The following is a 144,179-nucleotide window of genomic DNA, read 5'->3' as shown; positions in this document are numbered from 1 at the left end:
ACATCAGCTGGGATCGTAACACCAAGGTGACAGGAATTTGCCTCTGTCCCTGGCCCACTACCACTATCATGATATCTGCATTGTCAGGAATCTCACCTTTGTCCCCAACAATCTAGACCTGCATCCCTTCACTTGGTGTAGGCAACAGGAAGGTTCCCGTAACCCCTTTTTATACCTAAAAAGATGTGCCACCCCACCCTAGGCCATGTTGTTAGAAATGGCTAATTGGTCAATAATGTTGTACAGGTTAATTTCAGTGGTTCTGCCTAATGAGCACATTGCATTAAACTTAAGGTTGCTTCAGGATGTACTCTTTATCTTAATGCCTTTACAAGCATCCCATTCATTAGACCAAGACTGAGTCATCCAAGGCCAGTGTGTTCTTGATAGACCAATGCTGGATAGTGTAGATTTCTTTCTCACACTTTGTGTTATAGCACGTTTAAGTTTCAAAATTAAAGTCCTAACATAGGAATATTATTAGAAAATACAGAAGTAATATAATCCGTCTCTTATTATCTATTTGGTTAATTACTGATCCTTCAATTACAAGTGCTTCCTTCTTATACAAGTATCTGTTGCCTGTTGGTTACCTTTATTAGGTTAGCTTGTAGTAAAAGGCTAGCAATATCAACATGGCTTCCTTTCTGCCCATGTTTTTGTATAATATCTATTATGAGAGAATGGTCAAGTTAAGCAAGAACACTAAATCCTACTAAAATGAAATCTAAAATCTAGGCCAGCTTACAAGACAGATGTCAGGAGGGTAATACTATTGATAACCAAGCTGAATAGAGAAGATTCAATGGACAAGTGATAAAACAAATATGGGGAATAAAGAAAGTGTTTGAGAACAGACTGGCAGCTAACATAACAGAGAATCCAAAAGTTTTCTATAGGCATATAAAGAGTAAAAGGGTGGTAAAAGGGGTCAGTTATGGATCTAAAAGGGGATTTGAGCTTGGAGGCAAGGGCCATGGCTGGGGTAGTGTTAGGAACCTAGCTTATCTTGATAGATATTAATGACCTTGAGTTGGATTTACAGGGCACAATTTCAAAATTTGGGGATAACACAAAACCTGGAAGTTTTGTGAATTATGAGGAGGATAGTGAGAAAGTCCTAGAAGACATAGACAGAATGTTGGAATGGGCAGACAAGTGGCAGAGGAAGTTTAATTCATAGAGGTGTGGTGACTCGTATTGGTTGGAAGAATGAGAAGAGAATATAAAATAAAAGGTACAATTTTAAAGAGGAAGCAGAAGGAGCTGGGGTATATGTGCATAAATCTTTGAAGGTGGCAGGGCAGGTTGAGAAAGCAGCTAAAGCATAAGGGATCCCGGGCTTCAAAAATAAGGACATTGAATACAAAAGCAAAAATCTTGTGATAAACTTGCATAAAACACTAGTTCGACCTCAGCTAGAGTATTGTGTCCAGTTCTGGACACCACATTTCAGGATGGAAGTGAAGGCATTAGAGAGGGTGCAGAAAAAAAAAATCACTAGCATAGCTTTAGGGATGATGAACTTCAATTAGGCAGAGAGATTTGAGAAGCTGGGGATGTTCTTTTTGGAGCAGAGAAGACTAACAGGAGATTTGATTGAGGTGTTCAAAATTATGAGGAGTCTGAATAGATGTGTAGGAACTGATCCCATTAACAGAATGATTGTGAACCAGAAGACATTGATTTAAGGTGATTGACTAAGGAAGCAACATCAACATGAGGAAAAACATTTTTTACGCCACAAGTGGTTAAGATCTGAAATGCACTGCCTGAGAGTGTAATGGAGGCAGATTCAATCATGGCTTTCAAACAGGGATTGAATATTTATTTGAAGAGAAAAAAATTGTTGGCCTACAGGGCAAAATCATGGGATTGGAGCAAGGTGAGTTGCTCTTGCAGACAGCCTCCACAGACATGATGGGCCAAATGGCCTCCTGTGCTGTAACCGTTCTATGATTCTATGAAGTTAAGTTGATGGCCTCTGATTACTGACCCACCTGCCACCTGAAAAAAGTTTCCCGTTATTTATTCTGTCAAAACATTTCATGATTTTGAACACTTTTATCAAATCTCCCCTTAGACTTTCCTGCTGTATGGAGATAACCCTAGCTTCTCCAGTATCTCCACATAACTGAAGTCCTTCACCAGAGTTAAGAGATGCTGTGATACAGCAAAGATTAAGGGCCCTGACAACATCACAACTGTTGTTCTGAAGATTTGTGCACCAGAAATAGTCACATCCCTAGCCAAGTTGTACCAGTATAGCTACAATAGTGACATTTACCCGACAATGTGTAAAATGACCAAAGCATGTCCTCTCCACAAATAGCAGAAAAAGTATAATCCTGCCAATTACCACACCATCAGTCTACTTTCAATCATCAGCAACATGAAGAAAGGTGTCATCGATGATGTTTTCAAGCAGCATTCCCTCAGCAATAACCTGCTCATCATTGCTCTGTTTATGTACCTCCAGGGCCACTTATTTCCAGACCCCATTATAGCCTTGGCTCAAACATGGATGAAAGTGCTGAATTCCAGGGGTGAGGTGAGAGTGACTGCCCTTGACATCAAGAAAGCTTTTGACCGAGTGACATAAGGAGCCATCGTAAAATTGAAGTCAATGGGCCCTTCCATCATTTGGAGTCATACCTAGCACAAAGGAAGATGGTTGTGGTTTTTGGAGGTCAATCATTTCAGCCTCCGGACAACACTGCAGGAGTTCCTCAGGGTAGTGTCCTGGGCCCAGCCATTTGTAACTGCTTCATCAATTACCATCCCTCCAACATAAGTTCAGAGGTATAGATGTTCATTGATGATTGCACAGTGTTCAGTATCATTTGCAACTCAGACACTAAAGCAGTTGATATCCACATGCAGCAAGACCTGGACAATATTTAGGCTTGGATCGATAACTGGAAAGTAACATTCAATCTACATAAGTGCTAGGCAATTACCATCTCCAACAAGAGACAATCTAACTATGCCACTTTGACATTCAATGGCATTATAGCTCTGAGTCCCCCGCCATGCTGGGGCTTATCATTGACCAGAAATTTAATTGGATTTTCCATATAAATACTGTGGCTATTGTGGCTGAGAATTCTGCAGTGAATAATTCATCTCCCAACTCCCCAAAACCTGTTCACCATCTACATGGCACAGGTCAGGAGTGTGATGGAATATTCTCCACTTACCCGGATGAGAGCAGGTCCAATAACTCAAGAAGTTCAACACCATCCAGAAAAAAGCAGACAACTTGATCAGCACCCCAACCTACGCCTTAAACATTCACTCTCTCCACCACTGGTGCACAACAGCAGCAGTATGTACCATACAAGGTGTATGGCAGCAACTCACCAATGTTGTTTCGACAGCACCTTCTAAACCCACCATCTCTACCACCTGGAAGAACAATGGCAGCATATGTATGAGAACACCATCACCTGAAAGTTTCCTTCCAAGTTACATACCATCTTGACTTGGAACTATATCACTCCTCCTTCACTGGCACAGGGCCAAACCCGTTCCTAACAGCATTGTGGGTATACCTGCACCAAATGGACTGCGGTGTTCAAGAAGGTGGCTCACCACCAACTTTTCAAGGGTAATTAGGGATGGGCAATAGAAGCTGAACTTGCTACCAATGTTCCCATCCCATTAATAACAAAAAAAAACTTTCAAAGTTTGACATCCTTCCTAAAGTGTGGTGCCAAAAATTGAGTGCAATACCCCAACTAAGGTTAGAAAGGTTTAGCAAAACTTGATTGCTTTTGTACATTATTCCTCAATTAATAAAGCCAAGGATCCCATAAGCTTTCTTAAAAACCTTCTTGGGTTGTCTTGTCACTTTCAAAGATTTGTGTATCTATAGCCTCAGATCTCTGTTTCTGCACCCCTTTAAAATTGTGTGATTTAGTTCATACAGCCTCTCCTTAATTTTCCCAGCAAAATGTATTACTTTACACTTCTCTGCATAAAAAGTCCTCTATTATGTGTCTGCCATTTTCATTTCACCATTTTCTGAGCTTCTGAAGTCTGTTACTATCCTCCTCGTTGTTCACTACATTTCTAAGTTTCATATCATTTGAAAGCTTTAAAATTAGTCCGAATGCCATGAAAGTATAATAATGTTCATAATATTTTTCTGGGATTATTGTGAAGTAGATTTATGGGGTAATTATAGTTGGGTCTGTGTGTGATTTAATTACATTTTGTAGTCAAGTATACTGCAAGCTTTAACTCATCAAAAGAAACTAAGTGCATGACATGCTGATGAGCAAACATGGATGCTGCCCTAGCATGTAATATGTGAAGGGAATATGCATTTTTAGATAAATGAAGGGATATTTGGATTTCAAAGAGATTTTAGTTAACAACTAGCCAGAAAAGCAAGGCTAAGGAATGTGTTTATTTTTCTCAAAGAGCAATTTTGGCACCGTAAAAAATTTATGTTGTGAGGAAGATACAGTTTCGAAGACATATGGAACAATAGAACTAACATATTAAAAAGAGGGAAATATACATAAAGGAGGATGAAAGCTTATGTGTCAGAAGGCCATGTAAGATCTACAGGAGTGTGTGAAATAGCCTTAATGAAGCCTCCAGCATTTGGGCATAATTCTGCTGTCTAATGAAACAGAAACTGGGGAAAAGTCATTTGGAATTCCACTGTCCAGGGTATTGTATTAATTTGCTGAATTTGTTTTAGATCTAAAATCTATTTTTGGACCATTGCCTTAAATGAGGTGTAACTGGGAATTAGGTTTATTAAGAATTTTAGGAATTATCATAGTAGTAATTGTAGTGAAATGTATGTGCTTGAAATCTTTTATATTGTGTTAATCAATACTTTAATTTATTTTTTTAAATCTCCAAAGGTCTTGGTGGACTTATTCTGAATTCAGTGCACAAATCTTGTAATAAATGCTAATTGCAAAACCATTGTGATAGCGAGACCAAATTTCCCTTGTGGACTTGGTCCGCCTATTACACATCATCTGCCATGACATAACAAATTGGGGGCTTATTCAGGATATTTGAAATTTCTTGATTGGTTTGGAGTTGGTGAATCTGAAGGTTTTGAGTATGAGAAGCACATTGTATTCAAAAGTTGGTGTGAGGAATTTTAAAGTGGCGAGAATGCAAAAATGGCTGTATCCATGGGTAAGACTTTTTTGGAAGTAGAAGATATAACTCTGATTGGCTTACAAAAAGTATCTAAGGGCAGTTAACATATTTGGTGGATAAGTTGCAGTTGAGGTTACCTGTATGGGCAAAGACAGCAGATATAGTTGAAGTGATAGCACAGCATTTGAAGTTCAAAGTGATACCTGACACTAGTGAGTCACAGCTGGAGGTAGTGACTCTTCAGTTACAAATGGAGAAGCTTGAATCGAACAAATAATGGAAATAAAACAACTTGAACTCAAGGCAGCAGAAAAAGAAAAGGCAGAGAAAGAGAGAGAAAAAGAAAGAGTATTTCAAAGAGAAACAGAAATGGAAAAACTCGACCTCCAGAGGGAAAAGTTAGCAATAAAGGAGAGAGAGAAGGAAAGAGAAAGGGAATACCAGCTTTAAAAGTTGGACTTTAAAAAAGAGACCTCAAATGCTGAGGAAGGCTCTGATGATGAAAACAAGCTTCATCCTAAAACTCAGTGGGGAGATGTTTAAATTTGTGCAAGCTCTTCTGAAGTTTGAAGAAATATTTATAGGCATTCTCTATTACATTTGAGAAGATAGCTAAACAGATTAAATAACCACAAGAAATCTGGACATTGGGCATGCATTTGCAATTTACCTAAAGGAGTTCTGAGGAGTGGGCTGCAGAAATGTTTAAAGTTTTTGTATATGATGGGGAAGTCTTTCCATGTGTACAGGGTGGATCAGGTAAAGATTTTAAGGTTTTAAGATACACATGGGCTAGTCAATCCTTAATGTTATGGGATAGTGATATTTGTTGTTCAGAGGGAGCTTTTCAGGAACAGGTGATAATAAGTGGAGTTCATGGAGATGCTAAACTTATTCCATTGTGGAAGGTAAATTTAAAGAGTAAGTGGAAAACAGGTGAGGTAATTGTTAGAGTAGTGGAAAAATTACCCATTGTAGGGGTTCAATTTATTTTAGGTAATGATATAGTTTGGTCACAGATGTGGGTGATGCCTATGATATTTGATCACCCTGTAGTGGTGCATTCAACAGCAGTGTTATAGAAAGAGCATCCCAGATTGTTTCCAGATTGTGTTGTAAAGAGATCACAAGCTCAAAGATTGAAACAGGAAGAAGAGCAAATGAAAAGGCAGAGAAAAGGTATTGAAGTTCATATAGCTGATACTATCTTTGATAAGATTGCTCAGGAAGAGAGAATGGAAGAGAATGAAGCTGAAATGTTTAGCTCAAGGCAGTTGGTAGAGCTACAACAAAAGGATCCATGAATAAAGCAGTTATATCAGACAGTTTACACAGAAACAGAGACAGAATGTGTTCCAGAATGTTATTATCTTAAGGGTAATGTGTTAAAGGGGAAGTGGTGACCATATCACGTTTCAGTAGATGAAAAATGGATGGAAGTGCATCAGATTGTTATAACATCTGGATGTAGAAATGAGATACTAAGCATAGCTCATGAAATTCCAATGGGGGGACATTTAGGAATTAGAAAGTCACAGTCAAAAATACAAAAACATTTTGACTGGCCTGGTTTGCATCGAGATATAGTCAAATTATGTAGAACATGTCACTCATGTCAGATGATAGGGAAACCACAAGCAGTGATTAAGCTGGCACCTTTAATTCCAATTCAAACATTTTATGAACCTTTTACAAGGGCCATGATTGATTGTTTAGGACCCCTCCCTAAGACTAAAAGTGGAAATCAATACTTGCTGTATACAATGTTTCCTTAAGCGATACCTTTGATACCAAAGAGAACTGTGGAAGAGTTGACTAAATTTTTTACAAGGTCTAGCTTGTCAAAAGAAATACAATCAGGCCAGGATTCAAATTTCATGTCATAGCTGTTTAAGGAAGTAATGAACAGTTTTGGGATAAAATAGTTTAAGTCAACAGCTTACCATCCTGAATCACAAGAGGCTTTGGAAAGATAGCATCAAACTTTAAAAATCATGATGAGGGCTTATAGTCAAGACTATCCACAAGATTGGGATGGGGGAATTCCATTCTTGTTATTTGCTACTAGGGATGCTCCTAAAGCATCAACTGGATTCAGTCTTTTTGAATTAGTCTATGGTCATGAGGTAAGGAGACCAATAACATTGATTCATGAGAAACTGGTGGGTCAAAATTCGGAAACTACTCCCCTGGTTATGCATCAAACTTCAGAGAAAGATTGAACAGACCATGTGAGTTAACTAGGGAACACTTAAAGATATCACAGCAAGTGATGGAAGTGAAGGCAGATAGGAGAGCCACAGGTCATAGTTTTGTTGTTGGGGAAAAAGTTACCAGTTCTGGGTGAATCATTAAAGGTAAGGTTTAGTGGGCCTTACAGGATTGAAAAGAAACTGAGTGAAGTGAATTATTTAATAAATACTCCAGACAGAGGAACGAAGCAGAGGGTGTGTCATGTATCTATACTAAAAAATACTTTGAAAGGGAAGAGGACCAAAATGAGATATTAGTGGTGGTAGATAAGGAGAAAAAGGTAGAAATGAAGGATTCTAAAATTGATTTTCCTCTAATCAATTTAAATAACGAGAGGGTTCTTAAAAATGTAAATGTAATATTGAGTTACCTTCCAGACAAGTGTCAAAGTGAGTTTGAGAAGCTATTGCAGTGCCACAAACCTATTTATGGGAATACGCTGGGGAGGACAAATTTAGCTGCACATTATGTAAGTGTAGGGGATTCATCTTCAATAAGGCAACATCCTTATAGATTAAATCAAGCAGTTATCACAAGTACTGAAAAAAAATTGAATTCAAGCTTCAAAATGACATCATTGGACAGAATCTTCTGGTTGGTGGAGCCCGCACGCCAGCACTTAAAATGTCGTGTGAGTTTCCCGACATCATGGCATCGTGATATTTCAGTCAGTGGGCATGCTATGCAGTGGGATGTGCGCCTGCCATTAATTAAAAGCCTTGTTAAGGCCCTTTACTTGCCAATCGTTGACGATTTTGAGGGGCCCGTGCGAACTTTGGCTCGGTGCATGGGCCCAATGGGCAGGTGGGTAGGTGATTTTTTTTTTACAAACCTCATCCAGTGGCAGGATGAGGTTTGATAGCGGTTTTAAAAACACTTAATAATGTTTATTTCATTAACATGCTCCATCTTGTGTGACATTTTCACAACAGGGGGACATGTTAATGAATTTTGTATTGCTTTTTTTTTATATTTGCCAGCCTTTCAGTGATCTCCCTGAGGCAGCACTTTGCCTCAGGGAGATGTGTGCTCTTTTGTGCGCATGCGTGAAAGAGTGCACTCTGACAGTTGGGGAATCCCTCCCCACCCACACAGGAGGTGCATAGTGCTTCCTGTCGGGAGGCCCGCTGGGCAGGCCTTAATTAGCCCACCAACTTAAAATGGCAGAGGGGCCTGTTTCAGCGGCAGCGATCGGCTGCCCACCGCCACCGAGCCAATAGGGCCCGCTCACCCATCAAGGGAAAAATTCTGCCCATTGAGTCTAGTTTTAGTAACTGGGGTTCGCCTATTGTGGTGGTACCGAAATGGAACACAAAGACTGTGTTTGGATTATCAAAAGGTGAATGCAGTGACAAAAGTAGATTCATATCCTTTACCACAGTTCGAAGATTGAGAAAGCGGGACAATCAAAGTTTATCACAAAGATTGACTTTCTGAGAGGATATTGGCAAGTACTGTTATCGGAGAGAGCAAAGAAGACATCGGCTTTTGTAATGCCAAGTGGACTATATCAATTTAAAGTCATGCCATTTGGTATGAAAAATGCGACATTTCAAAGACTGTCAAAGTAATTGCAGGACTGAGCAGTGGTGCTGCTTATATTGACGACTTGATAGTTTTTAGTCAAATACGGGAGGAGCATTTACAACATCTGTAAAAATTATTTAATTGACTACAAATAGCTAATTTAGGGATGAACTTGGCTGTAAGTGAATTTGCAAAAGCGCAAGTTACATATCTATGCTATACCGTTGGGCATGGTAAGGTGGCTCTGAGAGATGCGAATGTCAAAGCCAATGTGGATTTCTCCATGCCTACAAAAATGAGAAGTTTTGAGACTTCTGGGCATGAATGGGTTTTACAGGAAATTTGTACCAAATGTGTGGTTGCTCCATTGACTGAACTATTGAAAAAGAACAAGAAGTTTCAATTGACACAGGAGAGTCAGGAGGCATGTGATAGTTTAAAAACTGTATTGGCTACAACATCACTTTTGGCATGAAGCAATTATATCAAACAATTTAAGTTGGCCATTGACACAAGTGATATTGGCATCGGTGCTGTACTGTTGCAAGAAGATGAAACTAGAATTGAGAAACCGATAGGGATTTTTCACAAAAGTTGAAGGTATAGCAGAGAAAATATTCAGCAATTGAAAATGAGTCTCTGGGTCTGGTGTTAACATTGCAGCATTTCAAGGTTTATATTGCAAACCATTCATCAGAAACAATTGTTTATATAGACCACAATCCGTTAAAATTCCTGGGCAAATTTTCAGACCAAAGAGCAAGGCTGTTCAGATGGAGTTTATTACTGAAATCGTTTAATTTACAGATTATACATGTGGCTGGATGAGAAAATCTAATTGCAGACGCACTGTCGAGAGTTTAAAGCTCAAAGAAAAATTGGACATTTAATACCTGGACACTGGCCTGAAATTATCTTTGTTGATACCAAGGATTTGTTTATATATTGTTTTGTCACTGCATCATCTGGTAATATAGTAGTATGGAGCTACAGATAAGTATAGTAGGTAGTGTAAGATGGGTTAAAAAAATGAAGCCATCTTTTAAAATTATGATGGTTCATTTTTCCATAAGGATGCAAGTGTCATGAAAGTAGAATAATCTTAATAATATTTTTTCTGGTTTATTGTGAAGTAGGTTTATGGGGGTAAGTATAGTTGGGTCTGTGTGTGATTTAATTACATTTTGTAGTCAAGTAGATTGCAAGCTTTAAATCATCAAAAGAAACTAAGTGCTTGACATGCTAATGAGTGAACATGGATGCTGCCTTAGCATGCAATGTGTAAAGGGAATTGCATTTTTAGATAAATGAAGGGATATTTGGATTTCAAAGAGATTTTAGTCTGTTTACAACTAGCCAGAAAAGCAAGGGTAAGGAATGTGTTTACTTTTCGCAAAGGTTACTGGCAATATTGGCGCTATGAAAGATTTTATGTTATGAGGAAGATACAGTTTCAAAGACATATGGAACAGTAGAATTTATTTATTAAAAAGGGAAAAATATATATAAAGGAGAATGAAAGCTTATGTGTCAGAAGGCCATGTAAGATCTAACAGGAGTGTGTGAAATAGCCTTAATGAAGCGTCCAGCATTTGTGCATGAGTCTGCTGTCTTAATAAACCAGGAGGTGGGAAAAAGCCATTTGAAATTCCACTGTCCAGGGTATTGTGTTAACTTGCTGTGTTTATTTTAAATCTAAAATCTATTTTTGGATTGTTGCCTTAAAGGTGGTGTAACTAGGAATCAGGTTAATTAGGAATTTTAGGGGTTATTATAATAGTAATTGTAGTCATATGTGCTTGAAATCTTTTATATTTTGTTTATAAATATGTTAATTTTTTTATTAATCTCTAAAGGTCTTGGTGGACTTGTTACTTCTGAATTCCATGCTCATATCTCAAAATAAATACAAATTGCAAAGCTGTTATGATAGTGAGACCAAGTTTCCCTCATGGATTTGATCTGCCTGGTACACATCATCTGCCACATCATAACATAGGCCATTTTTTATTCTTTCAAAGGGTGTGGGGTTTGCTGGCTAGGCCAGCATTTATTGCCCATCTCTAATTGTCCTTGAGAAGGTGGTGGTGAGCTGCCTCCTTGAACCACTGCAGTCCATGTGGTGAAGGTACACCCATAGTGCTGTTAGGAAGGGAGTTCTAGGATTTTGACCCAGGGACAGAGAAGCAATGGCAGTATAATTCCAAGTCAGAATGCTGTGTGGCTTAGAAAGAGACTTGCAGGTGGTGTTCCCATGAATCTGCTGCCTTTGTCATTCTAGGGGTCACAGATTTGGAAGGTAATGTTGAAGGAGCCTTGGTGAGTTGCTGCACTGTATCATGTTGATGGTAAGCACTGCAGACACTGTGTACTGGTGGTGGAGGGTGTAACTGTTTAAGGTGGTGGGTGGGGTGCCAATCAAAAAGGCTGCTTTGTTCTGGATAGTGTTGAGTTCTTGTTGTTGCAGCTGCATTCATCTGGGCAAGTGGTGAGTGCTCAAGCACACTCCTGACTTGAGCCTAGTAGATGGTAGGCAGAATTTGGGGAGCCAGGAAGTGAGTTACTTGCCACAGAATTTCAAGCCTCTGACCTGCGCTTGTAACCACAGTATTTATATGTCTGATTCAGTTTGGTTTCTGGTCAATGATAACCCCCAGGATGTTGATAGTGGGGTATTCAGTGATGGTAATGCCATTGAATGTCAAATGGAGATAGTTAGATCCTCTCTTGTTGGAGATAGTCATTCCCTGGCACTTCTGTGGTGCGAATGTTACTTGCTGTTTCAAATATATAGACAGCAGTCTTCTTTACTATGTGCAGTGAGAGGTCTTTATTCAACTAATCTTAAGATGTATGCTCCAGAGGCAGAGTGCCTCATGGCAGAGTCACATTACTTTGGTAAACCAGTTAGTCAGTACAGCATTGCATTTCTAAAACCCAAACACCCCTCTTCATATTAAAAAAAGAAACAAACATCCCCTTTTTTCCCAGTGAACAGAACAAACATTTGCATGCATGATCCTGTATGACTGTGAGTTGCCCAAGTTACCCATTATATATCCACTGTTCTCATGCATTGACAACTGTTTGGTCTACTATTCAGTTTCTGCACATGCATTGCACACATAGGGCACAATTTCACCCTTGTTGGCAGGGGCAGATGAGGGTGGTCGGGAAACTGACTGTCACCTACGATCAGGGTCAGAAAGCGATTTCACGTTGGTGGGCCAATTAAGGCCTGCCCAGCGTGAGATGCGAGCAGCAGCGCTCAGCGCTGTCTGTGCAGGCCGGGGGAGTCGGATGGGGGAATGGTGGGGAGTGCAAGCGGGGCAAGCATGAACTTCGCACATGCATGTGAGTGAGTGTTTGAAAATCTCCCTGAGAGGTTTCCTAAAGCAAGTAAAAATAAACTTAAAAATTTTAAATTTAATTAATAAAGTCCCTGCTCATGTGACAGAGTCACAAAGGGGACATGTTTTAGAACATTGTTAATTTTTAAGTTATTTTTTCTTTAAGCTCTTCATCTCCCTGAGGCAGAGATTTCCTAAAAAGTGCAAAGGCTGCTTGGCCTTTTCATCTGCCTACCAACCATAATGGACAGGCAGCGAAAAATTCTATTTAATTGATCTTTTAATGACCTTAACAGTGGGTGCGCTGCTGACTTGGGCGGTGTGCGCCAAATGAAATATTAGGCAACTGCGCATTGACATTGGGATGCTCGCCCAATGCCAACATGCGTCATTTTACGCTCAAGCGGGTCGGGCACGCGCCAGCCCACCGAACTAAAAATTTTGCCCATAGTCTTTAAACAACGCAGGCCTCTTAATGGAAAGTGTGTGCATTGACATTGCCTATTTGTTTGGGTTATGTTCCTTGTCCGCAGAGTATTGCTCCCTTGCCTTGGTGACTGTTGTTGTTCCATTGCTGTTGTTAGGGACTTGTAGATCTCTGGGATTGAGTTCTGTACTCAGTACAGCTGGTGAGATGCCTTCTTCCTGATCGCCCTATTGCTGCGAAGGAACAGCTTCGCTATTCAAGTGTACATGCCTACAGTTGCACCTGTATATCTGGTTGAGTTTTTTCAATTCCCACTTTGAGTTGCCAAATGTGGAATTGTGGGTCATTCTTTCCTCCTGGTACCTTTGTGTTGCCCATGAAATTTGTTTGATCAGACCTCACATAGCTTGGTTCAGTGAAGACTTTAGTTTATTGTGCATTTTCAATGGTAAAGACACAGCTGGAATCTTGCCCTTCAACTCTTCCAGTTCAGCTCTGATGTGAACATTTTCCTGTATAACATTTACCTTTGGCTTGTGAATTTCATTGCACCAACATGAATATTGCCTCCCTCTCTCTGGTGACTTCTGTCTCCCTCTCTCTGGAGTCTTCTGTTCCCTTCTCTCTGAAGTCTTTTTCTGCCCTTTCTCTGGGATCTTTTTATGGCCCTTTTTTTGTTGGCATGTTTAGGGTTACCAGCCCAAGCTTTAGACTTGCTCAAGCCGAGGTGAGTGGCCATTGCATCCCATCTATGATCTGGAACTCAAGGTCTTCCTTCTTGCCATTGCACTGGGCTGTTAGACTAATTCGTCCTCTTGGTATGAGCCTTGTGCCATCATATAGCCTCAATCTTATGCTTGAGGGCTTTATTTTTGAATCACTGCATTGTGACACTTCACACAGATCTATGAAGGTCATTATGTTGCATGACACACCTGTGTCTATCTGATACTGCTTGTTCACTTGTTACTCACCTTTTATAGTTATCATTGTATCAGTCAGAAACCATTTGTCTCCTACAGACTTGACTGAACCAACCTGTTGTATGATGTATAGTTCTTCATCAAACTCATCCTCTGAAATCTTGCCAGTTGCCATCTGTATCAGCTTGTTTTTCTTTTTTCTGGCCAAGCACATGTGTGCAAAATGACTTTGCTTCTTGCAATTGAAACATTGCTTTCTCCACGCTGGGCAATTCTTCTCCTGTGCATGCTATCTTCTGCAGCATTTGCAGCCTGCCCTTTGTCTGCGAGTGCTTCTGGTCTGTCTCTTAGCATAATGTATCTCCTGATCTGCTCTGCCATAAATATGCTCTAGCTGATGTTTCACAACTTCCTCATTTTGATACACATCTATCGCTTTATTTAGCATCAGTTTCTCATCCTTCAGTAGACTTGCTCTCACTGAGGGGTACTTCATGCTGAGGACCAATCTATCTTTAACCAGATCATCTTTTAGCTGTCCAAATTCATATGATTCTGCTAGCTGCGTAACTACCATCACACATTGTTCAATGGTCTCATTTTCACTCTGAACTCTAGTGTTGAATACATATCGTTCATATGGAACATTCATTCTGGGTTCAAAATGTGCATTCAAAATGTACTTTCAATCATCTTTTTTCTTTGCTCATCTGTTAGATTTAGAGTGGTATACACTTTGTAGCAGTCCTTCCCCAGCAGTGTTAACAGTGTGGCTATTCTTATTGGTTCAGGCTTGTTCATTAAGCCTATTGCTATCTCATAGCTTTGCCATTGTGAGTGGAAAACTGCCAGTTTTGCCATGCATCATTTTGCAATGCTACTGGAGATGGGATTGGAAAATTTACTGCAGCCATTGTTTACTCACCCTGTTTTTTACTTGCAGCCTCTCTGTCTGAGTTTCCTTTGTCCTTTTTCTCTGCAGCCAGTAATTTCACTTCCAGCCTGTGTGTGCTTTTCTTTTGTCCATTTTTCAGCAACTTTTTTTGCAGATTTGTACTTTTCTGTGTGCCTTTCTGAACTGTCTCATTTGCAGCCTTTATCTGTTTTCCTTTGTTTTTTCAGCAGCGTTTTGCAGATTTGAACCTTTTTGTATTCCTGGGTTCTCAGGGTCTTCTCTGCTCATGTTACAAGGTTTAAAAATCTATTTTTCTTCACTTCTGTACCCCATGGATTTTACCCCCATCAGCGGGGAAGTTGAAGTGCGGGTGCACGGAGGTGCGCCTTTGATCGGCGCCCTCCATCGGGGGGCATGCCGCCATTTTACGTGGGTGGGCCAATTAAGGCCTGCCCAGCGTGACATCCGCATGGAAGCGCTATATGCTCCCTGTGTGGATGGGGGCAATCCCTAAACCGAGAGTGTGCTCTTTTGCACATGTGCACAAAAGAGTGCTTTCATCTCCCTGAGGCTAAATGCTGCCTCAGGGAGATCGCCTCTAATGTACAAATTATTAAAAATTGAAAAACAAAATGCCCTGACATGTCCCCATTCATGTGACACTGTCACATGAGTTGGAACATGTCCATAACTTTTTAAAAAAACTTTAATTACATTTTTTAAAACCTACATGAAACCTCATCCTGTCCATGGATGAAGTTTCATGCTTTTTCTAATGCCCGCCAGGGCTCCTGGCCTGCTCGCCAACCTTAAGGTTGGACGGGCAGGTCCATTAATTACTTTAATGACTCTGTCAATGGCTTAAATTGGCCATTGACAGGTCAGCAGGTGCACAACTGATTTTGCTGCGCCCCCGCCTGCCTGAAAATTTAAATGGGGTGCGGTGACATTGGGAGTTCTGCCCAAAATCATTGCATGTCATTTTATGCGTCGGCGAGCGGGCCCCACCCCCTGCTTGCCGACGAGAAAATCCTGCCCCATGTTTCAAGTATAAGGACAGCAGTTTTCTTTAGTGTGTGTCTGTGAGAGGTCTTTACTGAACTGATCTCAAGCTGTCTGCCCCCAGAGACAGAGTGCCTCGTGACAGAGTCACATGACTATGGTAAGCCAATTAGTCAGTATAGCATTACATTTCCAAAACCCAAATATTTGCCACTTATCAGCCCAAGCGTGAATGTTGTCTAGGTCCTCCTGCATATAGACATGGACTGCTTCAGTATCTAAGGAGTTGTGAATGGTGCTGAGCATTGTACAATCATCAGCGAGCATCCCCACTTCTGACCTTATGATGGAGGGAATGTCATTGATGAAACTGCTGAAGATGGTTGGGCCGAGGACACTACCTTGAGAAACTCCTACAGTGATATCCCAGGACTGAGATGATTGACCTCCAACAACTAAAACCCATCTTCAGTTTTGATCAATTGACATTTTTAAAACCAAATTAAAAAGAAAGAGCTAATACAAAAATATGTACAAATGTTTTTCAACATATTTTCAACCGCATATTATGAATTGCATTGGGACCAACTTTTTGATAATGGCAAATAGAAGAAATGTATTAAGTACACAAAATGGTTTCTGTGTACTTTAATTAAGTAACTGCAGTTTTATAGAATATTTATTGACAGAATAAACCACTAGATGGCAGAATTTGACTTAAAATTTGTTCAAATCCCTCTGAAAGCAGGGAACTGAAATTCTGGCAAACGTAGATTTGAGTTACCAAACAGATGCACTATAACAAAGGTCAGTGTGCCAAATTTGGCATTCTTAACTATTTTTAAATTAATTATAACTGGAAAATCAAGAGCAGTGCAGATAAGTTGCCCTGGTTTTAGTATCTAATTCTCCATTTTACACTTCCATCCAGTGAGATTCTGCGCTGGAAGTGAAGACTCACAGCATTTATTGTGTAAAGTGTACTGCGGTACAAAAGTATCACATTTTGATAAGTTTAGGCTATTGTTAAACTGCAGCTACTGGGTCTTGGGCAGCAGTGCAAATGTCACAGACTACATTTATGGTCCTGACACATTGCTCCGGTTTCTTACGAGCTGCTAACCAGAGGAGTAGGCTCCACAAAGATCCTCAATGATGACAATGCTAAAGCATTTACAACTACCTTCAGTCAGAAGTGCGAGTGGATGATCCATCTCAGCCTCCTGTTGAGATCCCCAGCATCACAGATGCCAGTCTTCAGCCAAAACAATTCACTCTACATGATATAAAGAAATGGCTGAAGGCACTGCCAGCAATAGTACTGGAAATGTGTGCTTCAGAACTGGCTGCATTCATATCCAAGCTGTTCCAGGACAACTACAACACTAGTACCTGCCTGACAATGTGGAAAATTGCCCAGGTATGTCCTGTTCACAAAAAGCAGTGGATATTTTTCTCTGGCTGGAGTCGTAGCTAACACAAAGGAAGATGTGGTTGTGGTTGTTGAGGCCAATCAACTGAGCCCCAGGACATCCCTGCAGGAGCTCCTATGGGCAATGTCCTAGCCCCAGCCATCTACAGCTGCTTCACCAATGAAGTTCACTCCAACGTAATGTCACAAGTGAAGATGTTCACTGGTGATTGTAGTGTTTAGTACCATTGTGAACTTCTTAGATACTAAAGCAGTCTATGCCCGTTTGCAGTTAGACCTGGACAACATTCAAGAGACATAAAATCAAAAGAAATAGGGGCAGGAGTAGGCCATTTGCCCTCATCAAGCCTGCTCTGCCGTTCAATAAGGTAATGGTTGATCTGATTGTGGCCTTAACACCACTTTACTGCCTGCCCTGCAGAATCCTTGACTTCCTCGTTGATCCAAAATCTGTCTAACTCAGCCTTGAATATATTCAATGACCCAGCCTCCACTGCTCTCTGGAGAAGAGAATTCCAAAGACTAACAATTCTCTGACAGAAGAAATTCCTCCTCATCTCCATCTTAAATGGGAGACCCCTTATTTTTAAATTGGTCCCCTAGATCTAGATTCCTCCATGAGGGGAAACACCTTCTCAGTATCTACCCTGTCAAGACCCCTCAGAATCTTATTTATTTCAATAAGATTACCACTCATTCTTCTAAACTCCAATGAATATAGGCTCAACTTGCTCGACCTTACCTCATAAGACAACCGCTGCATCCCAAATCAGCCTAGTGAACTTTCTCTAAACTGCTTCCAATGTAATTATATCCCTCCTTAAATGAGATCAAAATCAGTATTCTAGGTGCAGTCTCACCAATGCCCAGGGCCAGGGAGAGAAACCATCAGCTTTGGGTGCTTCTTGTCTTTCCAGGCACCTTATTCCACCCCCACCACCCCACCCCCCACAATCACCCCCACTTAACCCTCCCTCTCAATCATGCATGATACATTTTCCCCTTTCGAGATTCACCAATCAATTAACCAAACAATCACAGAGAGCTCCAAATTTGGCATCTAGTTACAAATATTGTTCAATATATACGCAGCATGGGTCATTAATGTTAAGAGCAGCAACAATATAATTCTGGGGTAGTTTGTGTGCATCCAATAGGTGATCCCACCACAACTATTAAACAAACCAGAGAGTACGAATTTTACTTTATCAACATCATGCAATATTGTTACTTGACAGGAAAATATCCCATTAGTTATTTATAATTGTGCAGACAATAGCATTAATTTCAGTGACTGCCTCAGCCCTCATTAACATATTCTGAACATTGCACCATATGAACACGGTGATAGTAAATTCATATTTGGGGGAAAGATTCAATACTTGCAACCCAGATAAATGCACAAGATCTTTTCCATACTGTATAAGAATTAGAAGACTTTCACTTGCCTGGCTGCATGATATTATTCAATATAATTATTTCATAGAAGGGGTGTAATTGGATTCTATTTTATCAGTAATCTCACAGGGTAGAATGACTCCTGAGCAACAAAGTGGAATGATGAAACAACATAGGTCTTCACTATTGATGAGAAGTGTTGGAGCCCTCAGGTATCTCTGTGCAATACAACTTTTAAGAGGCCAGAGGTCAAAGACTGAATGGTTCACAATTGTATCTATGTTTTCTTGATCAGCAAGTTTGAAGACTCTGCTCATTGCTGCTTCCCACTATAATATATTTCCATATCTACTATGTAACACAACTTTGTCATGATATCTCATTCCTCAACAAACTCATAAAAGCACCAAGACAGAGTGGGATAATAGGTAAGTAGACAAAAGGATAAGATTGAAGTCAATGGAAAAGACTCTTGAGAATCATGTGCAGAGTAAAACAAATTACTGATTCACTATGACCCCATTACTAACTCCTGATGTGGCAATTTCACTGCACAAAGCCTGTTCATAGTAAATTTCCATCAGCGACAATATAAACAGAACTCCAGCCATGATTCCACTCTCTATTCGCAAGATAATTATGGATGACAAAGGCCATCTAGTCTAGCTCATTTCATCCATCCAGAATAACATATGAACATACATATTAGGAGAAGGAGTTAGCCATTCGCCCCCTTGAGCTGGCTCTGCCACTTGGTAACAGGCTGACAGTTCCAATTTTTTAAAAGCCAGTTTTTCAGGTCTAAAGGTCATGTGAAAGACAAAGTGAAGTCCATTTAAAATGCCAAGCCCCGCCCCCCCCCACTCCCCCAAGACCCAGAGCACCAGTGTTTGGCACTGTCTGCATCCCCCTCTCCCAGGCCTGTCAATGCCCTGTACAGATGTAACAAAACTTCCCTGGTTTTATACTTCATCACCCTTGCAATGAAGGCCAATGTTTACCTTCCTAATTACTTGTTGTACCTGCATACTAACTTTTTTGTGATTCATATATAAGGACATCCAGATCCCTCTCTATACTGCAGTATTCGTCAGTCTCTCCCCTTTAAGTAATATTATACTTTTCTATTCTTCCCAGAAAAGTGGACAACCTCACATTTTTCCATATTATACTCCACCTGTCAAATTTATGTCCAAGCATTTAGCCTATCTATGACCCTCTGTAGACTCTTTGTATCCTCCACACAACTTGCTTTCCTGCATATCTTTGTATCAGCAGCAGATATGGCTGCAACGCAGTTGATCCATTCATCCAAGTCATTAATATAGATTGTAAATAATTGAGGCCCCACCATGGATCCCTGTGGCAGTCTATTAGTTACAGTTTGCCAAACTGAAAATGATCCATTTAACCAGCTTGCTGTTTCCTGTTCATTAGCCAATGCTCTAGCCATGCTAATATATCACCCCTAAAACCATGAGCTCTTGTGCAGTAATCTTCTAATGTGGCACCTTATCAAGTGTCTTTTGGAAATCCAAATACACTACACCTTCTGGTACCCCTTTATCCACACTGCTTGTTACATCGTCAAAGAACTCTGTTAAATTTGTCAAACATGATTTTCCTTTCACAAAACCATGCTGACTCAGCCTGATTGTATTATGATTTTCTAAATGTCCTGCTACTACTTCCTTATAAAGGGATTCTTGCATTTTCCCAATGACAAATGTTACACTAACTAACCTAACATGTTACATTTGCGATTTCCCAATCCAATGGGACTTTTCCAAAATCTAGGGAGTTTTGGAAGATTATAACCAATACATCCACTTTCTCTGCAGCCACTTTTTTAAGACCCTAGGATGGAGGCCATCAGATCCAAGGACTTGTCAGCCTTTATCCTATTAGTTTTCCTAATACTTTTTCTCTTATGATCTTGATTGTTTTAAGTTCCCCCCTTCCTTTTGCCCCACTATTCTTGGAATACTATCTGCACCTTCTACTGTGAAGGCAGATACAAAATTCTTGTTCAAAGTCTCTGGCTTTTCCTTTTTGCTCATTATTAATTCTGCAGTTTCACCCTCTAAGGCATCAATGCTCACTAGGTACACAAGTGCCAGGCAATCGATATCTCCAAGACAGAATCTATCCATCTCCTCTTGATATTTAATGGCATTACCACCAGTGAATCTCCCACCATCAACATCTTTGGGTCACTATTGACCAGAAACTTAACTGGACCAACTACATCAATGCTGTGGCTTCAAGAGCAGGTCAGAGGCTGAGAATCTACGGTAAATAACTCACCGCCTGAATCCCCTAAGCCTGTCAACCATCTACAAGGCACAAGTCAAGATACCAGGATGAGTGCAGCTCCAACAACACTCAAGAAGTTTGACCCCATCCAGGACAAAGCAGCCCACTTGATCAACACCCCATTCACTCTCTGCACCACTGACTCCCATATTATACTACCACTTTCATAACAATACACACACATAACCGGTTTGCATCAATGTAAATGCAATGATATGGAATCATAAGGCACAGAGGAGGTCATTAAGCCCATCATATATCTGCCAGCTTTTTGAGAGTTATCCAATTAGTTCCATTGCTCTGCTCTTTCCTCATATCTGTATAATTTTTCCTTTTTGATAAAGTATTGCACATGGAATAAACCAGACAGTAGCAACATTTATATGAAATTGACTAGTGACAGGAAACAGAGAGTAATTGTGAACAGTTGATTTTCTGACTGGAGGAAGATTTACAGGGAGTTCCCCAGGGGTTGGTGTTAACCCCTTGGTCTTCTTGATATATTAATGACCTAGACTCTGGTGTACAGGGCACAATTTCAAAATTTGCTGAAGTATTGTGAACGGTGAAGAGGACAGTGTTAAAGTTCAAAGGTACATGAACAGGTTGGTGGAATGAGTGGACAAGTGGCAAATGAAATTCAATGCAAGGAAGTGTGAAGTGATTCATTTTGATATGAAGAATGAGGAGCGGTAATACAAAATAGAGGGACAATTCTAAAAGTGGGTGCAGGAGCAGACGGACCTGGGGGGTTTATGTGCACAAATCATTAAAGGTGGCTGGACAGGTTGAGAAATAAAGCATATGGGATCTTGGCTTCTTAAATAGGTGCGTAAGTACTAAAACATGGAAGTTATGTTAAACCTGTACAAAACACTGGATTGACCTCAACTGGAGTATTGCATCCAGCTCTGTGCAACACACTTTAGGAAAGATGTGAAGGCATTAGAGAGGGTACAGAAAATATTCACAAGAATGGTTCTAGGGATGAGAAACTCCAATTACGTGGATAGATTGTAGAAGTTGGGGCCGCTGTCCTTGGAGAAGAGAAGATTAAGAGGAGATTTGTTAGAAGTGTTCAAAATCATGAGGGCTGTAGATACAGTAGATAGAATAAACTGTCCCCATTGGTGGAAGGATTGAGAACCAGAGAGCACCGATTTAAGGTAATTGGCAAAAGAAGCAACGGTGCCGTGAGGAAAAGCATTTTTACGCAGCGAGTAGTTAAGATCTGGAATGCTCTGCCTGTGAGTCTGGAGGCAGATTTAATTGTGTCTTTCAAAAGAGAATTGGATCATGATGTGGAGAGGAAAGATTTTCAGGGCTACAAGGAAAAGGCAGGGAAGTGTGACTAGGTGAATTGCTCGCAGAGAGCGGGCACAGACATGCCCAGATGAATGCCCTCCTTCTGCGTTCTGTGTTTTTGACAGTTACGATTGAATCTGCTTCTACCACCCTCTCAAGCAATACATTCCAGATCCTAACAATTCGCTGCATTAAAAAAAACTCATCTCCCCCCAGTTCTATTGCTACTTATCTTAAAAATTATCTATTTAATTCCAGCCTTAGACCAGAATGTGTGGTTAGAATGCGCTAATTGTGCATATTGTAAAACCACCAGCTGGGAACACAGATTTGGGATTTGCATTCCTGCCATATCCCAGGACCAGCTTTTTGGAATGTTTACCCCTTTTAGCACGTCAATAATCATTCAATGAGAATCAAGTTACAGGTTTTGACTATATTAAACAGTTTAATAATTTATCTACAAGTTTAAAACGTTAGAAATCTTAGAATAGAAAAGACCATTCACCTTTCAAGCCCATTCCTTCAATAACCCATAGGTAAAAGGAAACAATTGTGAAGGAAGTTTATAGAAGTATTAAGATATTAATGATAGAAAAGGTAGATCTATTTCAAGGTAAATTTTGACAATGGGATAAAATCGTTGAATAAAGCTAATATCAAGAAAAATGAAGACAGTGGAAGCAAAAACTTTTGAGTTGTTTATGGTAGAAATACTGTAGGTTTCTTTAGATGGAAGGGTTTAGAAAGATCAAATATCCTACTTCACCTACATTTTTCTTGCTTTTTTATCTGCTCTAAAAGCTTCCCTGAAATCTTCATGAACAAAGCTCCATAGCTAGGAATTCCCTCCATGCTGCTCTCATACCACTGGAGAGTTAAAACTGTGCTGTTAATGTATGTATTTAATGATGGGGCTATCCAAGATATCAGGAAATGTGCACTGCAACAGGGCTGCAAAATTTTGCCTCATAACATTGCAGCACTTAGATTTTCAAGTCAGCATGATCTCCACATTATAAAGAAGGCAATTAGAATACAATTAATTTAAATAATATTTGGTTCTATATTCTGATCTTATTCTACTTTCTGTAATCTACACTGGGACATTTTTCTGTCAATAAACTCGCTAGAACTTTGGTTATAAGAATTAAATATGAAACTGAATGTTCAAGGGGTTAAAAGGATAGTTTGCAATTTAGTAGTTTTGAAATAGCTTATACAGAACATCAAAGGAGGACACCGTCCTTTTTATTTGGTGCAAAACTGGAACAACAGTAATGGATTATTGTGGGTTGTTATGATCTTAGACCAGACCTCCAAGTTTTTGGTAAGATCCGATTAGGGACCAATAATGTTTGTTTAAAGTAAAAAAAATTGCAATTCAAGACGCTTTCGCAGAGAATAAAGCCACAAGATTCTATGGGTTTTGAACAAACAAAAATAAACTTTACTATACAAGGTCAGAAAGATAAAACCATTTACAATATCTATCTTATACTCTAACATTCAAGGTTAATATCAGGTACATGTGTATTACAGACAACCTGTGGTTGAACAGGTTGAACTGCACAGTAACTGACAGAGTCCATGGATTTCTCAACAACCCACCCAGACCTCAGTAAACACTATGGGTGGAATTTTCCATGCCCATTGGTGGCGGGGCATCGCGGCAAACATGAATGGACAATATAGCAGGAAGGCCAAAAATCGGTTTCACACCATCATGAAACACATTTGCCATCATGCGCTCTGCCCATCGATGATGGGCCGTGTTTTCTGCTGCCAGACGTCTGGAATTTTATTTTAATACATTTGCATATCATTGTAAGCCCTGCTTGCTGGAATCATCCCCCAGGTAAATTTATTGCCCATGTCAGCAGGAAAACATGTCGATGCATCTTGACAAATGTGACGTGCAGAAGTCGGGACTTACTGTCAGGGCCTTGCTCACATCGTGCACATCCGAGGAGCAGAAGATGCTGGTGGGCCTACAGCAGCCGGACCCTGGAGGTACACATGCTTCACATGCTGGGTGGATCCTGATGGACATGGCTCCACTGTGAAACAGCTCACGGAAGGTGGAAGGTCACCGTTGAGGTCTGCTTTGGGACATCAGTGTTTTGGTCATGGTCTGCTATGGGTGATCATCAAAGGGCTGGAGGCGTTTGTCTGGCTGTGAGTGGGAGAGGAAGGTCTAGGTTTGACTGGGAGAGGAAGGTATACCGGGGGTGGGGTGGGGGAAGGACTACAAGGGGAGGAGGGTGTAATGGGCCACAATGCAGCAACTGGGGGGAGTAGGTATAAGGGGAAGAAGGTGTAAGGGAAGGAATTGTGAGGGGAGAAGGAGTTTGGAAGAGGCAAGGACTTTGGATGGAGAAAGGAGTTCAGATGGAGGAAGGAATTGGAAGGGGGGAAGGAAACCAGGAGGAGGAAGGAGTTTGCAGGGGGGGAAGGAGTCCAGGGGGAGGAAGGAACCTGGAGGTCTCCACAGTGTTCAAAAGGAGTTCCAGTATGCGTCAGTGAATCAGGGGCTGCAGTCTTCTTGATAAAATTAAATAAGGTGAAGCCTAGAAAATTTGCGAAAGTCAGAGCCAGATCAGTTTAATGAACAGAAAATCTCAGCTGTATCATTTTTGTCTGATATTTTGCAGCATGGCAAATGAAATGGGCAGGGAAGTGAAAGCTACACAATTATCTAAGTATGCCTCAATTCAATCGCAAATCGGATCTCATGCCAAATTTCCTGTTCTTCAGTTAAACTCCACTCCCAACGCTAGCTTTGCCAATATTAAATGAGTAGACATTGTTACAAAGACTTGCTTGTATCAGATATTGTTTTTAATTCATTGGCTAGAAACAGGAATTGGAGTTTTAAAAAGACAATTGTTTTTGAAACAGGCTAAAGTGATTTCAACCTACATCAAGGTTGGTGACACTAATTTATATTACTAAATATTTTTCATTCCAACCCTATGGAGAGGAGATGGAAAGTCTACAAAACTCAACAAAGATAATAACCCCACCTCACCACCACCATCACTCCCCCACCCCAGGGACCACGAAAAACATTCTTTTTTCCCTATTGACAACATGTTTATGGAAATCATCTATAGTATTCAATAGCTGAAGATGAACCATTCAAAGGTTAATTGTTTGGACAGAAGACCTTGATTTTTAAGAAAGCTCTCCAGACGAGCCTTTAAATTTCTAACTGGAATCTACAATTATGTTTGAATTACTGGCAGTTGGAGAAAGATCACATAACCAGCCAAGTCTTGTGGTTTTAACATGTGGATTTCTCTGCAGAATGGAACTAGCAGTTGAGCTAAGTGGAGCCCCTGCCTCTCTCTAACAGGCTTAGACCCTGCCTACTAATTTGACTTTGTCTCCTTCTGCAGTAAGCAGAGATTTCTTTAGAGAAAAAATTCAATTCCACAGGGACAAAAAGCCCAGCTACAGCTTCAAACTGCCTCAGCACTGAAAGCAAGACCATCAATTTGGCCGGCAGTCAGCAGATACTCCAAGCTACAAACTGTGAACTTCTTTTATTTCTTACGGACTATAATTTGGCCATATCTATGCTCCCCTACTCAGCAACCTGTATTTGTGTGTGAACTTTGAGTTTGTGACCACTTTTTGTTGAACTAAAGAAAATCTATCCAACTAGTTCTTTATGATCACAGTGCGTAAATGGTTAAGTACACACTAAATTGGCAAGGACCCTTATCCAAAACAAAAAACCCTGTTGTGATCAAATGAGGAGAGGGAAAAGAGGGGAGCCATTCAACCCTCCCTCAACTGGTCATAACAATATGATGCACAGGCTTGGCATGCAAAATCTGGACTATTAAAACTGCTAGGTTGAAAAAGTTGAAGAAATATTGAAATATAGTAATGTTTTTCTCTCTGCATTAGTTTCTGTTGCTACAAAGAGTGTCATTTTCACATTGTAAGGTTTTCAACACTTTTCTACAGTATTGTGATTACTGATACAACTTAGTTTGCTTAGGATGGGAATGGTTTTGTGGGTTCTTATAGCGCTTTCTGATTTAGTTGTGAGGGACAAGTTCTTGAGTGGATGCTGAATGCAAGTGCGGAGTCCCCTGATGCATTGTGTATGCATCAGTAACCCATTCACTGCCCCTCCAGTTCATGAGGGAGGCTGCAATGCAGCTACAGCATTTCCTAGAGGCTGACCAGCAGACAACATCCCCTGACAACAAGAAGGCCAATACATAGCAGCATCAGTAACATATTGAGGTGATGCTCTTAACATCAAGGCAGTATTTTTAAAATTCATTTACAGGTTGTGGGTGTCATTGGCAGGCATTTATTGCCTAACCCTATTTGACCTGGAGAAGATAAGGCTAAGCCACCTTCTTGAATACAACTGAGTGGCTTATGAGGGCAGTTAAGTGTCAATCACATTGCTGTGGGCTTGGACTCACATGCAGGCCAGACCAGGTAAGGGTGCAATTTTCCTTTCCTAAATGACATTAATGAACCAGATGGCTTTCTATGACAATCCAATTGGTTCATGCTGGTCACCATTATTGATGCTAGCTTTTTAATTCCAGAATTATTTCATTAATTGAATTTAAATTCCTCAGCTGCCATGATGGGATTTGAATCCACCTCTCTGGATTATTAGTCCAGGCCTCTGATTTACTAGTCAATTAGCATAACCACTATGCTAACATATCCCTAGTTGACTGAATATTGCACCAAGGAGCTCCAGTAAAATTGAGGTTAATGGGGATCAGAGGGAAAACACTTTGCTGGTTGGAGTCATACCTAACAAAGGAAGATGAATCAAAAACAAAAATTACTGGAAAAATTCAGCAGGTCTGACAGCATCTGTGGAGAGGAAGACAGAACCAGATGAAGAGTCATACGGACTCGAAATATTAATGCTGTCTTCCTCTCCACAGATGCTGTTAGACCTGCTGAGTTTTCCCAGCAATTTTTGTTTTTATTTCAGATTTCCAGCATCCACGGTATTTTGCTTTTGTCTTAAGGAAGATGAATGTTGGAGGCCAATATTCTCAACCCAGGACATCAGTGCAGGAATTCCTCTGGGTAGTGCTCTCAGCCCAATCATCTTCAGCTGCATTACCAATCCTTCCCTCCTTTATAAAATCAGAAGTGGAGATGTTTGATGGTTGCACAGTGATCAGTTCCATTTGCGATTGCTCAGAAAATAAAGCAGTTTGATTCACATGCACCAAGAACTGGACAACATCCAGGCTTGGGCTGATAAATGGCAAGTAACATTTATACTACACAAGTGTCAGGCAATGGCCATCTCAAACACAGAGAGTATAACCACCTCCCCTTGATAATTCAATGGCATTACCATTACTGAGTTCCCCATCAGCATGCTGGTGGTCACCTTTGACCAGAAACATAATTGTACTAGCTACCTAAATACTGTGGCTACAAAAGCAGGTTCAAGGCTACATATTCTGCAGTGATTGACTCACCTCCTCACTCCCTAAAGCCTTTTTACCGCCCACAAGGCACAAGTCAGGAGAGAGATACAATACTCTTCATTTGCTTGGATGAGTGCGGCTCCAACAACACTCAAGAAGTTTGACAACATCCAGGACAAAGCAACTCATTTGATTGGCACTCCTTCCACCATCTTAAACATTCATGCCCTCCATCACCAGTGCAATGTGGCTGCACTGTATACCATCTACAACAAACACTGCAGCAACTCACCAAACTTCCTTCGACAACATCTTCCAAACCCACAACATTTACCACCAAGAAAGCAAGTGCATTGGAACAATACTTCCTTTAAGTTCCCTGCAAGTAACACAGCATCTTGATTTAGAAATACAATGTATCACTGTTGCTCTATCATCACTGGGTCAAAATTCTGGAATTTCCCTACTTAACAGCTGTGGGTCTACCTACTCTACATGGACTGTAGCCGTTCAAAGGAGAAGCTCACCACCACCTTCTCAAGGGTAACTAGGGATGGGCAATAAATATTAGCATTGCCAGCAATGCATACATACTGTGAATGAATGAAAGAACGTCTCACTCTTCCAATTATCTTAATTCTTTAAACAACTACATTAATTCATTGTAAGATTGCCTCCTGTAATGTTGTGTTACTGAATCCTCACTTTCTTGGTCTTGGTTAACAATTCTGTGTTAAACTGTAAATCACAAGATACATAGCGACTAAAAAAGTCAGTCAAACCATTTTAGATCATGGGGGCTAAATTAGATAGCCCCAAAAATGGGTACATGAATTGCAATGCTCAATTAACCTGACTGTGTCGATTGAAATGCTGGCAGCATGATAACTTCACGTAACCTTTTCATTATCATGATTTCTCCATACAGCCAGCCAAGGCCCAGAATCATAACTTCCTAGCACCACTGAAAACTAGCCTGCACTTCTTAAAGGGGAAGTGCATTGTGGCTGGAGTAGGTGCAGGAAGTAAATCTGTCTTGGCAAAGGAATGGCGGAACATGGAACTGAGCGGGTTCTATGGTTATCAGATGCTGCACTGGAGCTCTTGGTGGAGGAGTAGAAAAGAGCAGAGATATTCTGTAGCCACAGGGGAAAGGAGACACTCCAGATACATGATCAAAAGGCAATGGGAGCAGATAGCCACAGAGGTCAACACTAGGATTCAAGTCCTGAGGCCATAGTTGCAGTTCCATAAGAAGTTCAATGATGTCACATGAGTGGTTAAGGTCAGTGAATGCATCTTCAAATGGCATATCCTATCAACTACACCACTAGCCTCAGTCACTCCTCAGTTCACCACACCCCAGCGCTCACCTATCAATGATGTCTGTCAACCAAAGCTCAGACCTAACATTTGTATGCTTCACAGCACCTTTGCACAGTTAGTACCACTGCCAACCTCACACCCGCATCTCATCACTTGCACAAACTGCCAACTATTCAACCATGACAGTCACATCAACCAAACAGTTTGCAGAACATTCAGTGACACAGTTCACTGTTTCTTGCCAGACAAGACGGCACACAACTTAGATATCAGGTGTGAATGCATTGCAGCCAGAGCAGGGGACAAGGATAGCACACGTGACCGGATAGCAGACCGGTTGTCTGCAGAGGACTCAGATGAGGACTTTGAAGGGTCAACCTACAGAAGAATGCTGATGGGTATGTTTAATGCATTGGGAAGCCTGCCAGAAAGCCTGCAGTTAATGTTGAGGAGCCCCGAGGATTCCAGCACCAGCTTAGCACAGGATTTGACAGAGCTTAGGCCTATCCTTTCCACCAGATGAGTGGGGGTTAACTCCATTAGCACACTTAAGGACCTAAGCATAATGCAGCATTTGATGGCCGATGTCACAACTTTTATTGCAGTACAAATATCAGCCACCCAATGTCTGAGTACTGCAGTGGAAACTCAGACTGCTGTTGTGCAACGTCAGTTTGATGCCATGCCAGCTCAGACTGCTGCCATCACAGCGAAGGGTTACAGTGTTTCAAAGGGATTTCCAGCTTTCAGGGTGTCACAGCAGTCCAGCAATCTATAAAACAGATTACTAGGATTGTTGAGGTACCACCTCTGGGGAGTGGCTTTGGCTCTTTGGAGCACAAATCTGCTTCCTCTCTCAGGATGACAGTATTCCAGGCCAGCCACTCAACCACCCTAGGCTGTTGCCGCACACACTAAGATGGTTCCATTTGCTGCTGGGCAAGCTGGACCAAAAGCTATTTAAATCTGTCCTCCAAGGCCATCACAGTGTGTTCCACTGAAAGTCAGCAGCCTTCCACCAGCCATGCTCCATCTAATACTGCATAGGAGCACCAGGACAGGCAAAGGCACATGGAATACAGGCACTAAGGGGATGCACAAGGATAATTAGTTTTTGTTTGTATCCAGTACAGCATGACTTCATTTATAAATTTGGTTGGATTGTTTATTTTGTGATGGGTTTTATTTTAGTATTGAGACCAAATGGATGCTGGGATGGTCAGTGACAGAGGGAAGGTAAAATGTGGTCACTGGTATCGCATTTGAATTATTTCTTCATGGGTAGCCCTGACAGAAAAGGACTGTAAGGTTGTCTCCTTGCTTCCTTTTCATCCTCTACTTCTTCTTCCTCTTCCTCCTTATCCTCCTGCTCCTCAGCTGGTCAAATAGCTAGTAGCAAGAGCTGTCCCTCATTTTGACAAGATTGTGCGGCATGCAGAGACAAGCACAAATCTTGACGCATGGTGAGCTCCGGGATTTAGGTCAGGTAAGATTCAGCAAAATAAAGCTATAAACTGTGTTCAGGGTTCAAGCACTTTCTAAGAATACATAGCACCAAATATATTTGCAACATTCACTTATTTTTCTCCTGCGATGTGTTGGAATTACTTACCAGCATTGCTCATGAGGTAGCATGGTGCCCTTACTTGAAATTGCTTCCTCATTCATATATTCTTTCATCCAACAAAAAAAACCTCACATGTTCTGCCCGAAGCATGCATGTCATCACAATCATACTATGGCTGTATGTTAAAGTAACAAAAATTTTACAGCACAGGACCATTCGATCCAACAGGTCTAGGCTGGCATCCTCCCACCCTAGTTCATATCATCATGTCAACATATATGCCAGGATTTTCTGTGCCTGCCGGCATTGGGCATGCTCGGTGGTGTGAGCAGACAATATGGTGAGAAGGCCAAAAATCGGTTTCACAATGTCATGAAACCAATTTGCGATTGTCCGCTCTGCAAGCCGATGGCGGGCTGCGTTCCCCGCTATCGGACATTGGGAACCTCATTGTAATACATCAGTATATCATTAAGGCCAGCCTGCCGGAATCATTCCCTCCCGCTAGATCGTCTGCCCACATCGGCAAGAAAATACACCATGTTTCACAACAGCATATATAAGGCGTGCACCTAGTTGGCTGCACTTCACTTAGGACTTCAAGGTTTGTTTGCCTACCTTGCTTCAGTCAGCGCTCAGTCATCAGTGCCAGGCTTCACAGACAGCACCACAACTTTTAGGGGGGCTCACGGGTAGGTCTCTACCTGCCAGATCAGCCATATGTGGCTTTTCAATGGTTGCAGGGCTTGGGTTTGCTTGGGGAAAGGGGAGAAGTGGCCTCAGGCAAGGGAAGATGCTGTACTGTGGAAGAGGGGTATCCCACAGAGTTTGTTTGGGGTGCACATGTTGATCTGTGCAAGTGGCCTCAAGATGGTGAGTGCTGAGGAGGCAGTCTCCAGAGGAGATGAGGCCAGATGGTGATGTGAGGGTATGTGTGTGAGAATGGGTGATGATATCACTTGAGCTGGCAGTGAATGAGATGCCAGTGAATGTGTGATGGCCTTCAGTGTGTGAGGTTAGAGTGATGAGATGGTTACCATGCCCTGGATGAGATTTGATATTTAGATTTGATGACCAACCTCTTCTGTGCAGCATTGGCACTGATCACCAATGCCATCACCTACCAAGCAGGAGTGGTAAAGTAGCTGCCCCTCCTGCGACCAAGAGCGGGGGTAGAGAACATCACAGTGAGCCTCCATGGCGTCCAAAAGGTGCTCGAGGGCTGCAGTCTTCTTGCCTTTCGGGGCCACATCTTCTTCGCTGCAATTGGGGGTAGGAAGAACTGAGCATGGCTGTACTTTAAATATGGTGCCAAGCGTGATGAAGCGGTGAGGTGACGACATGGCAGGTGAATCAGAGCCCACTTGTATTCTCTTCTTCCTGTACTTATCTAGCTACCCTTTTAATGCATCAATGCTTTTACCTCAACCACTCTATATAGTAGCAAGTTCCACATTCTCATCACTCTCTGAGTAAAGAAGTGTCTCCTGAATTCCTTATTGAATTTATCAGTTTCAATTTTTGTACATATGATCCCTAGTTTTGGACTCGTCCACAAATAGAAAGCTCATTTCTGTGTCAATCCACTTCACAATCTTAAAGAACTCTATCAGGTCACCTTTCAGTTTTCCAGAGAAAAAAGCCCCAGCCTGTTCAGCCTTTCCTGCCAGTTGTACCCTCTTAGTTGTCATCCTTGTAAATTTTCATTGCACTTTCTCAAGTGCTTCTGTATCATATTTGTAATTCACAGACCAGAACTGTGTACAGTACTCTAAGGCAATAACTTATGAGCTCCAGGGAAGTAATTGGGTGGTACCCCAAAGCTGCACTGGGGAACTCCCCGCCACCACTCCAGAAGTTCCCAGGTAAGGATTGCACAGCAATTGCCCAGGAAATGCAAACTCCCAATGGGCAATTGCCCTGCACTGGGAAGCATCTGAAAATGCGTTCTCAGTCACAAACTTTGGATGGTTCCGACTGTCTTACATCAATAGTTACCCAGAAAAAGTTAGAAGAATTAAAACCAGATCCACACCGATCCTCCACAGGACTCCCCTCAGTGCCGCCCGAACCCTGCCGCCCCCACCCCCCCACACTAGGCCCCCGCCCTCCATGGGACTCCAGCCCCGTGATTACACTCCCCATGGGACTCACTCCTCCATTCCCCCTACCCATGGAAACCCCCCTTCCCCGACTATCCCCCACTTCCCTGACTATCTCCCCTCCCACAGGGCTCCTCTCACCCCCTGACTAACCCCCCGCAATGGGATTTTCCCCACCACCCCCCAGAAACCCGCCTCCCCACAGGACACCCCACATCCCGACTACCACCTCCTGCAGGACACACCCCCACCACAGGACACCCCCCCCACCCCCCCCCACAGGACTTCCCCACTCGGTGACAACACCTCCACAGTATTCTTTCCCTCTTCCATAGGAACTCCGCCCCCCCAACCCCCAAGCCCAACATGTGACCTTCACCCCCTATCCCAAGGCCCAACTCCCAACTGCCGACGTTCCCCAGCACCCCCACCATGACCAGGCCCTACTGACCCCCCCGACCCCATCGCCAGGCCTGACTTCTCACCCCCACCCACCCCCGGCCAGGACCGACTCCCAGGCAACCTGACCCGACCAAACTACCCACCCGGACCCTCCCCCCACCCACCCCCAAATCCTACCCACTTATCTTATTGTCATGAAGCTATTAATGTATATAATACTTTGGAAAATATTTTTCTTTTAAAATAGAGGTTTAATCTGTGGGTGTGTCTTAATTGGATTAAAGCCAGTTTGTCTGGGTGCTTTGACGTACTAGTTTGAGATGCAAACAGAGAGATCGCGTGCATTTGCATTTTTTGATTAGATCATTCAAGAAGTGAGGTGAAAGTTGATGCCATTCTAGCAGTTACCAAGCAATATGTTTATATTACTAATAAAATTGGTACAATGAAAGGGGTTTCATTGTTAAAAGGTGAAGTTCAGAGAGGTTGTTGATACAATGAGAATAAACATTCAATAGGGCTGGTCGGTATAACTTCAGTGGTTTTCAGGTGTGTAGGCAGAGGCAATGTAAGCTCAAAAGGCAGCTGCATGCCTCCAACTGGTCCAACTGGCTCCACAGTGAAAAAAACCTCAGCCTGAATTCGTAAGGTGAAAATGATTTGCCTGGTGTTTGGTTAAGTCTGTGGGTTGCTGTTGCCTTAATGGAAATTAATTTGGGAATTTGTTAAAAGTTATGATAGTAATTTGTAGCCATGTGTATATATTTTAATCTGTGTAAACACCATCAACACCTCTTTGTCCTTTTGTCTATGACATCTTTTGGCAATCCCCATCTATCACTGACCCTCAATCCAGCTCTACCTATCCCACCCAACCCCCACCACCCCCACCACCCCCCCACTTAAACCAGCTTATATTTCACCTCATTTCTATTTTTCCTTAGTTCTGGTGAATAGTCATATGGACTCAAAATGTTAACTGTATTCCTCTCCGCAGATGCTGTCAGACCTGCTGAGTTTTTCCAGGTATTTTTGTTTTGTTTTGGATTTCCAGCATCCACAGTTTTTTTGCTTTTATCTTAGTGTTTAATTTGACTGCCACTTCTCTTCAAGGAATGCCTACCTTGAAGAAGTATTGCTCTTCTCTCCGACAAGATTTCCGCCTGTCTCTCTTGCCCTGTTCACCTTCATTGCTTTCCATTTCTCTCCTGGTGTTTGATAAGGTATTTACTAAAACTCGCTTTCACAGCCATATTTCCTTCCTCAGTGACTCAAAATGTTAACTGCATTCCTCTCCACAGATGCTGTCAGACCTGCTGAGTTTTTCCAGGTATTTTTGTTTATGTTTCATTTAGTTTAATGTAAAACCTCGAGAACTAGTGGTCTGATTCCCAAGTTTAGAGTCGCATCTGAAACATAACATTTATAATTATTGGTTATGACAGTTGTTTATAAGTTTCTCTCTGGGATTTTTAAATAACTCCGCTGTACCAACTGCATCAGTCAAAACACTTATACACTTATATTCTCTCTGGCTTGTCAAAGACCTTTACACTTGGCTGGACCTTTAAACTTACCTGGTTTATGGCAGCTAGTACAGAAAAAAGGGAACATGGATTACTTACCTTTGATTGAGCTGCCCTCAATTGTAAGCCCCAGGATTGAGCTGCCCTGCACAGATCTCACCCAACTTGAGTCAGGTCAGGCAAAATAGGATTGCTTGGATTTCCATAAGTATTTTCGGGCGGAGTGACAATCCGTTCAATTGCCACTACATTGGAATTTACGGTGTGGTTTAAACAAGGTTCTATATAAGTTTCATGCAATTTCTCTATTTTTGAATGTGACTCCCTTAGAAATGAACAGACCTTTGTTTGCAATTTTCATTGCTAACCTGCATTACTACTTTTAATGGTTGTGGATTGGCACCCCGACATCTCTTTGTGTCTATATTGCACTTAGAGACTTATTTTCTGAGTAGCGAGATAACCTGCTTATTTGTCCTATCAAAATGCACAATTTTACACTTAAATGTATAGAAATTAAGTTTCAATTTATACATTCATTTTGAAATTTATTCATTTCTTTGTGTATTTTTTCATAGGGTGGAATCGTCTGGTCTTGTTGGCTGCAGGCGTCATGGTGGGCGTGAGCAGGCAATGGCGAGAAAGACAAAAATCGGTTTCAAGCTATCGTGAAACCAATTTGGATCATCTGCTCTGCCCAGCAATGGCGGGCCATGTTTCCCGTTGTCGGGAACTTAATGTTAATGCATTTGCATCTCATTATTCTGCCCTCATGCCAGAATCATTCTCCCCGTCAAATTTACCTCCCACATCAGCGTGACTTCAGAACGGCATGCTTCACAACTGCCTTTACAAGATGTGTTCCTGGCAAGCTGAACATCGAAGGGAACTTAGAGGTGAGTGCACACAATCTTGTGCAGCATTCATGAACATTGCCCATAGGACATCAAGGAAGAGGTGCTGATCAGCTGGGGGAGTGTACAGGCTGGGGGAGTGTACAGGCAAGTCACTATTTCCCGGCTGGCTTTCAGTGTGGGTCAGGCCAGGGGTGTGGGGATGAGGCAGCATAGATTGAAGGAAGTACACATGCCAGGGGCAGGTGGGCGGGGTGGGGGGGTGAGTGTTACTCACAATAAGAGGTTGTAGTGGGAGAATGAATCCAGGCTGGTCTTTTGGTTCAAGCTGGTTTATTTTGAAGACAACTCCTAATGCTACTGACTTCCAAGTAGCTCCCACACGAAGTTTTCCAGCTGTATCTTTTTATTCTATTTAAATGGGATAATCAATGCCCGTCACCTGTTTATCACAGCAATTGGTTTTTACAAGATGATTGCCATATTAACAGTGAGGGGAGTGCAAGAGAAGCGGCCTCGCACTTAGAAAAGCTTGTCAAAAGTGGGCACTCTACCATGGCTGTGATAGTTCAGCAGCAGTTCCATTGACATGCTTATAGTCCGGCTTCTGCAGTTTTTCTGCCCACTCAAGGAACGCATAAGGTGTGCCACCACATGCTCCTGAAATGTTCACCACTTGGGCACAGGCTGCAAATGAATGTGCGTTTTCAGGGGCAGCAACTCAAATGGATGACTGGGCAAGTTGTAGAATCCCCTTGCCAAAGGTGACCATGGCAATGTCTTTTTTAAGGTTTGGATCAGCCTCCCTCATGGTTCAAGCTAACAGTGCAGTCTTGCAATGCAGGTTAGGAGAATGCCTGCACCTGAGCTGATAGCACCACACGCAGTCCAGTGGCCGAAGCTGCCGCCGATCGGTCAGGTGGAGTGGGGTGGAGGTGGGTGGGTGGGGTTTCGGACAGCCATGAAGCACACTACGCAATGGCCATTCAAGTGGTGGCCAGCACTCTCCGGCATGCTTGAAGGGGCCTTCAGACTTAACCAAGAGGGGTCCTTAGGACACATATACTAACCCATGTGTCTCTCTCTCTTTGATCCTGCAGGAGGAGAACATCAGCATCATGAAGCTGGTGATTGAATGGTGTGCTTCATGGCTTACAGGGAGCAGAGAAGAAGAAAAAGGAAGCAGTGGAGGTGCCTGGCTCGGCAAAGGGAGGAGAACCTCCCTCAGATGAAGGGGTGGCAGGGCTGTGGCACACACAGCTGAAGATCCACAGCGAACCATTGTTCGTAGGCACCTGGCTAGACCCAGGGTCTATAGACGGCGCCTGTCAGTCCTGCAGATGACTGAGAATGAGTGTCGCCAAAAACTGCACATGTCTAAGGAACTGGACAGTCACACATGCCACCTGCTGCAGGATTTGGCACCACGTGGACATGGAGAGCATCCACCGCCAGTGGCTGTGAAAGTGACTGCGTCGCTCAATTTCTACGCCAGTGGCTCTTTCCAGGGCTCCACATATGAACTGTGCAGGATCTCGCACATGTATCCAGGAGGTTATAGATGCCATCTTCACGAATGCACAGAACTTTTGCACACATTGCATTTTGCCCAGGATTAGGAAAGCCAGGAAGCAAGAACACTGAGATCTGCGGCGATCTCTGGTTTTCCACGGGGCAGGATGCCATCGTCTGCACTCATGTGGCACTTAGATCTCTGTGTCAACAAGCAGTCAACTACATCAACCACAAGGGCTGCCACTCACTGAATGTTTAGCTAGTTTGGAACCACCATAAACGCGTCCTATAGGTTTATGCACAATTCTCAGGGAGCTCCATGACTCCTACATCCTTAGCAGGTCTCAGGGCCCACAGAGGCTGCAGGGTTGGCTCCTCAGGGACAAGGGCTATCCACAGAGGACATGACTGATGGCGCCTGTATGGTGGTCTCAGACTGCAGCAGAGCAATGGTATAACGAGGTTCCTGCCGCGACTCAAACTTTGGTGGACCAAATGGTAGGCATCTTGGAAATCAAGGCTCTGATGCTCGACAGGTCTGGTGGAGCACTGCAATACAGTCCCCAGAGGGTGTTGCACATCATCGCAGCTTGCTGTGCATTCACAACCTGGAGCTGCAACGGGAGGAAGACCTGGCTGAGGAGAAGATGAAAGATCTGCATGTCACGTCCGATGAGGAGGTCATCGAAGTGGATGGAGGTGGTGAGTTCCTCAAAGGTGAGGATGCCGATGATGAGGCCATTGCACTGGTCAGACGAGGCAAGCCTGCTTGTGAGGCCCTAAAAACCACAAGATTCGTGGAGGATGATGATAAGATGCAGTGAGGACAATCCTGATATCCTCACCTTGCATCTGTGAACATTTGACTCCTGTGTGGCTGATGGCAACGCACATACCCTCAGTGCTCAGGCTTATGTCACGGAGATGCAGTGGAGGCCCTAATAATTGCTAGATTCCAGGAGAAGGATGATGACATGCACTGTGGATGCTCCATAGATCTTCACATTGCCTTTGTGAATGTCTGACTCCTGTCTGGCTGAGGGCAGCTCGCTTGCGCTCTGTGATCAGGGTCATATCATGGAGATGCAGCCATGAAATTTTAAATGCACCTGATCCTTTGTCAGCCTTCAGTACCTGACCCCTTCAGGAGCACAGTGTGACCGGTCACAGATGCTGAAGAGATGGGAGCCAGCCTTACCTCAAAGGTATTGAGAATACACAGAGAGAATGATGGAACTCTATGACGCCTGCCCACGCATTCTGGCAGCAATGACAAGCACCATCGACGTGCCGGCATTACTAATGTATCCAGTGAGTGTGAAGCTGGACCATCACTTTGTCTTGAAGGTTACTCACTGCCCAGGGAAGAGGCCCTAGACTGAGACACCTGCCTTTATCTTGTGCAGGAACCAAGGTTTCACATCTGAGTGACACGAACACTGCTCATCAGAACAAAGAGCTATAGATAAGAAGACATTCTTGGGAGTTTATTTTGTTTATTTTCAATAGTGAACATTATGTACAAGTAATTAATACCTGTGCCAGGCTTTGCAACTACATCTTCTTAACCTTCCTAACCCTGCTACTATGTCTTGGTGCTCCACCAACATCCACAGCAGAGGTGGAGGCAGCCTAACTGCTACTGCTATATCTGACTTTGACAAGTGTCCTTTGGAGGGCCTCGATCTGGAGGGCCCTGGTCTGCTTTGGGTGTCCTGCTGCGGGCCAGGTGCACCCTCCTTGGAGATGATGGGAAGAAGGGATTTGGTTTGGCCGGACATTCCCAGAGTGACATGGGTGGATGGCCCCGGGGTGTTGAGCTGTTGGTCCTCTACCCTATGGGTGCCCGATGGCCTCTGGCTGACTCCTTGAGGAGAAAGGGAAGCTGAAGTGAGATTGAGCTGTCCTACACCCCTCTCGCGATGACACTGTTGGAGGCTAACTATGGCATTAGCAAAGGAGTTCAACTCACACAGCAGTGCAGGACTTATGTCCAGGACCAAGGTCTCCATGGAAGCCACCATCCTGCCGGTGTTGACCTCAGTGCATCGGCATGCCGGTGCTATCACCTCAGACTGAAGGCGGACAGGCTCCTCCGTTGTGCCTTGCAATCTGGGAAGTGCACCAGACATCCCGTCCTGATGTTCCCGTGATTGTCTTTGCAGCTCCACCAACTGATTGAAGATTGAGTTCAGAGTCTCATCATCTAACTCAGACTCAGCATATTACTTGCCTCCAGCAGTCTTCCCCGTGCCGGGGAACCAAGGATGTCCCTGCCTCCACCTGCTATGCAACAGATTGTGTGCTGTGCTCACCAGTTTGTGATCCCAGGCTGCTCTACATCTAGGCCTCACTGAGATGTGTGTCACTGCACTGGTGGAAGGTATGGGTGAGCACTGTGACAGGTCTTCAACAGTGCTGCCCTCAGGGTCCTCCTCCGAGTTGTTCTCAGCGCTGTGTTTGGGGTCAAGGTTGCCTAAGGGCGCTGTAGCTGATGTGCCTAGGAGAGAAAGTGGAGATTATTAGTGCTTAGCAGCTGCGTTACACACAGAACAGTGGACTCAGAGTAGCGTTCAGAGAGGGATGATGTGGTGCAGAATCCTCACGTGGGTGTTCGCTCCCAACCTCACTGTCGCCACAGGAATGGTCCACATCCAACGCGTGACTCTTGAACGTAGTGAGGACCTTGATGTCCAGCAGTCCATTCCTGGACCTCTCCCGTCGATTGTGCTCAATCTTGTCCTGCATAAAGACAGATGGACAGAGTGTGAGCAAGGCGCATGCCAGGCCAAATGAGAAGGATGCCAGGCATGCGTTTGTTCTAAGTGGAGCCATGGACAGGATAAGTAGGCAACCTCCAGAGGAGGTGAGGCCAGAAGAAGATGTGGGGGTGTGTGTGAGTGTCTGAGAGGTGCTAGCAGTGACTGACTAGTCCCACGAGCTGGCAGTGACTGACATATCAGTGAATGTATGATAGGCTTGTGAGTGGCTGAGTTGAGATTGATGAGATGGTTGGCTTACCCTGGCAGCACAGATGAGATTATTCATCCTTTTTCTGCACTGGATGGCTGACTTCTTATGTGTAACATTGGCACTAACCACCTCTGTCACCACCTCCCAAGCTGGAGTGGTGAGGCTGTTGGGCCCTCTGCAGCGAGAGTGGGGGCCAAGGACATTGCGGCAAGTCCCCACAGCATCCAGAAGCTGTCCCAGTGATGTGTCACTGAATCGGGGGGCTGCAGCCATATCTTCACTGGAGCAGTCCTGGGCTGCAAGCATTGAGAACAATTCATGCAGCTGCAGTTTAAATATGGCAGCAGGCGTGAGGAAGCAGCAAGATAACGGCATGGCAGGCAAATTGGAGGCTGGCTGCCAGTGAGAAAGCATGTTTCCAGTGACTGCATAATTTGGGGGGTGGGAAGGGGACGATATGGTGCAAAAACCCAGCATTGCAGCCACCTGGTAAAACGTCTTTTATCACGCCCGCTACTGCACCTAATGCAAACCTGGGACAATTCCGCCCGCAGTCTTCCTCAGTAATAACGAAACCCTGCAATTTGGTGTCAGTTTTAATCATGTACTTCTGATTCTCAAGCCCGAATCATTTATCTGTATGATGAACAATAGTGTTGCAACATTGATCTCTGTGGAACACCACAGCCTATTTTCTACCAGTCTAAGTAACTATCTTTAGCCCTTACTCTGTTTTCTGTTTCGTAACCAGTTGCTAACCATTCTTCTACTTGTCCCCTGACTCCACAAGTTCTGACCTTAATTACTAGTTTATTATTCAGTACTTTATTAAAGCCTTTTGAAAATCCTCATGTATTACACCCACTGTACTTCTCTTGTCTACTCTTTCTGTTACTTCTTCAAAGGATTCCATAAGGTTGGTCAAGCATGACCTTTCCTTTTGAAAACCTGTGCTGGCTGATATATTTTGATTTCTGGATGTTTTTCTATTACATCTTTGTGTAAAGATTCCTCACTGGCAGTTCACTACCTACTTTCCTCATTTCAATTCATATTTGTTGAGTTCTGATTTATTGCCCTTTCATGAGTAAGAAATTGACCAAATGAGATGTATACTTGGTGCATAATTTGCATGTTGTAGGTGACATTTGAAGTGTGACTCAGGAATCATGATGCCAGATGGGTGACAAAGACATGTGTTAAGCATACAATTTTTATAAATGCGTGAGTGGATCACCATAGTATTTTTCAATCTAAGTCACAGGATATGCTGCTTTATAAGGCCATAAAGCATGTTGAGTTTTATTCTCATGTGAGCATGTTTTATTCTATTGCTAGGGTGCCGGTATGTGCCTCTTCAGGGCTTCAAGGTATAATTGTTTTGCACTTTGAAATCAAAGCATTCATCAGTGAGAAGTCAGACAAGTAGTTTGGTTCTTACAGACATTCTGATTCCTAGGCCATGTAAATATGTGCTGTGGCTAATACCACACTACTACATGTCACCATCTCCCACCCAAAAGAGGGAAAGAAAGAAGAGCTAAAGGAATGGTAGAAAAGGTGTTATGATCTCGAGAGAGACTATTAACTTCTAAAAAATGAAATTCAAACTCCCAGTTATTACCTGAAAGAACTACAAGGTTTGGTGTTTTAAACAAAACCTTTTATTATACAAGAATTAAACAAAGCAAGTGCTACTAATTTAACACTGTATTTTGTAAATCTTCTATTCTTTAAACCTGAAGATCTTAACAGACTACTTTCCGTTTTATTTTTAATTCCATCCAAGAGTTCCCCTATACTTTCCAGGATCTTGAGGATTCTTTCACTTTTCCTGGGACCAAGCCAAGGTGTGCCACAAATCTCAAGAATTCACTTTGACTGTCCTCAGTTTTCAAGTCTGGCACTTAGACTTCAAGAGCTCTCTTGCTCTGCGAAGATTCCACCACTGATCTCTTCCACTAGCTTTACAGGCAGATCTGACAATTTTAATTTCTCATGAATTTGGACTTTTCATTCCGAGCATGGGCCCCAATTGCAATTCCCACTTAGCGACTTGAACTCAGGAACAACCTGGTTCCTAATGGCCCCCCTGCTCCTCTTACAAGCTGACTGACTGTTTCTGTGAGAAAAACACGCAGATAAACCCAAAGTAAAAGACTGCAATCTATCCCCATGACAATGTGGCACACCTGAGATGTCCAAGGTAGAGATTTCAACTAATTAATATCCAATCCCAAACTTGTCATTTGATCTGAGAAATATATGGACTTAAGCTTTACCCTTGTTTATCTTTAACTTTAAACCTTTCTCATCTGGGACCCACATGAACAATTTAAAACCCTTCTGAAGATAACTGTAGACACCTCGTCTCTGCTAGCAGTGGGAAAAGGGCCACCTACTGTTTACTGTATTCACACTTCTAACTCTGACCTTGTCATTACACATGGAAAGACTTTTGATGTGTAAACACCTTAGGAATCTAGCAATTTCTGAACCCCAGGATTACCTTACATTTACAAATTTAATTTTCTAAAACTAAAAGTTATTTTCCTACAACATATAAATCATGAAATTAAACATTTTCACAACAAAAGAAAAACAAAGAAAAAGAAACAAGTGGAGAAACAGAGTGAGAGAAACAGCAACATGAAGATAATGGAGACAGATAAGAAAGAGACTACAGGCTTTGTGCAATGGGTATGGGGGTGCATTTTGTGCCCTGCCCACACCCATTGGGATGGATGTAGGCAACACGCAAATTTAGTGCTGCCAACTCATTTACCTGATTCTACTGTTGGGCTGAGTGGGTCCGGTACTGCTGGCTGCCTGAGCGCTCAGTAGGGAGCCAAGCAGCTCATGCCATAAGCATGTGATGCAGCCAGCTTTTTGTTCTTAAAAGCAGTCTGTTCCTCTTAAAGGGAAGCTGTACTGAATTACAGATGGCTCCTGCTGAATGCTATTGCTGCAAATGTAAACAAAGGAAATGGAACAGGGCAGAGAGAGGGTTCCATGGTTGTGGATGCAGTGCTGGAAGTCAATGTGATGGAGCTAGACAAGAAAGGTTACACAGGGGCTAGCAACCTCTCAAGAACTACTCTCAGATGAGATCAGGGGCAGGGGGCCAAGGAGGTCAATTCCTAGTGTCTGGAATGAAGGACCTGGCAGAAGCACCACAAGAAGATTAATAACGTCAGGCAGGTGGTGAAGGTCAGTGAGTGAATGCATTTTCACAGGGCATCTCATACCCCTCTCCATTAGCTTCTCATGCTTCTGAATGTATCACACCCCCATCACTCACCCGTCAGCAGTCCTTGGCACTCAGGGTGCTTGCTTAACATCCAGATACTCCACCTCACCTCACACATATTCCAAAGATGCCAACCTCACACCCAGTCCAGTTGCTTCCAAATGCCTCCAACTATTCAACCGTGGCAGGCACATCACCCAAACACAGTGCAACACAATCATTGACATTGTCCCCTCTCACTTGCAGGACAAAGTCACTCACAATAGCAGAGCAGAGCCTTTGGGGAACAAAGATATCTGCATCTACTGAGCCCGAGGGAGGGAATGTCCTCTGCATTGTGGGGACAGCTGGGACAGAGCCCAGGGCATGCAGCATCAGCATCCACTGAGGACATTGAAGATGACAGTATGTTCCTCCCTTCTGCACTTTTCAACTCCCAGCTCATCCTGATTCTGCTACCTGGCATGATGAGCAAGCTGCAGTTGCTGTTACCGTAGAATCCCTGTTTTTGGCTCAGACTAGGCAGAGGGTATTGCACAGAGCTTTCTTTCTCCGCAGGCTCTGCTCCATTTGCTTGTCGTGTTGCAGACCCAGAGGCAATGCAGTTGCAGCCCTCATATCTGTTGCAGCGTTTGTGTGGACAGGTCACCATATTGTCTGCCCTCCCTGTGAGGATGCTGCAATACCTCCTGCAAAATTGAAGAACTCACCATAACATCTCCAAAGACACTCCACAATACTTACAGAAATTTTGCAATGGCAGAAGTAATTCATAACTACCTTCTCTGGAAGTTGAATGCCTAACCTTTTAAGTGATGCTAGTGCTTGTTCCCTCTTGCAGCTGAATACTTGATCTTTGGTAAGCGAAAAGAAAATTGGTTGAATGGACCTGCGTCATCCAAATCTGGAAGCTGGGTATCACACCAGACTGTTAGGCTGCGTTATGTCATGCCTGCATCGTTTCTCATGCTTTTGGTGCTTGCAGGGGATGCCCAGGCAATTGCCCTTCTGAGCATTTGGTGCCTTGTGGGCTGTACTGTTGGTGGCTGGAGGGGCAACGTGGTCCACTAGGAGGGTATTCAGCTTCCATAATGCTGTCGCCAGCAGCACTATGGATCAAATTTTTGTACCCTATATTCTCAGTCTTACCATATGCAATGTCTTGAGAGATAACCTAATATATTCAAAACAATTCACCTAGAGAATGCAGATATGACAGTGCAGGTGTCACACTTTATGAAAGATAACATGTGCTTCTGAGCTACAGCTTAAAGCTATGAGCAGATCCCAATCTTCAAAGTTCCCTGGCAAATATAATTAAACTGTAAAACACAAACAAAATATTGAGATGCTGGAAACCTGCAATATAAGCGGAAAATGCAAGAAATACTCAGCAGGTCAAGAAGCATCTGTGGAGAGAGAAATGGAGTTAACATTTCAGGTCTGTGATGTAAAACTTTTCTTAGCCCTAACAAGTTTTAGAGTTCTTACCCAAGAATTATAGAAGCATTGAGATCACACTCAAAAGCTTCAGTTAATCATTAAAAATCTTTGCTACTGTTTTGCCACACATTCAATACATTTAGTTAAGCGATAGAACACACAGAAGAATTGGAAGGAGCTTATACCTACAAATCACCCCCAAATGGTCAATTGCACATTGATTCTAGTCTTCAGTGGTTGACCAAATCACCTTTCTCTCTCTCTATTGACAGCAGTACCAAAATTCAAAAGTGACTGTCTTTTATACAGTAAAGCTCCATCAGTACATGCCAAGTTGGGGTAGATCCTTACTTTCCGATGTTCTTTGACTGAATTCGCTTTCAGGTCCACTAAGTTGGCAATTTTCCAGATATAAAGCCAGCTTCATTTGTTGGCTAATAATTAGTTGTGTTTATCAAGTTTCAGGACATTGGCACAGATCTGGTTTTCAGATCTTTGAAGTCTGTTTTTAACCTTTTTAATAACTCTTCTTTGTCCTTTCCTGGTAACACATTTTGGCTCCCATGTGAGAAAATTAGCTCACGAGGTACCCACAGTCCAAACAACTTGGGCAAAACTAACTGTTTCCTGCCACCTCTGTCCCTAATGTCTCAAAGCATGATGGATTTTTTAGTCAAGTTTAAGCATTTCACATATATTATCATGGTTGGACAACCTGCACAAGTCTTAACCATAAGCTATGGTTCTTCTTACCACAGATTTCATATCATTCAGTCACTTTTGTCAGAAATTTAGAAGTAAACTTTGATTGATCTTGCCCTCAGCCTTGACTTGGTGGCTGTTAATGTTACTGGATATTTAGAGGCTGCTTAAGATTCCTAGTGACTTTGGGCAGTAGCATAACCTTGCATTTAATTTGATACAACTTATACCAGTACATTAAGTAATGAGATAAGTATATGTGTACTTTAAAAAATGCAGCTGATTGTTCATAAATGCAATTTACCCTGAATGTATGGTAAGACAAAATGGGAGGTTGTTTTCTTTCAAACTGCTATTTCCAATATATTACAGAAAACCACAAAAGATTGTACCTATATGTGAAATACAAGTGTCACCCAGTTAAGTTTTGACAACTTTAAATCAATGGTGGTATTGGAAAACATCCAAAGTGGGTCAGACTCATTGAACAACTTCATGTGACCAAAGAGGACAGAATGTATGCTGGCATTACTCCAGTCACCTGATAAATGGCAGAACCCAATATTGTTTTCAGATACAATTTTTTGGCGTTAGTGGCTAATTCAGAATCCTGGAACATTTTCCATAAATAAAAGAAACTTAGACCTCACACATTCATCCTGAAAAAGTGCATATAATCAATCAACATAACTACTGTTATTGCCAGTGTTTTGGTCTCTGCCTATTTTGCATCTTGCTTCCTGATTCGGTTCACTGAAAAGTGGTGTCAAATGACTTCCAAAACATTAGGAATACACTTTTGTTCTTGCTTAACTGGAATATAAGGACAGAATGAACTAAAGTTGAAGAGCTTAAATATTAACTAAGGCATTCACTGGCTGATTTGAATATTGCTTCACTTGTTCTACTTGTGTGCGTTCATCCATGTTTGATTCTCAGGAATACAGTATGGCAGACAAGATGAATGAAGATTCTTTTTTCCAGTATACTTAAATTCACAAGTAAAGTAAATAGACTTTCTATATTCTAAATTTAAAATTTGTCTTAGTGATTTTTATTGCTTGTGTATGAATCTAAACTAAGATTAGGGAAACTTGTTACCAGAGATCTGATTACATAGTGTCGGTTTGCTAATCTGTTTACTTTTCAGAGCAATGTTAATTCCTAATGTGGGTAAAATATTGTACTGACAATGATGAATCTGTTTTGATAAAACGCTAAAGTTATTTTTTCTTTCTGTTGATTTATTCTTAAGTTCTGTGCATTTAAAATCTTTAGCAAGTTTGTGTAAGTGAGCCTGCATAATTACTACATTAATGTGCTGTCGCAGTTTTCTGGATTTTGTTTCTGTGGCTGTCTGCAATGCTGGGCACTTTGGAATTAGTATGATCTCATAAACTGAATAAGTGGTGATTTACAGACTCACTTATCGCTCAGAGAATTTATTCAACTCAGTCTTATAGAACAAGAGGTCTGAAGTTTGATTCCTGGTCCGTGCTACTTTGGAGGCATTACAACTGGTTTCAGCATCCTGATTTAGGAAGGTGAAAATCATTATGGCTTCTCATTCTTGGCTCCAATCTAGCTATTGGAGCTTTATGTGGATGTTGAATTAGACCTGAATCAAGCTTGCATGTTGAATAAAACACTAATTTGGCTATGTCAAGGCTGACATGTGAATAATGGCTATTTAGGGCAAGTAGCAGAGAATGATATCTGTGTAACTCCAATAAATAATCATTGCCACAGGAAAGAAGGGGAGAAGATTGCTAAATAAAGAAAAAAAAGACAAAAACCAGCATTTTCCTGCTTTAATGTTTGATGTTGGCCATAAGCAGTTTCTGAAAGTACGTTATTAATACATTATTTTGAAATACAGAAAGATGCTTCATAAGTTTCGAAGTCTTGCTAAGGCTCGAGCTGCCTTAAGCCGAGGTTCAATAAAATATTATTTATGTGACGATTTCTCTTATGTATGTTTTAGCTTCATGCTGAGAGTCAAGAGCTGCACCTTTTGTGTATTTTAGGGAAGTCAAATATTGAACATAGATTCTTGTCTTAATGCCAAGATATAAATTAACAAGTAAGCTGTGTATTTTGTAGCTGTTAAGTCAGATGCCTGCTTGGCCCTTTTTCATTGTAACTGGCTAACTGGGTTGGTAAGTTAAAACAGAGCAAATTTTAAAAGGCAGAGCTTGATAAGGTTTGTTACTTACAATAAAATGAGCAATATTAAACTTTTAACCATGTGTTATTTCCCTGATGATGTTTTGGTCAGCATTTAAAAAGATGAGAATTTTAAAATCAAGACCTTGTTTGACTGGGAGCCGATGTAGGTCAGTGAGTTCAGGGGTGACGGGGGAATGGAACTTACTGTGAGTTAAGAAGAGGGCAGCAGTATTTTAGATTGCCTCAAGTGTATGAAGGCGAGAATGTGGGAGAACAGCTTGATTATTGAAATAATCAAGTCTAATGGTAATGAAGGTAAGGATGAGGGTTTCAGCAGCAGATGAGCCGAGACAGTGGCGAAGTTGAATGGTGTTATGGAGGTGCAAATAGGCAGTTTTGGTGACGGTACTAAAATGAAGTTGGAAGCTCTTTTTGGGGTCAATGTGACACCAAGGTTGTGAACAGACTGGCTTAACTTCAGACTGCTGCCAGGCAGTGAGATGGAGTCGGTAGCCAGGGAACAGAGTTTGAAGAGAGGATCGAACTTAATGGTCTTAGTCTTCCCAATATTTAATTGGAAGAAACTTCTGCTCATTCAGTACTGGATGTTGGAAGAGCAGCCTGGTAATTTTGCAACAATGGAGGAGTCGAGAGAGGTGGTGGTAAGGTAGACCTTAGGTGTCATCAATGTACATGTGAAAACTACTGCTGTGCCTTCAGATGTTGTCACCAAAGGGCAGCATGTAGATGAGAAATAGGAGGAGGCTAAGGATAGACCCTTGGGGGACACAAAGGTAATGTTACGGGAGCAGGAAGAGAAGACATTACAAGTGATTCTCTGATTACAAGTAGATAGATAAGAATGGAACCATATGAGAGCAGTCCCACCTGACTGGATGACTGTAGAGAGGCATTGGAGGAGGGTGCTGTAGCCAACCATTTAAAAGGCAGCAGACAAATAGAGAAGGATGTGGAGGGAAATATTACCTTTGTCAAAGTCACATGTCTTTTGTGACGTTGAGAAGAGCCATTTTGGTTTTGTTTAAATCAGTTCATTATGGTAGCTCACTTTATCCCAGAAAAGAAAGACCTGTGTTGGATTCTGAGAGAATAAGGCTGCCTTCTGCAATGGTGGGTCATAAAATCTGCCATGAGCTGAATATGATGAGACCCTTTCATACACCCAAGTGAAAACAGAGAACAGATTGACCTGGTGATGGTTTGCTTCAGGTACCTGGATTGATCTGAGGGTATGCTCCTATATATTCTTGCTACTGAACATTGCCTTACTAAGACACCTGCTCATGGAAGCACTGGAGGAGAAAGACAATATGAAAGACAACTTTTTGGTGGTTGTAGGAGACATTTATGCCACTCTCATAATTGAGACCTTATCTTCAATTCTATATCAATCACTTTATTAACAATGATGTCTACATCTTCGCCATTTCATTAAAAAATATGCCATCATCTGCAGATCCTTCCCTTCAAGTAACTTAACAAAGTTCCATTCATGCTACCTGGTGAAAGCAAGTTCCAAATTTTTCCAAGATCAATTAAATTTGATTTTGCAAATCCTGAAAATTTAGGTTTGCACACCTGCACCCGTATGGTGAGGGTGTGTAGTGAGTGATGGGCCATTGCAGTTTTAGCCTGGCTCCTACTCTGAATCAGTATAGGCGGGAAGAGAGTTTGGCCTATGGCATATTTAGTTGAGAACTGCAAAATCAGGTGAGGAAACAGATTAAAGGGCTTCAGCTTACCATCAAAGTGAGTTGAATTGGCAAAATGTAAACACATTAAGTTTTATTGTCTCAACTGGGCACTGATTTGCTGCCAGTAGCATCAGTGCCTGATTTTCATTCTGATGAAGGTGAACATTTACCCTATTGTTTCCAATAATACATTGGAGACATGTACGTAACACTTCTCTCTTCGATGTTGAAGAGCTGAAAGTCCTGCTGCAGGTGAAAAGGAATGTGTTCTTATATTGTGCTGAAGGCCACCCTCCAGTAAAAATACAGGTAACAGCTAAATGGAGGGAGATCACCCATTGAGTCAATGCAGTCACCCAACTCCTTCATGCGTATCTGCAAATGAGGAAGAGGTGAGTGCTGCTATCAAGAACAAAGCAAAGATGAATGTGCTCCTCACGTCTGTACACATTTCTTATCAAGCAAGATAAAGATTTGGGAATGGCCACGGTCTCTTTGAGTTACCATTGACAACATAATACGCAACCTTTTGCTTGCACTGGCTTGAATGGCACACCTTTGTTGATGGTGGAGGTAGCAGCTTAAGAAAAGCAAATGGATGGCGATATATCCAGGATGAGGTGCTTTGTTGCTGTTAGGAACCATCTCGGTTGACTCAGCAGCCATGGATGTGGAGGAAAGCTCTGGTTTCATTAGTGCAATCCACCTAGTATTTAATCTCCTTTAAATAATGCATTCACTGAGGATCACCACATAGAAACATAGAAAATGGGAGGAGGAATAGGTCATTTGGCCCATCGGGCCTGCTCCACCATTCAATATGATCATGGTTGATCTTCTGATTCAATGCGGTACTCTTCCCCCCCCTCCCCAATCCCCTTGATGCCTTTAGAGTCCAGAAATCTATCTATTTCTTTCTTAAGTAAATTCAATGACTTGGCCTCCACAGCCTTCTGTGGTTGGGAATTCCACAGGTTCACCACCCTCTGAATGAAGAAGTTTCTCCTCATCTCGGTCCTAAATGGCCTAACCCATATCCTGAGACTGTGACCCCTTGTTCTAGACCCCTCCAGCCAGAGGAAATATTACCCCTGCATCCAGCCTGGCCATCCCTATCAGAGTTTTATACATTTCAATGAAATCCCCTCTCATTCTTCTGAACTCAAGTGAAGACAGGCCTAGTTGGTCCAATCTCTCCTCATATGACAATCCTGCCATCCCAAGAATCAGCCTGGTGAACCTTTGCTGCATTCCCTCTGTGGCAAGCATGTCCTTTTTTAGGTAAGGAGACCAAAACTGCACACAATACTCTAGATGTGGTCTCACCAAGGCCCTGTACAGCTGCAGTAAGACATCCTTGCTCCTGTGCTCAAATCTTCTTGCAATGAAGGCCAACATATCATTTGCCTTCTTAACTGCTTGCTGCACCTAAATGCTTGCTTTCAGTGATTGGTGTACAAGGACGCCCAGGTCTCTTTGTACATCAATATTTCCCAATCTATCACCATTTAAATAATTCCCATTCTGTTTTCCTACCAAAATGGATAACTTCACACTTATCTACAATATACTGCATCTGCCATGTATTTGTCCACTCACTCAACCTGTCTAAATCACATTGAAGCCTCTTAACATCCTCCTCATCGTTCACAAGTTTTGTGTCGGCAGCAAACTTGGAAATATTACATTTAGTTCCCTCATCCAAATCATTGATATATATTGCGAATAGCTGGGACCCAAGCATTGATCCCTGCGGTACCTCACTAGTTATTGCCTGCCATTCGGAAAAAGACCCATTTATTCCTCTGTTTCCTGTCTGCTAACCAATTCTCAATCTATGCCAATATATTATCCCCAATCCCTTGTGCTTTAATTTTGCATACTAACCTCTTATGTGGGACTTATCAAAAGCTTTCTGAAAATCCAAATACATCACATCCACTGGTTCTCTCTTATCTATTCTGCTAGTTATGTCCTTAAAAAAACTCCAGTAAGTTACATAATAAAGTATCAACAATTGCTTCCTGAAGAACTGCCACCAACATCGCATGATGCTGTTTCCATGATCTGACATGTCCAGGTGCAGGCTTTGGGATAGTAGTGGACATAGCCTAAATGCTTCAGAGATCATCGCACTGACAATAACTTGCCTTTGGAATCTCACTTTTTCCGCACTTCTGGAATCTCCAAACAAGTATTCATGCTAACCTCTTCCTCCTCAACTGAAGTATGCATCTGGAGTGGGAGCGGAAATTTTCTTTGGAAAACTATATAAGTTACAGAGGCCCGCCACAGTAAAGTGTTACTTTAGCCCCATTGCTACAGAGGTAAATCCAAAAATCTGTCTTACGTTTTTACCAATTTACCATTATTTACCTACCATAACAAATGCATGCTGATGTATGAAACAATAGGAGTGAGTAGGGTAATATCACGTTGAGTTCTGTTGCAATTCTCTCCCAAGTCCACCCAACTGAGTGGGATAAACTAGGTCCCTCTCTGAATCTTGCTGCAGCAAAAACAATTCTGATGATACCTGCCCCTTTAAACTGCTGCAGGCCTTTAATTATGCAACTGCACAATATTTCTGATTCGCCCTGGTGAGGCTGGGAGAAGGAATCATCAGAGTGAGCTTTGTTGCTAGAAGCTGGTTTAGGAATTCTCAGAAGACTGAGGGACAGGACCATTGTCAGTCACTGGAGATTACAACTCAGCAAAATGGGAAGAAGTGAGCCTAAGCTGGGAGTAACTTTGGACTGGTTCCTGTAAAGACTGCAGTACTGTGGAGAGCGTGTTGTAAATTATAACTGCAATGTGGGTTTTCAAGTGTGTTAAAACCCTAATAAGTAATATATTTTCTGTAGGTGTGAGTATGATCCCAGCTGCGGTTACCCCTGGACAAGCCTGATCCCAGTGGGGAACCCAGCTTGATAGATCTCAACTTTTATTTGTTCGTTTAGATAAGTGGAGAGTAGCTACTGAACAGAGGCACAGGAGTCAGCTGATGAACTTTTAACAGAAGAATAAAACATTTATTAAACAAAAAAAGATTAACTATATTACAATATCCCTTCACCTACAACTATAACTTTACAGATATATACAGATTTGTAAGGATAACCCAAGTTACAAAAGCTATCTTATACTCTAATGTCCACAGTAAGTACACAACCCATGTACCAATAGGCACCCTGTGGGTCAGACACACCAAGTGACAGATACCACCTCAACCAGATGCTATGGATCTCTCCTCAACTCCCCCCAAACACTTGTCACGCCTTGAGCCAATGGTCTCAATGCACTCTGTCTTTCACATGAGCGTTTCCAATCTCCACACTCCAAGACGTTGCCTTGGAATCTTCTCCCAAACTGAAGCTTTCTCTCAGATGCCTTCCGCAAGGGTTCACCTCCAGGATTTCAAACTCTCCTTCTGATGTTCCTCTTCCCTGGGTCATTACATGCATTCAAGCTATCTTCTACACACTCTGTCTCTCTGATTCAGTCATCAACAGTAAACAATTGCTTCACATGTCCATAGCAGAAAATTACAGATCTCAGTTGTCTCTTTGGATCTTCTTGCCTCTTGCTTTAAATCTGCTTTCTATGCCTTTTGTTTCTTTAAATCTGAAGGTTGGAGCCTTTTTCTCTGCGCCTCACTCTTAACTTCATTTACAGTACCTTTCCCCAGTTCCTGTCCTTCTTTTGACTAGGAGGTCTGCTTTGGACTTTCTCCTGTTCCACTCCTCTGGAATTGGGTTATTTTCTTTAGCTTCAAACTGACTATCTGCCCCCTTTGCTCCAGTCTCTCCTGGCAGCTACTTTCAAAACCAACTGAACTCAAACAGCTTCCAAAATCAAACTGCTATTTCTAGTTATCTGTTTGTGTGTGTCTGTGGGAGGGACCTGCTTCTCTGGACCCCTATTGCTAGGCAACAGCACTGTTTTTGTCTACTCTGTTTGCTTAACTTAGCTTACAGTTGTAAAACTCTCATTAGAAATGCAAGCACCTTTTAAAGTGAAACTAAAACTCAATTTGACCTTTTCTTAACACAGATACAGAAATACAAATCAAACTAAAACATCAAAGCTAAAACTCATTCCTAACATTCACAGATACCAATACAACTTACTTAAACTGTCTCTACTTCCTAACAGTTGCCTTCTAAGTAATGTTTAGTTGAAGTTAATTTTAATTTGTTTGTTATAGTATTATTCTTAAAACTTGAAATCTTGTCATGTGATTCCTTTAAGTTGGTCACTGGAAATTCATTTTTTTAAAGAGTTGTTGGTCTATATGGGATCATAACAAGAAAAGAAACATCCTTCTGAGCTGTAAAACTTTTATGATTCTGTGAAAAGAGACTGTTAGCCCAAATACTTGTGTGTGGCTTTGTTTTGAATATGGAACCAACTTCTGTCTCTGTTTATTTCCAGCATTGGTTGAATATTTTTCTTATATGTTAGATAGCATATCTATCATATAAGATATATATATACTATATATAACATATAAGCATACCAGATAGCAGCTGGTAACAAAGTTATATTGATGATGATAGCAAGCAGATGTAATAGTCAGCTGAATGCATTATGCTGCATTCCTTTGGTATAGAATGCAAATAACTTCCAATTAAATATCTTTGATGTGTATATCCTTATTTGATTTAGCATGGTGAGCACCACACATCGCCAATACATTTCTGGTTCAAACTGCCCCAGTTTTAGTAAAAATTGTTTATCCTGTGTATGATTATGTTTGTCGAGTAAAAAATTATTTTAATGACTTTTGGAAAAGTTTACTAAAAGGAGTAACACAAGCATTCTGTTAGTGGCAATAGAGTGAAAAAGGACAATTCATCAGAATTTGTGTGAACACGTGACGGGTAATAATTTCCACAAAGAACTGGTCTGTTCACTTATAGTTGCTAGTGGGGTTTTGACAAGCTTGCTATTTATGTGAGCAGACATTAATGTGCTTATAACTTCTAGCAGGAAGGAGCCAAGATTACTTGGCCATGCTGCTCCATGCCATGTTAGGGAGACAGATAACTACTTGGGCTATATGAGGCAAATATAGCCAAATGGGTTAATTTTTATGTGCAGTGACATTTTTAGTTGGGCAAATACAACAATCAATTTGTGCACTGCAAGATAGCAAATGAATGAGTGATAATCTCGGGGAAGAATGCTGGTCAAGGCACAGGAGAACATCCTATTTTTTTTCAAATACTGCTATAGGATCTTTAATGTGCATCTTTCCAAGGCTTCTGATTCTCTGAGTGACGCACATTGATCAAAGATTGAAAACATAGAACATTATCATTATCCTTGCCTTTCAGACAAACCAGGCAACTTGCAAGTCGCGTATGAATGTAGCATAACTTGCTATTTCTGCATTAAACAATCAGAAGTGCTTACTTAGAAAACCCTTTGTTGTTGGCAAATGTCAAGAATTGTGGATTATCTATAATAGTGTGTAATTATAAATTGAAGTTGAGAAAGCCTCAGGGCCCATGGTCCTTTAATATTTTTCTTTGCTTTGTTGGCTAATGTCTATAGATATTTTAATAACCTATAAGACAGCTGCTTGCCTCTCAATTCGCATTGGCCTGCATAATATCCTCTTTGTAGTCTTTTACTGAAGTCTACACTACTCAGGATATGTTGTTGTCTAATTATAGAACTGAAGCCTAATAATTGTTTAGAACATTTCCTCTTTGTACTAATTTTAGATCGTAATATAATCATCTAGTTTTGAAAGTGGAAAGTAAATCTTGCATGTCTGGCTTGTGGTAACACAAGCACTTGCTGGAGTATATTTTCATTTATTTTCTTTCTCAGTTATCTGACTTGGTGAATGAGTTGGAAAGGTATATTAGAGGGGATTCGAGTGAGGAGGGATATGGACATAAAAAATTGAGCGGTTATGTCTACATTCACTGAGTCACTGGTATACATCACACTGGTGACCAAGTTGCTAAACAGGAGTAAAAGGCACAAAATATATGACTGAAGATGCTTGTCGGAATCCTGCAGAAGTCCTGCCATGCTGACCTACACGGGAATTGCCCAAGAAGTTTCAACTTCCGATGGACAATTCCCCTGCTCCCCAGGACCCTCCACGCATGACTCCAACTCTGAGTTAGGGTCGAAAACTTCGGATAGTTCTGATGCTTTTTTTTTGTTTTTTTTATTCATTCACAGGATGTGAGCTTCACTGGCTGGGCCAGCATTTACTGCTCATCCCTAGTTGCCCTTGAGAAGGTGTACTTAACTGAATAGTTACCCAGGAAATGTTAAACAAATTTAAACCTAGTCTAACTCCTGGGTAACTACACAACTGGCCCCTCAATCACTCACACTGATCCTGCAACTACCCACTGATCCCTCCCCTGACTACTCCCCAACAACCTGTCTAACCCCCGACCCGACTATTCTCCTGACCCAACTGCCACCTGATTACACCCCAGACCCAACTACCACTTCATCCACCTGCCAATTTACACACCTACCACTTCACTCGCTTGCTACCTCACCCATCTACCAACTCACCCACCTAGCACATTGCTTATGTGTCGCCCTACCCACCTGCTACCTCACCCACTTACCGCCTCACTCATCTGCCACCCTACCCGCTTACCAGCTCAGCCATCTGCCATGCTATCCACCTATCACCTCACCCACCTACTACCTTACCCACCTTCCAGCTCACCCACCTGCCACCCCTCCCATCTACCACCTCATTCGCCCTATCCATCTATCCACTTACTCACTTACCTCATGCACCCTGCCCATTCATCCATTCACCCATTCACTAACATTCAAGTTGGACCTTTAACCTGGCAGCTAGTGCCATAGAATGTGAGAGTGTCCTGTCTTCCCTCTGACTCTACTCCGCTGTGATGGAGCTTTCAGAGGGATGCTACACTCTCATTTCTGCCAAGGCTGGGCTCGGTAGGTGCCGGAAGAAAGGTAGAGCAGCATTGAGTCAGGGGAATGTTCAAGTTGAGTGGCAATCCAACAATGATTGCCGCTCCTTGGAAGATCTTGGCCAATATGTTATGTGACTCTCCATGAATCTTATCATGCCCAGTAAAGGCATGTCATATTCATAACTTTAAACATGGACTGTATTCAGTGTAGAATTTTTTGGAACTGCTTTTTCATTTAAAAATGGACATTAAAAGGCTGCTAAGATGCCTGCCGAGGGTTAGGTGACTTTTGCAATTCCAGTACAGACTCAAAATTACCTCAAATCTCCAGGAAGTTCCTCATTGAATGGCCATATGTGAAGTACCTTCCTTGAATGGAAATACCAAGACGAAAATCATTTGTGGAATTCATACTTCCTATTGTTTGTGGACTCATCCAAAACTCAATATTCATTGACTTGCAAATTCATTGTCTCCGAACTCGAAACTTAACAAAGAGAACTGCCGAGAGACTAGCACATCATAAGTATTTGTGAATGGCTACCATCCATTCTTCATTTTGTAGCAATGGCTCCTAATGTCGAACCATTTACGTGGACAATAGAAGTAGTAATGAAGTGGGCACATTACTGGATATGACTACAAATAGTGAATCTTATAACGCCAAGAACCAGTGAGAAACCAATCAATTTGCAATCAATACAGCAAGAAACAGCAGCAGCAGCAAAGGCAGCAACATCTATGCCTTAAGACTGAGACTGCAACATTGTAAATGTCTCCAAACTTATTCCTTTTCAAGTCCACCAGTACAGAAAGCTGACCTCTTAGTAATAAAACTACAAATAACTAAATTTGTGACCTACTGAAAATTCACTTCTTTGAGGGAATCTTACAATGACTTTGATCTATGACTTAGGTTACTGAATTCATCTAGCTACTTTTCTTCAACATGCCTGCACAGAGACAAGCCAATCACATGACTTATGAACAATTCCTTTGTTTGAAACTTGCAAAAATGCACTATCCTGGTTAACTGTATTTTTCCTCGAGTGTGTGTGTGTGTGCTATTGTTGCATGTCTGTTCAGCAGGTCTCAAAAGGAGGTTCTGAGTCTTGTTTGGCTGAACATTAATTGTTTATTGATAACCTATAACTCTCTCTTTCTCTCCAGAGTATAGCCAAAGCTATGAGCTAACTTCATGCTTGCTTCTACTCAGGTGTCTGTCCAGTCCACAACTGACTCTAGTCTCAGGACATATGTCTCCTAACATCACACTGTGGGCAGTACTGTTTCCCAGCCCCATATAATTCCTTGCTATGCCAGAACCCCAAGTAAACCTCTTTATGTAAACTCATGAAAAGCTTGCTGCTAGTTATTCAAATTGATCATACACTCAGGGGTTAAGAAACATTTACATTTTCCTTTTCAAAAAACACACTGATTACAGACAGTAAAGGGGAGGGAACTGGAGTTTCAGTTCTCTCTCATCCCTGTCCATAACAGAATCATAATTGTGTATCACCTTTGTAATTTTAGCCTTCTTCATAGAGCTTAAAATTAAATGCTAGTGCCTCTGCATATCAGACTTTTCAAACTACCTGAAAACTGATTGTTGTTATTATTGTTATTACAACCATGTTGACATAATTTTTTTAAATTCATTTATGGGATGTGGGCATTGCTGGTTAAGCCAGCACTTATTACTCATCCCTAATTTCCCCTTGAGAAGGTGGTGGTGAGCTGTCTTTTTGAACCACAGCAGTCCAAGTGGTATAGTAACACCCACAATGTTGTTAGGGAGGGAGTTCCAGGATTTTGACCCAGTGACAGTGAAGGAACGGTGATATATTTCCAAGTCAAGATGGTGTGCGACTTGGAGGGGAACTTCCAGGTGATGGTGTTCCCATCTATCTGCTGCTCTTGTCCTTCTAGGTGGCAATGGTTGCGGGTTTGGAAGGTTCAGTCAAGGGAGCCTTGGTGAGTTCCTGCAGTGCATCTTTTAGATGCTACTGTGCGTCGTTGCTGAAGGGAGTGAATGTTTGTGGATGGTGCCAATCAAATGGGTTGCTTTGTCCTGGATTGTATCAAGCTTCTTGAATGTTTTTGAAGCTGCACTCACCCAGGTGAGTAGAGAGTATTCCATCACACTCCTGACTTAAGCTTTGTAGATAGTGGACAGGCTTTAAGGAGGTGAGTTACTCAGCGCAGGATTCCAAGCCTCTGACCTGCTCTTGTAGTCACAGTATTTATATGGGTAGTCCAGTTCAATTTCTGGTCAATGTTAAGCCTAGGATGTTAATAGTGGTGGATTCAGCAATGGTGATGCCATTGAATATGAAAGGGCGATGGTTGGATTCTCTCTTGTTGGAGATGATTATTGCCTGGCATCTGTGTGGTGTGAATGTTACTTGCCACTTGTTAGCCCAAGCCTGGATATTGTCCAGGGCTTGCTGCATTTGGACATAGACTGCTTCAGTATCTGAGGAGTCGCAAATGATGCTAAACATTGTGCAATTATCAGCGCACATCCAAACTTCTGAACTTATGATGGAAGGAAGGTCATTGATGAAACAGCTGAAGATGCTTGGGCCTAGGACACTACCCTGAGGAACTCCTGCAGCGATATCCTGGAACTGAGATGATTGACCTCCAACAACCACCTTCCTTTGTGCTAGGTATGATTCTAACCAGCAGAGAGTTTCCCCCCTGATTCTTAATGACTCCATTTTTGCTTGGGCTCCTGATGCCACACTTGGCCAAATGCTACCTTGATGTCAAGGGCAGTCACTCTCACCTCACCTCTGGAGTTCAGCTCTTTCGTCCATGTTTGAACCAAGGCTGTAATGGGGTCAGGAGCTGAGTGACCCTGGTGGAACTCAAACTGAGTGTCAGTGAGAAATGAGCATTAGATAGCACAGCTGATGACCCCTTTCCATTACTTTACTGATGATCGAGAGTAGACTGATGGGGCTGTAATTTGATGGGTTAGATTTGTTCTGCATTTTGTGTACAGGACATACCTGGGCAAGTTTCCACATTGCCAGGTTGATGCCAGTGTTGTAGCTGCACTGGAACAGCTTGGTTGGGGACAAGGCAAGTTGTGGAGCACAAGTCTTCAGTACTTTTTGTCAGAATATTGTCAGGGCCCATTGCCTTAGCAGTATCCAGTGCCTTCAGCCGTTTCTTGATATCACATGAAGTCTATCGAATTGGCTGAAGACTGGCATCTGTGATGCTGGGGACCTCTGGAGGAGGCCAAGATGGATCATCCACTCGGCATTTTTGGCTGAAGACTGTTGCACATGCTTCAATCTTATTTTTTGCACTAACGTGCTTGGCTTCCCATCATTGAGGATAGGAATATTTTTGGAGCCTCCTCCTCCAGTGAGTTGTTTAATTGTCCCTCACCATTAATGGCTGGATGTAGCAGGACTGCAGAGCTTAGATCTGATCCATTGGTTGAGGAATCATTTAGCTCTGTCTATCGCTTGCTGCTTATGCTGTTTGGCACACAAGTAGTCCTCTGTTGTAGCTTCATCAGGTTGACACCTCATTGTTTATTTTTGGAATGCCTGGTGCTGCTCCTGGCATGCCCTCCTGCACTCTTCATTGAACCAGGGTTGATCCTCTGGCTTGGTGGTAATGTTAGAGTGGGGGATATATTGGATAATGAGGTTACAGATTGCGGTTGAGTACAATTCTGCTGCTGCTGATGGCCCACAGCACCTCATAGTTATGCAGTTGAGTTGCTAGATCATCTAATTCCCAAACAGGCAGACTAACCTATGGTTCCTTAAGACATGTAACCCATATCCTACAAATTGCCTTTTTTGCACAAAATTCAATGATTGATTGGTTTAACATTAGAAATCATACAAGACTAATCAATCTCTGTCAAAAGACTACCAGAACTATAAGGGCTTGCTTGCAAAATTGCTTGATAAATTATTGGAAAATTGTCAGGTGGTGACTGGTTTAATTAGTTAGATCAATAGTTGATGTCAGAGGCCTGATATTGCATCAAATCAATCTGAAGTCACAATATTAATTTAAAAAGAAGAAAGTATTGAAATCATATGCTTAATTGTACTGACAGCTTTCAAACACGAATGTATTTCTGCCTGTGATAAAACTGTATAGTGACTTGACAAAATACCTGTCTACATATCCTATGCTTTGTATAAAAAATACACTGAAAAATCATTCATCCAGCTAAATGTATGCATTAATATTCAGCCTTACTCAAAGCATTTTAAAACATATTTTTCTTATTATTTGTTTTTTCTCTGTGACAGAAGAATATTTTGTTATCGGGGTTCTCTTGTCAGGTATTGTTGGTGATGATGCAAGAGCATTCAAAGTTGACCCAGCTGTTATCTTTCTGGAAGGAACGCATGTGTGCAAGTGTGGAGAAAATGTCAGCAAACAAAAAAAAAGAGGTTGGGGCAAAAGTTATCCAATTCCTTTCCTTTTGGAAAGAAACATTAAAGACAGAATTTTTCGCTGAGTGGACAGATCTGACCCATTCAAGTGTAAAATGATGTGCGATGAACTCGGGCGAGCATCCCTCAGCAGGCACTTGTGGGAGCCAGAGCTGCACCTGCCATTAATGGACAGGCCAGTTAAGGCCCTTAACAACCCAACTCATGGCGATTTAACATCACCCGTGCGAGTTGTCGCTCATCGCATGGGCAAAACGGGCAGGCGGGCAGGCCAAAGTTTGCAAAACCTCATCCATGGGTGTGGTAAGAAGGGTCAGCAGCATTGTCAATGTGAGTAGTGAAGAATTTTGGAGATAGTTTGCTGCAGGTGGCTTATTGAGACTTGGCAGCTTATTCTCTGATCAGAGTTTCATTCTTAACATTTCTATGCTTCGTTTCTGGACCTACTGGTGTCTTCCAGGACCCCTGAGGATTCAGACCATGTGGACCCTTCCAGGTATCAGACAGCCTTCCCTTACCCTAGTAGGCACCTCCTCTGAGGAGGAAGAGAGGGGCAAACAGGGGAGGAGGCCACATGTCCTAATGCAGCTTCCAGGAGAGCGACTTGTGGAAGGGGAGGTGCAGGCACAAGGGGTGCAGGGCTAGCAGGAAGTCTAAGGCAGAAGGGGCCACAGAAGATGCCACTATCCTGCTGTTAGGGTTTACAGGCAGTAATGCAACTACCTCAATATGTCCAAGGTGCAATGCCGAAGGAGGTTCCACCTCTCAAGGGAGACCGTGACCTCCATTTGCCAGATGATTGGGCTTGAGATCAGCCCCAACTGTGTGGGTGGACACCCCATGCCAGTGGCTCTAAAGGTCACGGTGGCCCTCAACCTCTATGCCTCCGGCTCTTCCCAGGGCTCAGTGGGGGATCTGTGTGGAGTCCACAGTTGCGTCAAACTGATGAGAGAAGCTTTGTCCATTCATTACCATATGGTTGAGTGAGCCAGAGGCTTTGCAATGATTGCTGGCTTCCCCCGCGTCCAGGATGCAATAGACTTGCACACATGTGACCATCAAGGCGCCAGCAGGTGAGCTCGGTGCCTTCGTCAACAGGAAGGGATTCCATTCCATGAACATGCAGATAGTGTGTGATCACAGGATGCAGATTCTGAAAGTTTGTGCAAGGCACCCTGGCAGCTCCCATGACACGACACTCCCAGGTGCCAAGGCTCTTCATTGCTCCAGCCCGACTGAATGGATGGCTTCTGAGTGACAAGGACCATCCCTTGAAAAGGTGACTCATGACGCCACTCTGGCACTCAAGAACAGAGGCCGAGCAGCAGTACAACAGGAGCCACACCTCCACAAGGGTGGTGGTAGAGAGAAGCATAGGTCTTATCAAGATGCGCTTCTGATGCCTGGACCATTCAGGGAGCGCACTATAATAGCCCGCCCAGAGTGGGTGTCACTGATAGTGGTTGCATCCTGCACTCTCCACAATCTGGCACTGGCAACAGGGGACTCACTGGAGAAAGAGGTTGATGCAGCTGCACAGGCCACAGATGATGAATCCAGTAGCGAGTCAGATGAGGAGTACGGTGAGGAGAACACTGAGGGTGTGGAACCAGACCTCAGTAACCTCCAGGGAGGCAGGGACATCAGGGACGCCTTGATCCAACGATCCTTTAGCTAGGCTGCCAAATAAGAACTACCACCTCATGCCAGGGCTACTGCATCTATTGTGGATCATAGAAATAACCCTTTCCTTGGCCCCCAAGATACACTCAGTACCTGTGCAATAAAGGTTTGAGCCACCCACGTTCAGCATTACATATTGGCCTATCCTGTACCTACAAAACATACTCCTCTCAGTAGCAGCTCCTCCACCGTCTGTCAGTGACCGTGGCATCTGATGAGGGCTACAAATGAAGCATACACTGGCCAGTAACACAAAAGCAAATTTAATTGTATGTTTGAAATCACGTAGTCTTGAACAGAAAGAAACCAGTGTTGGTAATCACACCATTAAAAAAGAAAAAAATGGGGGAACAAAAGATCACCCGTGAGCAGTCCCTCTTGTCCTTAAGGTGCTTTAAACTTATGTTTATGGGTGCTATGTCTAGGTGCTCCCCCCTAGCTGGCACCGGCATTGGATACAGACTGCTGAGTGCTGATGGCCTTGATGACCTTGGCGGTTGTCCTCTGGCCCGTGGAGCCCGTGCTGGCCCCACTTGGGAGGGAGCAGCCAGTGGCATGGTTGGCATCTTCCCAGTTGCCGCAACCTCATCACATGCCATGGTCACTGGCAGAGTGGCAGAGGAGCTGCTGCTGAGTGGAGGAGTGCCCTGAGAGGAGCCTGCAGAGAGGACAAGCAGCTTGTGCGCCAATGTGAGGTCAGTCTGGACCTCCCTGCTCACCATTGACGGACGGGCAGCTAGCTGGGATATTGGGTGCCTCATCCATCTCACACACAGCTGAGATCAGTGCCTTTGTGAGGGCTTGCAGGTCCGAGTGCAACTTCAGGAACCCCTGATTCTGTTCCTAGAGCAGTCTCTCCATGAGAATAGCCAGTCTCTCCATGGAGGAGACATTGTGCTTGGCCATGAGACTCATTGCATTGTTTATGCTCCACAGGGGCTCGTCCGCCAGATCCTCCCACACTGGACAACCTCCGCAGGAGGGATCTGTCAGGTTACAGCATGTCTGGGCTTGGACTTGGAGTTTTACCTTTTGGATATTGGAAGCTGTTCAGTTGGAACAGGGAGAGAAGGAGTTTACAAATTGAAGACTTGGAAGCCCGTATAGCATTGCTACCTCTACTGCATGTTGAACAGGATAGAAGGACTCTGTTCCCAATTAAGGGAGAATCTTGAGGAAGAGGCTAAAATTATGAAGGATGTTCCAGTCTGGAAGGTTGGTAAGCGTGTTTACAACTCTGATCGCTGGCTCATGCCCTCGGTAGAGGAGCTGTTTAACCCACGACCTGAGGAGGAATACCTCCAAGCAAAGATTGGATTCCAGTGGTATGTGTGAGTGCCGTGTGAGCAAGGATCTGACCTTTGGCTCCCTAAAGGTCATCTTCACAAGAAATCTTGTTCCAAGTGTGGTATTATTAATAAATCTAATGTATGTAAAAAAAAATCCAGCATCTGCTGCCAAATGTACGACTCCAGAGGCCCATCAACAGCCTTCGACTGAGCATCATCCCAGTCCCCAGCAGTCCTCCGACTGCCGGCGCCCTGGGACTCTCTGCCTCCGCTTGCACCTCAAGTGAGTGTGAAGTGCCCTCCTTAATGTGTACCGAGGTACTGGTCAGAAGCTAGGAATCGTGTGACAAGTAACCCAGTTCCTGACTCCCCAAAGCCTGTCCACCATCTACAAGGCACAAGTCAGGAGTGTGATGGAATACTCCCCACTTGCCTGGATGAGTGCAGCTCCCACAACACCCAAGAAGCTTGACATTGTTCAGGACAAAGCAGTCCGCTTGATTGTCACCACATCCACAAACATTCCCTCCACCACCGACGCACAGTAGCAGCAGTGTGTACCATCCATAAGATGCACTGCAGGAATTCACTAAGACTCCTTCGACAGCACTTTCCAAACCCACGACCACTACCATCTAGAAGGACAAGGGCAGCAGATAGATGGGAACATCACCATCACCAGAGAGCAAATGCCTGCTGGCAAAGCTAAAAGGGAGAAGAAGGGTATGTTATCAGTTAAAGTCATCACACTGTCACTGTGCATGCCAGGCACCTTGGTGAGATCATGGAGATTTGCATCATGGTGCCCTCATCTTTCAATGATCAATGGGGACTCCAGGTTCAAGGTTCAGATCAATGAAGAGACTGCCCTAGTATGGTGGCACAAACCGAAATTTTCACCTCAGTGCTCTGCACTCTTACCTTTATCTGACCTCAGCGCAGCCACTTGACCAATGTGCATGGCGCCTCTCGAGATCTAGTGCCTCCTGCTCATAGCGGGAGAGGATGAGGAGGTGTGGGGATCCTCCGCCGGTCCAGGACCTCTCAATATTGTCATGGAATGTCTTCTCCTGAAAGGACGGAGCAGCATTGATTAGTCCACTCTGTGCCTGCAGCGCCACTGCAGCCTGGCCAACCCCAGCTGTGGAATACCATGCAGGGCACATCCGACTCGTGGTCCTCGAGGTGCAAGGCATTCAGTCAAAGCAACAAGGGTTCACCCCCTTGGCCAGCTCCGGTGTGGCTGAAAGTTGGCACTCAGACTCTAGCACCCCTGAGCTCCACAGGGGGACGGCCAGCCCAAAGCAATTGAACACACTGACCCATACCAACGTAGTACTCACCCTTTTTGAGTGCAGCAGGTTATTGAAGCACTTCCGGCACTGCACCCAGTTGTGCCGCACCATGTTGTGGCTGCTCACCCAGGCTGCCACCTCCTCCCATGCCCTGTTGGTGAGGTATGGTGGCCTCTTCCTCCCATATCTGGGGACAAGGGTGCCCCTTCCGGCAGCCACCTCCTCCAGGAGGGCAAGGAGGCACTCATCGGAAAAACGGCGGGGAGTGGGGGGCGCGAGTGCCGCCTACCCCCACCCTGCCCTGCTGCCTGGCGTTTGCTGACACTTTGGACTCCATCCTTACAGCGGTAGACAGATGTCCCAGCCTTCCAGGGGCTGCCTGGGCCGTTTTTAAACCAGACGCCAGTCACCATTGGACCCAGCGGCTGACAGGCCTCCGCCCCCTCTCAGCCCTTCCCAGCCAGTTATGAGCCACGTTTCATGCTGGGCAGACCTTAATTGGCCCGGCAGCATGAAAGCCCAATCATGGGCAGTGGTCAGCTTCCCGACTGTCCCCGTCGAGCCTGCCCGACGAGGCCAAAATTCTGCCCTAAGAATTTCTCATGCCTATTTCAAACCCCTACAGAGATCTTTAGGAGGTCGGTATCAAGTTACTAATAAGTACCTGTCATTGGTTTGTTGTTTGTGTCTCTCTGAGTTGCCTTCCTTTTATGGGTAAACTCTCAGGTTCTGCTTATATCCCCACAGCCCCCACACCACACCCCCATTCCCCCGTCCCCCACAAGTACTTGGTCATGGTCAAAACTTACCATGTGAGAAATCATGGTTTTAGAATTACACTCCATGAAGAAAAACATTAACACACCAAACTTTAGGTTGACAGAATTGCTTTGCAGTAATATAAACTCTGCTGTAATTATATCAAGATCAGACTTTCCTTACTCACTCAAAACAAAGCCATATCTCTTCACCACAGAAATACTGGTAATTAGTTGACGTATAATATCAACCCAACTGAATTGAGCTTAACTGTTGCTTGCTAGCCATATGGCTGAGATCAGTAGTCTTTGTTAAAATTATGGAAATTATAGAATGAGGTTAGTCAGCTGTGACTGGAGGATTAGAAACACACCTGTGTCACTGTTGGCTCTTTAACTGATTCATTTAAATTCTTTTGACTTTCAACTTCTCCCTTTTCAAATACTTATTTAATTTTCTATTGAGTTATATTATAGTTCCTGACTCCATCAAAACTTGTGGTAAAGTATCCCATTTTCTAATAGGATCATAAGAAGTGGGAGTAGGAGTAGGGCATTTGACCCCTTGAGCCTGGCTTGTTATTCAGTAAGATCATGGGTGATCTGACTGTGGCACTTTTCTGCCTACCCCCATCATCCTTGACTCTCTTGTAGATCAAAATCTGCCTAACTCAGACTTAAACATATTCAATGTCCCAGGCTCAACTGCTTTCTAAGGAAGAGAATTCCAAAGATTAATGACCCTCTGAGAGAAGAAATTCCTCCTCATCTCCGTCTTAAATGGGAGACCCTTTATTTTTAAACTGTGCCCCTTAGTTCTAGATATCCCCATAAGGGGAAACATCCTCTCAGCATTTATCCTGTCAAGACCCATCTTATATGTTTCAATAAGATCACCTCTCATTCTTCTATAATCCAAAGAGTATAGGCCCACACTTACCTCATACAACCCCTTCATCCCAGAAATCAGCCTAGTGAACCTTCTCTGAACCGATTCCAATGAAAATATATACCTCCTTAAGTACGGAAACAAAAACTGCATACAGAACCCTAGGTGCGGACTCATCAATGCCCTGACAGTTGTAGCATGACTTCCCTATTTTTATACTCCATCTGCCTTGCAATAAAGGCCAACATTCCATTTGTCTTCCTATTTCCTTGCTGTACATGCATCCTAATATTTAGTGATTCACGTAAGGGGACACCCAGATCCCTCTGTGAGCATTCTGCAGTCTCTCTCTATTTAAATAATACCTTGCTTTTCTATTCTGCTGCCAAAATGGATAACCTCACATTTTTCCACATTATACTCCATCTGCAAAATTTTTGCCCACTCACTTAACCTGTCTATATCCCTTTGCAGACTCTTTGGGCAGAATTTTCCATGCCCACTGGCATCGGGTACCATGGCAGGCGTGAGCAGACAATACGGCAGGAAAGCCAAAAATCGGTTTCACGTTAAACCAGTTTGCAACTGGCCACTCCGCCCATCAATGGTGGGCTGCATTTCCCACTGCCGCATGTCAGGAACTTTATTGTAATACATCTGCATATCATTATAAGCCCAGCTCAGCGAAATCATCCCCCCACACTGGATCATCTGACGTGTTTCACAATTGAACATAAGCGACGTGTACATGGTGAGCTGCAACTCACTTGGGACTTCAAGGTTTGTTTACCTGCCTTGCTTCAGGCAGCACTCATGGTAATGAGCGCCAGGCTTCACAGACAGCACCACATCACTTTTAATGAGGTTCACAGGCAGGTCTCTACCCACCAGACCAACCATAAGGCAGGGGTAGCTTTTCAATGACTGCAGGGCTCGGGCTTGCTTGAGGAAGGGTTAGAAGTGGACTCAGGCAAGGGAAGGGGCTGCAGGGCTAGGGCATTACTGGGGAAGGGGGGTATCCCAGGATGTGTGTGGGGGGGCACATGTTGATCTATGCAAGTTGCTTCAAGAGGGTGAGGGCTGAGGGGGCAGTATCCAGAGGAGACGAAGCCAGATGGAGATGTGAGGGTGTGCATGAGAGGGTGAGTGATGATGTCCTTTGAGCTGGCAGTGAGTGAGATCAATATGTGATGGCCTTGTGAGTGTGTGAGTTTACAGTGATGAGATGGTTGCCTTACCCTGGCGGCACAGACGAGATCATTCATCCTCTTTCTGCACTGGATGGTGAACCTCTTCTGTGCAGCGTTGGCACTGACCACCACTGCCACTGCCGCCCAAGGCAGAGCAGAGACACTGATGGGCATCCTGCGGCCAGAGCGGTTGTACAGGAGATTGTGGTGGGCTCCAACAGTGTCCAGAAGTCACCCCAGGGATGAGTCACAGATTTGGGGGCTGGAGTCTTCTTGCCTTTTGGAGTCATGTCTTCTGTGCAGCACTCCTGGGCTGGAAATACTGCGAAATGTGTGCATAGCTGCAGTTTAAATATGGCACTTGGCATGTGGAAGCAGCGAGGTGATGGCGTGGCGGGCGAATGAGAGCCCGCTTGCCAACAAAATGCATGTTTCCCGGGAATACATGATAAATGAGGCGGAATCAGGGCGATATGGTGCGAAAAGCTGCCATTGGGGCCAGCCGGTAAACGTTCTTTTTCCCGACCGTTACCGCACTTAGTACAAATCTGAGATGATTCTGCCCTTTGTATCTTCCTCACAAATCGCTTTCCTACTCATCTTTGTACAAGCAGCAAATTTGGCTACATTACACTCAGTCCCTTCATCCAATTCATTAGCATAGATTGTAAATAGGATGCAAGCCATCAGGTCCAGGACTAGTCAGCATTTAGTCCCATTAGTTATCTTAGGGCTGGATTTTATGGAGTGCCACAGACCTAATGCACCCCCAGATAAAATATTGATGGCAGCCCACCTATAATGCCAATGGCTGCCGTGCAGCAACTTAATGCTGGGAGCAGCATTAATTGCTTTAAGATAAAATCTCACCCCGTCTTGTGAGAAAGTATTGCCTTAGAGAGCTGCCAACCTATCAGAAGACTGGCAAATCTGTGCTCCCAGCACTGCCAGCTGGGAGTGGTAGCAACTGCTGGGAGTACAGGGAGTTCCACCATTCCCCAGGGGCCCAGGTAAGACCAGGATCATGGGTCTCCACAAGGGAAGGTAATGGGGGTGGGAGACCAGGTTTAAGAGGCCATGGAGAGGGTTAAAGCAGCAGATGACCTTGTTTGGGAAGTGGGGCAGTGGTGCCTCTGATGGGCCCAGGGGACCAGCAAAGCAAGTCCCTCCCCTTGCCCAACACCAGCCCATGCAGGTAAAGCTGCTGGTCTTCCCTCATGGCTTGGGCCTCCCCCTGCTGCAGGTAAAATACTGGCAGATGTGGGATGAGGCCCTTAAGTGACCATTAATTGCCCACATAAGGGCCTCAATAGGGCCAAGGGCTGGCTACCCAAGGGCAGGCAGGTAGGTGACAGGAAGGCCACCCACTGGATTTTATGTACCTCACTGCCTTCAAATCTGCTGGTGGGGGAGTGTAAAATCCAGTCCTTGGGTTGCATTTGGAGACTTTTACTGTGAAGACATATACAAAATACTTGCTCAAAGTCACTGCCTTTTCCTTATTTCTCATTACTTCCACAGTCGCATCCTCTAAGGGACCAATGCTTATTTTAGCTACTCTTCTTTTTGATATACTTTGAAAACCTTTTACTATTTGTTTTTATATTTCTTGCTCATTTTCTCCTACTTAAAGTTCTTCCTCTTTATTATATTTTTAGCCATCCTTTGCTGGTTTCTAAAGTTTTCCCAATCTTTTGGCCTAACAGAATTCACAGAATTTTATGTTTTTTCATTCAATTTTGTACCATTCTTAAACTTCTTAGTTAGCCATCGATGGTGCATCCTTCTCTTGGAGTCTTTTCTTTTTCAATGGAATACATCTTTGTTGAGATTGATTAAATAGATCCTTCTGTGTTTGCCACTGCTTCTCTACCATCGTACCCTTTAACGTATTTTCCCAGTCCATTTTAGCCAACTCTATCTACATACGCTGGTAATTGCCTTTATTTCAGTTTCAGTTTACCAGTTTCATCCCCAAATTTCTCGCCCTCAAACTAAATGTAAAATTCTATCATGTTATGATTAGTCTTTTCTGAGGATCCTTTACTATGAGGTCATTCTAACACACTGCAATTTACCAGGTCTAAAGTAGCCAGCTCCCTGGCCGGTTCCAGAATGTATTGTTCTCAGAACCTTTCCTGAATACACTCTACGACCTCATCCTCCAAGCTACCTTTGCTGATTTCATTTGCCCAATCTAAGTGAAGATTAAAATTGCCCACGATTATTTCTTACAAGCCCCCATTATTTCTTCATTTATGCTCTGTCCTACAGTGTAGCTCCTGTTAGGGGGCCTATAAACCAATCCCACCAGTGATTTCTTTCCTTTGCTTTTTTTTATCTCCACCAAACTGATTCTACATTTTGATCTTTCAAGCCAAGATAATTTCTTACTACTGCACTGATCTCATCCTTAAGTAACAAAGCTATCCTGCCCCCTTTTTCTTTCTTCCTGTCCTTCTGAAATATCAGATACCCTTGAATATTCAGACCCCAGTCTTGATCATCTTGCGACCATGACACTGTAATGGCTATCATACCCTACTAATTTATTTCTGTTTGTGCTCCCAATTCACCCATCTTGTTATGAAAGCTGATAAAAAGTCTTTGGATGTAATTTTCCAGCCCCCCCACGCAAGTTCAATGGTGGGGGGAGTGGGGTGGGGGTGGGGGGGAGGAGGTGGCATTAATGCGGAGGAAGTAGAAAAATCGGTTTCCCGCTGACATTAAAAAACAGCAGGGATTTTCCGATTGTGCCCTCCACAGCAGGCCACAATTCCCACCAGAGGCCAGTGTGAAACCAATTTGCATCCAGCTAAGAGGATGCAGATGGAAGCCTGACCAGAATCTTCCCCACCCCTGCCCGATCGTCTACACTACCAGCGGAAAACCATACCAATCCTGAACATATCTGGACCAACATGGCGTGTACATGTCAGCACTTACCTGAAGGAGGCCTGGGACAGATCGTGGAGATGAGGAGAAGCTGGAAGCTTCTAGCAACCAGATCATGGAACATTCATGCAGCACTGGGTGGGTGGATCATCAGCCACGTGGATCTTCTCTGCACAGCAGCATCCAGGACGTGGCTGTTCCCAGAGCAGCAACATTTTCCAGGGTTCAGATCCTCAAACTGCATTTAGAATGGTCCTTGAATCTCTTTCTTTAAAGCAAATTTCATATACCAATAATTTTTTGCCCATTATCGGGTGGAAAGAGGGAATAAACAATGTGAATATCCTAGGGAGAATAAAACCCAGAAGAGACATGATAGATATCATCAAGATCCATAAATTGAGTTATTCTGGCCATCTGATAAGGCACAACAATATAGACAGGACACTGTTTGAAGGCCTTATCAATGGTAAAAGGAACCAAGGAAGACCAAGAGTTTCTTGGATAAACAACATCAAGGAATTGGCAAACATGAGCACTCAGGAGATGATGAGAACAGCTTACAGTAGATGTGACTGGTGCAACATTGCATCCAACCCTCGTCAAGAGGGAGAAGAAAATCGGGTGCTATTGAATTTAGGCCCCATTCACTTATACTAACACATCCTTCTCTATCAATGTATATCTTCTGAAATGCTCTAAAGTAGAAAAATCTGATTAAATATGTGATGAATATCTAGTTTATGGTTGATGTTAATATTTTAGAGGTCATGTTTAATTTGGAGAAGATTAATATTTAACTGTAGAAAATGGGATAAATGCAACCAAGGTGGCTTGGAGTCTATTATACCGCAAAGGTTGAGGCCATGTTGACATAATTGGTTAACAGCTAGAAAGGTAAGGGCCATAAAACAGCAGCAGGGCTTACTTAGCTAGAGAATTTGTAAAGTGACGTCTTCATTGTTAGTAAAGAAGTGCAGTCCAGAGGGATGTTTTGTTATGGGAGTTAGAGCTAAATTAATTTAAAAGCATTTGCTGAACCCTGATAGGCCACATCATCATGGAGATATCTGGAGCTTAAGATGGTTCTCTGGCTTCAATTTATCTGTGTGTTTGCTGGGAGAGTGAATGTTCTGCAGCAGAGGACAAAGCTATAATGTAAGGGTGTTGTTGTTAGCAGGCTCCAGGCAGTTAGGGCTTGATGAAGCCCTGAGAGCTATTGGGTGCAGCTGAAGATTAATTGTAGTTTGGACCTCATGTGGTTTGCAGCTGACATAGAAGCCCTGGGAGATGTTAGTAGGTTCCAGGCAGTTAGGGCTCAACGAAGTCCTGGGGAGCTGAGATGGTGGCAGAAGGACCCTGGTTCCATGCTAATCATTTAGGGTTCGGAGAAGACCTGGGAGCCATTTATAGCACAGTACATTTGGGAGATTGGAGTGTGAAGAAACCCAGGGGCACTGCCAGCTTGTTGAAGTTTGTGGACTGCAAAAGATTTGGAAATGTGCCAGAAATTAGAGGTGGGAGTACAGCTTGTGAACCTCAGGGAGTGCAGTCTCAGATGAAGCGATTGAACCATTGGGAGATGAGTAGCCATTGAAGCAATCCAAATCAGAGAGTCTTGTAAGGGAATTCAGAGACTAGATCTTCTAATGTGAAGAGTGGAAATCCCTCATGAGTGAGACAGAGTTTTAACAAGCTTTTGTGATTCACAGTGGTCACTGACATCAGGGTAGGTTACTGAAAAATCCATGGGATCTGTCTTGGTTGCATCTGCCATTAAATGTACAGTGTGGTGTGTTTGACCACAACTTCCCTATTAATTTATATTTACTTCATTAATGCTGAATGTTAGAGTATAAGATAGATATTGTAAATTGTTTTACTTATCTGACTTCGTATGGTAAAGTTTATTTTGTTTGTTCAAAACCATGAAATCTTGTGGCATTATTCTCTTAGTGGGTAACTGGGATTTCAAACTTTGTCTACTTTAAACAAAAAGTTCCTGGTCCCTTAACCAGATTGCAACAAATGTAATTGTGTTCTGCAGAGTTAGTATGTCTCAGGGCAGCACTTGTTATTTTCTGATTACGTGTGTTGGAAAATAATCATGAAAGAAATCAAAAAATATTTTGAACTATTTTTCACATTGTATATTTTCTTATATTGTTACGTCAGATACGGGAGAGGGCATTTCTACAGACCACTACAGGTAAAGTACTGCAAGTTGCTGGAAAAGTGATGTGCAAATCATAATATGGTCCTCAGAAGTACATGGGATTTTTAGCAGCACCCACGCTTGAATTGCGACTTGCTCAGATCATCTTGGCTTAAGCTGTATGCTGTCATACAATGTAGATACTTCATTAATGGAAAATAAGTGAATGTGGCATTAAAAAGGAAGTTACCACAAGCGATAGCCCTTCAAGCAGTAAATCCATTGTCTAAAATGTATCCAAGTAGGTATTGTTAACAATTCACTTTTGAAAAGGTCACAGTCAAAGGCTTCTCCTACAGGCCAGTAATTTCACTATGCGATGATTCAGGCACATTAGAGTAGTGTAACACAGAATACTACAGTAGGCTTACTTCCTGATATTGATAGCAATGCAATTGGATCACTTCAGGAATAACTATTACTATTCATACCATGCACCCAAGAGTTAACTACTGTTTTAAATGGGGTCATCACTGACCAGAACATTATCTCTGTTTCCCTCCACAGATGTTGCCAGACCTGCTTAGTATTTTCCGCATTTCCTATTTAATTTCAGATTTTCCAGCACCCGCTGAATTTTGCTTTTGTCATATGATCTCGTTGATTGACGGAACACGCTCGCACAGTTCCTATATTCTGATGAGATACACAATTTAAATGGATGAACCGGAGCGACAGTTTGATCTGCTTTCTTTATTCACCAGACACAATCATATAGGGCACCAAATGACAGAGAATTGTCTGTAGATCGGTTTTCTACCTCTGTGAAGGTTAGGATGAGGAATAGCCGGAGACTGTTAAAATAAATAAACCAGAGTATGAAACCATGTTCAATGTGAGATCCCTATAACTGCTGTTCCCTTATAAGCCACTGGGTGGCAGTACCTAATCACTGCCATTAAGTGCCAGTTTTACCTCATGTTAGCCTTTTGTTTTTGTGGCCCCCTGAAAGCAGTTGAGAACTTCTATTTTAGAGGATAGTTTAGAGGTTGGATCAACATGTAGTGAGACACTGGGAACACGTGGCCAGCAGCCAGGGAGTGAGATAAGGGTAGTGCAGTTGCAGTTGCTAGAAACACTAAGCAGGCCTGGCAACATCGGTGCAGAGGGAAACAGGTTTGCTTTTATTTTATTGCAGGTACCCAGCTCACCAGAGGGCAAGGTTACACGTGAGTTCTACTACAGAGGATTAGATGAGGGCTTTGAAACAGAAGAATGATGTTGGGTGCGCACACTGAGATGCTTGGTGTATTGGCCGCCTGCCAGAAAGCTTGCAGGCACTGTCAAGGAGCCTGGATGTGCCCAGCACCAACTTGGCACAGGGTTTCATGCAGAGCTTGAAGCCCATCCTTTCTGGTGTGGGAGTGGTGGCCATCCCCAGGAGAATACTTGTGGATTCAATCATAGTGCAGCGTTTGATAGCTAATGTCTCAGCTTCCATTTTAGCACAATCTCTGGGTGCTGCAGTGGAAACTCAGATTGAAGTCACGCACGGTCACCTTGCAGCCATGCAAGGTCAGACTGCTGCCACCATTGCTATGGATACCAGTGTTCAAAGAGACTTGCAGGGTGTCACACCAGTCCAGCTATCTCTCCTCCAACAAATTACTAGATTGCTGAGGTGCCGCCCAGGGGACCGGTAGTGGAGCATAAACCTGCTGTCTTCTCTCAGGATGATATAATTCATCTTCTCGCCCTGCCACTCCATCAGTGCCCCTGCTGTTGCCTGTCAGCCATCCCAGACTTGCTGTCACTCATGTCAAAATGGGGCAGTCTAAAGCCTGGACTTCTAGACCCAGATCTGCTCAAGCTAATCCCCCAAGTCCATCTGTATTCTCCCCCACTGAAAGTCAGCCTTGAATGTCACCAGCCACGCTGAAGCTTCTGGGGTAGCACTGTGTACACTAGGACAGGCAAAGGCACAGGGAAGAAAGGCACTAAGGGAATGCATAAGGATGATTAGTTGACATTTGTATGCAATATAGCATGATTTAATTTATAGATTTGATTTGAGATGTTTGTTTTGTGTTGACTTTTATTTTAGCATTGTGATCAAGCAAATCTGTGATGTTCAGTGACAAAGGGAAGGCAGTGTGTTAGGCTGTGGGTGATTGGGGGATTGGAGTGGCTTTTCTGCTTTCACAGTTGGATGAGTCACTCACAGGCATCCAGGCCAGAAAGGGGCTGTGTTTGTTCTCTCCTCCTTTCCTCCTACTCTTCCTCCTCATCTTCCTTCTTATCATCCTCCTCATCAGTTGGTTACCATATAGCTAGTAGCAAGGGCTGTGCCCTCATGGGAATGTGCAGCATGCAGCAGACCTCCATGAATCTTGACATGCATTCTGCTGAGTATGGCAGATCTCCTCCAGAGTGATCCAGATACCAGAAGCGTTGTTTAAGCAACTCATTATCTGCTGCATCAAATTTCATTTAGCAGCATGGTTTTCACTGTATGCATGATCTTCACATGTGCATGAGCTGTGCACCATTGTCATGAGCCATGTTGTCAAAGGAGAACTCTTATCACCCTCTGGTTTGTCATGGTGGCCTCAAATGCAAATGGCACAGGAGATTGCCACAGAATGAAGGCATCGTAACTGCTTCTTGGATACCTAGGACTGACCTGTGTAATACACTCTTTTATGGTCGTACACCAGATGGATACTGAGGGAATGGAATCCCTGCCATTTGGGCTAGATCTCAGAGTTGACAAGCAGAACTGCAAAGTGGCGTGCATGCAGTCAGTAGCACCCTACACCATGAAGAAGCCTGTAATTTTTGTAATGCTATGCTCACTCTGGCAAGGATGAAATGTATTCAGCTTTCCAGGATATAAAGTCAGGGACCTCCCTTATGTAGCAGTGGATGGCAAACTTGGAGATGGTGTAAAAATTTCCTGTTTCACGTGTAAACACTTTCACCAAAATGGCAGCTTGCAGAAGAAGTGTGTGCTCGTCATTTTGATAGCAAAATGGAACACATATCTTTAAAAAGCCAAGTGATAAGGAGCCACTTTTCATGACCCAAGAGTTTAGATTTTGTGACTGGTTTCATCTGAGAAATGGGCATCAATCAGAGCAGAGAACTGTCAGGCTGGTTCCCCACCCATTCAGTCTTCCATGCACATTTCTGGCAGGATTCTCTAATGCTGTTGGTGATGCCTGTGAGTTTTTCCACTTCTAATATTTTTGTCCTCGTCAAGCTAAGGGATGTTGGTGCTGTTCAGAGTGTTTAGAGATTGCAGAATAGAGTTTGTTCTGCCCTGGATTTTGGGCATGGAGGTCATGATTCACAATCTGTCCTCCAGCCTGTTCAAATCAAATTGGGCAGAACGTAATTTTGTTTGCCCATCTCATTTGGCTGCATTGTTCCCTTACTCAGCATGTTGCCTGCAGCTTCTCTGCACAGCAGAAGTCCCAGCAGCGCTCTTTGGTGATCGCATGCTGCAGGTAGACTGCTCCTCTAAAGTCTGTCTGCTTATTAAATGGGAGCTGCACACCTGAAATCATGACAAACAGAAAATCATTTTGAAGCATTGGTAGAATATCACAGTAGGCAAGGGAGAGTGATCCCTGGTTTCATGACCCAACACTGGTCAACGAGGAGGACTCCAGGAGGGAGGCAGTGTTTTCCTCAAAGCACAGCCTGAAGAGGGAATGGGAGAACCTCACCTAGGAGGTTATTGCCTGGAGTGTCGCCCCACAAACATGGCAGAAATGTTGGAAGAAATACAAAGCCCTCACATGGGTGGTCAAGGGGAGTAAATGCATCCCTCATAGTTAACCTGCCCACCACACCAACAACCCCCTGTCACTCTGCTAAACACACTATACCCTCATCGCTCAGTCAGCATCATCCCATGCCAATCAGGGCTCATTCCCAATATTCAAAAGATCAAAAACAAAAACAGAATTACCTGGAAAAACTCAGCAGGTCTGGCAGCATCGGCGGAGAAGAAAAGAGTTGACGTTTCGAGTCCTCATGACCCTTCGACAGAACTTGCGAAGGGTCATGAGGACTCGAAACGTCAACTCTTTTCTTCTCCGCCGATGCTGCCAGACCTGCTGAGTTTTTCCAGGTAATTCTGTTTTTGTTTTGGATTTCCAGCATCCGCAGTTTTTTTGTTTTTTCAAAAGATCAACCTCACCCACCTACATCTACCAATCTACCCAGCCCTACCAACACTCACCTTCATGTATTCAGCTATAGTAGACACATCACCCAAGCACAGTACCACACAATCTGTACCCTCTCTCTCTCTTGCAGAAGAAGGGTGCACATTATACCAGGGAGAGGCAGAAGGCTGGGGAGGGGCGGAGAGAAGCTCTACAGATCCATTCTCTGAGCTTCACTGAGGTAATGGTCCTATGTATAATCCCCCCAGAGGGGGATGAGCTTGAGCAGATCTGGGTCCAGGATGATAGTAATTAACAGCCTTATCCTCCTTTTCAATTCCCTTTCATCCTTATCTTGAGATGTAGTAACAAGCGAAAGCCAAAGCTGGTGTCACCATGGTATTTCTCCTCCCCTCACACTAACCCTCCCCTTGTCTTTGTATTCTTTCAGATACCGTTGCTGTCTGGCCAGCAACAGAAGAAACAGGAAGAAGAGGAAGAGCTACCCCACAAAAGCAATGAGGATGCATCGTCACTTATCTTACATATGCAGTCACAATAGGCATTGTGAGGACCTTAAAGTCTAGTATAGTTCTGGGATCAGCACATGGTGAGTTACCAGGCTGCATTCGGGACAAGGGGAAAGGGTAGCTTGTGTGTCAACTCCCTGGAGGGTGGAGTTGCAGACGAGTTCTGCTGCAGAGGACTCAGATGAGGACTTTGTTTAGGCAGTTTGTTGGAACATGCACACTGAGTTGCTGGCCTGTCTGACAGCCTGTCACAGTAAAGGAGCATGGAGGAATCCAGCTCCAATGTAGCAGAGGGCACCGTGCAGAGCCTGGATCCCATCCTTTCCAGTGTAATTGCCGGCCAGCTTCATGGCAACATGGAAAGATGCAAAGCTGGTTCTGCACCCACTAATACTATCCTTGCACTGAATCTACAAACTAAGGTATTCATTCCTCCATCTATTGCAGGAGCAATGCCAATGCAGGCTGTAGTTTGAAAGAGACAATGTGGCTGAATTGTGCCATATGCTGCAAAGCGGCCTGCCAAAATCATTCCCTGCATGGGGCTGTGAAGCTCACAGATTAGGAAATAGTACGATATGGTACCAAACTAGTAACTCAGAGGCCTGCAGATATGAGTTCAAATCCTACCATGGCAGCTGGGGAATTTAAATTCAGTTAATTCCACAAATCTGGAATAAAAAGCTAGTATCATAATGGTGGCCATGTAGCTACTGGATTATCCTAAAACCTCATCTGGTTCACTAATGTCCACAAGGGAAGGAAATCTGCCACCCTTACCCAGTCTGGCCAATATGTGATTCCAGATCCCAGCAATGTGGCTGACTCTGAACTGCTCTCTAAAATGGCCTAGCAACATAGCAAGCCGTTAAATTTAAGGTAATTAGGGATGAGTGATAAATACTGGCCTTGCAAACAATGCCCACATCCATGAATGAAATTTTAAAAAGCTCTTAGCTTCCATATTCCTGGACATATTATAAACAAGAGTTTTAAAATGATTGTCCAATAATTTTTCCGTGTATCTTCTAAACTTATTAGTGGGAAACTACTAGGTGCATTCACTATAGTGTTCTCTTCATGTAATTTTATTTTATCTTTCAGGCACAGGCGGAACATGGGTTTTGCCAGCAATTTCCTGGCTGTGATTCAAAACTTGAGCATTCATCTGGGTAACACAATGAAAGTTGTCCTGGTGGGGGCAGCAGGCCTTTTTTTCTTGGTATCCATGATAATTCTTGGGTGGCAGATCTACCGATACTGTAAACACAGAAAAGCAAAGAAAACAAAAGGTGGGCCCTGGGTAAATTCTAGAAAGAAAGTGTCTGAGATTATTCAATGCCTAGTACTTCATGTCAATCCTTCTTTGTTTGAAACTAAATACAACTCTAAAAACTATTGTCATCATAACCCCTGCCAGTAATGCTATGAGTGGCATGGCACATAGAGCGTAAGCAAGAAAGCCGTATCACCTCTCATTAATTGTAGCACTAGATTATTACATTGCTGTGCTATGGGAGGGTGAGAGTCAGTGAAATCCAGAATATCATTAATTATCAGTAGTGCACCAGCCTCAGCCCCCACACTTTTGCCACAACCTTGTCCCAACAGTCTTGTTCCCACCTTTGAGGCCATGTCACAGTGATATTATGTCACTTTGTCTCAAATTGTTAAATTCCATAGACCCAGAAAGGTCCGGGGTTTGTGCTATTTTGTAGAGTAAAGGATTAATGGTTATGTCAATTAGACAATATTAATGATGATATAAGCACGACATCAGGGTCGGATGACCAAGATACTCCAAGGAAGCAAGGCACAGAACACCCTGTGTAAGAGAATAAGGTACTTACCATGAGGTCTTGGATGTAAATAGTTGTAAATAAATTGTTTTAAGAAAAACTTAATACTGACTATCCCAAAGTCACTCAGAGTGAGCAAAACCTCAATCAGCCAGAAGACAACACAAGTAAAGGGCAAGAAGCCAAACCATACCCAGAAAGGCTGGGGTTTGTGCAATTTAACACAGAGAACTGTGCTGAGGGAGGAAACGGTTGCTTGTCTCTCACAAATCTATCCTCTGCCCAGTGAGATTAGCAAAAAGGTAGAGCATGAAAGTAGGTCAGGAACAATCTTCAGCCACAGAGACGGAGAACCAAGTCAGACGAGGAATAGCTTTGTTTCATTTCCCCAAAATGTTTTGTTATGATCCGTGTAGAGACCGCTAACTTTCAAAAATAAATTAATCTCCCAGTGACCAACTCTAAACATCGCATGACAAGATTTCACATTTTAAAACTTTTGCTGTGACAAACAGGGCACAGGTCAGGAGTGTGATGGAATACTCCCCACTTGCTTGGATGAGTGCAGCTCCAAAAACACTCAAGAAGCTGGACACCATCCAGGACCAAGCAGTCCACTTGATTGGCACCACATTCACAAACATTCACTCCCTCTGCCACCGACGAACAATGGCAGCAGTGTGTACCATCTACAAGAGGCTCTGTAGAAACTCACCAAGATTCCTTAGACAGCAAACCCACAACTTCTACCATCTAGAAGGACAAAAGCAGCAGATACATGGGAACACCACCACCTGGAAGTTCCCCTCCAAGTCACTCACCATCCTGACTTGGAACAATATCGCCCTTCCTTCACTGTCACTGGGTCAAAATCCTGGAAATCCCTTCCGAACAACGCTGTGGGTGTACCTACACCACATGGATTGCAGCAGTTCAAAAAGGCAGCTCATCAACAATTAGGGATGGGCAATAAATGCTGGCTTAGCCAGCGACACCCACATGTCATGAATGAATAAAAAAGAACACTATAAAATCAACATAGACTAAATATTACATAGTTGGCATCTAATACACTAAATTACAGAAAAGGTATTCCTTATTAGCATCTTAATACAATCGAAAACCTATTCTATGTTTATAACTTACACTGCACTCTCAGCAAAAATGTAGTCTTGCTCTTAAAATACCAAGCTCCTCCTGGCTTTAACAGGATCTCATCTCCCTGACCCACCAGGGTGAATCTTCCCTGTCCTTTTAAACAAAGTCCCTTCAGTCAAACCTTTCAGCATCATCAAATGGACTCCTAGTAGCAAGGTACTCTCGAGTGATTCTATGGTTTTTAACTCTTCACAAGTCTTCTTTGAACCAGGAATCTGTCCTTACCAGTGCTTAGCTTGTTGGTTAACCTTAAAACAGTCCTTTTCCTCTGCCTGGCATGACAGCACCCATTTCCAGTCTTTGTCTTCAGATCACCCTGTCTGATTGAGACTCCTGCGTTTCCAAAATCCAGTGGTCCTTTGTCTGAGAGTTACTGTGTCAAGGAATTCAAAACTTGCACCTTACTTCCAATAAGTTTCAACCCAGGCCATTGTCCCAATGGATGCCAGGTCACATGGGCTTATCTCCAGGCAGATTTAATATGAGGTCGGATGAGCTTGTCTCCAGGCAGATTTCATAGAAGGGCACATGTCCCACTACAAACTATTCCATTTTATCTCGCATTGAAGACAACAGTTTAAAACATAATCACCTAATAATGTTCAGCAGTCATAACAATTTTCATAAACTTGCAGTAGCGATATTAGACAGGAACATGAGATCAGTTGCTCAAATCTGAGCACCGCAGAACTCATTGCAATTTATTTAACTTCATATTGCTTTATTATTTTGCAGAGTTTAATAGTTCAAAGATAAAGGACAATTTCCTAAAACACTACAGCTGGCAGGGTGGCATGAACTTTTCTTTTAGGGCTGGAAGGAACACTCTTGCTCTTCCTTGTCCCACAAAGTTTTATTTTGCTAGTCTCTCCCAGGCCTGATCCTCTCCTGTCCTGGTTAGCTTGAAGAGAAAGTTTAGGCTTCCTTGGTCTGGCCTGACTTAAAGTTGCAGTCATCACTCAGACATCATCAGTATGAAACATACAAATGATCCTGTCCAGTCTTGTTGGGTGTCCTTGCCAATTGCTTAGGAGAAAGGATTAAAATCACTGAAGGTGGGATCCTGGGGTGCTAGAGGTCGGGTAAGTAACAAGTGACACTTTAACTTCTTATCTACTGGGGTTACTTGCTAGCATCAGAGGACTGAGGCATGAGGAAATGCCGGAGAAACTCAGTATTTGGAGGGTCAAAGAGAAAGGATGAGACAGCTGTTAGTAGAGCTGCACAAGATAGTGAACAGTTAGGAAAACAGCAGATCTGGAACACCACTTCAAATAGATTTCAAATGCAAGTAGGGCAACTTTTGGAATAGCAGAGAGCAAATTTAGAATCGATGCCAGGAACTTCTCCTTGTACAGACTTATCAACACAGTATGTATTCCTGGGAATAGTCATGGAAGCAAAATCCTTGGAATCATTTAAGAAAATGTTAGATGCCATGTTGGAGTTCTGTGAGTTGTTTGCGGTTGGATGAGTCAAAAGCTTTCCTCTGCAAATCTATCATGTGAACTTCTGAAATATTTTGTAACATAAACAGAAATAAATTCTAGTTTTTGTACACCCAGACTTAGGATATAAAAGCTAGATATTAAAATTTCCTGTACTTCCAGAACGAGTGCAATATCATTCTCTGCAGGCTATTGAATATTGCACGAGGGTGTTGCCAACTATTTGCATAATAATGTAAAAAAATCGGTGCTTGTAAACGAATTATCTTCATCTGGGATACTGTTAAAAACCGTCCAACGTACTGCACTAGGGAGTATCTAGGTTTGGAACTGTGATTTCCCAGTAAGTGAATGTCTACTTTTAATTATTCCATTATTATACTTTTCCTGCATAACTTTCAACTAACATTTTGTTTGTAGCAAAAAATGCTGTGGGTGAGACTGATTCCAAGAAACAATATACAGAAAAAAGCAACTTAACAACACGCAATAACTCTTCAGACTTTCTGGGCATGTCTGATGAAGATGAGTATTCAGTTGTGAAAAAACATGAATACAAGGCAAGTGAATTTCAGGATTTCTACTTCACAAATTGAAAAAATTGCATCACACTTTGGTTAATGTATTTTTACAATCTAGTTTTCATGCGTATGTGTCTTTTTTTTAAGGTACACAAGCTCCAAGAGAGTATACAAAAGCTAAGTCTTTATCTTCAATGCAGTGACCCTAGAGATTTTAAGCTGATTCAATCAAACGACAATCTCGTCATTGACTCAAAGATTGAGCTTTCCGGAAATTTGAAATTTTCTTTATCATACGACAAAAAACAATCAGAATTACAGCTGACAGTTATAGAAGCATCCAATCTTCCTGCTCGACATGTTAGTCAGTGCGCTGACTTTTTCACTCGGATAAAGCTATTTACCAGCTTACCTCAGTACCAATGTATCCTTCACCAATCCGACACGAAGATTGTGAAGAACACTAGAAATCCCTTATTCGGAGATCAGTTTACCTATTTTATTGAAGATGATACCTATCGGAAGGCTACTTTAAAACTCGAGGTACTATTTTAAATTTTAAATGCTCTAGCTGCCTTTTTATGTTTATTCGAATATGTCATGTTTATGCCAATATTAACAAGCCACTGAGTTTGGAGTTCAGGCTAACTGTTTTGTTGTATCTTGACAATAGTGTGGACGGCTCTCTCATTGCTGCTATCCTTTACCTGTTTCCACACTCTCGCTTTGTGTAACAATCATAGACTGAATGGGTTATGGCTACATATCATTTAGCAAAGGACAGATCAAAATGTGTGAATGAACATGGTGATAAACCATATTTGATTTTGAATGCTTCTGTTATTGTATCAGAAGTTTTGTAGGGCAGAGCTTTCCGTGCCCGCTGGTGTCGGTCATGCTCGGTGGCATGAACAGACAGTATGGCGAGAAGGCCAGAAATTGGTTTAACAACGGTGTGAAACCAGCTTGCGATCGTCCGCTCAGCCTGTCGATAGGGGGGTGCTGCGTTCCCCGCCATCTGATGTCGGGAACCTCATTGTAATACATCTGCATATCATTATAAGGCCAGCCCTCCGGGCTCACCGCCCCCCCACCCCCCCATCCTGCTGGATCGTCCACCACGTCGGCATAATTGCACGCCAGTGCAGAACACATCTGGACAAGTGTGACATGCAGAAGTCAGGACTTACCGCCAGGGCCTTGCTCACATCGCGGACATCCAAGGAGCAGAAGATGCTGGAACCTGACAGCAACAGCACACTGGAGGAACGCCCATGGCATGCTGGGTGGATTCTCATGGACATGGCTCCCCCACAAAGCAGCTCACAGAAGGTGGAAGGTCACCATTGAGGGTCTGCTCGCAATGGATGATGTTTGAGGGGCTGGAGAGGGAGGTCCAACAGTGTTTGAAAGATGAAGATGTACCAGGTTGGGTGGGGGGTGGTGGTGGGCAGTGGTTGGGGGGAGGCACGGAAGAGGAAGGTGTAGGATGGACTGGAAGAGTAAGAGGTTGGGAGGGGAGGAATGAAGGTGTCAGGATGGGGTGAGGTTGGGAGGGGGAGGGAGTATAAGGGAGGAGGGGCTAATAGGGGAAGACAGCAACTGGGGAGGTAGGTATAAGGGGGTTAAAGGTGTAAGGGAAGGAATTCAGATGGGGGAAGAGGTGCGAAGAGGGGAGGGAGACCAGGTGGAGGAAAGGGTGCGGAGAGGGGAGAGAATCTGGGGAGAGGAAGGAGGAACCAACTCTAGAGGAAGAAGTATGGGTGGAGGAAGAAGTCAGGAAGGGGAAGGTGTAAGGCTGGAGGAAGGAGTAAGGCTGGAGGAAGAATTAAGGCTGGAGGAAGAATTAAGGCTCAAGGAAAGAGTCAGGAGGGGGGAAGGACTAAGCTGGGGTGGAGTCTGGGGGTGGGCAAGGGCCAAGAGGTGGGGAGTCCAGGATGGGGGAGGACTAAGCAGGGGTGGAGTCCAGGAGGGGGCTGGATTTCCAAGGGGGGAAGGAGTTCCAAGTGGGGAAGGGATTCCAAGTGGGGGAAGGGGTTCTGTGGGGGAAGAAGTCCAGAGGAGGGGGGAAGTCCAGTTCAACATGCAAAGGAGAGCTCTGATCAGTCCATGACTGCCTCCTGGGAGTGAACTGAGGGTGGATGTGGAACAAAGGAATGGTGTGAATAAGAGAGGGCAGAGTGAGGCAATAAGGCAAGGGTTCGACGGTAGCGGTAGAAGGGACAGCGAGGGTGGTTAGTGTGGACTCGGAAGCAGACCCTGGGGGTGGGAAGGAGGAAGTCAGGGAGGGAAATGTGGATGGGGGTAGGATTTCCAGGAAGGAAGGGATCATGCGCCTTCACATGGACATCCCCGAAGGAAAAGAGTTGTCGCTGGTAGGTCATGCAGTGGAGGTGGAAGGTAATACCATAGGTATCAACAGTAACGGTGGAAAGAAAACAGGTGACTGGGGGAGGGGAAAAGGCAGCAAAGTGCACAGAAAGCCAAATCATCACCATGCCGTCTAAATCAAAAGTAAAACAAGAGTCATAGTGGGCGAGTTCAGGTGTGGATGGGAGTGTGATCAGTGGGTGGGTGGAGGTGCAGGTCACTCAGATAGACAACTGAAAGCAAACACCAGCAGACTACATTGAAAATTCTTAGGACAGTGAAGTGAGTGTGATATGGGAAGGATCCGCGTGTGTGGGAGAGTGCTTGCACGAGGCTCCAAAAGGCCCTGCCCCTCACATACTTCTCCTTCCAGAATCACTCGTTGGCCAGCTACTCGCTCTACGGTGACAGAGGACGAGGTTGAGGGAATCACAGGCAAAGAGGATTCAGAGGGAGAGGACAGCCTCTGAGATCCCTGAGTGGATGACCCAGGGGTGTCCAGCTGCCGCTTCTCCTCCCTTTGGTTGCCTGAGAGCACCAGCCTGACTCCTTGAGCAGAACGAGCATCTGGAGGGACATCGAGGATCTCCATTTCCCTCACACATTGCCACTGCAGGAACTCACCCATGGCCCCCGTGATGAAGTGCTGGTCTGCACACATCTCCATATTCTGCTGGACCAGGGTCTCCATGATGTCCGCCATCCTCCCCCTGGACACCTTCATACGCGCACATGTGGGCACCATTTCATCAGAAAGCAGGCGGACACCCTCCTCTGACTCATGTGCCACCCTGTTGAGGGCTTCCAACAGCTCTGCGTGATATTCCCATGCCTTCTGCTGACTCTGACTCTGACTCCACGATGAGTTGGAAGGCCAAATCCAGAGGCTCTTCATCTGACTCGGGCCTCATAGCTGCCTCCTCCCTAGCAGTCCTCTGAGTGCTGGGAAGCTTGGCTGAACCTGCCTCCTGCTGCTGTGTTGACCATCAGATTGTGTACCCGAGCCTGCTCTAGATCTAGGTCCCACCGAGATGTGTGTCTCTGTGCTGGTGGAGGGCGTGGGTCTTCGAGGCTGCTTATTTCCAGCTCTTCAATGGAGGAGGTGTCCTCTTGGCTGGAGGTGAGGGCGTGGATGGAGCTGAGGGACTGACTGGCTGAGGGCGTTGATCGCTTGGCAGAGCTCCCTGTGAACTAAAGTAGAGATAATTAGTGCATGGCAGCAGAGTCAAAAGCAGGAGAGAGAGCATTCACATTTGCGTTAAGGGAGGGATGTGGTGCAGCATCCTCACGAGGGTGTTTGCCACCAACCTCACCATCACCGCAGGCACAGATCACACCCTCACCAGTTGGTGTGATGGCACACTCCTCAAAGTGAGTAAAGGGCTTAATGTGGGCCACTCTACCACCAGTCTGGTACTTCTTCCTGATGATGTGAGCAGGTTTCTCCTGCGTGGAAACAGATGGAGAGAGTGTGAGCGGGACACATGGCACTGTGTGAGGAGTGTGCCATCATGCTGACCGGTGCGGACATGGACGGTGCCTGCGGTGACAGTGAGGTGACAGGATGAGGATGCGAGCTCCAGGGGATATGAGCCTGATGGGGATGCGAGGGCATGTGTGAGAATTAGTGATGTTGTCCCTTGAGGTGTGAGGTCCCTGTGGACGTGTGATAGATTTGTGCATGTGTGAGCTGAGAGTGATGAGAAGAGTGACTTATCCTGGCGGAACAGATGAGACCATTCATACTATAGTGGCAGTGGGTGGCTATCCTCTTTTGCAGGGCATTGGCGCTGACCACTGCTGCCACCACCTCCCAAGCCAGATTGGTGATGCAGATGCCCATCCTGCAGTCAAAGAGGGGGTTGAGGACATCATGGCGGGCCTCCATGGCATTTAAAAGGCGCTCAAGGGATGCATCACTGAAGCAGGACACTGCAGTCTTTTTGCCTCTTGGGGCCATCCTGTCTTCCCTGCAGCAGTCATGGGCTAGAAGCACTGAGAAGTGTGCGTATGGCTGGACAATAAATATGACGCCCGGTGTGATGAAGCGGCGAGGTGACAGCGTGGTGGGCAAATGAAAGCCCGCCTGCCAGCAAAATGGCATGTTACCTGGGAATGCATAATTAATGTGGCGGGTTTGGGACAATACAGCGTGAGAAGCCACCATTGCGGTCAATGGGTAAAACATTGCCCGCTACTGCACTTAGTGCAAATCTAGGATGATTCCACCCATATTTTGAACTTTGAATTATTGTGAAGTTAATGTGCCTTTATACTTATTTATCTGTAACAACTTCTTGACAGTCAACATTCTTTCAGTCTTCCTTTGGTGTAAAAACTTTAAAAGAGCTATAGTAATGTTACATATTATATAAGCGAATCAAATTCATATTAAGTTGAACGTTGCATGTTGTAATTACAGTACATCAGATTTTAAAGATAAATAATCAATTGTCTTGTCTGTCCTCCAAGTATCTTTAATAAAACCATTGTCTCTAACGAAAGCACATGGTTGTTACATACCAAGGAGTTGATGGAGCGTTCACCTCTGCTTATTGCTGCCGTGTTTTCAAGAAAATAAATAAAATAGTGTATAAATAGCTTAGATTGCTTTTAATGCTGACTTGGGTTAAACCCTTAATAGAGTACTATCAACCCTCAAGTGGATCAGTTGTACCTTAACTGGACAAGCCACTAGCCTAACTTGGTGAGAGTCAATGTTAACCTCTACATTATTAAAACCAGCATGTTAGCCATGAAGTTGCTCAGGTCAGCAAGTGAAACAGAAAATCCTACCTTCTCACACACAGATGGTTTTTGATACAAGGAAATTACAGATTGGGGGAGGGAAAATATTTTCCTTGAACTAAATGTATGTCAATTTGGATGGCCATGGTCATGTAAAGCTGCAGATTAATCCCATTGAAAGGAACTGGTTATTCCTTATATTTAAACTTGAAGGTGATTGTTTAAAACCAAATGGTTGGAGGCAAGCTGGCAGTATCAGTCTTTAACATCAATGTAGCATTAAGTTGAATTTGGGACCAAGAAATTTGGATCTAGCAAAACTGAATTTCAATACTGGTCACATGCCCAGTGGTTTGAATAATTCATGCACAAAGGAAGTTGGTTGTGGTTGTCGGAGGTCAAACATTGCAGCCCCAGACAGTCACTGCAGGAGTTCCACAGCGAAGTGTCTTTGGCCAACCATCTTTAGCTGCTTCTGCTGTGACCTTCTCTCCGTCATAAGTTCAGGAGTGGGACTTTTGCTGTTCACTTTAATTCACAACTCACGGACCCCGGCTTGAGGAGGGTTGACAAGCAGCAGGTAAAATTCACGAGCGGCAGATAATGACCATTTCAAAAAAATAGAAAGCCAGCCATCTCCCCCAACCTTCAATGGCACCACTTTCACTAAATTCCCCACCACCAACATCTTGGGAACAATCATTGACCAATCATAGAATCATAGGGCTGGATTTAATGGAGGTGATGGGGGGGGTCTAATCAGCTGGCTTGAGAGCTGGCAGAAGCCCCATGTCATCCTCTTTAGGGAAGGCCCACTCAGGCACTTAACTGGACAAGGTGGCCCTTCCCTGGGATCAAGGACCCCAGGGGCCAAAGTCCTGCATGCCAAGAGCTGCCGGTTAATCAGAGGCCCACAGCTCTATTGAATGGCAGTGCGACCAACAAGATGGTGGCTACTGTCAGTATTATATCCACCCAAGGCCTAGGGTCATTGCTGGATACCAGGCCCAGGCAAGTGATGGCAGGAGAAGGGTCGCAGAGTGGGGGTCTCAGGGGAGGGGAGCAAGAGGGATCAGTAACCAGGGCAGAGGGGGCTCTCAGCAAGCACCCCCACCTCCTGTCCCAATGCTGGGTCCCTTGATCAGGCGTTGAATACCTTTGAGTGCGGGACCTCCCCTCTCTGGGCGCCCACAAGCAACACCACATGGGTTGCTTATCATGCTGCCTGGATGGTGAGCCCCCACAAAATGGGTGAGGGTAAGTGAGTAAATACCCAGAGACTCAAAGTGAGTCTGGCACGCACATCATGACCTTCTCACATGCTGGTCATTTTTATTAATTGCTCTTTTTTAAACTTAACAATTTATTGATATGACATTGCTTTATTTTTGCTCAGCAAGTTGCTTCTTTTTGTAATACCTCAACCTTTTTTTAAATTCAGTTTAATGTGACAAACTTTTATCTTTCTGAAACTTGCTCATCAGCTCCTTGAGTGAGAGAAAAGTGGAAGTATGGCCCCCCCCACCCCAAGCGAGAAGGTTGGACAAGCCCGATCTAGCAGACCAATGCACTTGCTCTGTACCTGAAACACTGAACTCAATATCTCAATATTCACCCATTCCATCACCAGGGCACTGTGGCAGCAGCATGTATCATTATGGGATGCACTATAACAACTCAAAAACGTTCCTCGACAGCACCTTCTTTTTGTTATCATCAGTGAATAGACATTCTTCTGTATTTGAAAACGCTGCACATTGTCTGAAATGTGAGAAAGCTCCAACAAAACAGAAGTGGTTATTTTATTTGTACAGTATTTTCCCCTCTTCCCCACCCTGCCTCATCCCTGGTTTTAGCCACCCTGGCACTGCTCACTTTTCACCAGCCAAAAGGTTGAGTGGATCTCTTGGCTTATGTCATTGCTGTTCTGTAACCAGCTTTGAGGAGATGTGTGAAAGAGTTTACCCCTTCTTGTGGGGTTGTACCTGGCCTCTCTGTTCAATATCTCTCCCTACTGGCATGGCCAGTAACAGGAGAGAACAGAAATCGTCTGCTTCTCTACACTTACTATTTCTTTATGTCAGATTTCCAGGTCACATCTGTCAATGTTAGCACTTCTGTATTTTGCTGTGATTCCTTAGAATGGTGTTCAGCTCTAATCTGAAAAATTGGAGAAAATTGCAGAACAGCATGAAATATTTTATCAATCAGAACATTCCCTGATAGTGTCAAAATTTCTAATCTGTGTATACTTTTGGTATTTAATTCCCCTCCTCCACATACCATCAGTCTGCTGGTTACATGTTGGTAATGATTTCACTGTTCTCTTTTACACAATTTAAAATTCACCCTTCTAACAGGATAAAAGCAAAAACTTTTAATCCACCAACAAACTGAAGTTGGCAGGCTACATATGCAGGTCTTAATGACATTTAATAATCTGGGTTTTCTGAGTTTTCGTCAATTGTGCACTCTAATTCTGAATAATATTCTTTTGTCAGGTCTGGGATTTTGACAAATATTCACGACGTGATGTTCTAGGAGAAGTGCGCTTGCCGTTCAGCAACTTGGAATTCTCAAACACAGTAGCGTTCTGTGAGAAGCTACAGAAAGTCCAAAAGGTACAAATTATGTCATTATCTGGCCTCCATTACAGTAATATCTTTCATGCCCGGTGATATTTAGCAGCCATTTGTTGAGCACCACAACTTGAAAAAGAATCTTTCCCAGTGAAATAAGCTGGAGAATGCAAGCTAACGTGAAGGGAAACTGGCCTGTGCCTGCAATTTGCCACACAGCTGAATTATGCCACATTAGGGTTTTGCTGAGCTGAGACCAAGGAATTTTCCAGAGGAAGAGAAAAAAATACCGGTATTATAGCTTGATTTCATACATCCAGTCTCATCGATCCCTTTTATTTGCTGTATCGGATAACTGTGCTTCCCATGACTTTGACAACACGGGGAGAGGAAATCCTCTCAGAGGAAGCAAATACATTGTGAGCTTCATGTGAATGGGATGTAGGCCTCAAGTGACCAAAAGCAACATCAGAAAGAAACATTGTAATGTAATTCAATGTGATTCTTGTCTCTGGAACTTGCAAGCTAGCAAGAGATTGTTTGCAGAAGCTATACATCCAGGATTCCAGTGTTCAAAACATACCCGAAGATGCAGCCTGTGCCGATAATTGCTTAAAATTGACTGAAGGTGAACTGATTAACAACAACAACAAGAAAGCTATTTAAATGTAAAAAGTGCCTTTGATGTAATAATTTCAGCGCTACTATTATTTTATTTGTTTCTGTTTCCTCCAGGAGGTTGTTGGGGAAATTTTTGTGTCTCTTAAATATCTTCCAACAGCCCGGAAATTGGAAGTTACAATCCTGAGGGTGAAAACCGGCTGCCTGAGCAACAGTCCAGATACAGGTATTTAAGGCTTCAATTTTTATATTACGTGGTTCTTTGGCTATTTACGGGTGATACCTTATGATAACAGAATTTAGCAGACTTGGTTTCATTTAAATTTGAATTCAATAAACCCTTTACCACTCGCGTGATCTTATTTTTACTGATCTTCTAACACTGATGTATGTGTTTATAATGAATGTTCAAGCCTGAATCATTGAATGTTCTATTTGTCTGGAGACATTTATGCTTATGCACTGATATTTCCATTCAATGTAAAAATAAGACATGTTTTTTATGTTTGCCCAGTAAGTTCCTGATTTTGGACCGTATTGTCAAGCAGAGATACACACAGAGAGCATGCGATGCTCCATTGGAAGTTTGATGGCAAATCACCAGGAGTAATCTTGAACGCCATTTAATTGCTGTATCATGGGATATAGTGGCATCGTGGACTATGTCTTCTATAGTGGGCATAAAGTCTCCTACTGGACTAGTAATCCACAGGCCTGGACTAATGATACACATTTACATGTCAATCCCACCATATCTGTTGGAGAATTTGAATTCAGTGAATTAGATTAAAATTAAAATACATAAAAAGCTAATATCGGTAACTACAAGATTGTCCTAAAACCCCATCTGGTTTGCTAATGCCCCTTAGGGAAGGAAATCTGGTATGCTTATCTGGTCTGGTCTACATGTGACTCCAGACTCACATCAATGTGATTAACTTTTAACTGCCCTATGAAATGGCCGAGCAAGTCAATCTGTTTGTACCAACTGATTACGAAAATCTGAATGGACCACTTGACATCAATCTAGGCACCACTATCGTACACATAAAGGCACACCCAGATCCTATGAAGTCCTCCTCTCTAACCTATGGGGACATTAGCCAAAATTGGAAGAGATATCCCACATATAGTGAAGTAACAGACTAACATAGTCATATACACATAATCCATACCTTTCAGCCAATGTCCCAGAGTTGGAAGCACAGGGGTATACAATTAGGAGGGAGTTACCCTGGGAGTCCTTAACACTGACTCCGGACTCCATGAAGGTAAACAATGGTCAATGAAACCTCCTGCAGATTATCACCTACCAGCCTCCATCAATTGGTGAATCAATACTTTTCTATGTTGCAATTCCTCAGATAATGAAGCAGCCTGTGCTTCATCCAGAAGACCTGGACAACATTCAGTCTTGAGGTGATAAATGGCAAGTAACATTTGTGCCTCACAAGTACCAGGCAATGACCATCTACAGCAGAGAATCTAGCTATCCCCCCTTGACATTCAATGGCATTTCCATCACTGAATCCCCTACTATCAACATCCTGCAGAGTTTTTGTTTTCACTGCAATGATTGATCATAGGGCTCTGTCCTGCAAAAGTAAGTTGACCATTACATTGATCAGCATTGTGTAATTGTTGAGATGCATTAAAATACCTTTCCCATTGGAAACAAAAGTACCACTATGCATTCAAAACTGAAGAAAACACTGCTTGGAATCTCCAATATAATAATCTGAAGTGATTTAAACGTTCACAGCTTTATGAAATTGAAGAAAATGCCTTCAGCAGTTCTCATTTAGAGAAAAAAAGGACATCTGTTGTAGCTTAGAAGAAAAAAGGCCATCTGGTTTTCAGTTTCAATAAGCTGCATTGTTTGCATTTCCCAGGAATTGCTTTTACAGCTGAGCCTAATATGAATTTTTGGCTGAGTTTCTAAAGCTGCTGAACCACTTATAGCAGGGGGCTATGTTCACAGTTTGAATGAAGGTCTTAAGAAGTTGTTAAAGGATTATCTGTCTTAGATGTGTTTAGTCAATATGTGTTTGTTTTTACAACAAATGACCATTTGAGGAGATTTTTTTGAATAACTTTTATGAATGAGAGTTTTCACAGTATACAAAATGACATCACTATTAGATTGTTAGAAGTTCCGTTTTTAATGCCCATTTCAAAGACGTCATGAGGTCTGCTCATAGTGGATACTGGGGTGAGTGGCTATGGAGAATACAAGGGGGCATGGAGGGGGAATGGGGTGTATAAGGACATATGGAGGGGGGCAGGGACAGTTTGAGGGAGCATGGAGGAGGCATGGAGAGTATGGGGGATATGAAGGAGGCTAGGGGTATGAAGGGGTTTGGAGGAAGCATAGGTGGCATGAGGAGGCATGGAGGGCATGTGGGGTGGGTGAGGGTTGAAGGTTTGAGGGCCTGACGTTCAACATTACAACTGGGCCAATGTCCCAGTAAACGGAGGCGGGAATTCCAGTCTGTTACCTGGCCATCCGCTCACTTCCTTCGTCACTTCAGGCCCACCTCCTCCAGATTTCATCCCACGACTGCCTTCCCGGATTGAAAATATTTTTAAAGGAGATGGGCCTGCTCAGTCAGGAAGTTTCCTGGCTCAACCTTACCACTTCTTCCATAAACATCCAGCTGTATAATCTTAGATCCTGTTGGATGAGCTAAGTCATATTTTTTCAAATGGATGAGTTCAGATAGGGTAGTGTAGTTTCGTGGTTATGCCACTGGACTTAAAAAACAGAGGCTGTGCGTTCAAAGTTGTGAAATTAAATTCAATGAATCTGATCATTTGCAAGCCAATTTAAATTTAAAAACCAAGTGGTTCTGTAACATCCTTCAAGGAAGAGAATCAACACTTCCCTGGTCTGGCCTTCATGTTATCTCAGTTTTACACCACATAGCTGACTCTTAATGTTTCATGGTAATTAGGGATGGGCATTAAATATTGCCTGTCAGTGTCGGCCACACCCCAATAACAAATAAAAGAAAACCTGTTTCATCGCTATTTATCTAGTGATGTATGTGTGTGATTGACTTAAAGAATAACTGGAACATGTGACAGGTATTGTAGCATAATAATATTAGGCTTATAGCAATTTAGTGTGGCATGACAAATATAATAGTGTGCTTTGAATTTGACAATCTATGATAATAGAATTCAGTTGTAACATGGAAACATACAGCACAGAAGGAAGCCATTCAGCTTATCATGCCTGTGCTGGTTCTTTGAAAGAGACATCTAATTTGTTCCATGTCCCTGCTCTTTGCTCAAAGCCCTGAAAATTTTTAATTTTAAGTATTTATCCAATTCCTCCTTGGAAGATACTTTCGAGTCAGCTTCCTACATCCTTTTGGACAGTACATTCCAGTGTATGCAATAGTGGTACAAACAGGCAAAGGCTAAGTTGTTGTACATCAGTGAAATGCCCCACATATATTGGAGCTGATTCCTGTACATCTGAAAATAAATTAGAACAGGCCAATACACATCCTTTGCCTCCCTTCTCAATTCAAAAAAAAATCAATCAGGGAAGAGTGAAGGCAACAAAGCTTCACCAACTCACTACATTAAAAAAATGCCTCATCTCCTCTCTGGTTCTTTCGGCAAATGCCTTAAATCTGTGTCCTTTACTTACCAACCTGTCTGCCAAAGGAATGTTCCTCCCTATTTACCCTATCAAAACCCTTCATAATTTTGTGCATCTCTATTAAATCTCCCCTAACTTCCTCTGGTCTAAGGTGAACAATCTCAGCTCCTCTAGTCTTGCCAGAGTCCCTCATGCCCCTCTGACTTCTGGGCAGCCATTTTTAAAGATTGCAACTGCAGAGCTGGGAATTCTCCAGACTGTGCACCCGAACCAGGAGTGAAAATCTGAGCCCAGGAGTCTACAAAGGGATTTAGCTAGACTAAGTGAGTGGGCAAAAAATTTGGCACATGGAGTATAATGTGGGGAAATGTGAATTGTCCACTTTGGCAGGAAGAATAGAAAAGCAGTATATTATTTAAATGGAGAGAGACTGCAGAGCTCTTCAGTCCAGGAGGATCTGGGTGTCCTGGCACATAAATCACAAAAAGTTAGTATGCAGGTACAGCAAGTGATTAGGAAGGCAAATGGAATGTTGCTACTTATTGTGAGAGGAATCGAATATAAAAATAGGGAAGTGTTGCTACAACTATACAGAGCCTTAGTGAGACCACGCCTAGAGTACTCAGTACATTTTTGGTCTTCTTACTTAAAGGATGTAGTTGCATCAGGAGCCGTTCAGAGAAAGTTCACTGGGATGAAAGTGTTATCTTATGAGGAAAGGTTGAGCAAGTTGGGCCTATACCCATTTGAATTTAGAAGTAGAGATAATCTTATTGAAACAGGTAAGGTCCTGAGGGGACATCACAGGATGGATGTTCAGAGGATATTTCCTCTTGTGGGGGGAATCTAGAACTACGGGTCAGAGTTTAAAAATGAAGAGATTCCCATTTAAGACAAGTGAGGAGAAATTTTTCTTCTCAGAGGGATTCTCTTCCCCAGAGAGCAATAGAGGCTGGGTATTTTACTGAAGGCTGAGTTAGATAGATTCTTGATCGACAAGGGAGTCAATGGTTATGGGGGGTGCAGATGGTTAAGTGGAGTTGGAGGCCACAGTCAGATGAGCCATGATCTTATCAAATGGTGGAGCAGGCCCAATGAACTGCATGGCCTTATCCTGCCCCTAAATCTTGTGTTCTTAGAAAATAATGGGCAGAATTTCGCCCTCATCAGGCGGGCTGAGTGGGGGCAGGCGGGTGGCGGTCAGGAAGCCAACCACTACCCGCAATTGGGACCAGACCGCAATTTCATGCTGGCCGGCCAATTAAGGCCCGCCCAGCATGAAATACCGGCAGCAGCGCTCAGCGTTGCCTGTGTAGGGGGGGCATGAGGGCGAGAGCATAAGTTCTCGCATGCATGCTGGAAATGCTCCCTGAGGCAGCTCTGTGAGATGAAGAGTTTTGAAAATTTAAAATAAAGGTTTTAAAAACGTTATTAAACATGTCCCCTCATGTTACTCTGTCACATGGGCAGGGACATGTTATTAATGAAAAGTTAAATTTTTATTTTATTCTTTTTTGCTGTTGGAAACCTCATCCCACCCATGGATGAGTGAAAAATTTCTTTCAATTATAACTTTAATGGCCTTAATAGGCCTTTTAATTGTCGGCGGGCGTGCTGCTGACTCCGGTGCATGCCTGCTGACCGAAATATCGCACGAGTGCACAATGATGTCGGGACACTCGCCCAATGTCATCGCACGTAATTTTATGTTCAGTCAAGTTGGGCGCATGCCTGCCTGATGAGCATTATATTCTGACCTATGTGTATTTATAATTATGTGAGAAACAGACCGAAGGCCCGATTGCCTGATTTTCTGACCTTTGTTCACATGATTCACACAAACACAACTGGCGAAGCAGATTGGGAATTTTACCATATTAATTCAAGGACTAAGAGATGAAAATTCCTCCCATTCATCATTGACAGATGAAACATTAGTCCAAGGCAATGGAAAAATAATAAATTGACAGACAATAAAATACTAATGGAGAAAAGGAAGTAAAGCTTGTGAGGGAACAGATCAGATAATAGAAACCTGTGAAGGCAGAATTGAATGTTGCTTCATCTCAAAATCTGAGGAGGCTTATTAAACATAATTTAAAGTATTATAAGATCAAATGCTCATAGACACAGGGCTAGTTGTTCTGCTGTTTTACTATATTATTTCACTGTTCCTGTGTGAAGCAAGCTGAGAACACTGGCACCAATGTCTGAGTGCTGATTAGAAAATGAGATCCTAGCTTAGAATCTTAGCTTAAAAAGGGGATTCTGCTTTGTGTGAGCATGGTGGCCTCCAGAGCTAACAAAGATATAGGTACTTATCAAAGTTTAATGTTCTTCTGGGAACAGTGCAGCAATCACTCAGTTACTTATTAAAACCCTGATCAGATAAGGCAAGCAATCAGGAAGGAATAGCATGGGTGAATTACTGGATTCATACACCAAAATAATCCTTATTAATGTACACTGTCAGACCAGTAATGGTATAATTTCTGTATCTTGGGAGCCTCCTCTCAATGAAGGCAGATATGGATGATGAAAATCATCATTGCTTCCAATGTACCAGCTCAGCCTTCAGCCAGCTGAGGAAAAGAGTATTTGAGGGCCAGATCGCAAATCCGAGACCAAGTTTATTGCTTGCCAGAAAGCAGTGATTTCCAGGCTCCCACATGCTTTGGAGGCTTGGACAACCTATAGCAGGTACCTCAAAGCACTGGAGAAGTACTACCAGTGGTGCCTTTGCAAGATTCTCCAAATCTGGTGGCAAGAAAGACGGTCGGACAGCAGCTTCTTCTCCCAAGTCAACTTGCCCAGCATCGAGATGCTAATCACTCAAAAGCAGCTTCATGGGACAGGACATATTGTTCATATGTCTAACACTAGACTCCCAAAGCGACTATGATACTCACAACTGGGTCGTAGCAGGAAACTCCCAGGAGGACAGTGGAAGCACTTTAAGGATGTCCTCAAAGCACTTTTAAAGAGGTCAAACATCCTTTGTGTGTAACTGACCAAAATGGAGAAGGTTCATTCAGGAAGGCACCAAATACAGGGAGAAACTTTGTTCAGAATGTGCAGCAATGAAGTTGTGGCATCGGAGGACATGCGCAAACATCCAATCAGCCTGTCTATCCAAACTTTCAAGTACCACCTGCCCCACATGAGGCAGAGTCTGCAGATCGCACATTGGACTTCTCTGCCATTTCAGAACTCACTGAACTGCAATGGAAGCAAGACATCCTCGATTCCAAGGGATTGCCTAAGAAAAAGAAGAAAGATATAATTACTTGTACACCCAAAGAGAAGCTAGGTTAACAAAGGTTATGTGTGTAGTACAGGGATCTGGTACCTTAAGGGTTAACATGAGACTGAGTACAATACAGCCCACATGGTGATGTTAGAAGGCACATGACCTAGCACTGGGGCCAGTCTAGCGATGAGTACCAATGTGTAAGGACCAGGTATGGAGTCTTCTTCATATGTACTGTAAATACGTTCATAGCTAAGTATTGTTAATAAAGATTTCCTTGTAACGAATACAAGACTGCTTTATGTGTCCAAACTTCAAGGGCAGCAGCAACAGAATATATCACGATAACAGTGGTAGGGTCCATCAATGTATAATTCAAATTATTATCAGAAGTGGTTCTGCTAAGTTCATTACAGCAAAAAAACAAACCCTTCAAGAGAAAGGGCGGTGATGAAAACTTTAAGCGAATAAGTCACTTGTCACTTAATGAGTGTTTCTTTACTTGCCAAACGCTAAATTATAGGGAAATAATTATTGAGTTGGGGATAGGTAGCAATGGCACAGTCCTGGGTCATGTTGACCTTTGTTCTTGAAATTGTGTGTTGGACCTTGAAAGAGTAAAGAAAGTAACCAGAGCAAGTAAAATAATCTAAAAAAAACACTAAAACACATTTTTCTGAAACCTAACATCAATTAATTGCTTATCTATTCAGCCTTTGTAATAAGCCAATGAATACTAGGCATGAGAAAGTTAATGATTACAAACAGATTCTGAAAGGTAAGGAATAGAGCTGAAAGAAATAGTTTAAGGGCACTAGAGGACACTGTTACTCTATGGCTATGGAAAGGCTCAACTCACTGTGAGCAAAAATAATTTCCACAATGAAGATAATTTGAATTTTTTTACAATTGTTTAATAAAGCATTAGCCAAACAATGGAACCAAAAAGTTCACCGAGGAGCATGTTGAAAATAAGGGTTGAGAAAAGAACGCCCAAAAGCATAATTAAATCACATTGGTGACAGTGAGCAGAATGAGGAGGGAGGGCTGTGTGGAGGTTTGAACGTGCAGAGAGGAGAATCAGGAAAAGTATCTAGAAATCAAAACAATATGGAGAAGGCCCATTATGACCAAATTCATGCCATAGGTCTCATGTGATAAGGGCATTATGAGAGCTCATTTAGGTTCTAAATAGAAAAGGATTGTAGGCAGGTTCATGTCCTTTTAAACCTTTATCTCTGGGGATATATTTGCCCAAAACAATAAAAACAGCATAGAAACAAAGTGATAAAAACCCACTCAACAACTAATTATTAGTATGATAAGAATCACTTGAGGCAGGTTTGGAATAAGTTACTCAGTATCAGAGAGAGCGCATGCACAGCTTTCAGGGAGAGCCTAGTTCAGAGTGACAGTCTCTCCCAGACATGCAACTCATTATGACAATTAAATGCATTTTTAGATCTTCATTGTGGAACATGCATAACATAAAAGTGAATCCAAGGGCGGATTTTATGGGGCCGAATTCCCCACTCCCTCCCCTGATCGAAATGTTAGCCGTCAGCCCGCCCAGCCGATATTAAGTTGGGAGCAGCCTTGACTGTTTCAGAGTGAGACGTCCACTCCCCTCTGGGAGGATTCCCGCCCTAGTGATCTGCCAAGCAAGCAGCTTAGCTGGCAGCACTGTAGCCCCAACAGCTCCAGGTTCGAGCGGTGGCCACTGCTGGAACTACAGGCAATTCCTGAGAAGAAGACTGATGCAGCCTGGGCTTAAAAGGGAGTCTGGGATTTTGGGCAGGCCTGGCTGGCAGACCCCAGCGAGGGAGAAGTGAAGGATTGGGGGCCAGGTTAAAGATGCTGGGGGAGGGTCAAAAAGGGAGTACGGTCTTGGTGGGAGCTACATTTGATGGAGACAGGAGACCCCTCAAAGCAGGTACAACCCCTTCCTGCCTGATAGGAGCCTGCACAATGAAAGCTGCTGGACTACCTACCTTGTCCCCCCTCCCCCTGCCACACATGAAATAGTGGCGGAGGCAGAATGAGGCCCTTAAGTGGCCATTAATTGACCATTTAAGGGCCTCAATAGACTTCAAAGTGGGCGGACTGCCTGAAACCTTCTCCATCCTCCGTAATATTGGAGAGTTGTCAGGATTGGGCTGGAAGGTGGTGGAAAAGCCACCTGTTTTATTTTATAAGCCCCCGCCTATAAATATGCTAGTGGGAGGGCCATAAAATCCAGCCCTATGCCTCTCTTTATAATGCCAGTATCCTTTATTTCTTTTAATCCACTTTCTGAATATGCCCTGTCGCCTTCAACGATTTATACACATATATCCATGGATCTCTGAGTTCCTGCAGCCTCTCGAGAATTGTACTCTTTACTGATATTGTCTTCTCTCGATTTTCCTACCAAAATGTATTACTTCACACTTCTATGCATTAAATTCGATTTGCCATGGGGCCACTTCACTCCTTCCACAATACTTCCAAGTTTTGCATCATCTGCAAATTTTGAAACTGTGTCTATACATCCAAATATAGGCTATTAATTTTTTTTATTCATCCATGGCACATGGGCATTTATTGCCCATCCCTAATTGCCCTTGTTCAGAGGGCATTTAAGAGTCTACCACATTGCTGCAGGTCTGGAGTCACATGTAGGCCAGACCAGGTAAGGATGACGGACTTCCTTCCCTAAGAGGGTATTAGTGAACCAGATGGGTTTTTATGACAATCAGCAATTGTTCCATGGTCATCATCAGACTTTAAATTCCACATTTTTATTGAATTTAAATTTCACTATCTGCCATGGTGGGACTTGAACCCTGGTCCCCAGAGCATTACCCTGGGTCTCTGGATTACTAGTCCAGTGACAATGCCACTATGCCAATGCCCCCAGGGAACCCCACTGTAAACCCATCTCAAATCCAAAAAATAAGCATTCATCACTACACTCTGTTTCCTGTCACTCAGTCAACTTCATATTCATACTGCCAGCGTCCCTTTACTTCCATGGGCTTTAACTTTGCTGACAAGCCTGATAGGTGGCACTTTATCAAACACATTTTGAAGTCCATATACAACACATCAACCACATTAACCTTCCTAATCCTCTGTTAGCTCATCAAAAAAATCAATCAAGTTAATTAAACATGATTTGTCTTTAACAAACATGGGCTTTCCTTAATTAATCTACAGTTGTACAAATGACTGTCAATTTTGTCCAGGATTATCATCTCTAAACACTTTACCACAACCAAGGTTAAACTGACTGGCCTGTAGTTTTGGGTTTATCTTTACATGCTTTTTTGAACAAGGGCGTAACATTTGCAATTCTCCAGTCCTCTGGCACCATCCTGGTATCTAAGGAAGGTTGGAAGATTATGGCCAGTATTTCTACAATTTTCACCCTCATGTCCCTCAATATCCTCGGATGCATCCCATCTGGTCCTGGTGACTTATCAACTTTATGTACAGCTAGCCTTTCTAATACCTCCCCTTTATCAAGTTTGAACCCATTGAGTGGCTGGGATTTTTCTGGTCCTGGCAGCAGTGGACATCATTGCAGGTGGGAAGGGAAAATTTGGAGAGCCGTTGACATTTAACGGCTCTCCAAATTTTCCTGTCCCACCCGCATCAATATCCGCTGCTGGCAGGACTGCAAAATCCCACCCATAGAGTGCAAAAGCAAGGAAGTTATGATGAATCTTTATAAAACACTGGTTCATCCTCAACTGGAGTATTGTGTACAATTCTTGGCACTGCACTTTCAAAAGGATGTGAAGGCTATGGACATGGTGCAGAAAAGATTTACAAGAATGGTTCCAGGGATGAGGGATTTCAGTTACATGGATAGATTGGAGAAACTGAAGCTATTCTCCTTAGAAAAAAGAAGATTAAAAGGAGATTTGATAGACATGTTCAAAATTATGAGTTGCCTAACAGAGTAGGTAGAAAGAAATTGTTCCCACTGACGGAAAGGTTGAGAGCCAGAGGACACCAGTTTAAGGTAATTGGCAAAAGAACCAATGGTGACATGAAGAAAACCTTTTTTATGCAGCGAGTGGTTAAGAAAGTGAGGCGGAGGTAGATTCTGTTGTGTGTTGGTTGTGAATGGCTAAGGAACGATTGCAGAGACATAGATGTCTGAACAATAACTGGTTTATTATATGAAATATATGAAATAACTGGTTATTATTATATGAAATAACTGATTTATTATTATTTCATTATATGTAGTAACATATACAGATATTTTCAGAGATTTCAAGTTTCTTCACGCCTGCCTCCACCTATATGCATCTATAACCCTATACAGATATACAAGACTGCAGATGTTTACTCAGTCTAAGCCATGAGGTTTCTCCATCTCAACTCTTAATCGTGTGTCTCTCTCTTACATCATCATGTGGGCTGTACTGTTTCTCCAGTGTCACACATGAACCCTTTCAGCCCTGAACACCATAATACTGCAGATTCAATTGTGGATTTCAAAGGGAATTGGATAAGAATCTGAAGAGAAAAAATCTGCAAGGCGACAGGGAACAGATGGGACAGTGGGACTAACTGAGCTGCACTTGCAGAGAGCTGACAGAGATGCAATGGGCTGAATGGCCTCCTTCTGTACTGTAATGTTTCTATGATTCTGAAGTAGTGCTAAAGATGTAATCCAGAACTAACCACTACCTCACCAAGCTGTTCCAGTATAGCTTCTACCCAACAAAAAGGAAAATTGCCCAAGTATGTCCTATCTGCAAAAAGCAGGACATAGCCAATACAACCAACAAACTTCTCATTAGTCTACTCTCAATCATCAGCAAAGTGATGGAAGGTGTAAGAGCAGTGCTGTCAAGCAGCAGGTACTCAGCAATAACCAGCTCACTGGTTTGCTCAGTTTGGGTTCGGCCAGGGCTACTCAGCTCCAGACCTTATCACAGCCTTGGTCCAAACATGGACAAAAGAGCTGGATTCCAGAGGTGTAAGTGAGTGCCTTTGACATTGATACTCAGCATTTGACTGAGTTTACTGAGTCCTAGTAAAAAAATTGAAGTCAATGGAAATCAGGGAAAATTCTCCACCGGCTGGAATAATACCTATCACAAAGGAAATTGGTTGTGATTGTTGAAGGCTTGAGGACACTGCTGTGATATTATCCCCATGGAGAGCTTAATGTTTAAAGAGAAATTTGAACACCCAGTGATCAACTGAAAGAGATTACATAACAAGATTTCATGGTTTAAAACAGATGAATGTTACTGCACAAGAAACAAGGAAAACAAATACTACTAAATAAACATTGTCTTTACATCAAAAAGCATAATTAAACAACTATATATAATTTAGACTAACCATTTCAACTCAACCTCCCTTTTTCCTGATGACTTCCCCCAAAAAGTCTTCGGCTACTTATCAGGTTCCTGAAGGTTATTCACTTTCTTGGGACTAAGTCTAAACTTTTCCACAGCTCCCATGTAAGATACAAGACTTTCCATCTTAAGCCTGAACTTCACTTTCAATTCCTGTACACTGAATTTAACAGAAAATTAGAAAAATCCATGGTTTCTAATAGCTCTATTCCTCTGATCCAAAGCTCTCCCACCCCTCTTGGCAAATTTGTTTTCCTTTACCTTTTGAACTTGGGGCTTAGACATGAGCATGGTTGTTTCCAGCTCAAAATTCAAAACTTTCTGGCTTCTCTAAGCTGAACTGTTTGTTTTCTGTGAGAGTTACTGTAGATTTCTTCCTCTAGCTCCAAGCTAGGCAAATCCTCCAGCCTCTTTTGCTTCACAAACTCTGTCTCCAAATTAAGCTCCAGCTCCCAATCATATTCTGTGCAGGAAACAATAAAGTCAGTATTTTCTCTGTTTAAGATACAGGCCTGGCTAAAATTTATCTTTTTTATCTGAGACTCAGTGAGCTACAACTATCTCTCTCTGTTCCCAAACTGAACTGCTTGCTTCTGTCAGCAAACAGACACAGATAAATTAAACAAACTTTCCTAAGCCCCACAGCCCATCTCCATGGCATCTTGGCACACTTGGGATGTGCCAAACAGAATTGTAAACAAATGATCTTTTACCTTCAAAACCAAACCTTTTGATTCTGGGACCCACATTTATATCTTTAATGAAGTCAGGGCAGTTCTCTTCAGACTTAAACTGACTGCAGTTCTCCAGCTAAATGAAGGCCACCTGCCATTTTTATGGTTCCCTTTTAGAACAAAAAACAAAGAGAACAAAGAGAAGTACAGCACAGGAATAGGCCCTTCAGTCTTCCAAGCCTGCGCCGATCATATTGCCCGTCAACTAAAACATTTTGCACTTCTGGGGTCCGTATCTCTCTATTCTCATCCTATTCGTGTATTTGTCAAGCTGCCTCTTAAACATCATTATTGTACCTGCTTCCACCACCTCCTCTGGCAGCGAATTCCAGACATTTACTACACTCTGCGTAAAAAACTTGCCCTGCACATCTCCTCTATAGTTTTCTCCTCTCATCTTAAATCTATGTCCCTTAGTAATTGACTCTTCCACCCTGGGAAAAAGCTTCTGACTCTACTCTGTCCATGCCACTCATAATTTTGTAAACTTCTATCAAGTCGCCCCTCAATCTCCGTCACTCTAGTGAGAACAATCTGAGTTTCTCCAAACTCTCCTCATAGCTAATAACCTCCAGACCAGACAGCATCCTGGTAAACCTCCTCTGCACCCTCTTCAATGCCTCCATATCCTTCTGGTAATGTGGCGACCAGAATTGCACGCAATATTCCAAGTGTGGCCTAACCAAGGTTCTATACAGCTGCAGCATGACTTCCCAGCTGTTATACTCAATACCCCTGCCAATGAAGGCAAGCATGCCATATGCCTTCCTGACTACCTTATCCATCTGCGTTGCCACTTTCAGTGACTTGTGGACCTGTATACCCAGATCCCTTTGCCGGTCGATGCACTTAAGGGTTCTGCCATTTACTGTATAATTCCTGCCTGTATTAGACCTAGCAAAATGCATTACCTTGCATTTGTCCGGATTAAACTCCATCTGCCATTTCTCCGCCCAAGTCTCCAACCGATCTATATCCCGTTGTATCCTTTGACAATCCTCTTCACTATCTGAAACTCGTCCAACCTTAGTGTCATCTGCAAACTTACTAATTAGCCCAGTTACATTTTCTTCCAAATCATTTATGTATACTACAAACAGCAAAGGTCCCAGCACTGATCCCTGCGGAACTCCACTAGCCACAGCTCTCCATTCAGGAAAGCACCCTTCCACTGCTACCCTCTGTCTTCTATGACCAAGCCAATTCTGTATCCATCTTGCCAGCTCTGCTCTGATCCCATGTGACTTTACCTTTTGTACCAGGCTGCCATGAGGGACCTTGTCAAAGGCCTTACTGAAATCCATGTATATAACATCCACTGCCCTTCCAACTTCGATCATTTTACTCTGAACTTATTAAATAAACACAGGTCACCCTTTGAGTTGCCACTACTTGAGATGTTCTGGCAATTTCTAAAGTCCAGCATTTTAAATAACTTACCTGCACAAATTTAATCTTCCCCAAACTAAAAGTTACTTCAAAATTATTAATATGAACTGAGAAACTATATGATTATGACACATGGCATCAAGGAGGCCTAGGAAAACTGAAGTCAATGGTACTCAGGGCAAAACTGTCTACTGGTTGGAGTCATATCTAGCAGAAAGGAAGATGGTTGTGGTTGTTGGAGTCAACCACCTCAGTCCCAAGACATCACTGCAGGAGTTCTCAGGGTAGTGCCTTGGCCCAACCATCTTCAGCTGTTTCATCAATGACATTCCCTCTAACATAAGGTCAGAAGTGGGGATGTTCGCTGATGATTGCACAATGTCCAGCAGCATTCGCTACTCTGCAGATACTGAAGCAGTCCATGTCCAAATGCAGCAAGACCTGGACAATATATAGACTTGGGCTGATATGTGGCAAGTAACATTCGTGCCACACAAGTACCAGGCAATGACCATCTCCAAAAAGACTCTAACTCTAAATATCCCTTTGACATTTAATAGCATAACCATTGCTGAATTTCACCACTATCAATATCCTGTGGGTTACCATTGACCAGAAACTGAACTGGACCAGCCATATGAACTGCAGCAGTTCAAGAAGCTCACCATCACCTTCTCAAGAACAATTAGGGATGGGCAATAAATGCTGGCTTTGCCAGTGATGCCCATGTCCCACCACCTTGAAGGTGCACTGCAGCAATTCACCAAGCCTCCTTCAACAGCACTTCCCAGACCTGCGACCTCTAACACTCAGAAGAAATAGAGCAGCTTGAGAAAACCATGACCTGCAAGTTTCCCTCCAAGTCACCTACCATCCTGACTTGAAACTATATCACTTTTTCTTCACTGTCGCTGGTTCAAAATCCTGGAACTCCCTTCCAAACAGCACTGTGAGTGTACCTATATCAAATCGACTGCAGTGGCCAGGAAGGTAGCTCACTATCACCTTCTTGAGAACAGTTAGGGATCAGTCATAAGTACTGACCTTGTCAGCTACCCACCATATCTGTAAACAAATAAAAAGAAATCTGCAGCTGCAATTCAATAGCAGCCAAAGGGAAAGTCTTCCTTTGCCTCATGTAACTTTTGCTTGTTTTGTCACCCAGTCACCATGACTCTTCAAACTACTTGCAAGTCTGACTACCCCAAGAGGGTAATTAGTTAATGGTGTGGGTGAGGTTAGATGAGGGCAGAGAGGTAATCAGAAAAGAGACCCAGGGAATGTATAGGAAAGTTGAAGTCACTCAGTGTCAAAGGCAAAAGGATCGATCCATTACTTCTTTACCAGTATTTTCACAGGATATAATATGAGGGACACCAATGACCAGCCCACATTCCACTTGCTGTCGTCTGACACCAGGAAAATGTTTTCGGCATTGGAAAATGCCCTAAGTGGTGCCTTAATCGGTCTAATTGGCTGCCCACCTCCATGGAATATTTTGCTGATTCCTGCTGAACAACTTTACAAGAGGCAGCTTCCTATTTGGACAGCTCTGCATTGGCCAACCAATTAAGGAAGGCGGGCAGGCTGCTGTGGCAGGAAACCCAATGACATAGCCTGCAGCACTGGACAGCCAGCAGTCCCACTGGGAGAGGAGGACACTACTGAGGCAGAAAGGCGAGGATAAGGGCACTTCAAAATGAAGCTGCTCTCAGAAGCCTGCTGAAAATTTCAAATCAGAGTGGAGGGGAAGCTGCATCTGGAATGGTTTTGGCTGCAACTGTGGCTTTTCACATTTGTTGCTCACTTATTGGATCAGGCGGTGGCGTAGTGGTATTATCAGTGGACTAGTAATCCAGAGACCCAGGCAGATGGTAGAATTTGAATTCAGTAAAAAATCTGGAATTAAAGGTCCATTGATGACCATGGAACCATTGTCGATTGTTGTAAAAACCCATCTGGTTCACTAATGCCCTTTAGGGAAGGAAATCTGTTGTCTTTACCTAGTCTGGCCTACACATGACTCCAGAACCACAGCAATTGGTTGACTCCTAAATGCCCTCTGAAATGGCCTAGCAAGCCACTCAGTTATAACAAATCACTACAAAGTCACAAAAAAGGAATGAAACCGGACGGACCACCCAACATCGACCTAGGGACCAGAAACAACAGTGGCAATTTCAGCCCTGTTGACTCTGCAAAGTCCTTCTTACTAACATCTGGGAGCTAGTGTCAAAATTGGGACTAGCCAAGCAACAGCCTGATGTAGTCATCCTCATGGAACCATACCTTACAGATAATGTCCCAGACACCACCATCATCATTCCTGAGCATGTCCTGCCTCACGCAGGGGTGGCGGCACAGTGGTATACAGTTGGGACGGAGTTGCCCTGGGAGTCCTCAACATCAACTCCAGACCTGAAATCTCATGGCATCAGGTCAAACATGGGCAAGGAAACCACGTACTGCCCTCCCTCAACTGATGAATCAGTGCTCCTCCATTTTGAACACCACTTGGAGGAAGCACTGAGGGTGACAATGGCACAGAATGTACTCTGGGTGATGGACTTCAACGTCCATCACCAAGAGTGACTCAGTAGCACCAAGTGGCCGAGTCCTAAAGGACATAGCTGCTAGACTGGGTCTGCAGCAGGTGATGAGGGAACCAACAAGAAGAAAAACATTCTTGAGCCCATCCTCACCAACCCTGCTGCAGATGCATCTGTCCATGACAATATTGGTAGGAGTGACCACCACACAGTCATTGTGGAGACAAAGTCACGCCTTCCTATTGAGGATACCCTCCATCGTGTTGTGTGGCACTACCACCAAGCTAAATTCAAACAGACCTGGCAACTAAAGACTGGACGTTCATGAGGCTCTGTGGGCCATCAGCAGCAGCAGAATTGTACTCGAACACAAACAGTAACCCCATGGCCTGGCATATCCCCCACTCTACCATAACCATCAAGCCGGGGGATCAACCCTGATTCAATGAAAAGTGCAGGAGGACATGCCAGGTGCAGCATCAGCCATACCTAAAAGTGAGGTGTCAACCTGATGAAGCTATAACACAGGACAACTTGCTTGCCAAACAGCACAAGCAGCAAGTGATAGACAGGGCTAAATGATCCCACAACCAATGGATCAGATCTAAGCTCTGCAGTCCTGCCACACCCAGTTGTGAATGGTGGTGGACAATTAAACAACTCACTGGAGGAGGAGGCTCCACAAATATCCCCATCCTCAATGATAGAGCAGCCCAGCACAGCAGTGCAAAAGATAAGGCAGAAGCAATTGCAACAATCTTCTGCCAGAAGTGCCGAGTGGATGATCCAACTCAGCCTCCTCTGGAGGTCCCCAGCATCACAGATGCCAGCCTTCAGCCAATTCAATTCATTCCATGTGATATCAAGAAACAGCTGAAGGCACTGGATACTGCAAAGGTGATGGGCCCTGAAAATATTCTAGCAATTGTACTGAGGACTTGTGCTCCAGAACTTGCCACACCCCGAGCCATGCGGTTCCAGTACAGCTACAACACTGGCATCTACCTGGCCATGTGGAAAATTGCCCAGGTATGTCCTGTACACAAAAAGCAGGACCATTCCAACCCTACCAATTACCCCCCATCAGTCTACTCTTGATCATCAGTAAAGTAATGGAAGTGGTCATCAACAGTGCTATCAAGTGGCATTTTCTTAGCAATAACCTGATCATTGACATCCAGTTTGGGTTCCACCAGGGCCACTCAGCTCCTGACCTCATTAAAGCTTTGGTTAAAACATGGACAAAAGAGCTAAACTCCTGGGGTGAGGTGAGAGTGACTTCCTTTGACATCAAGGCCGCATTTGACAGAGTGTGGCATCAAGGACCCCTAGTAAATGGGCTAGGATGCGGTCAATGGGAATCAGGGTAAAAACTCTCCACTGGTTGGAGTCACACCTAGAACAAAGGAAAATGGTTGTGGTTGTTGCAATCAGTCATCTCAGCTCCAGGACATCACTGCAGGAGTTCCTCAGGTTAGTGTCCTCGGCCCAGCCATCTTCAGCTGCTTCATCAACAACCTTCCTTCCATCATAAGATCAGAAGTGGGGATATTTGCTGATGATTGTACAATATTCAGCACCATTCGCAACTCCTCAGACATTGAAGCACTCCATGTCCAAATGCAGCAAGACCTGAACAATATCCAGGCTTGGGCTGACAAGTGGCAAGTAATATTCCTGCCACACAAGTATCAGGCAATGACCATCTCCAACAAAAGAGAATTCAACCATCGCCCTTTGATGTTCAATGGCATTACCATCACTGAATCCCCCACTATCAACATCCTGGAGGTTACCATTGATCAGAAACTGAACTGGTCTAGCCATATAAATACTGTGGCTACAAGAGCAGGTCAGCGGCTACGAATCCTGCGATGAGTAACACCTTCTGACTCCCCAAAGTCTGTCCACCATCTACAAGGCACAAGTCAGGAGTGTGATGGAATATTCCCCACTTGCCTGGATGAGTGCAGCTCCCACAACATTCAAGAAGCTGGACATCATCCAGGACAAAGCAGCCCACTTGATTGGCACCACACCCACAAATATTCACACCCTCCACCAAAGCACAGTGGCAGCAGTGTGTACCATCTATAAGATGCACTGCAGGAATTCACCAACGCTCCTTAGACAGCACCTTCCAAACCCACAACCACTACCATCTAGAAGGACAAGGGCAGCAGATAGATGGGAACACCACCAGCTGGAAGTTCCCCTCCAAGTCAATCACCATCCTGACTTGGAAATATATCACTGTTCCTTCACTGTCACTGTGTCAAAATCCTGAAACTCCCTTCCTAAGAGCACTGTGGGTGTACCTACACCACATGGACTGCAGCGGTTCAAGAAGGCAGCTCATCACCACCTTCTCAAGGACAACTAGGGATGGGCAATAAATGCTGGCCTAGCTGGCGAAGCCCACAACCCGTGAATGAATCAAAAAAAAGAAAGTGAGGAAGTCATCAATGACCTTCCGGCCTGCCACCGGGACGCTGCCTCCAAGTTACTGCCAGCCTCCGGACTCAACTCAGCAGGGAAGCGGGGGTGTGGTCCAGCATTGGGAAAATGCTAATTGCGGCCTTATTTGGTCTAATTAGCTGCCCACGTTCATGGGGCAGTTTGATATTTCCCATGGCAGCCTGTTACTGGCAAACTCGCCCATATACAGGACAGCGTTGGGGAGCTTTTTTAAGCTAATTTCTCAGCTCCCTTCCCTCCAAACCTGGGAAAAATTGATAAGTTGATAAACTGTGCACTGTTGACTGTAGTCATTTGGTAGTACAGAACTTGAATGTTGCTAAAAAAAAAGAGACATGTCTAAGCTTTTGGTCTTGCACTCATCTTGGCAAGAATACCAATATAAGGGGAAAACAACAAATTTTGGGTGTGAAAAGAGAGTGCTGATTTGTTGGCAAGTGGGCTCTGATTGGTAGTGGTGTTACCATGGAGAATGCACCAATTTATGGTGCCTGACAGTTAACTGCCATGCATTATTTGAAATTTAAATAAGGCAGCTTGACCCTGGTAGGTCAAAGCATGGCCCTAAGGAATGAGTCAGCGAATGGCTGTCAATTATTTTGTTTAGCTGAAATAGCCGCAATGCATGTACGTATTCTTTCTCTCTGCAAAGAACAGGGCCCCCTGTATTAGTATATGTAACCTCCAGTACACGAAAATGCACCACACTGTGAGCCTGACTGGCAATCTTAAGTTGGTTGTCAGCATGATTCTTAGTACATTGAAGATTATTTAGCAAATGTTGTCCAATCGCAGAATCACATCTAATGTTGGACACCGTGTTTTGAGTTTTGCAAGCATGGGCTGGTTCAATGCTGCCTGTAACTTGCCCATTACAAACAGCAGCTGAGACATGCTGTTTGATATGATCTGCCAGTCTTTGAGGTGTACATCCTACATACCTAGCATCACCTTGGCACTGAAATTCATATGCCACATTACTCATTTGTGTGATAGACAGAATGTCTTTTTGCCTCGACGGCAACGTCTTGTTAGTGGTAAGTACCACATGTGTTGCTACTGCGTAGTAGCAACGTGAAACAGCTAGTATCGCCTTTTTTCAAATTTTTGAGATACCTTACCCTTCCAGGGTAATTTGAGGTAGACTGGGCACTTTTCAGGGCCGAAAGTGACAGTCTTAGGCCCATTCATGAGTTTGCGCGATACACTGCAAGAATCCCATCGTGTGTATTGACCTGTGAAAGTAGGCTTGCGGTAGACCATGGTAGAGAACCCCCTGGCATATTTCTCAACTAGTACGTTGAGGAAGGGAAATTCATTTTAATGCTTTATTTAAAAGGTGAATTTGAGCGCAGGATGGAGCCCATTAAGACGTAAGGAAATTATTACATGCAGCTGCAGATTTAAATATAGCAAATGTATCAATCACATATCGGAAGTATGCGAGGGGTAGGTGTTATGTGTCATTCCATCAAAGATACGTTTCTCATGGAACCCAGCAAAAATGTTTGCAAGAGCTGGGTCTAGAGGGGATCCCATGGCAACACCACCTATTTGGACATACATAGCATCATTAAAACTGAACTCAACTGCGCGAGTTGCCAAGTTCATAAGTTCAATGAATAGTGATTCACACAATTGTGGTGGTTCTAGATCACCATGATATAGTGCTGCAGTGTAAATATCTGTGGCTTCCTAAAGTGAAACATAGGTGAATTGGTTAGCAATGTCAAATAAGCACATGGAAACAGCATTGCTATCGATATGTAAGTCTTGTATGGCCATCGTAAAGGAATCCTTCATCGTGTATGTGGTAAAGCTTGCTAAAAGCTGGTTGCAACAAGTCGTCCGACCATTTGGACAATTCATGTTGTGTAGAACCGATCATAGATAATATAGGGTGTACAGGGATTATATTATATATTTTATATATATATATTATATGCTGCTATTATATGCATAGCAACATGTATGTTATTCACCATTCACAGGATGCTGCCATCCAGAAAGACATTCTGCCTATCACACAAATGAGTAATGTGGCATATGAATTTCAGTGCCAGTGTGATGCTGGGTATGTAGGCTTTACATCCCAAAGACAACCAGATCATATCAAACAGCATGTCCCCGCCACTGTTCAGCCCATGCTTGCAAAACTCAAAGTACAGTGTTCAACATTAGGTGTGATTCCACGATTGGATAACATTTGCTAAATAATCCTCAGTGTGCTAAAAAGTATGCCAACAACCAATTTAAGATTGCCAGTCAGGCTCGCATTGTGGCACATTTGTGTGTACTTGAAGCTGCACATATTAATACACAGATCCTGTTCTTTGCAGACAGAATGAACATGTACACACATTGCACCTGTTTCAGATAAACTAAATAAGTGACAATCATTCGCTGACTCATTCCTCAGGGAAATGCCTTGATCGATCAGAGTCAAGCTGCCTGGTTTAAATTTCAAATAATGCATGGCAGTTAACTGTCAGTCACCATCAATTGGCATCCTCCATGGCATTGGCTCAACCAACCAAAGTCCACTTGCCAACCAATCAGCACTCTCTTCTCGTACAGTATAAATTGTTCTTTTCGTTGGTATTTGTGTGAAGTGTTCTGATGAGTTATATTGAAACAAGATGAAAAGTTTTGATATGTCTCTTTTTTCAGCAATACTTAAGTATCAACTAGGTGGGGATTGGAGCATGTCACAGTGATGTAGTAGAGACCCTCTGCTAAATTTGAGGCTAAGACAAGGAGGAGGGAGCTTTGCTGTGTAGCTGCTGTACCTGAATCCTCACCCCTGGCATGTCCCTCACCTGAATAAAGTCCAAAATTAATTTTTAATATATTTTATAAATGAATTGAAACCAAAATCCAAATTTAAACATAAATATGTTTATCTTGAATATTGCCTTGCACAATGAAAATTTATGAGCACTTTAATTAGTCTGTAAGAACAGCCAACTGGTGGAAATAATTGTATAACCATGGGTGACATTAGAAAGCAGCTCAAATCTAAAGTTGGATGGTATTTCTAAATACTGGTCTAGTTGTGGCAAGCTTTTTAAAATATTTAATTTGTGCAACATAAAGAGAGAATTTAAAATGCTCTGCCTATTTACGTTTTCAATGTGGAGAAGTTTAATTTTATTCAAATTGGAGGTTTAACAGTTCCTTACTATTCTTAAAATTAATAGACAAAGGCACCAAACTAGTCCAAGCCAATATTTTTCTCGATTTCTCCATGTGCACCGCTATAAGAAATCAACTAGTATAACCTAAATACAATAATTATCACCAATTCACAATTCATACTATATTGAAACAAGAGACTACACAAGGCAATTAGGTAGGAATCTTGGTCCTGGGGAAGTTTGTGAAAACAAAGGTTAATTCCTATGCAGAGGGCAAGTCCATGAGAGAATTGAATTCTCAGGAATTGTATCAATCTGAAGAACCAAAGTACCTCCTGCATTTGGAGACAAATGTAAAATTCTATCTGAATACAAGTAGTTGCAAGAACATAATTTCAGCTTTGGAAATCTAGTAAACAATTACAGTATACTCTCAAGGCCCCCTTCTCCCTGAGCCGACAGACTGTGGTATTTTATGATGCACTTAATACTCTCTCAGCATCCAGTCATCTGAAGGTTCACAAGGAAATTCAGTCTAAACAATTAGTTCCACTTACATTTAATCAGCCAATTATTTCACTCCCAAATAAACAAGACAAAGATCCTGCACAGCATGGGAATTATAACCACATACCCCTTTTCAATATCAGTTTCATAGACATCTGGAAGATATATTCCAAAGGTTAATAGGGGATGATTAAGTAGGATTTGTTAAAATAAAAATGTTGTTCAGCAGACTGTACCACTCGAATGTTATGAAACTGGGAGGTGAGAGTTTGTGTTGGCTGTGAAACAGATTTCAGACTCTATTCAGATATTCATTATAGCAACAACCACAAGTAGGGATGAACAGCATCTTGGAAAATATTGAGGAATTTGTACTTTTGAGGAACTTGTGCTTTTGTCAGGTAGCAGGGATGAGCAACAACCAAATAGAAAAACTGAAGTGCAATAAATTGGTTAAATTTGAATCAGCCTGAAAATGCTGAAGCTTTTTCCAGTTCTGGTAATCTTCAGGTGGAATTGTCCCAGATTGCACTAAGTGCGGTAGCAGGTGGGTAAAACGCCAGCAGCAATGGTGGGTTTTCATGCCATATCATCCCATTACTTATGCATTCCCGGGAAGCACGCTGTTTCAATGGCGGACGGGTTCTCATTCGCCCGCCATGCCATCACCTCACCACTTCATCACACCGAGCACCATATTTAAAGTTCATGCATGCGCACACATCTCAGTGCTTCCAGCCCAGGAATACTGCAGGGAAGATGTCCGCGAAAGGCAAAAAGACTGCAGCCCCCATGTTAGTAACACATCACTGGAATGTCTTTTGGATACTGTGGAGGCCTGCCGCGATGTCCTCTACTCCCGCTCTGGCCATAGGATGGGCAGCAGCATGACCAACCAGGTTTGGGAGGCAATGGCAGTGGTGATCAGTGCCAATGCTACACAGAAGAGGTTGGCCATCTAGTGTAGAAAGAGGAAGTGGGGGGGGGTGGGTTTTGGCGGGGACGATTCCGGCAGGTTAGCCTAATAATGATATGCAGATGCATTACAATGAGATTCCTGATGTCCGATGGCTAGAAACATGAGTGGATGATTGCAAACTGGTTTCACGCCATTGTAAAACTGATCACACCATATTGTCTGCTCACGCCACCAAACACCCTTGACACCGGCAGCAACTGAAAATCCCGACCCTAGCTTTGGCTTAATCTGTTCCTTTATTAAATGTTTGTATCCCACTGTATGTATACCACTAGCCTGTCACCCACATGGAAAGTGATAAGTTGACAACTATGTCTGAAGTCACATCAACAAGGAGAGTTAACTGCATCTTTTATTTACATTAATAGATTTTTGTTTAATTCTTTGATATATTTGTTGATGGATGCAACAACTAGGAATGGAACACTTTCCATTTGAGACTCCTGATGCTCCCTTGGCTGGGTGTAAAATGGTTAAATGTGGAGGAAGGCTCCTTCTTAAATTCTAAAAAATGTTTCAGCTCTACCGTCTACTCCAATAATCTGACATTTTCCTCACAGTGACCCCTCAAAGTGAGAATGCCAATTTTGCCCTGAATTGTGCCTGTTTGTGCTTTGTTGTATGTCAGCTAGGAATTGGACCTTTATAGCCAGCTGATGGAGGAGGTTTTCATTCCATGGGTCTGGTCTGGATTTGAAGCTGGTTACCAGAACTGAAATGGCAGTATCTAATACACTGGATGACTCAACTCTCCAGTATATTTTTAATGAGCTGGCAATCTTGTAGTCTGGTTAGTCTGTTGGACCATACTGCATCTCTGATAGTCCAGAGATGAATTTGTTTCATTTTCTTATGTAATACCAGGGCATTGGATCCCCAACACCTGGGCCGATTTTCAATGTGTGGTCAGAAACTCAACACCTGGATGAAGTCCCGGTCTCTATGGCCAAATTGCGTCATTATCATTACATGATTGTTAAATATACATTGCCCAATTGTCCAGGACTCGAGCTTGACACCTAGCATGAGGCACCGAGCGCCTCCAGGAGATGGGAGCTTCCTGCCTGCCACCAGTTGGAAAGGCAGGTGAAAGCCATATTGGAGACTGATGTTGCCTTGCCAATTTCAACAAGACAGCTCCTAGGAAGTGCAAAGAGGCAGACAGCGGCCTTACATGAAAAGGTAGGACCCTCACTCGTGCCAGCGCTGGTTGGCCCCAAAGATTTGTTTAAAAGACCAGTGCAAATAAATTTATGTGGGCCCCATGGTAAACCTGACAGCTGTGCAAAAGACTGGTCAGGCTCACCCAAAAAAACTGTGAAAATTCCATTCTGCTCTGCGCTAGCCCCTTACAAGCTCCTTAAGTGTATTAAGAGGCCATTAATAGGTGTTTTTTTTGCTCCCTCCCTCCTGCCATCTCCTTGCAAGTGCATCCCGAGTCCTCTGGGACTGCAATTTTCAAAGCCCACCTGCACCCATTCCTGCCCCTGCCTGCTATTGAAAATCTGGCCCCTGGTGTCTGTATAAGTACTATATATGTAAGAGCATGTCAGTGTGTGTGTGTTTTTTGGTGGATTGATTTCTTCTACTCTAAAATATGCAGCTATATAGGTAATACTGATACAGTAATTGATTGGGGAAGAAGGAGCTGTATCTAACCCTACAGTGTGAAGGTCAATAAGCTTGATTTTCACAGCTAGAGCAGAGGAAGAGGAAAATATGTTCGTAATTATTAGTGGCATAAAGAGACTTGCGAGATCAATAGCTTTGAGAATATCTAAATTGTAGCATCCCTTGCTTTAGGTTCCAAAGCTACACAATTATCAATTCTAATGTTGCATCAAAATAGAGAAAATATGTGACACCAAGAGATCAGGTCTGATCAATCCATTGCCTAGAATGGACAAAGAGTTAGATTTTCTTCTTTCCTCTGGTGGGATAGTGACAGAAACAGCCGGAAAATGGGATATGGGGATGGCAACTCTCTGGATTTTTCTCCCTGCAGTCCCTTGCTACCTGCTGCATGCAAAGATTGGAGGGGAAGAGGATCCCAGGCTCCCAGAAGATTTTCTCATCTGTCTGCTTCTCTTACGTCTGCTCCATATAACCCTAAGGCCCAAGGTAATGGCCCCTTGCTGGTGAGGCAGCAGTAATCGTCTCCTTGCAGTTGTTGAACGCCTTCTGTCCGGAGTCTGCTGTGAGTGACCCTAGACCCCAGGGAAATGTGTCATGTGTCATGTGTCACCCTCAATCAGAAAAGCCCAGCCTATTTATTTTGGGACCAGTACTCAAACTAGCATTTTAAGGTAGAATGAGTTACTTTTGATTACAATTGAGATTCAACTAGTGAAGGAAAGAAATTGCAGATAAACCTGGCTAATGTCTAATAAAGAGGATTGATTTTACCCAAATACCATTATCTCCCATTTCAATTTAACACAGACATTTATGCTCACTATTTTTCTATAGAAGATCTACATTCAGGATATGACAGGAAGTGCATTTTAATATCCTTCTCCGCTTTGATTAAAGGCGGCAAATTTCAGAAAATAGATGTGATCAAGGTATTTGTGTGACTTCTCCTTCTATTGTGAGATAATTGTTTTCAGAAACCAGAATAAAACCTTCTCCAAATCAGTTGATCAAAATCCCAGAATGACAAGAAAAGGAACATTAGATTATTTATTTGTAGATTGAGTGGTTAATTATGCTTACTCTGAATATTTGAACTGTCACAGGATCATTGTCCTTCCTTAGTTACTTATGTGTGGTTTACATGTTACTCAGTACAAACAGTTCCTAACATCATTCACTACAAACATTTTCACATGTGTCCCTTTCCTGAATTTTGACCGTTGCCCATTTACCCTAAAGTACAAATAACCGTCTGAAAACATATGAGCAACTTCTATTTTTAGCTAGAAACAATTTATTTTGAAGATTTATTTTATTTAGCGCCTTTTTAAATAGTGCATGGGATTTTTAAAAAATGTTCCCAGACTAAATATTAATTGGAGGCACATAATAAGTCATGACTTTTTAAAAAAAAATCAATCTACCTGGTTACCTTATGTGACGAGAACAATGCTCAACTACTACAAGTCCCCGTGTATGAAATAAACCAGACTTGAAGTTTAAGACATTTACATCAGTGTAGATTGATCCATATAATATGAAAGGCAAAAAAGATTAAAGACATAGGCCTGAATTTCGTGCTTTTTGGGTGCGTGCGATTGGCGGACCCAGAAGCAAAAGCAAAATGTGCTTCCACTCACGATCGGCCCCCAACTGTGATCTTACACTGGCTGGCTAATTAATGACCAGCCAGCATGAAACCTGCCCAGAGAAAGGCTCAGTATTACTGATGGGGACAGGAAGAGGGCGAGCGCCGACATCACCGCAGGCAAGGGTGAGCGCTTCGAGAGAGCTCCCTGATGGCAGACAGCTGAAAGGCCTCAGAGAGCTGCAGACCTGCAAATAAGAAAATAAAGCCCAAAAATGCTGTAAAAAATGTCCATGCAGCACAATCAAGAACTAGAAAGCAGGCCTCATAAAAAATATTGCCCCCAGATGTATATTTTTATTTCAAATCCTAACCAACATTTCATCCAGCCCTTGGATGAGGCTTCACCAGAAGTGTAAAGCCTGCCTGGCAGATTGGTAAGGTTGGACGGGCCACGAAAAATCCCAGACAATTGGGACGTTATTGGTCTTAATTGCCCACTTACTGGTCAGCGGGGCGCTCTTCTGACTTTTGCATGCGCCCGCTGAGCAAAATATCACGCGATGACGGCAGGACGCTCGCCTGATGTCATCTTACACGATTTCATGCCCATTCAGGTCGATCACGTGCCCAACCACAGGATGTAAAATTCTGGCCGTATACTCAATTGCGTTTGATTATGACTAAGGTCTAAAAGAACACACTAGTACAGCAAGCCTATATCTATAAGACAGTGTGTATCTATGCACATTTGCTTCTTGGTAAGTTTGTGTGTATTTATGATTGTATCAGCAAGTATGCAAATTGAGTTATGTATGTGTGCATATCTATTTGTTATTGTGCATTTTTATAACCATGTGATGGTTTGTATATCTGGATATATTCTTTATTTACGTGCATATGCATTTTTGCATGTGTGGACATCTGGGTGTCTCTATACATGTGTAGTAATGTTTGGTGTGTTTTTGTATGTATACCCATGGCCATGACTATGATTACCTTCCCGTGAGGGGCTTGCGACATTTCACTATACAAATGTGTGTTATTTTACCTGTGTATCTGTGTATGTAATTTGAATTTGATGCGGCATAGGAATTAGCCTGACTGATTGTTAGACTGTTTTGAACTAAATTGCAAATCATTCTACCAGAAATGTTAAGCTTTAAAAAAAAGAGTTCAATCATTCAATACATTGCTGCCCTACAGAATATTGTGAATTATCAAGTTAGAATATACATACTACATCTCCAGCAGTGGTGAAACTATGTGGTTGTGTCTACAGGGATTGCAGTTGCCTGGCATAATTCCAGTTATTTCAGTTTGACCCTGTTTTCTTCTTTTCCTTTCAGGTATTTACACAAGAGTCGATTTCTATGTCAATCAACACAAAGTGAAGTACCAGAAAACACCAGCGAAGCTGAAGTCTGAAATAACTATGTTTAATGAAGTTATTCTGTTCACTGTGTCAGATTCTGTTATTAATCAGTCCATGATTATTACCTCTGTGTATGAAATTTCGCTTTCCAAGGACAGTGCAAGGCATCTCTTAGGTCGTGCCTATGTGGGAAGCAAGAAATCCAAAGAGGATGATCATTGGCTCTCTATGCTGCAGTCCTTAAGGCAACCCGTGTCAAAGTGGCACCCACTCTTAATCTAAGTACACCCTCTGGGATCTGTCTTACCATCATCATTAATTATCTCTTGAAAACAGCAGTAATGTGGCAGCAGATGCCTCAAGCACAGTGTGCACTCTCTCTTTTCCAGCCAATTCAATTCTATTTTGGATGAAATGTATAATTCTGCAAAAGCATACTCTGAATTCAGTTGAAATATTCACAAAACTTTGGAAAATATAAAAGGGAAATTATGTATAAAATGGAATCAGAAGATTGATTAAGAATCATAAAATAAAGAACATTCGGTGCTTCTACAGTCTAGCACCAGGCCTGTTGACTGGGAGTTAGCACGTATGTTTAAGTAATAATGGCACAAAGGGAATCCATCATTCCTATTCAACCATTGCTTGAGCCACTTTCTTTCTAGGTTATTGGAAGTTTTAGAAATTGTTGGGCCAGCTAGAAAAACCACACAGCTGAGCAGTAGTGAAAAAGCTTCCATTGGTGCTGGTTGATTGACAGCTCAGCAGTTATTAATGTGTCTCCAGTCTTTTCACAACTGTTCTCAATTGAGTTTGAAGAACAACATTTAGTCAATCAGAAATTTGAGTTTAAAACATAAAATGATGTAATTTTACATTTATGAAATCAAATCACAAGACCGAATTTACAGTTTTTAATGCCAAATAGCTAAATTTTTTAAAAAACTGTAGGAATCAAATGCATCACAGTTGAAGAGTACAAGTTCAGAAAGTAGTTGAAATACAATCTCTTACAAAAGTCAGCTATATTCAATTATAGCAAATACCAGCTAAATATACTTACCTCCAAGAGGTTTCGCCTGGGTTTCGGCAATGGTGTTTTAAATGAACAGAATCTAAATCTTCTTCTAAATTCTAGACTTGAATTTCCATTATTTTCACAGTCTAATGAAGAGACCCGTCAGGCTATTTGCATCTCCTAGTTTACTACATGCTTTAGCCATCTATTTTCTGCATTCTTTGACCAACTTTCATTTTCACTTTAGTGGCCTGTGGCCCATAAAGCACTGCCACACAAATATCATATTTGAGTAAAACTCAAATTAGGGCTGCAGAATGTTTGGGTAAAGACAGCAATGACTTCCAGAAAAGAAACACAAAATGATCGAAACACTCAGCAGCCAGGCAGCATCTGTAGATAGAGAAACAGAGTTAATGTTTCAGGTTGATGATCCTTCATCAGAACCAGGTTCTTCCAGATATTTGTAAGAATGCGATACACCCAAATCAGCAGTTTAAAACAGTATTAATTCTTATTAGTGACATTTGATTTACCACATTAAATGGGGAGGCGGTGGCATAGTGGTACTGCTCTGGGGACCTGCGTTTGAATCCCGCCACAGCAGATGGTGGAATTTGAATTCAATGAAAAAATTCTGGAATTAAAAGTTTAATGATGACTATGAAACCATTGCCAATTGTCGTAAAAACCCATCTGGTTCACTAATGTCCTTTAGGGAAGGAAACCTGCTGTCCTTACCTGATCTGACCTACATGTGACTCCAGATCCACAGCAATGTAGTTGATTCTTAAATGCCCTCTAAGCAAGGGCAATTAGGGATGGACAATAAACGCTGACCTAGTCAGCGATACCCACATCCCAAGAATGAATAAAAGACCAGATAATGACCCAGAATTTGCTGGAGCAGGGTATCTTGTGCTGCATACCTCACCTTCAGATCCAATTATTTTTGCATCACAAATTGCTAGAAATGCAACTTGATAGCACAGCAAAGTCAACAGAGCATCTTGGTGAAAGATGGGATCAATAGGAACGTAGCAAAAAGGAGCAGGAGCCCAACATTCAGCCCCTCAAGCCTGCTCTGACATTGAATTAGATCATGGCTTATTTTCTACCTCAATATCATTTTTGCACACTATTCCCATATCCTTGATGTCTTTAATATGTCTTTAATACCTATTGATCTCTGTCTTGAAAATACTTATTGACTGAGCCTCCACAGCACTCTCGGATACAGAATTCCAAAGATTCAATAACCTTTGAATGAAGAAATTCCACCTCATCTCAGTCCTAAATGGCCTGCTTCATATTATGATACTTTGGAAATCATTTTTCATTCTTCTAAACTCCAGAGAATACAGGCCCAGTTTCCTCAATCACTCCTCAGAGGATAATCCCAGCACCCCAGGAATCAGTCTGGTTGACCTTCATTGCATTACTCTATGACAAGTATATCCCTCCCTAGGTAAGGAGACCAAAACTGTACACAATACTCCAAGTGCGGTCTCACTAAGGCTATATACAATTGCAGCAAGACATCTTTACTCCTATACTCAAATCCTCTTGTGATCAAGGCCAATCTACCACTTGTCTTTTTAATTGTTTGCTGCACTTGCTTGCTAACTTTCAGTGACTCATGAACAAGGACACCCAGGTCCCTTTAGACATCACCACTTTCTAATCTCTCACCATTTAAGAAATATTCTGTATTTCTGTTTTTGCTACCAAAGTGGATAATTTCATATTTTCCATGTTGCATTTCATCTGCCATGTTCTTGCCCACTCACTTAGCCGGTCTAAATCCCTTGAAACCTCTTTGCATCCTCTTCACAGCTCACATTTGCACCTAGTTTTGAGTCACCAGCAAACTTGGAAATGTTACATTTGGGCCTCACATCCAAATCATTGGGCTAGATTTTCAGCTTGGCATGTGGGCACACGCCCAATATGCACAAGCGTGAAAGAGCGTGCAATGATATCAGGCAAGTGTCCCAACATCATCGCACACTTGTGCGATATTTTGGGTGGTGGGCACACATGGGAGTCGGCAGCACGCCCGCCCACAATTAAGAGGGTTGTTAAACCCATTAATAAATTAATTAAATCAAATTTTTCAACCTTATGGTCGGCGGGCGGGTGAAAAGGCCAAGCGGCCTTTGCAATTTTGAAGAAACCACATCCACCGCTGGGCTGAGGTTTCCATTGTTAATTAAAAGTAAAATAACATTTTGTAAATCTCATTTTTAACATGTCCCTGTTCATGTGACAGAGTCACATGAGAGGACATGTTACCTTAATCTTAAAGTCTTTATTTTGAATGTTGGAAATCTTCAGCTCCCTAAGACAGCTCTCTGTCTTCAGGGAGCTTTCACTGCACATTCCCCCATGCCTGTGCTGATTTCTGCGCTTGCCCTCCTCTCCTCCTCCCCATCCAGGCAGTGCTGAGTATTTCAGCGTGTTATTCACGCTAGCTGGCTGTTAATTGACCAGCCAGCGTGAAATCGCAGTCAGGGCCTGATCGCAGGCAGTGGTCCATTGTACGGCTGCTCCTGTGCCCACCTGCCGAACGAGGTAAAAATTCTGCCCATTGATATAAGTTGTGAATAGCTGGGGCCTAAGCACTGATCCTTGTGGTATCCCAATAGTCACAGCCTGCCAACCTGAGAATGACCCATTTATTCTTACTCTGTTTTCTGTTCATTAACCAATTCTCAACCCATGCCAGTATATTAGCCCCAGTCCTGTGTGGTCTAATTTTGTTTACTAACCTCCTGTGTGGGACTTACCGAAAGCCTTCTTAAAATCCAAATACATCACATCCACTGTTTCCCCCTTGTCTATCCTGCTGGTCACATCCTCAAAAGACTCCAACAGTTTTGTCAAATATGACTTACCTTTAATAAATTCATGTTGACTCTGCCCAATCCTACAATTCTAAGTGTTCAGTTATCACATTCTTTATAATAGATTCTAGCATTTCCCTGCTACTGTAAAGGGCTAATTAATAACCTCATTGTAAAGGAGTCTTTAGGGAAGAGCGACCATAATATGGTGGGATTTTACATTTAAGTTTAAAAGTGATGTAGTTCAATCTGAAACCATGGCCTTAAATCTAAACAAAGAAACTACAAAGGTATGAGGGACAAGTTGGCTGTGGTAGATTGTGAAACTACATTAAAAGGTATGACAATGGCTCGGCAATGGCTAGCATTTGAAGAATTAATGCATGGTCTACAGCAAATTTATATGCCTTGGAGGCATAAAAACCCAGCAGGAAAAGTGATCCAACTGTGACTAACAGTAGAAGTTAAAGATTGTAGTAGATCAAAGGAAGAAGTTTATAAGGTTGCCAAAAAAGTAGCAAGATTAACAGAATAACAGGTCTGTAGTTCCCCTTTTCTCACTCCCTCTTTTCTTAAACAGTGGGGTTACATTTGCTACCTTCCAATCTGCAGGAACTTTTTCAGAATCTATAGAATTTTGCAAGATGACCACCAATTCATCTACTGTCTCTATAGCCACCTCTTTTAACACTCTGGGATGCAAATCATTAGGTCCAGGAGATATATCAACTTTCAGTTTCATTAATTTCTCCAGTACTACTATTTTACTAACAGTTATTTCTTTCAGTTCATCATTCCTGCTGTTCCCTTTGTCCTCTAGTATTTCTGGGAATTTTTTTGTATCTTCCTCTGTGAAGACAGACACAAAGTACTTGTTTAGTTTCTTTGTCATTTCCTTATTCCCCATTATAAATTTTCCTGTCTCAGCCTGTAATGGGCCCACATTTGTCTTTGCTAATCTTTTCCTTTTTACGTACCTATAGAAGATTTTACAAGCTTTTTTTATGGTTCTCACTTGTTTACTCTCATATTATATTTTCTCTTTCTTTATCAGTTGGTTGGTTGAATTCTAAAAGTCTCCCAAACCTCAGGCTTGCTACTTTTTTGGCAACTTTATAAACTTCTTCCTTTGATCTACTACAATCTTTAACTTCTACTGTTAGTCACAGTTGGATCATTTTTCCTGCTGGGTTTTTATGCCTCTAAGGCATATATATTTGCTGTAGACCATGCATTAATTCTTCAAATGCTAGCCATTGCCGAGCCGTGATCATAGCTTTTAATGTAGTTTCACAATCTGCCACAGCCAACTTGTCCCTCATATCTTTGTAGTTTCTTTGTTTAGATTTAAGGCCATGGTTTTAGATTGAACTACATCACTTTTAAACTTAAATGTAAAATCCCACCATATTATGGTCGCTCTTCCCTAAAGACTCCTTTACAATGAGGTTATTAATTAGCCATTTCTCATTGCACAATACTAGATCTAAAATGACCCATTCCCTGGGTTGGTTCCTCAACAAACTGTTCCAGAAACCATATTTTATACTTCCCAGGAATCCATCCTCCACAGCATTAGTGCTATTACCCTTACTGTATTACCCTTGTTACATGCACTGTAATTTCTCAATTTATACCATGCCCCATTACCATTACCATTTAGTGGCCTACAAATAAACCCCACCAATGTTTGCTGCTCCTTGCTGTTTCTTAGCTCCACCCAAACAGATCTTGTTCTAAGATCCTCACTCACTAATGTACTGGTCCCATCCTTTATTAACAGCACTACCCCACCTCCTTTTCCTATCCTTCCAAAATGTTGAATCCCTTTGAATATTTAGTTTCCAGCCTTGGTCACCCTGCAGTCACATCTCCATAATGGCAGTTAGATCATACCTGTTTACTCCTATTTATGGTATCAAGTCATTTACCTTGTTGCGAATGTTGTGTGCATTCATAGTACCTTTGATTTTGCCTTTTTAACATTTTTTCTGTATTTTGACCTTATTTGATGCTGTTTCTGCTGCCTTCCAATTTTGCTTACTACTTTTCTTCCTACTATTAGCAGATTTGTTTCTGACCTATCTGATTTCCCTCTTTGGTTCCCATCCCCCTGCCAAGCTAGTTTAAACCCTCTCCAACAGCACTAGCAAATTCTTTGTTGAGGATATTGGTCTCAGCCCCGCTAAGATGTCTGTCCACCTTATACAGGTCCCAGCTGCCACAGGACTGGTCCCAATACCTCAGAAATCTAAAGCCCTCCCTCCTGCACCATCTCTCCAGCCATGCATTCATTAGCTCTATCTTCCTGTTTCTGTACTCACTAGCATGTGCCACTGGGAGTACTCTTGAGATTCCTGCCTGTAGAGTCCTGCTATTTAGTTTCTTTCCGAGCTCTCCAAAACCTGTTTTCAGAGCCTCATCCATCCTTCTACCTATGTCACTGGTACCAAAACATTTGGTTGTTCACTCCCCCCCATAAAAATGTCCTCCAGCTGATCAGTAACATCCTTAACCCTGGCCAAGGAAGGCAACATACCATCCTGGAATCACATCTGCAGCAGCTGAAATGCCTGTCTGTCCCCCTAATAATTGAATCCCTACCACTATTGCTCTTCCACTTTTCTTCCTCCCATCCTGTGCAACTGAGCCACTTGTGATGCCATGGATTTGGCTCTGGTTGCACTCCTCTGAGGAACCATCACCCTCACCAATATCTAAAACATAATCAAATAAGAGGCGAGATGGACTCAGGAGACTCCTGCACTACCTTCTTTGCCTTCCAAAACCGCCTGGCAGTCACCCATTCCCTTTCCGTCTATACTCTTTAACCTGCAGGGTGACTACCTCCCTAAGCATGCTACCCATGTAGCTATCAGCTTCGCAGATGTACAATAGTTAAACTAGCCAACTAATTAATTAACAAACCGCAGCTGCCTGACCTGCAGGGAGCTTGTTTATCGCTGACCAAGACTGAGAAAGTAAATCTCCTTAACCAAATTAAATTTAAGAATAAAGAATAATTCCCTCACTCACTCACCAAATTCCCAAGCTCACACTCTGTGACGAGATTCAAAGGCCAGCTGCTGTCTTTGTGCTTGCTCACTTTATATGTTTAGCAAGACCACCTCTATTTTTACCAGCTAAATACTACACAGATGAGTTAGCACAGGTGTCTAGAGAAACTAGTTCAAACAAGTTACCTAATTAGGCAGGTGATGGCATAGTAGCATTGTCACTGGACTAGTAACCCAGGGGACCTGTGTTCAAATCTGGGTTTGAATTCAATTAAAGTCTGGAATTAAAAGGATAATGATAACCATGAAGCCAATGTCTCAAGGAAACCATATACACTGTACTCATCGAACTGTCCCTCGAAGATATTCTGCTGCCCACTGGTGCCCTCTGCCCACCCTGTCAATCCTCCTTACATACATCATGGGTCTAAAGGAATGAAACCGGGCGGACCACTCGGCATCGACCTAGGCACTGGAAATGACAAATGGCAATTGCAGTCCTGTCAACCCTGCAAAGTCCTGCTTCATCTGGGGGCAACTGCCAAAATTGGGATAGCTGTCTCACTGACTAGTCAAGCAACAGCTTGACATAATCATACTCATACCTTACAGATAATGTCCCAGACACCACCATCACCCTGTCGTACCAGCAGGACAGGCCCAGCAGAAGTGGCGGCGCAGTGGTATACAGTCAGGAGGGAGTTGCCCTGGGAGTCCTCAACATCAACTCTGGACACCATGAAGTCTCATGGCATCAGGTCAAACATGGGTCAAGGAAATCACTTGTTGATTACCACGTACGGTCCTCCCTCAGTGATGATTCAGTGCTTCTCCATGTTGAACACCACTTGGAGGAAGCACTGAGGGTGGCAAGGGCACAGAATGTACTCTGGGTGGGAGACTTCAATGTCCATCACCAAGAGTGGCTTGGTAGAACCACTACTGACCAAGCTGGCTTGAGTCCTAAGTGACATAGCTGCTAGACTGGGTCTGCAGCAGGTAGTGAGGGAACCAACAAGAGGGGAAAACATAGTTGAGCCAATTCTCACCGATCTGCCTGCTGCAAATGCATTTGTCCATGACAGTATCCGTAGGAGTGACCACCGTACACAGTCATTGTGGAGATGAAGGCGCGCCTTCACATTGAGGATACCCTCAATTGTGTTGTGTGTCACTACCACTGTGTGAAATTCAAACAGATCCAGCAATACAAGACTGGACATTTATGAAGCGCTGTGGGCCATCTAGCATCAGAATTGTGCTCGAACACAATCTGGAACCTCATGGCTCAGAACATCCTCCACCCTACCATTACCATCAAGCCAGGGGATCGGATCAAACCTGGTTAAATGAAGAGTGCAGGAGAGCATGCCAGGAGCAGCACCAGGCATACCTAAAAATGAGGTGTCAATCTGGTGAAGCTACAACATAGGACTACTTGTGTGGGAAACAGCATAAGCAGCAAGTGATAGACTGGGCTAAACAATCCCACAACCAATGGATCAGATCTAAGCTCTGCAGTCCTGCCACATCCAATCGTGAATGGTGATGAACAATTAAACAACTCACTGGAGGAGGAGGATCCACAAATATCCCCATCCTCAATGATGGAGGAGCCCAGCACATCAGTGCAAAAGATAAGGCTGAAGCATTTGCAAAAATCTTCAGTCAGAAGTGCCAAGTGGATGATCCATCCCGGCCTCCTCCGGAGATCCCCAGCATCACAGATGCCAGTCTTCAGCCAATTGGATTCACTCCACGTGATATCAAGAAATGGCTGAAGGCACTGGATACTACAACGACATCTACCTGGAAATGTGGAAAACTGCCTAGGTATGTCCTATACACAAAAAGCAGGGCAAATCCAACCCGGCCAATTACCGCCCCATCAGTCAACTTTCGATCATCAGCAAAGTAATGGAAGGGGTCATCAACAGTGTTATCAAGCGGCTCTTGCATAGCAATAACCTGCTCACTGATGCCCAGTTTGGGTTCCACCAGGGCCAATCAGCTCCTGACCTCTTTACAGCCTTGGTTCAAACATGGGCATAAGAGCAAAACTCCAGAGGTAAGGTAAGAGTGACTGCCTTTGACGTCAAGGCAGCGTTTGACCGAGTGTGGCATCAAGGAGCCGTAGCAAAACTGGAGTCAATGGGAATCGGGGGGAAAACCCACTACTGGCTGGAGTCATACCCAGCATAAAGGAAGATGATTGTGGTTGTTGGAGGTCAGTCATCTCAGCTCCAGGACATCACTGCAGGAGTTCCTCAGGGTAGTGTCTTATGCCCATCTTCAGCTGCTTCACCAATGACCTTCCTTCCATCATAAGGTCAGAAGTGGGGATGTTCGCTGATGATTGCACAATATTCAGCACCATTCGTTACTCCTCAGATACTGAAGCAGTCCATATCCAAGTGCAGCAAGATCTGGACAATATCCAGGGTTGGGCTGACAAGTGGCATGTAACATTCATGCCACACAAGTGCCAGGCAATGACTATCTCCAACAAGAAAGAATCCAACCATCACCCCTTGATATTCAATGGCATGACCATCACTGAATCCCTCACTATCAACATCCTGGGGGTTACCATTGACCAGAAACTGAACTGGACTAGCCATATAAATACTGTGGCTACAAGAGCAGGTCAGAGACTAGGAATCGTGTGATAATTAACTCACCTCCTGACTCCCCAAAGCTTGTCCACCATCTACAAAGTACAAGTCAGGAGTGTGATGGAATACTCCCCACTTGCCTGGATGAGTGCAGCTCCCAGAACACTCAAGAAACTGGACACCATCCAGGGCAAAGCAACCCATTTGATTGGCACCACAACCACAAACATTTGCTTTCTCCACTACCAACGCACAGTAGCAGCAGTGTCTACCATCTACAAGATGCACTGCAGGAATTGACCAAGGCGCCTTCCAAACCCACGACCACTACCATCTAGAAGGACAAGGGCAGCAGATAGATGGGAACACCACCACCTGTAAGTTCCCCTCCAAGTCATTCACCATCCTGACTTGGAGATATATTGCTGTTCCTTCACTGTCGCTAGGTCAAAATCCTGGAACTCCCTTCCTAACAGCACTGTGGGTGCATCCACACCACATGCAGCGGCTCAAAAAGGCAGCTTACCACCACCTTCTCAAGGGCACCTAGGGGTGGGCAATAAATGTTGGCCCAGCCAGCGAAGCCTACATCCCGTGAATATTTTTTTTTAAATTAACTAACAGTAGTTGCTTGTCTTGCAGGCAGTTTGTTTATTCCTGACCAACACTAAGGCAGAGAGTTCCAACACTAAGGCAGAGAATTCCAAAGTCGCAAAACCCTCTGAAAGGAAAGTTTTCTCCTCATCTCTGTCCTACAAGGGCAACCCCTAATTAAAACAGTGCCCTCTAGTTCCGGACTCACCCGCAAGAGGAAACATCCTTTCCACGTCCACCTTGTCAAGACCATTCAGGATCTTATATATTTCAATCAAGTCACCCCTCATTCTTCTAAACTCCAGTGGAAACAAGCCCAGTCTGTCCAACTTTTCCTCATAAGACAACCCACTCATTCCAGGTATCAATCTAGTAAACCTCCTTTGAACCGCCTCCAATGCATTACATCCTTCCTTAAATCAGCAGACCAAAATTTTTAGGTCAATATGTAGAGGGTCCAAAAAGGGACGGTGCATTGCTGGACCTAATTCTGGGGAATGAAGCTGGACAGGTGGCTGAGGGGGTGGTGGGTGAGCATTTTAGTGAAAGCAACCACAACATGGTACAGTTTAAGTTTGTTATGGATAAAGAAATCGACAAGTTGCAAAAAAATGTTTTGGACTGGTGGAGAGTGGATTTTACTAAAATAAGGCAAGATCTGGCCAGGGTAGACTCGGAATAGTTACTTGTGGGGAAATACAGAGGAACAGTGGGGGAGTGTTCAAAAGAAAATGGGGAGGGTACAGGCTCAACATGTTCCCTCTAGGGTGATAGGAAGGAGTAACAAGCCCAGAGAACCATGGATGACCAGAGATATTCAGGTTACGATGAGGTTTTTAGCAGGTACAAGGGAAGCAAAGCAGCAGAGGCATTAGTGGAGTACAGACAGTGCAGGGTGGAGCTTAACAGAGCAATTAGGAGAACAAAGACGGGATATGAGAAAGCTCTGGCTGGTAAAAGCAGGGAAAATCCCAAGATATTCTATAAGTATATCAATGGGAAGAGAATAACGAGAAAGTGTAGGGCCCACAAGGGACCAAGGGGGAAATCTATGGGTGGAGCCAGATTTCATCGCTAGAGTGTTGAATGAATACTTCACATCCACCTTCACCCAAGAAAATGAGGATGAAGGTATCGAACTCGGGGAGAGAGACTGCGAGGTTCTTAAGCAAGTCGATATAGGGAGTGACAAGGTATTGGAGGTGTTGGCAGGCTTAAAAGTGGACAAATCTCCAGATCCGGATGATTTGTGTCCCAGACTGCTGAGGGAGACAAGGGAGGAGATAGCAGGGGCTCTGATCCAAATTTTTAATTCCTTTCTGGCCAAGGGGGAGGTGCCAGAGGACTGGAGAACAGCTCATGTGGTTCTGCTATTTAAGAAGGGTTGTAAAGATAAGCCGGAGAACTAGAGGCCAGTGAGTCTCATGTCAGTGGTAGAAAAACTATTGGAGAAATCTCCACTTGAAGAGGCAAGGTTTGATCAGGGATAGTCACCATGGCTTTGTCAGAGGGAGGTCATGCCTAACAAATTTGATTGAATTTTTTGAGGAGGTGACCAGGTGTGTCAAGGAGGGTAGTGCAATTGATGTAGTTTATATGGATTTCAGCAAAGCCATTGACAAGGTTCCACATGGGATACTTATAAAGAAGGCAAAGGCACATGGGATACAGGGTAATTTGATAAGGTGGATTCAAAATTGGCTTAGTTGTAGGAGGAAGAGGGTGATGACAGAAGGATGCTTTAGTGGCTGGAAGCCAGTGTCCAGTGGCGTACCACAGGGATCTGTGCTCGGTCCCTTACTATTTGTCATTTATGTAAACGACATAGATGACTATGTGGGGGGTAGGATTCGTAAGTTTGCGGATGACACAAAGATTGGCCGGGTGGTTAACCTTAAGGTTGAGTGTCTTGGGCTACAGGAAGATATAGACGGGATGGTTAAATGGACAGATAAGTGGCAGATGGAATTTAACCCTGAAAAATATGAGGTGATACACTTTGGAAGGAGTAATTTGACAAGGAAGTATTCAATGCACGGCATGGCACTAGGAAGTTCTGAGGAACAAAGGGACCTTGGCGTGTGTGTCCGTAGATCTCTGAAGGCAGAGGGGCATGTTAGTGGAGTGGTGAAAAAGGCATTTGGGACACTTGCCTTTATCAATCGAGGAATAGATTACAAAAGTAGGGAAGTCATGTTGGAGTTGTATAGAACCTTGGTGAGGCCACAGCTGGAGTACTGTGTGCAGTTCAGGTCACCACTTTATAGGAAGAATGTGATTGCACTGGAGGAGTTGCAGAGGAGATTCACCAGGATGTTGCCTGGGATGAAACATTTAAGTTATGAAGAGAGGTTGGATAGACTTGGGTTGTTTTCATTGAAGCAGAGAAGACTGAGGGGTGATCTGATCAAGGTGTACAAGATTATGAGGGGTATGGACTGGGTGGATAGGGAGCAGCTATTCCCCTTAGTTGAAGGGTCAGTCACAAGGGGACATAAGCTCAAGGTGAGGGGCAGGAGGTTTATGGGGGATGTGAGGAAAAACTTTTTTTACTCAGAGGGTGGTGAATATCTAGAATGCAGTGTCTAGGAGGGTGGTAGAGGCGGGTTGCCTCACATCCTTTAAAAAGTACCTGGATGAGCACTTGGCATGTCATAACATTCAAGGCTATGGGCCAAGTGCTGGTAAATGGGATTAGGTAGCTAGGTCAGGTGTTTCTCACATATCAGTGCAAACTCGATGGGCCGAAGGCCTCTTATGCACTGTGATTCTGTGATTCTGTGAAAATTGCACACAGTATTTGAGTTGCGGCCTCACCAATGCCCTGTATAACTTTTATGTTCAATCCCTCTTGTAATAAAGGATTGCTTTCCTTTAGCCTTCTTGATTACATGCTATATCTGCATGTGACTTATGCACGAGAACACCAAGCTCATTTTGCACCTCAGAATTCTGCAGTCATTCTCGGTTCAAGTGGTACTCTGCTTTTTTGTTCTTTGTGCAAAGTGGACATTTTCCCACATTATACTCCATCTGCCAGATTTTTGCCAGCTCACTCAAACTAACTATATCCACCTGCAAACACCTTATATTCCAGGAAGAGTGCAGGAGGGTATGCCAGGAGCAACATCAGGCATGCCTAAAAATGGGGTATCAACCTGGTGAAGCTGCAACACAGGACTACTTGCATGCCAAACAGCATAAGCACCAAGTGATAGGCAAAGCTAAGCGATTCCACAACCACAAGATAAGCTCTGCAGTCCTGATACATCCAGTCGTGAATGGTGGTGGACAGTTAAACAACTCACTGGAGGAGGAGGCTCCATAAATATCCTTAATGATGGAGGACCCCAGCGCATCATTGTAAAAAATAAGGCTGAACCATTGCTACAATCTTCATCCAGATGTGCTGAGCGGGTGATCAATCTCGGGCTCCTCTGGAAGTCCCCAGCAGCATAGATTCCAGTCTTCAACCAATCTAATTCACTCTACATGATATCAAGAAACAGCTGAAGGCACTGGATACTGCAAAAGCTATGGGCCCTGACAATATTCTGGCAATAGTACTGAAGACTTGTGCTCCAGAACTTGCCACACCCCAGCTACACTGTTCCAGTACAGCTACAACACTGGCATCTACCCAGAAATGTGGAAAATTGGCCAGGTATGTCCTGTACACAAGAAGCAGGACAAATCCAACCCAGCCAATTACCGCCCCATCAGTTTACTCTTGATCATCAGTAAAGTAATGGAAGGGGTCATCAACAGTGACATCAAGTGGCACTTGCTTAGCAAAAACCTGCTCAGTGACACTCGTTTGGGTTCCACCAGGGTGACTCAGCTTCTGACCTCATTGCAGTCTAGGTTCAAAAATGGACAAAAGAGTTCAACTCAAGAGGTGAGGTGAGAGTGACTGCCCTTGACTTCAAGACAGCATTTGACAGAGTGTGGCATCAAGGAGCCCTAACAAAACTGGAGTCAATGGGAATCAGGGTGAAAACACTCTGCTTGTTGGAGTCATACGTAGCACAAAGGAAGATGGTTGTGGTTGTTGGAGGTCAGTCATCACAGTTCCAGGGCATCATGGCAGGAGTTCCTCAGGTTAGTTTCCTCGCCCCATCAATCTTCATCTGCTTCATCAGCGACCTTCTTTCCATCATAATGTCAGAAATGGGGATATTTGCTGATGATTGCACAATGTTCAGCATCATTCGCGACTCCTCAGATACTGAAGCAGTCCATATCTAAATGCAGCAAGGCCTGGGCGATATCCAGGCTTGGGTTGATGAGTGGCAAGTAACATTCATGCCACACATGTGCCAGGCAATGACCATCTCCAACAAGAGAAAATCTAACCATTGCCCCTTGACGTTCAATGGCATTACCGTCACTGAATCCCCCACTATCAACATCCTGGCTGTTATCATTGACCAGAAACTGAACTGGACTAGCCATATAAATACTGTGGCTACAAGAGCAGGTCAGAGGCTGGGAATTCTGCAATGAGTAACTCACCTCCTGACTCCCCAAAGCCTGTCCACAAGGCACAAGTCAGGAGTGTGATGGAATGTGCTCCACTTGCTTGGATGAGTGTAGCACCAACAACACTTAGGAAGCTTTACACCAGCCAGGACAAAGCAGCCTGCTTGATTGGCACCTGTTTCACAAGCATTCCCTCCCTCCACGCTGCACAGTGGTAGCAGCAAGTAGCATCTACAAGGTGCACTGCAGAAACCATCAAGACTCCTTTGACCTTCCAAATCCACGACTGCTACCATCTAGAAGGGCAAGGGCAGCAGGCACATGGGAAAACCACCACCTGGAAGTTCCCCTCCAAGCCACTCACCATCCTGACTTGGAAACATACCACCATTCCTTCACTGTTACTGGGTCCAAATCCTGGAACTCCCTCCCTAAGACCACTGTGGGTGTACCTACACTACATGTTCTGCAGCGGTTCAAGAAGGCTGCTCACCACCATCTTCTTGAGAACAATTAGGGATAGGCAATAAATGCTGGGCTAGCCTGTGACACCCACATCCCGTGATTGAATTAAAAAAAAGTCTTCTTCACGACTTATCTTTGTATCATCTGTAACTTTAGCTACCATGCCTTCACTTACTTTATCTAAACCATTGAAATAAATTGTAAAAAGTTGAGACCCCAGCACAGATCCCTGCAAGACTCCACTGATCACATCATGCCAATCAAACAAAGACCCTTTTCTGCTAACTCTGTGCTTTCTGCCAGCCAGCCAATCTTCTATCCATGCCAATATATTACCCACTACACCATGCACTTTGATGTGCCACCTTATCAAATGCTCTCTGGAAATCCAAGTACAGTACGTTTACAGGTTCCCCTCTATAGTGAAGACAGAAGCAAAATATTTATTCATTTCATCTGCCATTTCCTTATTATCTATTATTAACTCCCCATTCTCACACTCTGGAGGACCAACACTCACTTTACCTACACTTAACCTATTTAAATACATGTAGAAAGTCTTGCTATCCATTTTTACATTTCTAGCTAGCTTCGTCTCTTACTCTAATTACTACCTCCTGATAAACCTTTTAGTCATTCTCTGCTGCTTTTTATATTCTGACCAATCATCTGACCTGCCACTCATCTTTGTGCAATTATATGCTTTTTCCTTGAGTTTGATGCTTTCCCTAACTTCTTTAGTTAACCACGGATGGTGGGTCTTCCCTTTAGAATTTTTCTTTATAGTAGGAAAATACTTATGCTGAGCATTCTGAAATGTCTCCTTAAATGTCTGCCACTGCTTCTTTATTGTTTAACCCCCCAACCTAATATCCCAGTTCACTTCAGCTAGCTCAGCTTTCATGCCCACATAGTTGCCCATATTTAAGTTTAAAATACTAGTCTTAGACCCGCTCTTCTCCCTTTCAAACTGCATGTAAAATTCAATCATATTGTGGTCGTTGCTACCTAGGGGTGTCTTTACTCTGAGCTCATTAATTAATCCTTTTACATTACACAATACCAAGTCCAATATAACCTGCTCTCTGGTTGGTTCCAGAATGTGCTGCTCTAAGAAGCGATCTAGAAAGCATACTATGAATTCTTCATCCAGGTTACTCCTGCCAATCTAATTTTTCTAGTTTATATGTAGATTAAAATCACCAATGATATTGCTGTCCCTTTATCACAAGCACACAATATTTCTTCTTGTATACTTTGTCCTACATTCTGGTTACTGTTAGGGGGCCTGTAGACTACTGCCACTAGTTACTTCTTCTCCTTACTATTCCTCAACTCCACCCAAACCAATTCTACATCCTGATTCCCTGAACCAAGGTCATCTCTAACTATTGCACCAATGCCATCCTTGATTAACAGTGTTACCCCTCCACCTTTACCTAGCTTCCTATTCTTCCTGAAGGTCATATACCCCTCAATATTCAGGCCCAATCCTTGTCAACTTCCAGCCAGAACTCCATAATGGCTATCAAATCACATTTATTTACTTAAATGTGTGCTATCAATTTGTTTACTTTGTTATGAATGCTCAGTAAATTCAGATATAGACCCTTTAGTTTTGTCTTTTTGTTATTTTTGTGACATCTAGTTTTGATTCTTTGTGCTCTTAGTTTTATTTCCCTCTGTCCCTTCCTGCCATTCCCCACCCTCATTTCCCTTATTACTATTTTCCTCTCTGACTTTGTCTCCACTCTTTGACATACCACATCTATCCACATTTGACCCCTTTCCCCACTATCTAGTTTAAACCCCTTTCTACTTCCCTAGTTATAAAATTCGCAAGAACACTGGTCCCAGTATGGTTCAGGTATAGACCATCCCAAAGGTACAGCCCCCACTTTCCCCAGTACTGGTGCCAGTGCCCACAAACCAGAAGCCACTTCTCCCACACCAGTCTTTGAGCCAGGTATTCACCTCTCTAATTTTATGTACCCTAGCCAATTTGCATGCCGCTCAGGTAATAATCCAGAGTTTATTACCTTTGACATTCTGCTTTTCAATTTAGTGCTTAACTCCTCATACTCTCTCTGCAGGACCCCTTTTCTCATTCCACCTATGTCATTGCTACCTACATGAACATGACAACATGAGGGTCCTTCTCCTCTCACTGCAAGTTCCTGTCCAGCCCCACGCACTTGTCCTGAACCCTGGCACCAGACAGTCAACACAGCCATCTGGACCCTCGCTCTTTGCTACATAGATCAGTGCCAATCCCGCTCACTATACTGTCCCCTACTACCATTACATTCATTTTTGTTCTACCCACTTGAATGGCTTCCTGTACTATGGTCAGTGTACTAATCCACCCTGCAGGCCCCGCTCTCATCCAAACAAGCTGAGAGAACCTCAAACCTCTTGAACAATTACAAAGGCTCACACTCCTGCACCGCTACTCTCTGGGTCCCCTTATCTGCCACACGCGCAGTCATGCTCTCCTCTCCCTGACTACTGACCAAATCAGAAGACTGACTGCTGGTACAAGGTATCCAGGTAACTTTCCCCCGCCCTGGTGTGTCACAGAGTCTGCAGCTCAGCCTCCAGCTCAATGACTCTGAGTCAAAGTTCCTCAAGCCGCAAACACTTACTGCAGATGTGTTTGCCCTGGATTACAATGTTACCCAGGAGCTCCCACATGCTGCAACCTTGACACATCACCTGTCCTCCATCCTTAATGTGTTTTAAATAATTACTTAATTATATTAATCACTTATTTATGTTGCTTTCTTATATATTTTATTAACTTTACTACCAATTTGTGTACTATTTTGAATCTTAGGGATAGAATAGAACTTACTCACTTACCAGATACTCACCAAACTCCTTTCCCTGTAGTAGAGCAAGAACCAATTCCTACAGGGCAAGAAAGGTAGAAAAAGGAAACAAATGCTTCCTTACCCCCCCTTTCACCAAACTCCACCTTTCACCTAACGCCAAGTCTTCACTTAGTTTCCTCAGCCGCAAACCATTTGCCTTGGCTGCACTAAAGGAACCTGAATTTATAGTAAACTGAACGGGGACTAGAGTAACTACATTCAAACAGTTAGCTAATTAATTACTCAGCTCCTCCAGCTGAAAGTGAGTTTACCCTGTCTAAACTGCCAGAAAGAAAGAACTTAGCCTGCTTACACAGTACTTTCCAGTTACTGCTAATTACAGACTAGATTCAATTTTAAGAGCAAAATTTAAGAATAAAATGAACACTTAAAACTCACCCCCTCTCACCAAACTCCAAGTTTTCACTCAGTTTCCTCAGCTGCACCCTGTGTGCCTCACCCCCATTCCACTGCTTACAATGGCCAAAATTTTGTGCTGCACCAGAGGATGGGTTGGTGGGGAAGGTAACATTGGGTGCCATGTCAGCAACACCCTGCCTGTCAGTTACCTGCCCCTGTGGGTATTTTGCTCTCAGCAGAAGAGGAGTCAGGTGGCTCGCTCACCCTTGGGCCAACTGAGGGCATTAAGTGGCCAATTAATGGTCAATTAAGGGCCACCCCCCTCTGCCACTGGAATTTTACCCATGGCAGGCTGCGTGGCTGGCCTGAGTTGGCAGGTATGCTTGTGATAAGGCACCCTATACCCATTGAATGGTCCCTTGAAGATATTCTGCCACCCTCTGTTTGCCCTATGCCTGCCCTGTCAATCCAGGCTTTCCATCCCCTCACAGGGCTATCCGCTTCCTGTTCTGAGGGGAGGGATTCCCTATCTGTCAAAGTGCACTCTTTCACGCACGCGCACGAAAAAGCACACTGCTCCCTGAGACTAAGTGCTGTCTCAGGGAGATTCATGACAGGTAAGTAAAGTCTAAGAATAGATAAATATTGAAATTATTAACATGGCCCCCTCATGTGACAATGTCACACGAGTTAGGACATGTTAATAATAAACACATAAAATTTATTAAATGTTTAAAAAACGGACATGAAACTTCATCCTGCCAGTGGCTGAAGTTTCATGAATAATCTGCAGCCCACTGGGGCTCCTGGCCTGCCCGCCAGCCTTAAGCTTGGATGGGCAGGTCTTTAACAATCTTAATGAGCCTGTCAATGGCCTCAATTGGTCATTGACAGGTTGGTAGGTGGACAGCTGATTTCGCTGTCAACCCGCCTTCCTAAAAATTTAAAGGGACCGGGATGACGTCGGGGATTCCTCCCAAAGTCATCCCGCGTCATTTTCCCCTCGGCGAGTGGGCCCCGCCCCCAAATCGCCGAGGGGAAAATCCTGCCCAAAGACTCTGCTTCCACCGCCTTTTGAGGAAGAGAGTTCCAAAGACTCACAACCCTCTGAGAGGAATAATTTTGCCTCATCTCTGCCTTAAATGGACGACCCCTTATTTTTAAACAGTGACCTCTTTCAGTTACCTCTTTCCTCTATAATACTTAAAACAATGGTTCTGAAGTTTATTACTGATGCTATCATCTCACTTGCATTCTGTTTTTGTTACTTGAGCTGTCCACTTTGCATCAATGTAAAACAAAAAGAAAATTCATTCCAGGGCAAGTGAGGGTCCCATGTGATATTAATTTGGATGTCTCAGTCCAGGTTTAATGGTCACAAAAGTGTCACTAAATTAAAATCTCATTTAGAGACTCTGTGAAAATAGTTTGAGGATAAAAGAGTGTACACTCATGCTCTCTCCTAAGATTCAAGTTAATGCCTTTTGTTAGGGAAGCATTACTCCACATCAGACCTATGCCATACTTGACGCAGAAATATTGGATGCTGAAGCCAATTGCAAATTTTGGAAAAATATCTAATTCTCCACACAATTGTCCACCACTTTAATGACTGAAATTTACTCGGCCTGCTGACACCAACAAAACATATTATTCTAGCTATAAACCACCTTGGGACCAGGGTATTACTTAGGTTACCACTGCTCCTCTTGGAGTCTAAATTTGTTTGCATCACTGTGGTTTTTCCATTACTCTTGCCCGAGAAAGTTTGTGGAGATCTCAAATGCGCTAGTGGGGTCAGCTAGTTTGTTTTGCTTTCTGTGTTATTTACAGAGACAATGAAAACAGCAACAGCTCTCCAGAAATAGGTGAACAGATGCACAAATTGGAGGCTGTTCTTGGGACATGAGAAGAAGTGCAGTGGAATAAACAGCTGGAATGTTCCAGAATTGGAAATCTGTCATTTAAAGCCCAACAAAAACATGCAAAAAGGTGTCCTGGAATGTGGGGATAGGCCTCTGGTGGAAAGAGCCAAGGAACTGATACATCTAAATAGAGCACAGTACAATAATGGTCAACAATAGACACTTAACAAAAATGAGGTGAACAAACTGCAGAGGCTGAATGGACAAAGTGATGATCCCTATTATAACACATACACACTGAGCATGCTGCCTGAGAGCCATCTACCAATTAGAATGGCTCTCACAACATTTTTCTTTTCTGAATTGAATGATGAAAACTACATTTGTCTCAAGATATGATTTGTCACATCTATAATAAAAGCAAAATATTGCAGATGCTGGAAATCTGAAATTAAAACAGATCTTCACACAGACTCAAATGTTTACTCTCTTTCTCTCTCCACAGATGCTGCCAAAGCTGCTGAGTCTTTTTCCAGCATTTTCTGCCTTTATTTGTCACATCTAACTTATTTGGAATGAGGCTCAATCTTTCTGTCTTAAAAATATAAAATAAATTTTAGACAGATCTCATACGCAAGATGAGTTCAGGGAGGGCATGAGGAGTGATGGAAAGGAAACAAGAATGCAATGCAATTACAGTGATGGGGCAAGAGGTGAACCTGGGAGAGTTTTAGATCTGTGGGCAAGGTGGGGGTGGGCAGGGGACAGGGAGGTGTGAGAAGCAGGTGAGATAGCTGAACAGATGATCTTAACGTTAGTGACAAATAAATCCTTGATATCCTCACGTTTGTTGTTGACAATGAAGGTGTTGGGGTTTAATGAGGTGGTTGATAATGGAGAACAGAAGCCACAGTTATTTTTGCTCTCTAGGCCGATCCTGAAGGAGTAGGCAGTTTTGACAGAGAAGGTTGAGGACTACTTGATGTGTAATTGATGACTGGACCAGTTGTTTGACAAACATGCTCATGTCAGTGCCCCTTGGACTTGAGGGAGAAAAGCTGGAGGCCATATAATTTCTGCTTTTTCCTCAAGTCAAAGGGAAGAATCTCAAAACAACAATTTCAGTAAGGATATGTCGGTGACTAAGTGAAAGGAAAATAATGAAGCCTAAGGGAAATAATCTTCTAGATTAAATATTGTGACAAAAGCTTTTCGATTTTCTGCTACTATTTAATTAATTTTGTAGGTGGTGAGCAGTCATTTTCGTTAATTCATTTTTGGGATGTGAGCATTACTGGCAAGGCCAGCATTTATTGCCCATCACTAACTGCCCTTAAATCTGAATGGCTTACTAGGCCATGTAAGAGTCAAGCACATTGCTGTGGGTCTGGAATGCATTTGGATGTAGTCCAAACCAGGTAAGGACAGCAGATTTCCTCCCCTGAAGGACATTAGTGAACCAAATGTGTTTTCTGACAATCTGGTAGATTCATTATCATTATTAAAGAAACTAGCATTTTATTTCAGATTTATTAGTGAATGAATTTAAAATCTCTCAGGTAACATAGTGGGTTTTGAATTCATGTCTCTGAAGCATTAGTCCACAGGCCTCTAGCCTGGTAACATTGACCTGGGTCTTAATAGGAGCAGCAATCGGATTGCCACTCCACTTGAAAATTCCCCCGGCTATAGACTGCTCCGCATTTCTGCCAACTCAGACACCAGAAGATTTGGGCCATTACCACTATGCCACCGTCCTCACTGAAATACTACACTTGCAAACCTACCAATAAAGTCTTTATGGCACAAAAGAAATTGTGACTTTCAAATATTACCAATCTGCATGGTTCTGTTCTTTGCTTAGTCTGCAGTTATTTTCAAAAATTACTCCTTTCAGTATGGTGTTAAACAAATCAAGACCCAGATTTTCGCACCTGAGTCAGAAAATTCCCAACTAGTCAATTCAGGAAGAAGATCCCTTGGTGTTCTAATTTTCATTCTGTGGGGCGGGGTGTTAACAGGAGTCAGGTCTGTGGCCCCGAGAAAGAGTACAGGGGCAGCCACAGGGGCTGCTGGGTGTGGACACAGGCTGTGTGAAAGGCCAGCCTCGCTGTTCTGGGATTGGTAAGAAATAATAAAACAAAAAAAAAACAGCTCTCTAGCCCTCACCCTTCATAGCCCTCAACCACACATATCCCCAAGCCCTGCCCATGCCAACACATGTCATGTTATGCCTCCCATCCACTCCCCATGGCCCCCCATGCCTCCTTTGCCAACCTATGCCTCCCACCCACCCCATTGGCTCTATGCCAACTCATGTCAACCCATGCCCCCCCACCCACCACCCTTTTCCCTTATACCATCCATGCCAACTCATCCAGTATCCACCATGGGCAGGTCTCTGGAGCCATGCTGAGATGCAATAAAATAATGTTCTAAGTATCTATATATGACTTAACCATTTAAAAAAAACGCTCTCATGGACAAAGACCCATTCACTATATTTAAATTCCTTCAAATGCTTAATCCCTTATAAAAGCAAACATTTCATTCAAGTACATAATCCTGCATAAATCCCACATCAAAAACTTCATAACCACTTGGAGCTGTCAATCAAACTGTGAGTTGAGATACCCCTCTGTGATAATGATAGGTTGTGAAATCAGTCATGCAGTACAAGAACTACAATGATAACCCTCAGGTTTTTATCAACAGGCGGAGTGAAATAGCAAGCACTGATTTTTTTAAAAATGGCAGACTTCTTAAAATTTAAATATTTAAATGCCAGCTTGACAGTTCCAATGAATTTATCCACTTGTTACACACATTCATAACTACTTCCAACAATCTCAAAGTGCACTTGACCTTTCCCAAAGGGCATGTTACCTCTCCCAAAAGGCATCTTACATCTCCCAAAGCAATGCCTGGACCTGTCCAAAAAAGATCCCTTACCTCTCCAAAAGGGTACCCTACCTCCCAAAGAACTCTGGTAAGATTAGACCTTCTCCTGAAGAGTTTAAAACCCATGAGTTGCATTTCAGAAACCTGGCTGATGAAAATCGTGTTTGACTGAAGGCAGCTGCACTTTTAAATATGCAGCTTCTTCTGAGCCATGGATGTGCAAACTAAGCCACACACTACCACCCCCCAACCCCCTCCAGCGAAAGTGGTGGGTACTGGGTTCAGGGATGGAACTAGGGCTTCAACACCATTTTGGTGAGCCAGAGACCCTCTCCATCCCCACAAAATTCAGGCCCAAATCTCAGTGACTTAAGAAAAAAAAAGCTGGGAAAACTCTGCTGGTCAGGCAGTATCTGTGATGGGAAGCTGAGTTAACAGCTGGCATTGGGTGCATGAGTGGACAATATGACGAGAAGGCCAAAAATCAGTTTCACGATAACGTGAAACCAGTTTGCGATTGTCTGCTCAGCCCGCTGATGTTTCCCATTTCCCGCCATCAGATGTAAGGAATCTCATTGTAATACATCTGCATATCATTATAATGCCAGCCCGCCGGACTCATCCTGCCCTCTGGATTGTCCACCCACATCTGCAAGAAAACACGCCAACATATTTCACAACAGCTTATGTAAGGCTTGCACTTAGTGGGCTGCACTTCGCTCGGGACTTCAAAGTTTGTTTACCTATCTTGCTTTGGTCAGCGTCAGGCTTCACAGACAGCACCTCATCACTTTTAGGGGGGCTTACAAGCAGGTCTCTACCTACCAGGTCAGCCAAATATGGGTGGCTTTTCAACGGCTGCAGGGCTAGGGCTTGCTTGGGGAAGGGGGAGAAGTGGCCTCAGGCAAGGGAAGAGGCTGCAGGGTGAGAGCTCTACTGGGGAAGGAGGGTATCCCAGGGTGTGTGGGCGGGGCACATGTTGATCTGTGCAAGTGGCCTCAAGAGGATGAGTGCTGAGGAGGCAGTCTCCAGAGGAGATGAGGCCAGGTGAACATGCGAGGGTATTTGTGTGAGAATGGGTGGTGATGCCCTTTGAGCTGGCAGTGAGTGAGATGACAGTGAATGTGTGATGGGCTTGAGTGTATGAGTTTAGAGTGATGAGATGGTTGCCATACCCTGGCTGCACGGATGAGATCATTCATCCTCTATCTGCATTGGATGGCTCACGTCTCCTGTACAGCATTGGCACTATCGCCACTGCCATTGCCTACCAAGCGGAGTGGTAATATTGCAGCCCCTCCTGTGACTAGACTAGGGGCAGGGGACATCACAGCGAGCCTCCACGGCATCCAAAAGGCGTTTGAGGGCTGCAGTTTTCTTGCCTTTCGGGGCCATGTCTTCTTTGCTGCAGTCCTGGACTGGAAGCACTGAGCACAGCTGTACTTTAAATGTGGTGCCTGGCGTGATAAAGTGGTGAGGTGACAGTGTTGCAGGTGAATTGGAGCCCACCCACCATCAAAATGGCGTGTTTCCCGGGTATGTATAATTAATACGGTGGGTTTGGGATGATACGGCATGAAAAGATGGTATTGCAGCTGGCGCGTAAAACGTCATTTTTCCCACCTGCTCCAACACTTACTGCAAACCTGGGGTGATTCTGTCCAACGTTTCAGGTCAATGACCTTTCTTCAGAACTGAAGAGAGATGTAAATGTAAGCCAGCAGAAGAGAAAGGAGGCTGGCAGAACAAAGGAAAAGGTTAGTGATAGAGCGGAGGCCAGCGGAGATTAAATAACACTCAGTGGTAACTGGGCCCAGCTTTTTTAAAATTAATACTTTTTCATGCCTAAGCATCTGCTCCTGCATGGACTACAATTATATAAGTACTCTATAAATTTTTAAAAATGGTATTCACCAAATACTAAAATCTAATTACTTTTAGATGCAACCTCTCAGTAATATCGTAATACTCTTTATCCTCCAGATCATGCCACTCTGCACTTTAGGAAAGAATATGAAGCTGTTCTATAACTACCTATTAATTAATTACATGCTTTTTTGGTGGGGAGGGGTGGGCAAAGTGGTCAAGTTAGAAGGCCTACTGGATTCATACTTGTCACATGG

The 144,179-nt window shown here is 43.2% G+C and overlaps 1 protein-coding gene and 1 pseudogene across 3 annotated transcripts; both read left to right on the top strand.

Annotated features, from left to right (window-relative positions):
- The first annotated feature begins 45,990 nt into the window (after nucleotides 1-45,990).
- On the top strand, nucleotides 45,991-119,505 carry syt19 (synaptotagmin XIX). 3 transcript variants are annotated; one of them, XM_041197832.1, is made up of 8 exons: nucleotides 45,991-46,062; nucleotides 77,095-77,253; nucleotides 78,278-78,465; nucleotides 81,999-82,138; nucleotides 82,247-82,642; nucleotides 89,719-89,838; nucleotides 90,532-90,643; nucleotides 118,992-119,505. In XM_041197832.1, the coding sequence occupies exons 3-8, from the start codon at nucleotides 78,291-78,293 to the stop codon at nucleotides 119,297-119,299; spliced, it is 1,251 nt and encodes a 416-aa protein (XP_041053766.1). In that variant the 5' UTR covers nucleotides 45,991-46,062; nucleotides 77,095-77,253; nucleotides 78,278-78,290; the 3' UTR covers nucleotides 119,300-119,505. The 3 variants fall into 3 exon arrangements, with proteins under 3 accessions (XP_041053766.1, XP_041053768.1, XP_041053767.1); XM_041197834.1 differs by lacking the exon at nucleotides 45,991-46,062 and adding an exon at nucleotides 72,488-72,522; XM_041197833.1 differs by lacking the exon at nucleotides 45,991-46,062 and adding an exon at nucleotides 73,506-73,644.
- On the top strand, nucleotides 60,288-63,332 carry LOC121282827 (annotated as a pseudogene).
- Nucleotides 119,506-144,179: the final 24,674 nt, after the last annotated feature.

The sequence above is a fragment of the Carcharodon carcharias genome, chromosome 10 (assembly GCF_017639515.1).
Source record: "Carcharodon carcharias isolate sCarCar2 chromosome 10, sCarCar2.pri, whole genome shotgun sequence".
Lineage (NCBI taxonomy): Eukaryota > Metazoa > Chordata > Chondrichthyes > Lamniformes > Lamnidae > Carcharodon > Carcharodon carcharias.
Note: the sequence above shows the minus strand (reverse complement) of the source record. Positions and strands in the feature narration are given on the sequence as shown.

Bases quoted from the DNA above. Each gene is read 5' to 3' on its own strand.
- syt19 (XM_041197832.1), top strand. From the start codon at position 78,291: ATGGGTTTTGCCAGCAATTTCCTGGCTGTGATTCAAAACTTGAGCATT. The intron at 82,139-82,246 runs GCAAGTGAATTT...CTTTTTTTTAAG, and splicing joins TGAAAAAACATGAATACAAG to GTACACAAGCTCCAAGAGAG. The intron at 90,644-118,991 runs GTATTTAAGGCT...TTTTCCTTTCAG, and splicing joins GAGCAACAGTCCAGATACAG to GTATTTACACAAGAGTCGAT.